The sequence below is a fragment of the Mixophyes fleayi genome, chromosome 12, assembly GCF_038048845.1.
Source record: "Mixophyes fleayi isolate aMixFle1 chromosome 12, aMixFle1.hap1, whole genome shotgun sequence".
NCBI lineage: Eukaryota > Metazoa > Chordata > Amphibia > Anura > Limnodynastidae > Mixophyes > Mixophyes fleayi.
The window spans coordinates 32,614,074-32,758,252 of record NC_134413.1 but is presented as its reverse complement, the minus strand read 5'-3'; the positions used below and the strand labels follow the sequence as shown (position 1 = coordinate 32,758,252).

The following is a 144,179-nucleotide window of genomic DNA, read 5'->3' as shown; positions in this document are numbered from 1 at the left end:
ACCAGCCGAAAGCCAAACTTGGCAGAGAACTTTTCATTCTGCCACATGCTACCAACTTAAAAGAGGTTACCAATTGTGGGAAACACCCTCCCCTTCTTTATGAAGTGCTTTTCCTGAATAGAGATTGTCAAAGTTCCATCCCTGGAACCCTCACCAATATGTATTGTGCTCCCAGCTCAACTCTGGAAACTCTTCATGTACAGCAAGCAAGAGGACATGTTGGATGCAAATTTTATTGCCCCTCCCCTGTGACAAAATAGAGACCACCCACAGAATCAATAACCTGCCAATGGAGAGGATAGCAGGACATTACCTGAGGTGGCACACTTTTATGGGCAGCAAAGCCTAGGTCCTCCCCTCCTGGCCTCTGCAGCCTCCTCAGTGCCAGTCACCCATTCCCCGTACAAGGACAGCTGGAAGTTTGGTACAGATTTAAACCTCACTTTTTATTGTGTTGCAAAACAAACTGGATCACCGCTTATTAGCCACATGTTTAAAGCCCAGATAGACGCAACACCAACATAAAATTATTTAACATTTATAGATAACTTATCATAAAACTAAATTCTGTGAAGGGCTTTTTACCTGCTAAACTGCTGATGAGTAAGGACCAAACCTTCAAGCCGTATGGGGAACTTCACATCACAGCTTCCCACCATATTCTGTATTTTAAAGTCGAGGAATTTTGCAGGAAAACCTAGCTTCTGTACGATACGGGCGTACTTCCTGGCTGCCAGACGCGACTGGTCCTCACTGTCAAACAATCACCACAAGAACAACACTTCAGAAGATTGCAGCAACTGGCAAATTCTATAATAGACTTGTTGATTTTCTAATAGTCTTACTTACTCTGTATTACAAAGAAATGTTACTTATACCTATCCATTAAGTATATATGTAGAGGTATTTGAAGTCCCAGGGATGAGCCAAACAACGAGTGTTGGAAATTTAATTGTAACCTTTTAATTGACAATACACTGGTATAAAACATTTATGCAGTTCACATAAGACATGTTATGGCCACCACCGTTTGCCATGGTACAAATTGGTTTGAAACAAAGACAACCTGGGGGTAAATTTATCAAGCTGCGGGTTTGAAAAAGTTGAGGTGTTGCCTATAGCAACCAGATTCTAGCTGTCAATTTGTAGAATGTTCTAAATAAATGATAACTAGAATCTGATTGGTTGCCATAGGCAACATCTACACTTTTTCAAAACCGTAGCTTGATAAATTTACACCCAGGACTCCATATATTTCTCCCAGCAGAAGATAGCTCCAGACATTTGGGATCTTTCAATCGTACCATGCTTCAGGATTTGCATCCATCATATAGGCCCACTCTTGTGTCTAGTACGAGTGGAGCAGGAGTATTACATATTTATGCAATACCCCAAAATAATGTGTTTCTGCAAAATAACTAATGGCATCATGGTGTCTATATAACAGACTTACCTCTTTGCCCCAGTACACACCATTTTCCCAGAGCTGAATATAAGTGCTGTGGTTCTGGGTTCTCGGATTCTCATGATAACTGCTGCAAATCTCTACAGTCGAGATGAAGAATGGTTTAACATTTGTGCATAAAATTCCATATATAAATAGACTTTGTTGCGGGAGTATCTTACCTTCGGGTTGTATTCTGCATTTCTGGCATGCAGGGCAATTCTCTTTAAATCAAGTTTACAGGCTAAATTCACCGTAGACACAATGTTTCTAGTCAGACCAAAAGAAAAGTGGACAAAATATTGGCATATTCAATATAAAAAGTCAGGCTTAGAATATTTAGAAATAGATGTAGTCAGTACTTTTATGGTTAGTTTTAAGGGAGGGCAGGAAGGGGGGGGGGGGTTATATGGTTGCAACAAACATTTTGCTTCATTGAATAGGGCTGGAAGTATGGGAACTTATAGAACCAGACCCAAATTTCCCACACAGGACCACCTGCCTATAGATGGGGGCGAAGGTCACAGCTTGGTTTCAGGATTGAAGGCTGCAGTGAAGTCTATGTTAACCAAAAACTGAGGTGCAAAAAGTCTGATGTGTGATTAATGCAGAGAGCAGTACAATGCTATGGCCCAAATAGAACCTGGATCTGGCTTGGAGTAGATCGTCTATGGAAATTTGGCAATGCTTGCCACACACACACTTATCTCCAGGTCAGCAAATGAGTGTGTGTGGCTATCTGCCAACCACTCTAACACGTCCCAATGTGACTGGCCGCTGGGCTTGAGCTAATAAGTGACTAATTTGGCACCCTACGCAAAACTGATCCTGGTACTTTGCTAAACCAACAGGATTGGCCAGATTAATATAATGAAAAACAAGGATCTATATATGTATTTCACCATATGGGTGATCTCTGCCCACTACAAAGCAGAAGAGCCAGATTTAGATCTCACCTGGCATAGGAGTGTTTGCATTTTATACAACTCTTAATCGAAGAGAATTACTTGGGCTACACACACTCTATTCTTGGTTCTACCTGCACTGTAGCACACATACATTAGGACATCTTATGGAAAGGATCTGGGACTTCTACCATCGCCAGGCTGCAATTTGTCAACTGAGAATTGGTTTGATCTACTGTTAGTTGAAAGTGAGATACATAAGCAAGGCTTGGTTCTAGGGGCAGGAAATTGCCAGAAGCCTTTTTTCCCCCTCCTGACAGCTTACAAGTCCTGTCCCAAACAACCTTTTCTTTAATTATTAAGCCATCCCCACAAGTTCTACACTCGCTACTAGGCGATAGCGCCAGGGTGAGTGTTCAACAACTGATAAACTCCTAGCACTCCAATTTGTCATCAATTTATATAGGGCTGCTTGCATGAGTCCAAGGAGCTATAAAACTAATCAATAACAGCTATACAATATATATATACAATATTCAATCCTTGGCTAACCAGCTCTTGCGGAGCTGTAATTTCCTGCCAGCCTATGCGGGGGGGGGGGGGGGCTTAGAAACAGGTTACGCATCTTCCATCCAAAGAGCGATGAAAGAACCTGGCCTCAGGCAGCACCAAACACTAAGCGCTTGTTATTACATGTTATTACATGATCCTTCTAGTCTAATTAATAAATTGAACTCAAACAGCTGATTGGTTGCTATGGACAACTCCCCTTCTTCCCTTTACACCAATTCTTATAAATGTCCTCCCACCCCATGTATATAGTTACTTACTGTAACTGAGGAACGATCCCAGACATCTCTGCAACAGGTGTCATGGGAGTCATTGGGGTCATGGGGGTAATGGGCATGGGGCAGAGGTTAGAATCCTCTCTGTTTTCAGATGGGGTGAACGGCTGTGATACAGCAGAAGTATCCATGCAGATGCCGCTGTCCTGCAGCTGGGAAGAGTATTGCTGTCCTTGTAGATCATTCTTGTCTTCATGATCTGGATTTAGGTCATCAGGCAGAAAGCTAAGGTCCACTGAACAGAAGTCGGTGGAAAGGTCTTTGGACTGATCCAGACCAGTTGTATATGAAGTGCCAGGCAGTGGTTGTATATTTAGGTCATCATATGGCGTCATAGGTGTGTACATTTGAGGAGTAGGGTCAAAGACATCCTCCTGAGTTAGAGAGATAGAGAGGTGTACAAATTCAAAAGACATAAAAGTACATTGTCTTTTCTTACTATGAATGGCAGGACAAGTCTACTTATTCTGAAGCCTATTACACGGCGATAAGCTTCATCAAGTTATTTTCAAGTCATTGGTCACCAAGTTTAATAATTGAATGACCTCATTAGCAGCAATGAATGATATAGCAGACTAAATATTCACAGAGCAAATAATTACTATTAGGACCAAATTTGCTTTCATCTTAATATATACACCTTGTACAGCCAATGGGTCAGTGATCGGGATGGAGAAAGTGGAAAAAAATGGACCAATGGAAGGAGGGATTATTTTACTTTTGGCCAATCCTAATAGATAGTTGTGTTGGGGGAGATTGTCTGTAGGGAGTACAATGGATGTTCATATGGAATATAATCACTTAAGTTGTGCCATTTGGTTAATACCCAATGAGTGTTTAAAAGTTTAAGTGGCTATTGAACCCAGTGAATGAAAATATCAGTTCTGAAATGACCCGGACCCTATCAAACACTTTATTTAAAGTAAAAAGGTGAACCGCTGTAGAAACAGTCAGATATTGGAAGGCGGATTCATACAGTATATTACCACCCCACTTTGAGAGGCATCATGGCAGCTCCCAGACAACAAAAGCAGGAGGAGACTATAGAATGGATATTAGTACAATATATCCATCATCCAGTTTTAAAAGGGTGGTAGTATATATTTATTGCTACACTGAACAGATAATAAAAAAACCAAAAAACTTAATGACACCACCCCTTTTTAAGAAAACAGAAAAGAAAGTTTACATGGTATTCCCTCTTATAACATGCACAGAAAAGAATAGTAAGCTAGGTGGCAGCATAGACATTTAAAAAAAAAAAAAGTTCCACAGAAAAGTAGACAGTTTGGTTTTGAAACGATCCCCCAACAGACAATGCACAAAATATTATACCAGTTGCCATCTCTAGAAAACATTACTGCATTACACCATTTTAATTTCAATTTAAAATGTGGGGACAGATTTATAGTTGAGGTAGGGCATGTCCGAGATATTGTAAATTTCAGTGTAAAAATAAAGCCATCAAGCATTTGTGTGCTAGATGAAAAAACAGCAAGTATTTAACTTATGTGCAAAATAATAAAACTAATATGCAACCGTTGCATTGTAACATGGTTTGTCCCAGAGAACATGTATTCCTTCTTTTCCCTTAATGACTTAGGCCCATTGTAACAAAGTATGCACCCCATTAGAATTAAGAAAATAAATAATTTTAAAAATGTAATTTTATCTACACTTTGCTGCTTCCAAAATCTTATTGCCTGAGACAACTACCTCATTATAGGCACAGCACCATACAAACATCCCTTTTTTTAAGGATTATTTTTAATATATGGTATAGGGCTTACCTCAGCTTCACATTGATCTAAGTATCTCTCCAGGGAAGATTCTCCATCCATTTTAAAAGTCTTCTGTTAAACCCTGCAAGATTCCTTCCACCTAGACTAACAATGGCCACCATTCATCATTTGAAAGCTGGGCTCCATAGGTAAACAGGTTAGCACCTTTCCAATAGTTACACACCAAGCAGACCACTTGCTTGTTTCACCTGAGTAAAGCTGCCCCTCAGGGTAAATCCACACAGAACTCTAATTTAAAATAAAACTCCAGTGATGTTTTTCAGTTTCAGAACAGGTGAGTCAATCAGCACCAAGTGTCAACCTCCCTGACCCACTTCAGCTGTGCGGAGACAGTTAATTCTACTGTTACTGGGACTACAGCTGGCTCTCCATCAAGGTTCTAGAACTATGAAGCCATCTATATATGTCATAATAAACCCAAACTAATTACAACATAATGCTAGGGATGCCAGCTTAGCCATTGAATAGAGGTGTATGCACTATTCAGCACCAATGAATTAATCTGCATTTTAGTGGCCTCTGAAACAGTTTTCTACCTCTGCATTTTTGGAAAATAAATAACAGATTTTAAAAATACACACGGTACACTGTCAACTCTGCTGATCAGGGCCACCAAACCTTTCTGTTTGTGTGTATGTTCCTGTATTGGTAACTTGCTATGTTCCCTTTGAATATATCTATAATATAAATGGCTAGTGGCGTGTGTTAGTCTGTCTGTGTGTGGAAAAAATAAAACCAAGCTGCAGCGCCACCTGCTGGGCGGAGTTATACACTGACCTACTAAATTCTTAGTGTGTGTGGAAAAAAAAATTCAGAAAGGGCTGAAATTTGGTATACTAAGATGTTTTTAATTTGTTAATTTAATTTGTTAATTGTTAAAAGTGTTTATAAAGATTTAAAAAAAATATATATATATATTTCTTGAAGGAGAAGTGACAGTTGGAAGTGGTTGGTGGTTGCCGGGGGTGACAGTGGGGAGTGGTTGGTGGTTGAAGCCTGGGCTATGGCCCAAATGCATGACAAGAACCTTTTTAACACCTTAAGTAGCTTGATTTGACTAGAATGCATGAGTATCATGCACGGGTTAACTTGTATATATATATATATAAATATTCCTCCAGCAGGTGGCAGAGTAGCAGCAACAGTTGCTTATTGAACCTTTGCAGCTCTAAACTCAAACCCAGGTATATTTCTGTGTGAATGATATAGTGAATAATACCACTTTCATACTGCCGCCCCGGCAATATGCGGGTTGTTAACCCGGGATATTGCTGGGGCACAGGGCAGTATAGATAAGAAGATTCCCGGGTCGGGCGGGTTCATACTGCACCTGCCCGACCCGGGTTTTACAAAAAAAAAAGTGTAAAAAAAAGATTTTAATTAATAAAAAATACATAACAAATGTTTACTTACCTTATTTTCAGCCAGCGGTGTCTCCGGTGCGTTGCCGGCTGTCAGGGGGACCTCTGGGTACTAAAATGACGTCATTTCTAGGTGCGTTGCCGGCTGTCAGGGGGACCTCTGGGTACTAAAATGACGTAATTTCTAGTCCCTTAGAAATGACATCATTTTAGTACCCAGAGGTCCCCCTGACAGCTGGCAACGCACCGGAGACACCGCTGGCTGAAAATAAGGTAAGTAAACATTTGTTATGTATTTTTTATTAATTAAAATAATTTTTTTTTACATTGACATTTTTTTTTTTACAGTATGAATGGTGAGACCCGGGAATTACCCCTCGCAAAATCCCGGGTCTAAGTCCCGGGATTTTAGACCAGGGATTTTGGGGTTGGACTATTCACCAAGACCAGGGTTTTTCAGCGTGCACCTGCAAAAACCCGGGTTTTTGGTGCAGTATGAATGGGGTATAAGCTGTTTTTCGGCAGTGACAGGGCTTTGCCCTATACATCGAGGAAAATCATTGAGGAAAAAAGCTTTATTGTTTGAATAATATTATAATAAAATTAATAAATTACATTTTATTTGTTTTAGTGGAACGTAAAGTTTCACTGCACATGCACAAACCGGATAGCCAGGTCATGAAAGTGTAACCCCTGGCGCCGGCCTAGTGAATGGGTAACACTTACCTCTGCGGGCCAGTGCAGGTGAGCGTTAGTCAATAAATTTCGGTAATATGTAATTTTTGTTTATGGCTTAAATTAATCAGGAGAGCTAGGTGACAACAGGACTGCCTCTGTTACATGTTGCACTTTGTGTGTTTAACTTTTCTTACTACATTGTTTAAATTGTTACTGGGAGGTGCAAAATAAGTCCAATCTAAAAGTATAGAGCAAGACCCAATCTTCACGTGCTCAGAGCTGGCCCTAAGATCAGAAGTTATGGAGTGGCGATAGCTGTGTGCCATTCTGCCCAGCACTAAATGCCCCCCCCCCCCCCCCAAAAAAAAAAATCTGCCCTCTCCTCCCCCTTTATTGCATTTCATTATTTTCACTCTGCAAAATGAAATATTGTTTTACTCTCCCTCATTCTGTCCAAAGGTACTAACATCTGCTCCTTAGTTTTGGGTGATAGTTCTTCTTTTAAACAAATGCTAAAGCAAATAAACTTCCTCAATCTTTTACAGTCTGTCTGTTGTTATTGCATCAAGCGAGGGTGAATCAGTAGTGTCGTCACTCTCTATGTAGTGTATAGCTGGATGATTCCCATCGAACTGTCACATAAGCAGCATCATTTCACAGACATAAACACACACATTAGTCTGGATATAGCAAGGACACCAGCAGCTATGAATTAGAAGGAGCTGTAGGCAAAGTGTTATACTTGTTGACTTACCACTGACCTGGAAATAACCTTCAGACTGTAACCAATAAAGCTTGTATTTAATATGTTGTCCTATAGTGCTATGATGTTGATAAATGATCTTTAATATACCTCTCTAGGGCGATTTGAAAACTGAATCTCTGAGATCAAATCTATTAGGATGGTTACTCACTTGCATTGCATTTGCTTCAATGGAAGCAAGTGGAACCATACCTCCAAACAGTCCCGATTTTAGGGCTCTGTCACGCCTGGGAACATGTTTGTCCCGTTGCCCCATTCATCACGTTGCCACACCCTCATTGAGATGTTGCCATGCCCCCTGTCCCACTGCCGGGTACAGACATGTTGGGAAGTATGGTGAAACCACATGAGAAATACTAAGCATCTGCACATGCCCTTGCTATGCTGTACATTTGTAGTATACCTGCAGATGACATGCTCAAATACATGAGAACACATCTAGAATACAAGCAGCACAGAGCTTTCATTCATTTCCTTAATTCATTCATTTGAATGAGGTTTCCAGGCTGTGCGACACAGACAGACTGGATTGGTTCCCTTTATTAGCAAGAAACACCTTGGGGTGGTTACTTGTCATATGCAGGGTTTAAACACCAGTGGGTAATAGTCCAAAGTGTACCCATTGCATACACATGGTGGAGACAGCATTTTAGGGCCTGAACTAATATTCAGCCTATCAACAAGTCTCATGCCTCAGTGATGTCACTAGTTATTAGTCAATTGATAGGCTGCATTCCCATAAATAGTCATTCAACCCACAAAATGGCTGCCTACACTGTGTGGGACCTTTTGCAAAGATGTGATATCATAATGGTCATATTCTATGGCGTTCCTTCATACAAAAATTTCCCTAATTGTTTTCATACATTTATGACAAAGGCTGAAGGATGGCTTTCTTAAAACCAAGATTGGTTTAGGGCTTCTGTGCTTCTCATGAATGCTGTACATGATACAGATGAAGAATATTGAATTTTGGTTATTTAATAGCAAAGTGTAAATGTGCAGTAACCCTTGGCAACCAATCATACCTCTATAGCAGTTATACGCATAAGGCGGCCCCTTCGAGCCTTCACCTGCGGCCCCCAGCTCCTTCCTGCCTTATTGTCAGATATGTTTGTTATAACTTGTTTAAAATACCTGATGATGTGTTATTATAGATAGGTGTCACTTTCATTAATTGTATTGAATTTTAACATATTACTGAGATTAAGGGTAATGTGCAGCCTTTTGAAGGTTAGAGGACTGCACCATGCGTCTCTCACAGTGTATCAGTTTGGTCATCACTGTCTTATAGACATTGTGTAAGTTGCACTAGCAGGGTCGGCATCGGGGAGAACAGGGAGAGAGCAGTATGGGGACCACCAGCCGCAGGCCCAAACAGATTTATTAGGGGAGGGGTTCCACAGGAAATAAGGGCCCTACCTGTTATATTTGTACTGGTGGACTAGATTGGACAAAGGTAATTGCTGATTGGTTTGTATGAGCCAATGCACCGTTGATAATAAATGACAATCATTGTCTGTCACAGTGCAAGGTTGCTATTCAATATTGAATATCAAGAGAAAAGAAAATATATATTTTTAATTTAATAAAGTGACGAACTCGGGTTTTGGAGTATTTATTCTGTTAAATTTATTTGGAAAACTGTTGTTTTTGTTACTCTTTTAGTATAATTGACACTGGTTTTAGGGACACCTGTTCATTATATTGAGGCCACTGGGGTCCCAGTCTTGCTGCCTCAGCTCTGTTCAGCATGGGCCTGGTAGCCTCCTAAAGGACGGGGATCACGCTACCTCAGTTATAGTGAAAACTCACCCATGCTGTGTGATATACATTTTGTGGGTGGGTTGGAGGGGCGCACTGGCTCTTTTTAATTTTGTTTTAGTTTAGGAAGTAGACTGTAGATGGGGGCTATTTTATTACAGATAGCGAGTATATATACATATATACATATGTGCTACTCCGTCGAATGTTTCCCAAGAAAAGAATAGTCCATGGTCTTAGAAGTGCATTTTGAGGTGCCCTACAAGCAATGTAATACAAAGTTTAACACACTAGAAAAGTGGCACATGTAATAAAAACAGTCCCAAAGTCACATTATTGTCATGATTCATATAAGCTGTTAATAAAATCAAACCAAGCCGTATTTGAGGAGAAAAACAGAAACGTTTATTCAATAAAAAAGTATTAAAGAGGTAGGAGGTTGGACTTTGAGGTGACGTTTATACTTTTTCATATAGAGGAGCTAAGAACCTCTATGTACACCGGTCAATGCAGCGGTACAAAACTGAGGTATAGCGGGGAGGTAGGGTATGGGCCCTTTATGTACCCAATATATGTTTGCTTTATCTCTATACAGCACTGCAGAATATGCTGGCATATCATCCTTTCATGCAGATTACACAACAATCTAAGTAGTAATACTGCACTTATCCTACCCACATCCATGGGGGGGGGGGGGGGGGTGGTATGCCAACTGAATTTGGGATAATGCAGGTTCTCTTTTTGCGTTTAGGAATACCACGTCAATCTTCTCAATCTATGGTCCAGATTCTCCAGATGTTTCACGTAGCTTTAATTCCTGCATTGCTCTTTGAGCCTCTCAGGTTACATAGATCTCCTGCAGGTATGTTCTGACTTAATTTTTCTGTCAAAATAAATAAACAGAAATCTGAAAGCTCTGACCTTAAATAGTGAAAGTAACATTGAGGAATGTGCAGACTGGGTGGAGTCATAAAGTAGGTTCACGTCTAAGGCCAGGTATACACTACATAAACTTTCTCCCAATGCCATATCAGTAACGATTTTACAAACGACTGACAAAAAAAAAAGTCCCGATCAGCATACAGATTCATGTGTGCACACTATACATGTTTGAAAAGATTTACCTTGAGATCTGTGCTCTTCACCTGTCATAACCATCGGCTGAAAAGATCGTGACTCTGTAAACTCTATGGAGATCCTGATCGTGAGTACAGGGTTGGGCACGTTTTGCCGAGTGTGAAAACACTGACAACGAAGATACCTACAAAAACAAGGCGATCACTACGACACCGACATGAATATAATAATTACTTAACTAAAAAGCAACACATCAAATTTACGAAGACAGCGCCATACTGACAGCATATTTGTGTCGGTGTGATAGTGATAGCCTTTTTTTGTAGGTATCCTCGTTGTCAGTGTTTTCATAGTCGTAAAAATGACTACCACCATTTTTAGGCCACTTTAAAAATTAAATTAAACAATGTGATGTGCTTTGAAAGGATAATTGCTCATTGTTGCAGCGTGCACACTAATGCAGTATCGGGCCGAGCAGACGTTTATCAAGTGATTGGCCCGATAATCAGTGTCAGACTGGGGCAGGAAGGGCTCACAGGGGGAATATAATGATAGAGGCCTACCAGAGGGGGTGTGGCCAGCCACTAGAGAGGTGTAACCAAACTACTAGAGGAGGTGTGGCAAGCCCATGAAGGACTGCTAGCACCATAGTGTACTATATAAAGAATGCAATGTGTATATAAAGATTGGGCAGAATAGTCACCAAAAATTGGAATTGTCCCACTAGAATCAGGACAGTTGGCAGACTGTCCTGCTCTCTCCTACCTGTTCTTGTCACTTTCAGCACCTGCTGCTGGTTTCTTTAGTTGCAGCTTGTCTGGATCCTAGAATGTTGGGGGCCCTATTTGGACACATTTAGAAAATGCCAACCAACTCCGGGGTTAAATCAATAGGACCCACGATTAATAATTAGGCCTTCCTCCAGCCCCAACATTAAAGTAATAGTATTCCCATTTAATAAATAAACCTATTTCCCTCCCTCCAAACAGCCCTAGCAATAAATTAATAGTATTTACATTTAAGAAATATACTTATTTCCTGCAACCGTCACTGCCATTAAATAATTCATATTCACATTTAATAAATAAACCATATTCTTCCCAAACTCACCCCCACATTCAATTAATAGCCCCCAAACCACCCCATCTTAAATTAATAGTCCCCACTATTCAATTAAATTGCCCCACCATCACCCCACAAACAAAAGAGTACCCATTAATTAGCCCCCACCTTACACACACATTACATTGCCACAAGCCCAATGTGCCATTACACACACTACATTGCCACAAGCTCCCTCTGCCATCACACACACATTACTGTGCCACTCCAGGGGTCCCATGATTACCATGCTGTGCCCCATTATGATCACACTGTGCCCTCCATGCTGCTTTTCCCCCCTTCACCTGGCCCCTCTTCATCACACTGTGCAATGCTGCTCTCCTCCCCTTCATCACTCTGTGCTATGCTGCTTCCCCCCTTCATCACTCTGTGCAATGCTTCCCCCACTCCATCACTCTGTGCCATGCTGCTTCCACCCTCTCCATCACTCTGTGCCATGCTGCTTCCCCCCTTCATAACACTGTGCCATGCTGCCCCCCTTCATCACTCTGTGCCATGCTGCTCCTCCCCTTCATAACATTGTGCCATGCTGCCCCCCTTCATCACTCTGTGCCATGCTGCTCCCCCCTTCATCACTCTGTGCCTTTCTGCTCCCCCCCTTCATCACTCTGTGCCATTCTGCTCACCCCTTCTTCATCACTCTGTGCCTTTCTGCCCCCCCTTCTTCATCACTCCGTGCCTTTCTGCTCCCCCCCCTCTTCATCACTCTGTGCCATCCTGCTTTCCTCCCTTTGCCTCTGTTCATTTACTTACCTTCCTATTGGCTTCATTCATCTCTTTTCTTCTTTTCTTGTCTTCTGTCTTCTGACTTCTCTCTTGCATGCTTGCTCCTCACTGAATGTCGGGCTTCATGACGTCACACCCGACATTCAGTGCGAACAAAGCAGGGAGGAGGGGCGCCGACACCGTAATGAGGAAAGTATTTTTTTTAAAAAGTACCCTGCTCCCCCACAAATGAAGGGGGTGGAGCTATCAGGCGTCGGGAATACCCCGGCTCCCCAGCGGGCCAGTTCGACCCTGCCGATTATCGTCTGAAAAGCCTGTAGTGTGTACCCAGCCTAACACAAACACTGGCCAATACGCACTATTTGCGTGACATGCTCCCATGTACACATTAAATTCAACCAAGGCAGCATGGCAGAGTGTGAAGGGGGAGCAAAGGCAGCATAGCAGAGCGTGAAGGGGGAGCAAAGGCAGCATAGCAGAGCGTGAAGGGGGAGCAAAGGCAGCATAGCAGAGCGTGAAGGGGGAGCAAAGGCAGCATGGCACAGTGTTTTGAGGCGCAAAGGCAGCATGGCAGAGTGTGAGGGGGGGAGCAAAGGCAGCATGGCAGAGTGTGAAGGGGGAGCAAAGGCAGCATGGCAGAGTGTTTTGAGGTGCAAAAGCAGCATGGCAGAGTGTTTTGAGGGGGCAAACACAGCATGGCAGAGTGTTTTGTGGGGCAGAAGCAGCATGGCAGAGTGTTTACAGGGGCAAAATCAGCATGGCAGAGTGTGAAGAGGGGCAAAAGCAGCATGGCAGAGTATTCTGAGGGGCACAAGCAGAATGGCTGAGTGTTTTGAGGGGCAAAATCAGCATGGCAGAGTGTGAAATGGGGCAAAAGCAGCATGACACAGTGTGAATGGGGGTAAAAGCAGCATGGCACAGTGTGAAGGGGTAAAAGCAGCATGGCACAGTGTGAAGGGGGTAAAAGCAGCATGGCACTGTGTGAAGGGAGTAAAAGCAGCATGGCACAGTGTGAAGGGGTAAATGCAGCATGGCACAGTGTGAATGGGGGTAAAAGCAGCATGGCACAGTGTGAAGGGGGTAAAAGCAGCATGGCACAGTGTAATTACAGATAGTTCTTATCCTTTTTGCATTTCATGGTAGGCTCTTTAAAGCACTGCTGTAAATAGTATGGACCTGATTCAATAAGACACATAAAATGAATGTGTTGTACGTTTTTTTAAAAACGTACATAATTTGGGCATATGCATGTCTGTATTCAACTAGAAGCAGATCTGAAGAAATGCCTCTTGTAGAGTATGGGTCTAGGTACGCTCTGCACATCGTCGGACTGGCCCAGCGGGCTACCAGTTAAATCACCGGTAGGCCCAGCTACCTTACGGCCACACCCCCTTTTACCCGTGGGCGTAGCTTACCCGTTGTGCTCACAAGGGTCCTCTCCGGTGTCCCCGCTGATGACTGGCTGTCACTGACGGGCGGGTCACATGATCGCAGCTGAGATCATGTGACCCGCCCCCTCCCCCTGTCAGAGCTGAGGAGGACAGTCCAGAGTCACCATACAGACCCTGACAGCCGGTTTTACTCCCACAGCAGGACGAGTGAGTGGAGAACAGACTGGTACTTTTATAGAGTTTTGGTCATGTGATGATAACTTTTATTGTTACTAGATACTTTCTGTAAACTTCACTGCAATCGCGTCAAAGTACGATTGGTCAACTGACACAGATTGTCCGAATTTAACAAGTTTATAAAAATGATAAAAGCATGTAGATTGATTTCCTCATCTCTACTCTGCTTGTCTATTAAAAAAATAAATAAATAAATATATATATATATATATATATATATATATATATATGAAACAAAATCACAAATGCTCTATTGTATTTAACAGGCAATCTATTAACAGATCACAAGCAATAAACACAAGCTGAAAAGTAATCTGCTCCCTATCCATATACATAGGCAGTCAAAAGAAAAATTAAATATATAACACATAAGGTGTGAGGGGCAGGAGAAGATTTGCTAAAGAGAAAATATCAGAATATGGGCACATTTATTGATCATGGACTTGGGATGTGGGTAGGACTTTTGGCAAGTTTCAATAATGATGTTATATAATAATGTGGGTAAACTATGCAGCGCTAGGATTAATGAACACATTACAGTAACAAACATAAGATGACACTGAAGTAAATGATAGTTAATATCACTAAAGTAACCCTTGTCACTTACAGCCAGTCATCTTTCAATTGCGATCGCAGCTGCAATCATGTGACCCGCTCCCTCCCCCTGTCAGCTGATGTTCTCGCCGCCTAACATTGGGGCACTATTGTGTGGCATAACATTTGGGGCACTATTGTGTGGCATAACATTGGGGGCACTACTGTATGGCATAACATTGGGGCACTACTGTGTGGTATAACATTGTTTTGGGGGCACTACTGTGTGGCATAACATTGTTTTGGGGGCACTACTATGTGGCATAGGGAGGCTGCCTATCTATACTAAACTATAGTGAGGAGGGGCTGCACAGAGAACACTATAGGGAGGGGGTGATGGGACCTTTAATGCTGAGGTGGTTTGGGTCTATAATTGAATGTGGGGCTGAGTGGGGAGGAGGGCTATCTATTTAATGTGAATATTAATTATTTAATGCTAGGAATGGTCGTGGGAAATGGATGCATTAAACGTAAATGCTATTAATTTATTGCTGGGGCTGTTTATTAAATGTGAGCACTATTACTTTAGTGTTGAGGCTGGAGAGAGGCCTAATTATTAAATGTGGGTGCTGTTGATTTAATGGCAGGGAAGGTTGCGTTTCTAAATGTACCCATTATTTTTTCCAAATAGGGCCCTCAACATTCCAGGATCCAGAAACGCTGCAACTAAAGAAACCAGCAGCCACAGGTGGTAAAAGTGACAACAACAGGTAAGACAGTCTGTCAAATGTTCTGAGTCTAGTGCAGGCTTGGCTAACCTGTGGTACTCCAGGTGTTGTGAAACTACAAGTCCCCAGCATACCCTTACAGCAATAAGCTGCTATATATTGGCAAAGCATGCTGGGGCTTGTAGTTTCACAACACCTGGAGTACCACAGGTTAGCCAAGCCTGGTCTAGTGGGACAATCCTGATTTTTGGTGACTGTTCTGCCCAATCTAAGGGGCAGGTCAAGACACTTTATGCTTTATATACTACACTAAGGTGCTAGCTGTCCTTCGTGGACTGACCACTCCCCCTCTAGTGTCAGGTCCCGCCTCTATGATGGCTGACCACACCCCCTCTGGTGGGCCCCTAGTGTTGCAGTCCCCCGGTGGGCCCTTTATGCCCCAGTCGGACACTAGCTCTGCATATATGGCACTTGCCGTATTGAGACAGACACAACACACTCAAGATACATACAATATCTATGGAATATAAAGTCCCAGCAGAATGCACAGAAAAAAAAGTATTCAATTATTGTCACCTGTTAAAAATATAGTCATTAATGAAAAAAACATTAAAGAAATTTTTTTTGTCTGTGAAATACATTTATCAGGATGCTATTCGTGTCTACTGTACATAAAATGCATAGGTAATGTACTCTTTACTTATGTACTTCATTAACAACTATTGTATTTCTTTGAGTACTCTATGTATCACCATTCCTCCCCTGCCCTCTTGCTTACTTTCTGTATCCACTATACCATTTTTAAAATCAATAAAAATGAATAAGTGCAAAAAAAAAAATTAATTAACCAACCTGGTTTGAAAACCTCAAACTTTTAGTTAAGAATCTCTAAATGTGTTTTTTGGTTCAAACAGCATGGTATGAATATTAACAACTAAGCTAGTAGCTTAAATTTAAAGTTTGCAGTTGGAAAATATTAAAATAAACTATAAAATGTATGGATTCGATAACATTCGACGGCTCAAACGTGCTCAAGTTTGTTTGAACTTAAAAACCTAAATTTTATAGTGGACCCTGTAAAATGCCAAAATTCACGGCATTGAATAGCAGGACGGGGCTTAATCGCATCATTAAACCCCCCCCATTATTCAATTCCTTGAATTTCTGTGTTTTATGGTAGGGACGGGGCTATAGTGACGTAATTACGTCATCACGCCCCCTCATACCCTCTGTCACGTGATCTCTAGTCCGAGCTCCAGAAGTACAGATTTAAACAGTAGGCAAGTATGGCCTAGTTATGCACCCACATACAAAATTGAGATTTTGTTTTGAGGGAAAATATTATTTAAATCAGATTCAAGGGGAGCAGAAGGCACTTTTGGGGGGCTGTTCCCTGTTTAACAGGTTGCTACAAAAAATGGAGAAAGTAGAAACAAAATAATACAGGGCCTGATTCATTAAGGAAAGTTAAGCAAAGAATTGAGTATGTTTTCTTACTCAAGTTTTCTGGACAAAACCATGTTACAATGCAAGGGGTGCAAATTAGTTTATTATTTTGCACATAAGGAAAATACTGACTGTTTTTTCATGTAGCACACAAATACCTGATAGCTTATTTGTACACTGAAACAGAGACAATAAGACTGGAAGGAAGCGCTTGAAAGAGTTAGGTGACGTGAGAGCAGTTGTTTAGGATGGAGCAGGATTGCAAATGGAGACAATAGGGGAGGAGGGAAATGAGTGGAGGGTGAGGAGGAAATTGTCTTAGGATGGGGTAGGGTAGGCAAGTGTGAAAAGGTGAATTTTAAGGTGCTCTTAAAACAGTGGAGGCCAGGTAGGGAAGGGAGGGGAGCAGCATGGGTAAAGTACTGAAGGCAGGAGTGTGAGGTGGTGATAAGAGAGGAGGAGTGTCAAGGTCATTGACACAATGGAGTGGGTGAGTAGGGGAGCATTACTTGACATGGTCAGAGATGTAAGAGGGGGAAGCTTTAAAGAGGCCTTTATAGGTGAAGGTAAGCAGATTGAATCATATACTGGAGGAAATGGGGAGCCAATGGAGGGCTTTGCAGAAGCACAGTGGAAGAGGAACTGCAGTATATTAATATTAATTGCAAGATGAATTTTAATCTACAGATTTTAGGGGGGTCAGATATGTGGCAGACAGGCTAGAGAGGAGAAGATTGCAATAATCAAGATGTGGATGATGGTCCCCATGATGGAAATGTAGTAAATGGGGCAGGCAACAGGATTGGGGAGGGACTGAATGTGGACAGTAAAACTCAATGATGACCCCAGGCAGTGCACATTGAAACATTCATTTTGGATCTCTTTATAATCTGGCAAATTATTCTGCATATTTCCCTTTCCATAACGAACTCTAGGTTGGCCCCTGGTTCGGCCATCATGTTGAGCAAATATTTGCTCATCTTACAATCATCTCCATCCTCAACTTTTAAAAATATTTACAACAGCTGAAGGGAAACAGTTTTGTACTGCGCCACGACATTTGTCACTTAATAAACAGCGCCCAAATCCAGTCATATAGTGATAATAGAGTGCAGTGAGATAAAAGTGAAACACTACTGAAATTACAACTGCAGCTGTGCCATTTATGTCCACTATTTACCAATAAACCAGTAATTCTAATAATACTGTACACAATGACAATTTGCACTGCATTACATTTTGTCCCGAACATCACAATTTTCTCTGGGTGTCTTCTCTTCTTGTGTTTTTAAAATGCTTTTTGCTCATTTTGTCCCGATGGAGACCGAAGAAATATAGCAATACATTTTTACTTATTATTCTGATTTGTTAGAATAGCAACAATGGTAACACAGGACATTAAACATAACAACAGTTTTGATTTATATATACACATCTCGCTCTAGGGGGACGGTTTCTGAAATGTGTCTTCCTGTTAATACTCTACCTTTGAGAATATTGTAGAGAATTTGCATTAATTTTAGGACCAAATCCCAATTGTTGATATAGCTAGTCATAACAATGTCCATTTAATAAAATCAAACATGTTTGCAGTGTCTAAAGATACAATCATTGTAGCCCCTTCATTATCGTGTCTAACTTGGATATTTGCATAGTCTATGAGTGTTTGACAGGGGCACACGCAGGATTGTCAGGGGGGGTCGTCCCCCCATACCAAAATAAATAAATAAAAAAAAACACGTGAGAGAGCTGCTGCGCATGTTCCCGCGCATGCGCAACAGCTCCATTTCGGCAGCGCTGTCCTATACAGCAGCTGCGGCGCTGCCAAAGAAGCGTCCGCGGCAGTGCCGATATGGTGGGCACTGAGTTAGCGGAGGGGAGGGGTTTCTGGAGACTCAGAAACCCCCCCTGCGTGCGCCACTGTTTGAGTAGCTCTAAGCCAGATTGATCTGTATGAATCACTACTGTGGTAATTATATGCACTGCTAATATTTTAGTATCCAAGTTAATAAGAGAAATCAGGCATTAGTATTCGCACCTTGCAGGTTCATTCCCTGGCTTCAGTATCACTGTTATAAGGGGTTCTCTAATTGAGGGGAGGGGGGATATACTGAATATAATATATATAACAAATATATAAGCAGCTTCGTAGAGGTTTAATAGATGTGGGGTCAAAGTGTCAATTCTGGATCAATACCACTTGATTGGTAATCTGTCAGTGTTTGGTGAAGGAAAAAGTCATTATGGCCTCTTCAGTTTCATCTATTGTAATGCCTGCCTCTAATAGCTCAGCACAGCCTACACTTAATGAGGTTATTTGGATTTAAGATTATAAATGTCTTAGGCTAGGTACACACTGAAGAATTTTCCGACCAACGTGCTATCTCAAAAGATTGAACCCATGAGTGAAGGGCCGATCAGTCTGACGATTCATCCATACACACTGACAAGATTTACCTTCAGATCTGTGCTCTTCATCTGGTCCTCTAGTCTTCAGAGAATAACAGCACAATATTCATTCTTTTATTCATTATTGTCACATTGCCACACTGATTAAAACCGTCTTGTTATAACTTTCCATATGTCCTAACGAATTTCGTTAGCTTCTGTGACTCTCAAACGAAACATTCTGTTTTAGAACGAACAAATAAATTATTCCTTCTACAGCACTCTCTACATTTATTCACCGGGACATTCATCGATAGCATCGGCTGAAAAGAACACGACTCTGTAAACTCTATGGAGATCGTCAGCATGAGTGCATACACACTATATGATCAGTCGGTGATTGGTTGGAAAATATTAAACAGTACAACCAACCAAATGAAACGATGATTAGCACTTTGGGACGACTTTAGATCATCGTGTCACTATACACACTCACACAATATCTGTCCAAACCGTTAGATGTTGGCTGATTGGAGGTTTTTTTTGCAATCATCAGGCCAGTGTGTAGATAGCCTTAGTCCCTTCACAGGAAACTCTGACTGTTTTGGTTTATACAGCTAATTATCCAATAGGCTGACCTTGCTGCAGCCTAGGGTGCAAGGGTTTTCTTTGGGGGGGCATTTTTGGGGTGCAAAATTGTAAAATGGGAAGGCACATAATGAAGTTGGTTTTAAAATATAAGAATAGTTGTTCTCCAAAGCAAAAAGAAAACATGAAAGAAAAATGTGTAAGGTTTTAATCTTGACATTTCCCCATGGTAAAGGATGAAGACAATGAGTCATCCTCGGGCTGACGCTTGAGGATAAGCGAGTAAGAGAGACAAGGACAGCATCAGGCTCAAGCATGATGGCTCCCCCATCCACCTTAACCCTCTGGAACGATTGTTCATGCTGTACAGTTCTGATTTTATTGAGAACCTAATGTGTGACCCGTTTAAAACGACAAGTGGAGCTGAGCATTGAAAATGCCCAAACGTAAACATTGGACTGGGAAAGTCAGATTTTAAATTAAGGAGAGGATCGTTTTTGCCTACCGCCTTTTAGCCTGGCGTGGAAGGCAAGGGGGCGCTGAGAGTATTAGCCTGGGGAAGCCTGAACCCTTAATCATGCTCTCTTTCAAGGCATCCCAAACCAGGTGACAGCTAAATTGTGTCCGTATTTAAATCAAAGTAACTTATTGGGGGGTATTCAATTACAAGCAAATTGATCTGGACAGGAGCACCAGAAAAAGCAAATAAATTTAGGTGATGATCGCATCTTAAAAGATGCTTAATTCACTCATTTCTATAGGAGTGTTGTGGTTAGTTATTGTTGGCGTTGTAACATCTATCTCATTGCTTATTTAATATGGTTATTAAAATCTCCAAAAATAATTATCGGTAGTGGTTGTAGTTCCTCTTTTTTAGTACTTCTGCAATAAACTGAATGTTACAAGCAGGTGGGCTCTAAATATTTACTACAATAAGATGTGTTTCATGTATTCTACAGTACATAGTAACATCTCTTCCCTCACTGTCTAGTTTCAGATTAAGCAGAGTAACATTTACATTTTACTAGTCAGCTCAGTCACCCCTTACATAACTATTGGAACAGTAAGTAGAACATGGAGGGGTGTATAGCCAATTCACAATCTCATCATTGTCAGCGATATGTGATATGCGTCTCTTGCAAAAGTATCACATCTGGTTTCTGATTATTAACATATCTGTGCACCAAGGCCCTCTTTTTTATTATTACTATAGGTATCATTTATACTAAGCACATTACAAGAAATAAAAGCTTTTGAATTAAACCCGACTATTTTCTGAACGGTTCATATTTAAAATGAATGTTTGGTGTAACTATTACAAGGTGTCTCCAGCGTGATCAGTTCACGTTTCCATAGCAACTACCTAAAACAAATACATCACACCCCACGTTATACATATTATTCCAGTTCCAATATATGTTATGAGGTATTTATACCTTAGTATACCAGCAATATTGTAGACCGCAAGGGGTGCCACATATATCTGCAGTGTTTTATATTTAGAACAGGCCTGTCCAACCTGCGGCCCTGCAGGTGTTGTGAAACTACAAGCCCCAGCATGCTTTGCCAGTAGACAACCTGTTGATAGCTGGAAGGGCATGCTGGGACTTGTAAATTCACAACATCTGGAGGGCCGCAGGTTGGACAGGCATGATTTAGAACTACAATTACGATAACATGGTGCCATTGGATTTTGGTCATGTCATTAATATCCATGAATCTTTGGGTGTTGAATTTTTTCTTCCTTACCAAAAAAAGAAAGAAGAATTTGTAACATCTTATCCAAAGGTATCCTTGAACTCCCTTAACCCACCTGTGAGAATCCACTGCAATAACAGCTACAGGCAACATGGGCAGTTCACTGTCAACACTGAAAAATGTAAGGATCTGCTGTAATACTAGGTACAATCGACAGGTGGCAGTGCACCATCAACATCTGCATATTCTTTTTCACTTACTGCAATCAGCATTAAAGGTCAAGTCAAATTTATACATTCTCCAATTCACTAACTTCAACTTTGTCCCTCATGCCTTTCCTGCCAGGACTAAGCAGCTTGGCTGGTTGAGGTTTGTCTCTGATAGCTACCCCAGTTAAGTGGTTCTCTCCTGGGAGCAACCAGCCCCGTGACACCACCCTGCATTTAAAAAATACCTTTATTCTCAAATTACTACTAGTAAAGATAAACTAGAGTGATGGATTAACAATTGCAAAACATAATTCAGGTACTAGCAATGATCAAAGTGCAATATCTCAAACATAGCTAAGAATTGTTTCACATTGTGCAAAGTCCATTTCAGAATAGTCTGCTTAAGCAAATCAGTTCTTCTGGCTGCTGAGATTTTGTATCTAACTGCTGTGAGAAGCACTGGGACAGTTGTTGAATGTAGATGACATTTGTGTCCCAGGTTTCTATTAAAACTCCAGAAAAATTGTATAGTATGTTGGAAAGATATCTTTCCAATAGGTTCGGCTCAAGGAAGAGCTAGTTTAAGGGTTCTCTGGAGTTAATGGCGGAAAGCGAACGGGCCCCCACTCCTGAGGCCCAGTATGGGTCTTCTGGCCTCCCTGCCATACAGCAGAATGATTAGCAGCTGCAGGCTCTAAATAAAAGGGTGTGGCTATTTTGAGCACCCCTCCACCTTGCCTACCCCGCTGTCTCACTACCTGGGAAGTCTGTCTCACTACCTGGGAAGTCTATGCAAAGAGAGACATCTGGTTTTCTTCTGAGGCAAATTTGTCCACAACAATTGTGTCTCTGGGTTGTAGACTAGGTCCCCCAGAAATAGAGAGGGACTATTGGTTAGTAAGAGTGTTATTTTGTAAGTTATTTACGTGGCCTAATAAAACTTTTACACATAGTGCCTAATAATTATGGATATATTAAATTACTGAATGATACTGTCCAATACAGTTCCTCTTTACCTGGATTAGACCAAAGCATTCAGCTGTTTATTACCAGTAGGAACAAGTTGTTGAACAAATGTGAAATTCCACATGACCAGAACTGTTAAGTTTTTATGACTGTTAATAAATCACCCCTATGGTATATATTGCAGTAAAAAGTAAAGTGATACTTTAGCTGTGTCCCAATTTATACTAAAACAAGAATAATCCAAATCAAACTTTCAATCTGATGTGAAGCAAGGACCATTTGATAATGTCAGTCTATTGCAGGCTAATCCTTAATGTACATTAGACATTTACTCTCAAATAGAGATGTGAAGGAGCAGGAATAAACGGTAAAAATCCTGATGACGTTTTTGTTTTTTCCTGACAAAATGAAAGTGTGGGAAAAATAAAAAAAAATATTTAGAATGGTGAGCAACAATTGAACATGATCTTAGTATAATGCTACCCTTTATTTCCCAAAATTGTTCTCTATAACACCTATGCATAAACACATTTATATAAGACCATATACAATACTAATACAGACAATGATTTCAATTTCCATACAATTCCGATTCGAGAGGTCTGTCCCAGAGTCGGCACGTTTGTCCTGACAGTTGGAATGTTGAGGTATGACCTGTTCAATACCACTGTGCAAAGGCCTGTTCATATACTGCTCTGCGCTGCCCACGGTCATCCGGCACATGGGCAGGGCACAGGCGGCACTGTTCACGTGCCAATCAAGCATGCACGCAGTCCAGGCTGTGTATCTCCGGCATCAATTTGTGGGAAGCTTTCCATGATTGCCAGGGCAAACTCTGTACTCCTGCGCACCACCTGCTTCTTAATAACTTCATGAAGATAGAGGACCCGCAAAGATCTATAGAAGAGCAAAAGAAAATATTAATCATATTAAAGATACGCATATTGTCACTGCAGTCTAAGAAATGGCAGGAAAAAAGAATGCAAAGTATAAAATAATGTAGTAAAACGATATGCGGTGCAGTGGTGATCTCATTTTAAAGTTACTAAAAAAAATAAGTGCTAAGAAAAATGAACAATTGGCGATTTTAAAGTACTGAGAAGTGTATGAGACACAGTACCCGATGTCTTCAGCAGAACTCCCTGAAGATCCTAAAGGCAATTTATTCAGCAATCACTGCATCTGAATCAGACTTTCCTTACCGTAAAGGCAAGATAAAATCAGCTGTTGTTGGGAATCTAACTGCAACTCTGCTTCCACATATAGAAGAAGGAAAAGTTAGACTTGTTAATAGATGTCCGGGGCTAGCTGGGCTGCTACTCTCCAGGTCTGTCCCATAGTGGGCTACCTTGGGCTGCGTCACTGGTCTACCTGCATTTTTATTCCTTTAAAATCTTACTAATAGTCTGCTAAGTCGAGTCTCGTCCCCCCGGGCTAAAATTTGACAGCCAGTCCCTGACAGATGCCAAGAATTTTGTTGCCAATCAATTCATGCTGCTGCAAATATCCTTGGTCCAAGATTGAAAGGAAGAAATACTACTGATAACAGCATGCTACTGATTTACAAAGCAAGCAAGACACTTAGGACATAATGATGAAAAAGTACTTTCAAATGCTGCAGAACACCTTCATGTGCTTGGTCTATAAATGCAAAGTACGGCTGATTGCCTCAGGCACAGTCCTGAAGGGACTCCACGGCAATGTATCCTCACTGATTTTTTTTTTGCACCCCATAGAGATGCTCAGGAAAATCAGGGATCAGAAATGATTGAATTTCCTCACTATGCTTAGAAATATCCACACTTAATCAAGATAGATGTTTAAATGTATACAAGCTTATCTCAATTCAGGCAAACCTTTAGTTTTCGGAAGTTCAGGATATGGTTAAAAAAGTGAAACTTGGTAAGTTTGTAATTATTGTTTGTATAAATTACACTTTTAAATGTAATAACTAGTAAAATGATTGTCTCATGAGCGCACCATGTTATACATAATATATTTCATATTCTTAAAGCAGCAATTTGAATTTAGACATAGAGTCATGGCCAAAATTCCCAACCATGGCCTTATCTGTGTGGAGTTTTTATGTTCTCCCTGTGTTTGTGTGGGTTTCCTACCAGGTGCTCCGGTTTCCTCACACACTCCAAAAACATACTGGTAGGTTAATTGGCTACTATTAAATTGACCTTAGTCTCTCTCGATGTGTGTTTATGTTATGGAATTTAGACTTTTATAGTTTCACTTACTTTAAACCAGTGGTTCCCAAACTTTTGCAGTTTGCGGCACCCTTAGAGTCTCCAAATTTTTTCAAGGCACCACTCCAAAATAATTATTGAGCAGTCCTGTTTTAGAAGTAGTTAGGTCAAAAAATTGTAATAAGTATTTAGGTCAGGAGAGAAATACTTATTTAGTTGTATGCAAAAATGCCCCCTCTGCATCCAGACACTCTGCCCTCAGGCACTCTGCCCCCTCTGCATCCAGACACACTGCCCTCTCTGCATCCAGACACACTTCCCTCTCTCACACTGCCCCCTCTGCCCTCTGTCACGCTGTCCCCCCTCCTCTGCTCTGTCACGCTGTCCCCCCTCCTCTGCCCTCTCTCACAATGTCCCCTCCTCTGTCCTCTCACACGCTGTGTCCCCCTCCACTGCCCCCTCACGCTGTGTCCCCCTCCACTACCCCTCTCACACTGTGTCCCACTCCACTGCCCTCTCTCACGCTGTGTCCCCCTCCACTGCACTCTCTCACGCTGTGTCCCCCTCCACTGCCCCTCTCACGCTGTGTCCCCCTCCACTGCCCCTCTCACGCTGTGTCCCCCTCCACTGCTCGCTGTCACCATCCTCTGCTCCGTTGTCACCATCCTCTGCTCCGCTGTCCCCCTCCTCTGCTCTCTGTCCCCACCCTCTGCTCTCTGTCCCCCTCCTCTGCTCTGTCACCCTTCTCTGCTCTCTGTCCCCATCCTCTGCTCTCTGTCACCCTCCTCTGCTCTCTGTCACCCTCCTCTGCTCTCTGTCCCCATCCTCTGCTCTCTGTCCCCATCCTCTGCCCCACTGTCACCATCCTCTGCTCTCTGTCCCCCTTCTCTGCCCCGCTGTCACCATCCTCTGCTCTCTGTCCCCACCCTCTGCTCTGTCCCCCTTCTCTGCTCTCTGTCCCCCTCCTCTGCTCTGTCCCCCTTCTCTGCTCTCTGTCCCCATCCTCTGCTCTCTGTCACCATCCTCTGCTCTCTGTCACCCTCCTCTGCTCTCTGTCCCCATCCTCTGCCCCACTGTCACCATCCTCTGCTCTCTGTCCCCCTTCTCTGCCCCGCTGTCCCCATCCTCTGCTCTCTGTCCCCCTTCTCTGCCCCGCTGTCACCATCCTCTGCTCTCTGTCCCCCTTCTCTGCCCCGCTGTCACCATCCTCTGCTCTCTGTCCCCCTTCTCTGCCTTGCTGTCACCATCCTCTGCTCTCTGTCCCCCTTCTCTGCCCCGCTGTCACCATCCTCTGCTCTCTGTCCCCATCCTCTGCCCCGCGCCAGGCGCCAGCCATAAAAAGAAAAAAAAAAAGAACACAGAGACTTACCAATCCGTTGGGCGCCGGGACCCAGCAGCCTCCTCTCTCTCGCAGCTTGTTACTGACGTCGATATTCAGTGACAGCTGCGGGAGAGAGGAGGCTGCTGGGTCCCGGCGCCCGACGGATTGGTAAGTCGCTGTGTTCTTTTTTTTTTTTATGGCTGGCCCGCGGCACCCCAGTGACAGCGCCGCGGCACCCCTGGGAGCTGCGACGCACAGTTTGGGAACCGCCGCTTTAAACACATGTTCTGTCATGCACACGCATCAGTCATCACTATAAGTAGGTACACCTGACCTGTAGCTAGTGCTAATGAAACGGCTAAAAACACATACCTAAGAAATGCCCAGAGCTTGAATCAAACAAATGTGTGTGCGCTGTACCTCTCCACGCCCTTACTGTATATTGCCTACTTGCGTCCGCTCCTGTTACACCCTTTAAGTCATAGGTAGTCGGAAGTGTCATTTGCAATTGGACAGGAATTTGATGCATTTGTGTTCACTGGAGTAAGGTCCGTCTCTGAGCAACCACAGAGCACTTTCACGCAAGATACGATACACAACTGGATTGAGTGCACACTCAATTTTAAAGCTACATTATCACTTAATTGCTTCATTTTACTCTCTTCCTCCTTTGCCTTTCCAGTGTGATTGCTCTGTTTCTGTAAGATAGAACCATTAAAACTTTTACGCTACTCAGTATTAAATGGCTATGGAGGGTTGTGTGAGTGGGACAACCAATCTCTGAGACTGTGGCTTCTGATTGGTCCTCTTACTCACCCCTACTAACCCAGTCACACAGCCTAAGATTTTGTCTGGAGCCATGTAGCCTTCTCCCTGGGACTCTGGGAAAAAGAAGGAGAAGTAAAACTAAAAGAGTTTGTTGTACACCGGCTTTCATTTTGCTAACTTACAATATTTCCCCACACCCTTTAGTTTTATAGCATCACCACTGTTAACATGTGCTCAGTAAATTTACCTCAGCTCCACGTTTTGGTGATTTAGGACATTTTAAAAGGCATTATACAGTCATGGCCAAAAGACAGGTGAGAATGTTGACGAGGACAAGGCTGGAGATCACTCCGTCATGCCGATGATGAGTTAGAATAATAGGCTGGAAGCTTTGAAAGGAGGGTGGTGCTTGAAATCATTGTTCTTCCTCTGTTAACCATGGTTAACTGCAAGGAAACACGTGCAGTCATCATTGCTTTGCACAAAAAGGGCTTTACAGGCAAGGATATCGGTGCTAGTAAGATTGCTCCTAAATTAACCATTTATTGGATTATCAAGAACTTTAAGGAGAGAGGTTCAATAGTTGTGAAGAAGGCTTCAGGGCGCCCAAGAACGTCCAGCAAGCGGCAGGACCGTCTCCTAAATTTTAGTCAGATGCGGGATCGGGGCACCACCAGTGCAGAGCTTGCTCAGGAATGGCAGCAAGCAGGTGTAAGTGCATCTGGACGCACAGTGAGGCAAAGACTTTTGGAGGAAGCCACTTCTCTCCAGGAAAAACATCAGGGACAGACTGATATTCTGCAAAAGGTACAGGGATTGGACTGCTGAGGACTGGGGTAAAGTCATTTTCTCTGATGAATCCCCTTTCAGATTGTTTAGGGCATCAGGAAAAACGCTTGTCTGGAGAAGGAAACGTGAGTGCTACCATCAGTCCTGTGTCATGCCAACAGTAAAGCATCCTGAGACCATTCATGTGTGGGGTAGCTTCTCAGCCAAGGGGAGTAGGCTCATTCACAATTTTTTCACAACATTTTTTCCCCCAGCACACTGCTATAGCCAGCAACAGATCTGCCATTTCTACTGTAGATAAAAATGCAAAAGTCTTTGTTGCACACATTTGCAAATGTATGTTTAAGCCATCCGCCACGCCAAGGCGATTTTGCTAATAGGATGGTCCTACTCTAAACAATGAGAGTCCCTATATTTGGGCCATACATATGTGTTTTTAAATTGAGAGCTAACTTACCAAAGAGGTAACCCAGAAGCCTCAAAATAGCAATCCAATGTCAGCACTCCCCCTCAGCTACTGACACCAACATGCCTCTCAGACAAATACAAAAGTGGAAGCTGCTCAAATCAATTTATAGGCCATAACAGGTGCTGAAAGGGTGGGGTTATCCTGCAAGGAACATACACACAACATTTTTTCCCCCAGCACACTGCTATATCTGTTGCTGGCTATAGCAGTGTGCTGGGGGAAAAATGTTGTGTGTATGTTCCTTGCAGGATAACCCCACCCTTTCAGCACCTGTTATGGCCTATAAATTGATTTGAGCAGCTTCCACTTTTGTATTTGTCTGAGAGGCATGTTGGTGTCAGTAGCTGAGGGGGAGTGCTGACATTGGATTGCTATTTGGAGGCTTCTGGGGTACCTCTTTGGTAAGTTAGCTCTCAATTTAAAAACACATATGTATGGCCCAAATATAGGGACTCTCATTGTTTAGAGTAGGACCATCCTATTAGCAAAAGCGCCTTGGCGTGGCGGATGGCTTAAACATACATTTGCAAATGTGTGCAACAAAGACTTTTGCATTTTTATCTACAGTAGAAATGGCAGATCTGTTGCTGGCTATAGCAGTGTGCTGGGGGAAAAAATGTTGTGTGTATGTTCCTTGCAGGATAACCCCACCCTTTCAGCACCTGTTATGGCCTATAAATTGATTTGAGCAGCTTCCACTTTTGTATTTGTCTGAGAGGCATGTTGGTGTCAGTAGCTGAGGGGGAGTGCTGACATTGGATTGCTATTTGGAGGCTTCTGGGGTACCTCTTTGGTAAGTTAGCTCTCAATTTAAAAACACATATGTATGGCCCAAATATAGGGACTCTCATTGTTTAGAGTAGGACCATCCTATTAGCAAAAGCGCCTTGGCGTGGCGGATGGCTTAAACATACATTTGCAAATGTGTGCAACAAAGACTTTTGCATTTTTATCTACAGTAGAAATGGCAGATCTGTTGCTGGCTATAGCAGTGTGCTGGGGGAAAAAATGTTGTGTGTATGTTCCTTGCAGGATAACCCCACCCTTTCAGCACCTGTTATGGCCTATAAATTGATTTGAGCAGCTTCCACTTTTGTATTTGTCTGAGAGGCATGTTGGTGTCAGTAGCTGAGGGGGAGTGCTGACATTGGATTGCTATTTGGAGGCTTCTGGGGTACCTCTTTGGTAAGTTAGCTCTCAATTTAAAAACACATATGTATGGCCCAAATATAGGGACTCTCATTGTTTAGAGTAGGACCATCCTATTAGCAAAAGCGCCTTGGCGTGGCGGATGGCTTAAACATACATTTGCAAATGTGTGCAACAAAGACTTTTGCATTTTTATCTACAGTAGAAATGGCAGATCTGTTGCTGGCTATAGTAGTGTGCTGGGGGAAAAAATGTTGTGTGTATGTTCCTTGCAGGATAACCCCACCCTTTCAGCACCTGTTATGGCCTATAAATTGATTTGAGCAGCTTCCACTTTTGTATCATTCACAATTTTGCCTAACAACACAGCCATGAATAAAGAATGGTACCTCCAAGTGCAACTTCTCCCAACCATCCAAGAACAATTTAGTGACTAACAATGTCTTTTTAAAGCAAAATGGAACACCTTGCCATAAGACAAAAGTGATAACTAAGTGGCTCAGGGATCAAAACATTGAAATTTTGGGTCTATGGCTAGGAAACTCCACAGCCCTTAATCCCATTGAGAACTTGTAGTCAATCTTCAAGAGACGGGTGAACAAGGGTGAACAAACAAAAACTCACATATTCTGACAAACTCCAAGCATTGATTAGGCAAGAATGGGCGGCCATAAGTCAGTATGTGGCCCAGAAGTTGATTGACAGCATGCCAGGGCGAATTGCACAGGTCTTCAAAAAGAAGGGTCAACACTGCAAATATTGACTCTTTGCAAAAACTCAATGTAATTGTTAATGAAAGCCTTTGACACTTATGAAATGCTTGTAATTTTACTTCAGTTTACCATAGCAAATCTGACAAAAAGGTCTAAAAACAAAGAAGCAGCAAACTTTGTGAAAACCAAAACTTGTGTCATCCTCAAAACTTTGGGCCATGACCTTAACTTGACTAGAAATGTATTATTCAGGGGCATTCCCATAATCAGCTGTAAGGGTTTTGTTTTTCATTTTGTTTTATCTTCAAAAGGATTAATAAACTGTTTTCCAAACGTTTTACAGAATAAATTGGTAGTGTCAAATTTGACCCTCTGACGTACAATTGTTAAACCTTTACTACTTATAATGATTTCTTCTAAAAGTACTGCTTTATCCAGCCTCATTGATGACGTTAACTAAGCATGACGATGAGGGGACTACGGGACTGTCATTATTACCAGTGTCACCTTTGTGAGTTTCAACATTTTTATTACATGGGGATTTGTGTGCATATAAATGCATGTACCTGCAACAAATATGTCTTGATGGTACAAAAGGCACCCCCACGGAAGTATAGGACAACCCCTGATTACCAAAACATTCTAAGCATGCATAAAAGTCCTTTGGAAGGCGAAAGAGGCTCTGAGGCAGCCTGCAAACCAGGGAACACCCACATAAATACACCCTCTGGACGCCTTGGTTCTCATTTAACTATTTTGTCCCACAAAACAAACTCTTGTATCTTCATTGAGGTGAATTTCACTCTGAACTTCCTGATCCATACAGCTCCTCCAATCAGAAGATGCTAAATTTTGCACCCTCTAATGATCATGCCTCCTTAATGTGGGGTGCGAGGTGGGAGTATGATGTCATAAAACAGCAAACACACTGGATGTGGGTGGGAGGGGCCATTTTTGCATGCTCATAAATAATCCTTAATGTCTCAAGGGGCAAGGGTCTTCAGGCCCACCTTCGCCACAAGGCTAGTGTGGGCCCCTTTATTCTGAGGTCGGCTAAGGATTCCCTCTGGGACTGGATTCTTAACTTCCTTCCATCCCTGAAGAGGTCCAACAATATTAGGGAGGATGGTGGCCAACAAAGGTCATACTCGCCAAAAGTTCCATCTCAACCAAGATCAAGAAAATTTCCTACAAAGTATTCTATCTGTGGTACTATACCCCGGCAAGGCTCAACAAAATGTTAATTACTGGAGCTACTGCGACCACAGGGGCACCATGGTTCCTATATGGTGGTCTTCCAATGTAATAACTCTATTTTGGGATAAAATGGAGCTGTATCCAAAGCCCATGCTCGACTACGTGTGATAGCTCCCACAAAGTAACTGACCAATCCACCACCCAGATCATTCCACAGAATAACGTGGGTAGGTAATCCATCCAACAGTCCCACATTCACCTCCCCCGAACCCTGGCCCCAATCCAAATGAACCCTGGCCACGGGGATAACTGTAATCTAGTCTCCCGCCATTGAAATTTTGATTTTCCGGTTCTTTAGCCATTGGTTAGGTGGGACTAAACTGGGCCGTATCAGAGTAATAGATGCCCCCAAGTCCCTGCAGTTCCTGACCATTTACTTTTACAGACTGCAGGTGTCCCTTCATATTTGCAGGGGTAGCCTCCCCGATTGCCGCTAATACCTCCACCTGATAGACTACTTCCTCTGCCTTTGGTGCATCAGGATCATAGTGTCGAAGTCAGCAAATTGGATAAAGTCATTTCAATTAAAGTCTAGCAAACTTGGTTGTCTTTGTCTGAAAAGATGCGTACGGTACGCTATGACGTACAAGGGCACGCTACGGCCTGAAAGGGCGTACGCATCCACTACACGTGGCAGCAACAGTAATCGGTCTTTTACCATACATTCGCACAAACACGCATACTTATAAAATAGTACACATTAATGGTAGTTGCAACACATAGTCAGTTATGTCGAAATATAGTAGTATTTATATTTCATATCAGAGTTACATGCATATTAGTGAAATACACGGAACGGGTTAAAGGAATAACATCATGAGTGGTATCATAATGAACCTTGTTACATATCCTACTGTTTGGTTCACTCTGCGAGGGAATCGCAGAGTGCATACGCAAGTTATGAATGATAGGGAATTATGAACTACTTAAGACTAAGGAATCCTGGCGGGAAGAGCAGAGCATACCCCCTGCAGAGATGACCCCCTCCTTTGGATTCCTTAGGATGAACCAGCCAATGATTGACGACCCCCTGGACATTCCTGAGACCCGGACCAATAGATGCACGCTATACCATCTTCATTATATTACTGTATTTGATTGTGTATATAAGCAGCAGCTTGTGATCCAGGGTGCAGACATCTTGTCCCCAGACTTCAGGATTGAACGACTGCACTGGATCCAGAGCGCCTGCGATAAGTAACGGCTGTATTTACTATTACTTCGCTTGAGCATATATATATTCTATTATTTGCGAATAAATCTCTGTGCTTTGGAAACACAACTCGAGGTTCGACAATCGTTATTGGTTAGCGATGATACGCACATAACAATAGTACCCCTCCCCACCATCAATTGATGTTCCTTGGCACAATGCAACTCGGGGCACAGCTGCTCTCAATCCAGAGAACGGTCTTCCTCCCTGTGGGAATTTTTTTGCATGTGTCCTTGTTGGCAAGTGTAGCACCTCCTAGGGTCGGATACTGCTGGACCACTGGGCGTGGGCGCACTAGAGTGCGTAGCAGGGGTACGTGGTGACATGGGACATTATGTAGCCGGTGGTGTATCTTGGTTGGATGGGGTCCTTCGAATAGTTGTCCATTCACCTCCGCTAGGTCCCATTGATTGGGGACGGTTTGCCAGGAATTCATCGGCTAATGCTGCGGTTTTCTCTGGGGTAGTGGGATTTCTGTCCACCACCCACTCTCTAATTTCTGGAGCCATTTTATTCATTAGCTGCTTCAATATAAAGATGTTTTTAATGTCCATTATGGTTGTGGCTTGCTTCCCTTCGAGCCACTGATTACTGTTTCTTTGCAATAAACTGCTAAATTCCGTATAAGAAGAGTCACTGCTTCTTGCCATGGTTCTGAACTTAGTGCGGTAGGATTCAGGGGTGACCACTTATCGAGCCAATAATACTTTCCGAATCTCCTGGTAGTCTCTTCCTTGCTCTGGCTGATTCCACAAAGCGTGGTACATAGTGATATCCCAATCGCAGCGTCTGTCTTCCTTCCAATACTGACACTGATGCCATTGCAGGTACCACGACCGGTCTACACAGCGCTGCTCCCAATACTGCTGCTGTCTCATGTGCGGCAGCTCCTGGTCCAAGTACATCCAACCAAATCTGCAGCTGTTCCATGTTGCCGACGGTTATTGCAGCTGCCTCGGTTGTCATCCCCTGGTTCCATTACTGGGTTCCCCTGATGGGTCCTGAACCACGTCCTCCTCTTCACCAGGGTTTTCTACATCCCACTGAGCCAATTTTTCGATTAGGGACCCCCTGGTATCCATTGAGTTGATCTCAATTTCTCTTGCCTGACAAAGTTCCTGCAGGATTACTTTCTTGGTGATTCTGTATGTTTGTGCTGCTGCCTCCATTCTGCTGTGCCTTTCCAATTCTGTGCTGGTCACTGAGTGATCCCACCGCTTGCCACCATATGTGAAAATATGTGATTCCCAGCTCAATTAGATACGGAAAAATAGAAGGATGATTTATTCTGCAGAACAAGATTAAATACAGCACGGCCCCTTAACAATAGCAGGTCCAACAAGTGAGTTAATCAGTCCAAATAAATCCAGTGAGATATGTTCCACAGCGCATCTCTGGCAGAGCATCACCTCTCGACTTAGTCCAGAAAAGCTTGGAAGGTTCATTCCAGGAAACTGAGGTTCCAGTCTTGGAATATGTGGTACAAATGAGGGATAGACTGCAGAGGTTGATGTCCATAAATTGGGGGTACAAGTTTGCAGGAAAATGGCAATAATGGCAGCGCCATTATTACAACCAGGGGGGCTCGAGAAAGAGAGTTAGAAGTTGGACAGAAAGTGATGGTGCTAGTACCTGCCAGAAAGCACAAGTTACAGGCGACCTGGACAGGGCCCTATACCAGTAGTGGACAGACAGGGCCGGGTCGATTACGTTAATGCACTAGTTCGAACCGGGAAGTGGGTGGGTACACATCACTTTAATAGGTTAAAGCAGTACGTCACCAGGGAAATAGGGGCCGTGGCAATATGCTGCTGACCTATGGACGACCCAGAGACTGACCCCATACCCAACAGTCTCGCAGCAACCAAAAAGGACCTAGGGGTGGAGGCGGTGCCCATAAGCCAGCAGTTAACAGGAGCCCAGACTCAACAGATGAACGAAGTATTGGAGATAGAGCGGCCTCAGTTCACCAGCAGGCCTGGGCGCACTCATCATGTTAACATCAGGGAGGCTCAGCCTATTCGGCAACCCATGTATCAATTGAGTCCGAGATGTTTGACATGACCAGTAGTCCCTGGGCGGCCTGTGTGGTGTTAGTGCCCAAGAAAGACCGGAGTACACTCTTCTGCGTGGATTATAGGAAACTGAACGAAGTGACGGTGACAAATACGTATCCCATACCCTGGGTAGATGATCTGTTAGACAGCTGGCTGCGGCTCACAATGTGTCCACGCTGGACCTTAGTAAAGGGTACTGGCAGATACCCGTTACCAGGGAGGCACAGGAATGGTCCGCATTCACCACTCCATTTGGACTATTTGAATTTACGGCCATGACCTTCGGAATGAAGAATGCCCCGGCCACTTTTCAGCGTACGGTAGACCGTTTGCTGACAGGGTGTGAGGAGTTTGCCCAGGAATACCTGGATGATATAGCTATATTTAGTGAGACCTGGGAGAACCACCTGCAACATGTGGCCCAAGTATTAGCCTGGATTAGCCAGACAGGGTTGACGATCAAACCAGACAAATGTCAGATTGGGATGGCAGAGGTGTTGTACCTCGAGCATAGGGTTGGTGGAGGAAATATTTGACCGGAGCCGGAAAAAATTGATGCCGTCCTGAATTGGCCTCATCCTACCAACCAAAAACAGGTACGCGCCTTCCTTTGGACGGCGGGGTACTATCACAGTTCCCTCCACAGCGAGCACTGTGATAAGACTATGGGATATATTTACTAATCTGCGGGTTTGAAAAAGTGGAGATGTTACCTATATCATCCAATCGGATTCTAGTTATCATTTGTTTAGTACATTCTACAAAATGCTAGCTAGAATCTGATTGGTTGCTTATAGGCCCCATCTCCACTTTTCAAACCCGCAGATTAGTAAATATACCCCATAGTCTTATCACAGTGCTCGCTGTGGAGGGAACTGTAGAAGTGGTGAGAAAAAGTCATAAATGGCCAACATACCCATCACACCACTACACATGCCATCAAACCTAACTAAATGCCACTTGCATGCCCATCAGATCCCTCCATATGCCCCTTACATCCACATCAACTGCTTTTGTTACCCTTTCTGTCTCCCATTTCACATTGTGCCCTCCATTATGCTGCTTTTGCTCCCCTTCATGTCTCCTGTTTCACACTGCTCCTTAACTTACCTTTCTAATGCCTTCTTTCTTCTGAATTCTTCTCCTCTGTCTCTACTCGTCGCCATCGTGGCTCCTCTCAGCGCTCTTCACAGAAAATGTTGGGCATGATGTCGCGCCCGACATTCATTACAAGTGCTGCAGGGAGGAGCCGAATTGCCGTCGCGAAGGAGATAAAAAAAAAATAATTAAAAAAACTTTTTTCTGGAACCCTTCCTATGGGAACCCCCGGGCAGTTGCCCAGCCTGCCCAAGCGGAAAGACGGCCCTGATATTACAATCCCTGCTAGCATAACTAGGGCTGTGCAATAGGTGCAGCCTCCCAGGGTGCAAATATTAAGGGGGCACAGTGAAATAATATTTGACATTAATTTGGTTACAATCGAATGTTTGGTGGGGGGGCGTCACATTTCCTTCTTGCCCCAGGAGCTAACATTTATTGCTACGGCTCTGTCTGCTACCTCTGTAACAATGATTTCTCTATTTACCCTGCAGTTAGTTGCATCCTATAATAAAGGTACTACCCTGCCCCACACATTAAAAAAGATAAAACGTGAGCATAAAGACAAAAAAACAACTTTTTGAACAGTGAAAAGTTGTGTCATGGGAAAATAAATAAGTCCCATAAAGGCTCCCAGCCTCAGTTACCTTAATAGAGCAAAGGCAAGCACATAAAAGGGAATACAGGATCTGGATTCTTGATAAGCTCCTTACTCAATAGAAGCATGAAATTGGGTATGTGTAAGATCACAAATAACCGGACACGAATAACAAAAACAGCATAAAGTAATTAATACACAGATGACCATTAACATTCAGCTATTATGGTGGATGTAATGTCTGTGCAGATAGCCGAGATTTGTAGCCTTCCAGTGAGTGACTCTGGCCGCCTGCTGGTGACTAGGAAGGGGCCGGCGGCTCTGACGTGCGGCTAAGCGGCCCCTCCCTCCGCCTCTCCCTGCCCTCCCCAATCCTCCTCCCGTGTAGGGATCTGAATGAGACCAGGGGGACCGGCCGCATATCTAACGCCCAGGAGGCCGAGGGGAGTGTGAGCAGCAGCGGCGGCGGCGGCTCGGAGCAGGTGAGCGGGGGGCCCTGCTAGGCCTCTGTTAGTGATGTCAGATAGCCGATAGGAGCGGCCTCGGCGGCACATTGCTGCCCTCCTGTGATTCACCCTCTACGGGGACTCTGTATCCAGGCAGTGGGGAGCCTGGGTGGGCGATTCCCGGGCTGAGATTTCATGGTTAGTTATGGCAGCTACTGGCCATGTGAGGACAGACAGGATGACTCCGGCCAGTCTGTGCACAGCTCTAATGACTGTATAGGCCGCCCCATAGGATTACAGCCAGAGCCGCCTGTAATAAGATGTGTGTGCCCAGGGCCTCTCTAGCCTGGCATTATGACTGGAATACACTTTAATGCAGTTACCCTGGTATCCTAATATGTTAACACCACCAGTGTCTGGGCACGGAGTGGTACACTGCACTAATACATGGCTCTGTACTTGTTGGTCCTTCCTGTGCCATGTCATGGCACTGTACTCATTAGGACCTCCTGGGTACTGCCCAGGTTGTGGTCTGTGCCCCCCTCAGACCACTTATGACTGAATAAGAAATGAGCTTTGTGCCCCAGGGGCTCACCTGGCATAGGGCTGCTCATGGAATGTGTTCCTGCAGCAGGATACTCTATAGTGACGCACAGTATGGAGACACAAGAATGCAACATTGCCAAACAATGCTGAAATAGACTACAAAGGACCCCTGTCCTTCTTGGTCATAAAATAGGCTTCATGTAAATAATTTGTGAAACATTTTTTTTTTTTTAGTTAAAGTGTGTTAGTATATTGTATGGTCACCTTTTGAGTTTTGTTTTAATCCAAGTGGCATTAAGATGTTGATGGTTTTTTTTTTGATAAATTTCCACAGATGTCTTAATTTTATAGACATGTCTCCTTAAACTGTAAAGCAAATTTAATTGCAGCTGGCATACAATTTAAATGTTTTTTTTAATTTTTATTTTTTAAACAAAACTAGGCGTCAAAAGCACAGCTTTACCCTCAGGGTGCAGGTCCTCAGCAGGCAATGGCTTTACAGCGTGCCCTGTTTCTGCACTGCAGCATATAGTGACATAGTTACCTGCTCAATCATGGAGACATAATAGGAGAGAGCTTTTGGTTCAGCAACTGCCGGCAATTTAACCGCTACCATGTTCTTGTTAAATCCTCTGAGAGTATGTTTGAGTAGAAAGCCGAAGTTCAAATGAAGCCTGAGTTACTGTGAAGTTTTTACTGTGCATATGTTATGTAAGGTTAGTGCTCTTTAGCTGGCGTGATGCCATCAGTAGCCAATATATCATTGTGGGTGATAAGCCATTATCATCATGATTTAATAAGGGAATAGGAAACCATAAGCTGGGTACAAACTACAGGTTCTTCACTTGATTATCCTGCCAATCACACGATAAATGACTGTTAGGTCCGATAATGCATTAGTGTCTACACTCTTACGATCATCTAATATATATAAGCCTAGCGGCGTGTGTTAGTCTGTGTGTGGGAAAAAAAAAACAAGCTGCAGTGCACCTGCTGGGCGGAGTTATACACTGACCTACTAAATTCTTAGCATCATCTAATATATAAAAGTAAAAGCCTAGCGGCGTGTGTGTGTGTGGAAAAAACTGGCCATTTATGACTTTTCATCCCCCCTTCCCCCCGTGGGAGGGGTAGTAAAGGCTAAATTTACGAGTTGAGGGCTCAAACTCATTTTCGTGAGGTAATTTTACCTCATGAACACACATTAAAAAGGGCGCTTGCGTCGGGAAGTAACGCTCTTCCACTGAGGAGGCCTGGGCTAGGCCCAAATGCATGACAAAAACCTTTTTAAGACCTTAAGTAGCTTGATTTGACTAGAATGCATGAGTATCATGCACAGGTTAACTTGTGTTTTATATTTACCAAAGCAAATCGTATTGTTTCATTTGATTTTATAACCGGACTATAAATCTCTATAAACAATGCAACCATGTTGGGGAAATATGGAAGTGTGTACGCACTCCCAACCAGCAGTGTAGGCAGATCTCCATAGAGTTTAGAGTCTCGATCTTTTCAGCAGATGGTTATGACAGATGAGCACAGAACTGAAGGTGAATTGTGTATTTGTGTACACATGAATGGCATGCTGATCAGGACTTTGGTAAACCCGTTAACGATATCGCATTGGGAGAACATTTCTGTAGTGTGTACCCAGCTTTGGGCAGCCAGCTGGAGCACTGAAGGTTACCAGACCCAGATAATGTTTGCACTGTAAATTGTGACTGTGATTTGTAAGGTTGGGAAGGAAGGGCACGGTCATAATTGCATCACAATCCTACTTCCTGTAAGGTTTTCAGTTGCTCCTGTCCTTAGTTATTTTTACGATCTCTTTCTTAAGATGATGGTACTTTTCAATGTTGAAAATAGACTTTTAAGTGCCTGTTAGATTCATTATGATGTGATTTATAGGTGAATGAGAAGCTTCCAGGTACAAATAAATATATAAAAGGAACATTTCTTTCAGCTTTCCAACCATGGGTTTGTGAGGGTCACGTAAGCGCTGACAGCCAAGTAATCTCTATACATAGCTTCTTTCTTTGTGGAAACTTTTTTATTATGTTTTATGACAATGATAATGAACATCTAATTGGCCCTCTCATTGTTTATGGATGATTTTAATATATGTCTGCAGGGGAAATAAATGTGGAATTTGGAAAGGTTATAAATATACATATTACATGGAATGCTATAGATATTATATGAAAGGCTTATTCTCTATCAGTAAACTATAGTTTAAAATCCTATTTATTTGTAAATAGCATATTGTTCCAGTTTACTCTTTTACATAACCAAATTGTCCACATATATGCATTTAGGGATTACTATGTATGTTTACGTGGCTTATCTATAATATAAATGTCTAGTGGCGTGTGTTAGTCTCTGTGTGTGTGAAAAAAATAAAACCAATCTGCAGTGCCACCTGCTGGGCGGAGTTATACACTGACCTACTAAATTCTTAGTGTGTGTGTGGAAAAAAAAATCAGAAAGGGCTGAAATTTGGTATACTAAGATGTTTTTAATTTGTTAATTTAATTTGTTAATTGTTAAAAGTGTTTATAAAGGTTTTAAAAAAATATATATTTATATTTCTTGAAGGAGAAGTGACAGTTGGGAGTGGTTGGTGGTTGCCAGGGGTGACAGTGGGGAGTGGTTGGTGGTTGCCGGGGGTGACAGAGCGAGAGGAGTGTGATACTCAGGACCGCTGAGAGAGATCCATGTGTCTGGATAGACATCTGGATAGATGTGGCGATAAAAATGAAGGATGAGGTGGTGACATGTGGACAAAACCACGTTAAAAAAGGGCGCTTACGTCGGGAAGTAACGCTCTTCCCCTGAGGAGGCCTGGGCTATGGCCCAAATGCATGACAAGAACCTTTTTAACACCTTAAGTAGCTTGATTTGACTAGAATGCATGAGTATCATGCACGGGTTAACTTGTTAAATTATAAGATCCCATCAGACATTTTTTGCCCACTCACTACTTTGTTATATGATCATGTCAGTAAATGTGCCAAACTCTATTTATGTTCAATTGCAGTACACCAAGGCTCACAGGCTTAGCAACAACACAGAAGCCAGATGAGTTACCCTTCAGTAAGATTAAATATAATTTAATGCCCCCCTCACTAATTATAAGAATATTAGATATCACAGAGGAAATCCATGGCCACATAAATGCACAAACTCAAGGGGAATGTCTCGTGCCCTAAGTAATCTATGGTAGAATTTAGGTCATTTAAATAATGCACAAGTTTTAAGAAAAAAGAAAAAAAATACACACAAATAATAAAATAGCCCACTGTCCGTCACAGCCTGCCGCCGGCAGACATAGAGGTGAATTTTCGAAACTCTTGCAAGATTTTGCGCTCTGTATTTGGTCACAATATTTTGCATGTTTGCCAGTGATATTTGATCATAAGTGTTCATAGGCCTACTGACATAGCACCACACAGCAGAATGAACTGACCCAGGTCTATACATAAACCTAAATTCTGTGAAATGCAAATTTACAAATACAGTTTGGAATGGCCAAGCAAAATTAGAGCTTGAATAATCTATTCACGGAACTTAGTACAACTATGAAGCAGCCTGTTCCGACCTGTGACATCATCCGTGTGACCTTAGGCTCATCTCTATACAAATGTTTTTACATAGAACATAAATTGTTTGTCTATAAACTTTTTTTCATTTCAATTTAATACAACATTGAAGAAGTTTGTTTGGTAATATTTTATTTTAAAGCCTCTGAATGAACTGAATTACTTATTACCACTCCTCTATTTTTCCCCCCACTGATAATGACATTATGGTAAAATGTCAGATTCCTTTTAAAGTTACAGCCACCTGTACAAGTTTCTAAGTTTTGAAAGTTAAATTATTATAGAAAGTAAGTCTTTTATTCCTTTGTGTGGTTCCTAGGGTGTCAATCAGATATTTGTTTTGATCACTGTTTTCACATTTAACACAAAATTCAGGAGAAGCATGATCTTGTGGGTATATTTTCTGGCAGATTGCGGAGTCTTCAAGGATTTTTCACTGTTATGGATAATTTCACAAGTTCCTTCAGAGCACATGGCATTTAGTCATGTGCTTACTGGAATCATCTCAATATCAGTTGTAGTTTTGCTTTCCCAGAATGTCAGTAGTAGGCTGGGTACACACTTCAGGTTTTTCAGCCGAATATCGGGCCATTCACACAATAAATGACTATTCAGCCCGATATCGCATTAGTGTGTACGCTCCACCGATGAACGATTATCGTTCCGAAGCACATTGATTCATTTTATTTGATTTTTAAAGCAAACTAAAAATCTCGCTCAAAGATGGAACGATGTTGTTCCAATTCTGCAGTGTGTGTGTATGTGTATACTCACGTCCGGCAGTGTCCATAGATCTCTATGGAGTGTCCAGAGTCACAGATCTTTTCAGCTGATAGCTATGATAGATGAAGAGCACAGATCTGAAGGTAAATCTTGTAAAACGTGTTTAGTGTGTGCACATGAATCAATATGCTGATCGGGACTTTTTTTTTCCAGTTGTTGGCAAAATCGGTAACAATATCGCATCGGGAGAAAAATTCTGTACGGTCATTACTGTAGTTTCAACGCCGGCTTTTTGCTTGCAGCTCCCTGAGCTTTGAGCAGAAAGCTGGGTTAAATTTACCGTAATAACGGTAAAAGGTTTAGCGCTGCGCTACTTCTGGGGGAATTGAATTCAATTGTTAGCGAGAACCGCTAAAATCCCGCGCTCGAAAAATATATAATATTGCGTGTAAATACCGTTAATACGGTAATTTACTCGCTGGATTTCAGCTGCGAGCTGAAATCCAGTGAGATATTACCGTATTAACGGTAATATTTTTTGAGCGCGGGATTTTAGCGGTTCTGGCTAACAATTTAATACCCCCCTAAGAGTATTATTTATGCCTCGGCTAGTGATACAAAGTTAAACTTATTTTCTACTTTCAGACATAACTATTACTGTCCAATGATATGTTGTTTGTTTGAGGGATTAGAAGAATAGGTTATGTGGAATGTAGCCAATACATTCTTTTTTTTTTTTTTAATATTTTATTTTTTGCAAGGGTCAATAGTACATGTCAATCAATGACGCAATGTGTTACAAACGGTGTATTAATATACAGGTAATAAAAACAAACGGCGTCCGTAGCCACTACAATTTATGTAGCCTATAATATGTCAAACATCAATTCAGTAGTTGGCAGACGTTTATGAGAGGCAATGTGATAAAGTCCTTTTTTATTTTCTTGCGTTCCAAGTACGTTATGGGGACATACCGTACATACACAGGGATGTTGAACTTTGTACTGCTGTGTTTCTGTGAGTGCGCTCTACGTTGTTTTTATTGCTTTCAGTAGATTTTTTTTATTTTTTTTTTGGAACAGATTGACCCTGTATGTGGATTTATTCAGCTAGTTTTATAACAGTACTTTTCTGAAAGTTTTAAATGGTGAGGATCATAAAGCACCCAGAACCCCATACAGCCCTCAAGTAGGTCTCTTGGCCTAATTGAGAAATTGTACTGCTTTCTGATCCTATCTTAGTACAAAATACTATGACGATCCATTCACCCAGCCTGTAGAACAGGGTTATCTTGAAGACCCTGTAAAATATTGTATTTACCACTTGTTAGAGCTATGGCCCTGAGTCATTAAGGAAAGTAAGGCAAAACAAAGGGAGTACATGCCTGGGACAAAGCATGTTACAATGCAAGGGGTGAAAGCTAGTTTATTATTTTGCACACACGTTAAATACTTGCTGTTTGTTCATGTAGCACACAAATACTTGATAGCTCTATTTTTACACTGAAATTTAAAGTTGATCTATGATATGCCTTTACCCCAACTTTAAATCTGTCCCCACATTTTAAATTTACCTCCCCCCTCCAATGCAATATGGTTTTGCCCAGGTGCAAAGTTATACTCTTTTTATGCTTTGCTCTCCTTAATGACTCAGGCCCTATATATTTAGTTTTGTGTCTAAGATTATCTAACCCTCTTGCATCTTTTTGCCACTCCCAGGTGTGGCACACCTAGAGGTTAGTCTCCTGCGTTCTGTCTGCTGGGTCTAAAGTACAGCAGATAATAGATTACCTGTTGTTCTTGTTTTATTTTCTGTTCTGCTTTCCTGCCATTCTCTGCAGTGTTAAGTTAAAACGCATGTATATCATTTTGTTTTTACTAGAAAGGCGAATATTGATTTAGTGCTTGTTGGTGTGAGCAAGCTTCTCCGTTGGGATTTTTAGAGTAATGTCTCAAAAGGACTGGGCATATTATAGTTACAGTGATGGCTAACCTGTGACACTCCAGATGTTGTGAAACTACAAGCCCCAGCATGCTTTGCCAGTAGATAACTAGCTGATAGCTGGCAGAGCATGCTGGGACTTGTAGTTTCACAACACCTGGAGTGTCACAGGTTAGCCATCACTGTTATAGTATAATGCAGTGGTTCCCAAACTGGTGTGCCTAGGCTCCCTGGGGTGCCTTGGAGATCTCACAAGGGTGCCTCGGCCAGGGCCAGTGGTAAGCAAGGCGGGGACTACTTGGTAATTATTTTGGCTTAGGGGTGCCTTGAAAAAGATTTGGAGACCCTAAGGGCGCCTTGAACTGAAAAGGTTTGGAATCCACTGGTATAATGAATATAGGGAAAGTATGCATGTTGCAAGGATCTAAAAATGTAAAGTTTTTAAAGGGAAATTATTGAGAAAAATGAGTGTTTCGTAACTTTCATTACTCCGTCAGACTTTAGTACTGTTCGAGAGAGCCTCTGTTCAGTTATTGATTGGTAGGCAGCAGTTCTACTTGTCCTTGATAATCTTATCACTGAGTGGCACTGTTTTATTGCCTTCTTCGGATGTTACTCTGTTATCTCTGTTATTATGAGAACTTTCACATACATTAGTAGATATGCAGTATACTCTGTGCAGAGCAACGCCTCTATTTTTTTTATTGGTCTCCTTAAAAAAAAATTCCAGGAAAAACCTGTTTGAGTACTGGGTATAACTAGAGGATGTTCCTCACAACAGTCTAGCAGCATGATATAAAGTGAGCCAGCTACAGCTTGATAGAATTCACAAAGTCAGTATCTATGTCTGCGAGGAGTGAAATAGACACGGACCGCATTGAGGCAGCGTGTACAGTGAACACATGTCAAACCTATAAATGTTATACCTCAGGCTGCTTCTACACATGCATCACTGAACATGCCTAGTTCTCTAGATACCTTTATTGTAAGTCCTGTAAATGTTGGCTCACATATGTACATAGAGCACAGCACGGTGGCTTAGTGGTTAGCACTTCTGCCTCACAGCACTGGGGTCACGAGTTCAATTCCCAACCATGGCCTTATCTGTGTGGAGTTTGTATGTTCACCCTGTGTTTGCGTGGGTTTCCTCCGGGTGCTCTGGTTTCTTCCCACACTCCAAAAACTTACTAGTAGGGTAATTGGCTGCTATCAAAATTGACCCTAGTCGCTGTGTGTGTGTGTGTGTGTGTGTGTTAGAAAATTTAGACTGTAAGCTCCAATGGGGCAGGGACTGATGTGAATGAGCTCTCTGTACAGCGCTGCAGAATCAGTGGCGCTATATAAATAAATGGTGATGATGATATACGTGACCGAGATTTTCTTCTTTGCAGTGGTTTTGAAGCCACTGTGTTGAGCCTGAGAAATGCCACTAGTTGTCTTGTAATCAGTGTTCTGAAACTAAAAAGGCAAATTAATGTTCACCTCTGTGTAGTTCCACTAGCATGCATAGCACTAGGTCCCACCTGGCTGTACTGCTTCTGCTCACTCCAGGTCAGCCGAAGATTTGGGATAACTGACATCGTTATCGGTCAATTAGTGGTAATCTAGTTGCGAAAAGTGACAAGTCAATGAGACTGACCATAGCCGGTAACCGGTAAAAAGCTCACATGGAAAAAACCCACAGGAAAATTGCTCACGGATAAAACCCCACTGACATAAATGCCCACAAGAAAATTGCTCACACAGAAAAATGCCCACATGGAAAAGAACCATTTTTATTTAGCAATGATTTAATATACTTGTATAGTAATATTAAATTACTATATGTGGTTATTTCTCTGTGTGAGCATTTTTCTTGTGGGCATTTATGTCAGTGGGGTTTTATCCGTGAGCAATTTTCTTGTGGGGGTTTGTTTCATGTGATCTTTTGTCAAAGAACCCTGGCCAAATTGCTTACCTCATTTATTCCAACAATAGTCACTGAAGCAATATTTTCTAAGCACACAATAGAGATTGGCTATATCTTTCTATAAAGCAAAATCTCACCCTTATCTATATATAGTGATTTTTTTTGGAACATGGATTTAGAATGTCTTATGCTATCATGCCAGATATTGCTATATTGCTTTTCAAGTGACTAGTGAAGGATTAAGTTAGTTTCTCACAATTTTGGTCAAGTCAGATGCATTCCATGCTTTATTGACCGCTAGAATCTCTCATGGGTGGTTGTGTGGGGGGGAGGGCGTGCGGTTTGGTTCTTGCATAAGTAAAAATGTTTAAATTGAAATTATTTTTCTAAAGTGTTTTAAAAACATGATGCCCCTACACTCTGCAGAAAATCTTTCTTGAGCTAACCATAATGTAACCACATTCCGGCGAATAATATATGGCTTCTTCTTTTTACTAAAAATATATAGAAAAATGAAAATCCTTCCACTGCAGAATATATTTTCCTTTTAATATCAACATTAGTCATCTATGTGGCATAAACAGCCGTTTAATAGAGTAGGGAAAATTATGGTCAACGTTTTCTTGGAGGGATAATAAGTGTTCCGCTCAGAGAAATACTGACCAATTCACCGCATGTTATTCTAGCCTGAAGGTTTTTGTATATGCAAATGTTGTTGCACATATTACTTTACTGTATTACGTCTCTCTAACGTATCTCTAGCTTTATTTGTTTATATAAACCCACTGGTGAAGCAGTTTCAAACTGTGCATGTTGATTCCATTGTCTTTCTGTTTAGTTCTGTATGTAACAAAACGTGTCGACCCTGAAACCACAAGTGTGAAGTTATTGTATAGTTATTTTTTCTCTGCCAGAGTGTAGACAGTTTGTTTGACTTTGGATACTGTGGTAAATTTGCACAGTCTGAGGCATGCAGTGAATGTTGTTTAACATTGAAATCAAATGTTTAAAAGGAGACATTCAGAAGGAACTTCAAAACATTGATGTGTTACACTAACTGGAAATGATTCTGTCTCCTTGCTAGATGGACCGGTATTGTTACTTCACCCCTTGTTTAAAATATTTTAAATTCGTGTTCTTAACTTAATGTTCCTGACAATCTGTTTCCAACCATTATTTTTGGTAATGTTACCAGAAAGAAGTAGCTTTTGTTCTTGCAGCAGAGTGGCTGTGATTGTGAACTAATCTCATTTATGTCCTAACTTCATACTGTTCAAAATAACCCTGCGCACACAGCAGTGGTTATTCTCTAACCTGCCCAATCAGATTTTGGCTGTATAGGATGGGGCGTAAGATTAATAGTCGGCCAAGTTGGATGAGAACCAGTAAAATGGGCAGATCAAATCTGCATGTGTGGGACCTTTATAAATTATATACATGAGTGTCATTTCTGTAGTGTTTTATTGTGACTTCACTGTTTGTGTTGCTTTGTGGTTTGTATTTGCTGAAGAGCAAATAGTTTTCCAGGCATTTGTGGGTTCTCTTGTAAACCAAGCAGCTACACAAACAATGATGCCTTTCCTCCAACTTGCAACATGATTTAAATTAAATTGATTTAAATTATTAGCCTCATTTAATATAGTAATATCCTCCACTAACCTCACATTACATTAATATCCACCTATTACAATAGAGACCCTATGATAAATAGCTCCCACCAGTCACTGCATTATTACATTAATAGCCACCACTAGCCACTGTTTGTTTATAGCTTCCACCAGCTGCTATGTCACGTTAATAGCCACCAGTACCACGCTTAACAGATCTGCAGAGCTTGAATTCTGTTGGAGGCAAACTCCTCTGTCTGCTTTCTGCACATGTGAGGAGGTGACGTCCCACGTGTGCTGAATGTTGGGAGGGAGCTATCACATATTCCTAATTTCATGTGTTTTAATTACCCATTTTACTGCTCCTTTTCCAGAGGTTAAGGCTAAAGCTGGGTACACACTACAGAAATTTCCACCAACTTTTTATGCCGAGCGATTTTACATGCGATCGATGGTCCGATCGCTCGGTCCATGGACTGCATACACACTAGCCTTGTTTAGAACGATAAAGGGAAGAGCGGACGTCCCTTTAGCGACTTTTTACAGCCATGTTGTCGTGAGCAATGATTGTAATTTTGTACTCACTGTTGTGGATCGGTCTGAAGTTTATACACACTACACAACGGAAACGAGATTGGAACGAAAATATTAAACGGTACGACCAACCAAATGAGGTGACAATCGTCCATTTGGGCAGACTTTCGACCATCGTGTCACTGCACACACTGACCCGACTTTTGAACGAGCGGTCGTATGTCGGCTGATTGAGCCGATTATTGGACGAAAACCGTGTAGTGTGTACCCAGCTTTAGTGGGAACAGTGTCTTGAGCGAGTGTTACACTTAATTTAAATGTAAACGATGGTAAGTAGCCACAATTACATTAGAAGCCATGGGATAGATTGCTTTCTATGGCAGACACTCCTGCTCGTTTAACTAAACTTAAACGCACTGAAAAGTCTCCAGTTTTTAAATACTTTTTTTTTTTGAATGGTGCCTGGAATGTTGTTGAGTCATCTGTAACCTTCACTGTAAAGACATTCTTCATTACAGCTAAACACACGTGGAATGCGAACGCACTGCAGAGGGTGTGGGGAGGGAAACTCTTGGAAATAAATGGAGAGGCGTAGCTTGCTTGGAAGGTATTTGCAGGGAAGGGCTAGACAGGCAGCAACCTGCTTCAGAGCAAAATGGTTAACCTACTTTATTATAATTGTTTCATCACATTATCACTGGTGGATAAAGCTGATACCTTGTTACATAACACAAAAATCAGAATATAATTGTTGCAGAAATGACTTTGTATTACTAGATGGCTGATCCATATTGATGCATGTTAAAGAGCTTGCGTAGAACACTCTGATCCGACTGCACCTTTACAGTCCGTCCTGATCGTCATCTGATAAATTCTGGCAAGAGTTTGACTGCAATCGGCAGTCTTTGGGTCAATGCACGCTGTAAATTGCTAATTCATTCTAAAATGGCATAATTGGGCATCATAATCAAACTGTGTATTGACAACTCTTCACTAAAAAGGAAAATGTTATTTCTATAAAATTTCCCATCAGCTTTTTCTGACTAGCAGAAGACCTGTTCATTTGTATCAAAGTGGATTGTACCTTCTGCCCTATATAATGAGAGAGAAGAATGAAAAGTTTTTTTCTGTGTCTCTTAAAAATTATGTAAAACAAAATTATCTGTCAATTCCCTTCCATTCACAATCATCATTTCAGATGATATGCTTGCCCCCAAATGGTTGAATGGTGAAAAGTTTAAGGGCACATTCAGATGGCATTTGTCCTCCCTTTGTGACGTACTGTAATATACACAGGATTTTGGGTACGTTTCCATAGAAGACAATTATTCTTGTTGCACAGGATAAGCTGCGGTCACCAAGACCAGTGTCTCTTATATCTGCTTGTTATCCAGTAACCTGTTGCACGATGATTGGATTGACCAGCATCCTACATGTTTGCATGTTCTAAATCCAGCTTAACACTGCTAATTATAGCAAACCATTCCTATATGCCAGAATGGATGCAGTGCTTGAGCTATAATGGTATACAGTGTTCTGTTACCATGCACGTGGTGAAGTTGTATTACATAAATTGTCAAATAATGCCACATCATTTGTGTGTGTGTGTGTATATATATAATATAATATATTCTACAGTCTTTCTCTCCCCTGTCCTCTAGATGCATGTTACAAATATCTATGTTTGAGATGGGGGAAGGACTGTACAGTCATGGCCAAAAGTTTTGAGAATGACATAAGTATTAGTGTTCACAAAGTTTGCTGCTTCAGTGTTTAGACCTTATTGTCAGATGTTGCTATGGTATACTGAAGTAAAATTACAAGCATTTCATAAGTGTCAGAGGCTTTTATTGACAATTGCATTAAGCTTATGCAAAGAGTCAATATTTGCAGTGTTGACCCTTCTTTTGAAGACCTCTACAATTCGCCCTGGCACGCTGTCGAATCAACTTCTGGGCCACATACTGACAGATGGCCGCCCATTCTTGTCTAATCAATGCTTGAAGTTTGTCAGAATTTGTGGGTTTTTGTTTGTCCACCCGCCTCTTGAGGATTGACCACAAGTTCTCAATAGTAGTAATTTCTGGGGAGTTTCCTGGCCATGGACCCAAAATTTTGATGTTTTGATCCCTGAGCCTCTTAGTTATCACTTTTGCCTTATGGCAAGGTGCTGCATCATGCTGGAAATAGCATTCGTTCGTCACCAAACTGTTCTTGGATGGTTGGGAGAAGTTGCTCTTGGAGGATGTTTTGGTACTATTCTTTATTCATGGCTGTGTTTTAGGCAAAATTATCTGATTTTTCTTAGCTATTCTCCTATAAATCATTTCCTTCTTTTCAAAAGTCGTGTGAGAAAATCACCTCTGGTTGACAAACAAAAATGTCTGACAGACATGGTCGGTTTGGCTGCACAACATGTCATGTGATGGCAAAGAGTGGTGGAGGAGGAGGATGTTGTAGTGTAGACAGAGTTCAGAGGGGTGTTCCAAAGCCTCTCTGCTTACTACATCTTGTGCGATGTGACTGTGGTTGCCATGGTAGTCCAGTATGAAAAATTATTAAGACTAGGCTGAAGAAGAAAACAAGGGGAAATGTTAAATACCTTTTATAGCCCGATTTATTAAAAAAAATGGTGTTTCTCTTTTAAAGATTAAATCTATGACTATATCGTTTAGGTATAATTGTTATGTTACATATTTGTAAAAATGCACCTATTATGTGCGCTCAGTGTACCACAATTCACCCTCTGGGAATCCTAAAAGAACGGATGAATTAATTAAATTTTACTTTTTGGAAATCTTCCCATGCTCCAGGTTACGACAGCAAACCGTTAAATGTGTTCTTAATTTGTCCTGTAGTTTATTTCTATATTTTTAGTTTTTTTTTTAAGTCCCCTGAAAATACTATAGAATCTGGTGTATTCAATTCTTCTTTATTGAAGACTCCTCAGGTAGCGGTAAAGTACTGTCCTGGCTGGGGCCTTCCATGTAATATAGTGCTCTTACTAGCGTCCAGTCTTGTAGAAGGTGTTTTCTGCATATTAGTAAACTCCTGGTCACACATTATACCATGTAACTTTCAGTCAGTAGAAACTGTTGAGGGAAGTGTTGATAAAACAAACAAAGAAAGGAATATGATGAGTACTTCAGCTCTTACTTTAAAACCTAGATTTACAACATGATGCCATATGTGTGATGTATGGGGAGCATGCTGGCACAGTGGTTTAGTATCGCTACCTCACATCACTGGGGCCATGAGTTTGACTCGTGACCAGGGCCCTATCTGTGTGGAGTTTGTCCTCCCTGGGTTTCTGCGTTGGTCAGGGACTAATGTGAATGACATGAATTGAAAGCCACTGTCCTCTCATCTGGGGTTTTGTTACAAGTTAAATGAAGATTTAGATAAACCCATACATGTGCATGTAATATATAGACTAATTTGCATCAGTTACACTCTCACCTTTGTTGATTGGGGACTGCTGTGATCAGACCATTTAGCTCTTATATGTAGGGGAGGTCTGCACCCCCGTCACTAGAGCAGATTTGATGTTTTTGTGTTGCGTATTTCAGCAGGGATAATATTTCTTAGTCTACCAAAAAATATATTTTTTTGTTTTTAAGATGTTCAAAAATTTGATTATTCCCCCCCCTCATTCTGTCCATGGAATTATACCCGGTAATGGCCCTAACTATGTCTGGCTTATGAAGCCTAACACAGTTATGTGGTTCAATACCAAATCTATACGTATGCAGCATTTTTTCTGTGCCACTATGCACTGAACATTAAGGGAAAACAGAAGAAACCCCATCACCTAGAAAGCTGCCTCTTAATGTAACCCAAGAGTGTTATTGCATACCTAGCTACATTCTGTTCCTCCGCTCTGGGGGATCGTGGAGGGGAGATGAAGTGCCACTGAGGATGAGTGAGCAGCAAATCACATCATCATTCTGGCCCCACCACCTATGGGGCAATGCCTTGGTTGTATAATTTTTCTCCGGGGGTGAGGCCAAAATGATGCGATTTGCAACAAATCACCTTATGGAGGCCCCTATCCTGCCCACTTCACTAGGAAGTGTGCAGGATAGGGGCCTCGTTTACTAGAGTTTGCTGCCATTGCAAAAGCTCTACTTTGCTTGACAATCCCCCCCCCCCCCCAAAAAAGCCCCATCCTTCAAAATATCCCCATGTAGAAGACCAGGAACCTCTCCCCACCCCCCCCCCCATAAGTAATTCTGGATTGTAGGAGAAACGTAATCTACATTGTCTAGTGACGTCACTGGAATTCCCTTTATAAACCCACAAGTTTGTGGGAGGGCATTTGTGTGAGGTATAGTGCAAGTGCACAACCCCCCCCCCCCTTATCCCCACATTGTTGCATGTATATATTCAGTTTAAAGACATTTCCATTATAGTGGAAATGTCTTCCTCTGGGTGTCTTTATACTAGGGTGCCCATGTCTTTTTTTTTTTTTAATCTAGGCACAAAATATGGCAGCAGGTAGTGAGCAACTTCTCAATGAAGATCTGAGCAAATGTCTGCCTTTTCTTCATCATCATCTGCTATTTATATAGCGCCTGATTCCGCAGCATTGTACAGAGTACTCACATCAGTGCCTGCCCCATTGGAGCTTACAGTCTAAATTAATTAACATACACATACACAGACTGAGCGAGAGACTAGGGTCAATTTGATAGCAGACAATTAATCTACTAGTATGTTTTCGGAGTGTGGGTGGAAACCCACGCAAACACGGGAAGAACATACAAAAGCCACGTAGATAAGGCCATGGTCGGGTATTGAACTCATGAGCCCAGTGAATCGCTATGATAATGTTGTGTGTTCTCTTTACTGTGATCAGCATGTGGTTTTATTTGGACCTTTACTCATCTTTCTAAAATGAAACAGTAAAGTTGTAGGGTCATTTCTCCTTATACCCAGCCATGTGTGGGATGTCAGGAAATAAACAGATCATTGCTAAGTTTATACTCTTGTCTTGTCCTTGAAGTCTGTGGCGATTGCATATTGTGCTAATTATGGGAAGACTGGTTGCAAGCATTGACCTTGGAAGCACTAAAGGAATTCCTTTTTAAAATCCAGGCATTTGCCAAAACATCCTTTGTTCCTTGTACACAACTTGGAAAATGCATATTGTGTTCAGGAGGGTGAATATGAAAGTAAAATTTAAAGTTAAAATGTGTGTATATGTATAAATAGTATATATTTTTTTCTATTTGTGTGGGAATGTTGTCATAAACACAACAAAGCAAAAGTGCTCTAAATTATGAAAAAACTATTTACCCTCAAAACCTTAACTCTGACACATAATAATAGGTCACACATAAGGTCATCATCACCATTTATATAGCACCACTGATTCCGCAGTGCTGTACAGAGAACTCATTCACATCAGTCCCTGCCCCATTGGAGCTTACAATCTAAATTACCTAACATACAGACAGAGACAGAAACAGAGACGCTAGGGTCAATTTTGATAGCAGCCAATTAACCTACTAGTATTTTTCTGGAGTGTGGGAGGAAACCGGAGAACCCGGAGGAAACCCACGCAAACACAGGGAGAACATACAAACTCCACACAGATAAGGCCATGGTCGGGAATTGAACTCATGACCCCAGTGCTGTGAGGCAGAAGTGTGTGTGTGTGTGTGTGTGTGTGTGTGTATATATATATATATATATATATATATATATATATATATATATATATATATATATATATATATATAATATATATATATATAATTATATACTTATACTTAGAATTAATGGCGCTATGTGGTCATTTTGATTGATAAATGCGAATATATAGAGAGATCATGTTGCTTGTTCAGAATAACCTGGATACTGTAGTCTAGTGAAATCAGTGGTGGAAGCTGGGGTGTATACGGTGGTATGTCGTACTGCCACGTCTCCTACTGCTTCATTGTAAAACGATTTCCCATTATATTTTTCATACCGCCACCGAGTGAAATTGTGTGGAAATCTATTGGCTGCATGAGGGAAGCCAATGATGAGCGGATATGTGCAGACCGTAATGTGTGAGGGACGGAGGAGGAAAGGGCTACTAATCTGTGTGTTTTATACTCGCTGGAAAACAAATATGCTTCTCACGGTCGGATATAAAGGCACTTTATAGCCTCTCTTTTTATATTGCTCTTCATGGTTTTGAACTGTAAAATAAAATACCACTTCATGTCTATTTTTGTGCTGTGAGAGCATTTTCCTCAGAAAGGAAATCCTATATGTGACAGAAGTGATGTTCTTAGAATGATATGACATCTTCTAAGCTCTCGTCCAGCATGGCTTCGCACGTCTCCACAGAGTTGTCAGGCTGCCTTGCAAGGAGGCTTAGTCTGAAATGTAGCGGTCATAATTATACTTCATTGCTCAGCAGTATTTTATTCAACCTCTTATTTTGGGAAGCTGAGGTAAAATACCAGCTCGCTGAGGAAATTACATGCAATAACATACTAGTGACTGTCCCTGTTGCACTGTAGCTATGTTAGTGTGAGAATTAGGGGGGAGGTCTAATAAAGGTTGATTTGCAGAAATGGTAATAAAAATTGCATATTTTTAGTGACTGGTTTATTCGCTGAAATCTACTAAGAGGAAATTGACCTATAAATCGCCAGTTTTCAAACCTCAAACCCCCCCCCCCCCCAAAAAAAAAATATCCAGTACGACTGCTGCAATCACGGATAACTCAGTATAAGAAGTATAGAACAAAGTATGTGACGTATCTATTAAATCACTGGGGAAGTGACTAGAGATGTTCTCACTGGTTTCAGGCTTTAAAACCAGTGAGGCGAAAAAATTAAATAAAACATTTTATACATAGTTAGAACTTTTCCTTTTCATATCGTTCGCACATTCATTTCAGTGGTGATTGCAGCATCTGTGCTACACTTAAACATCTCACTAAAATGAATGGAAAAAAACTATGGTACTAAAAGGTCTGACAAATCCTCCCATGCTAGAGAGCCTGAGCTGGTTTCCATTATAACAGGAAAAGACTCCGAGCGTGGGGTCCGTCTGATATTATGATAACCAGCCCCAGGCTAGCCAATGAGTGCTGGTGCCTCTATTGGGGTGTGGGGGACGATTAAACCTGCACTCCCTCCCAGATATTACCAACTCCTTCAATACTCATTTGTTTGCGGCACAAACAATATTATACTGGTTCAATTTACAAAGAATTTACTTTTGGGATAGAACTGGAATTTAGGTGTCGTCGTGTGAAAACATTGTGAGGCTTAGAAGTTGCATTAGGTTTATCACTACGTACTCAGCTATAGTATGTTGCATACATCATGGAGATCCACCAGAGGATGATGTACCTGTACAATAAATAAACAGGACAAACAAATGACATTTTTTTTTTTTTCATATGGGTAAATTTTTTTACTTGACAGTTCTTTGTCACAGCGTATATATTCAAGGATCACACAGGCAGAGGCTTATGTCACATCTCTGCTACATCGGGCATCGGACATCTGTCGCATCGGGCAGCACGGTGGCGTAGTGGTTAGCACATCTGCCTTACATTACTGGGGTCATGAGTTCAATTCCCGACCATGGCCTTATCTGTGAGGAGTTTGTATGTTCTCCCCGTGTTTGCGTGGGTTTTCTCCGGGTGCTCCGGTTTCCTCCCACACTCCAAAACATACTGGTAGGTTAATTGGCTGCTAACAAAATTTACCCTAGTCTGTGTCTATGCATGTGTGTCTCTCTGTCTGTATGTGTGTGTGTCCCTCTGTCTGTCTGTATATGTTAGGGAATTTAGACTGTAAGCCCCAATTGGGCAGGGACTGATGTGAATGAGCTCTCTGTACAGCGCTGCGGAATTAGTGGCGCTATATAAATAAATAAATGGTGATGATGATGCTACTTTACTGAAAGTATAATGCAGTTTTATGTACACACCACCTCTCTTACTCTGCTTCTTTCTCCTTCTCCCCTCTGCGCACCTTGCTGCCCCCCTCAAATACAGATTTTGTTTTTTAAAATGCAGCACCCCCGCACGCCACTTGGACCTCCCACTTACCCTGAAATGCACCACATGCTAAACGATCCCACAGATACTCCAAAACTCCTTTCAAACTTATCCACAAGTCACTCAAAACACATGTCCCCATTCACCCCTCACTGGTAGAGGCGGATACCCGTGCCACTATATTAATACCACCTTGCCCAAAAATTGCCTCTTCCTTGCCTTTCATTCAGAGCTTTACATGTGGTGGAAAGAGAGAGCACGTGACACTGTGTTGCGACCAGGTTTTCCCTAAGGCCACTATGCACATCCCGCCCATCTTCCCCAGTTACCTCCATCCCAACAATATGCAATAAACACAAAACTAACTAATCAACTGAAAAAAAATCCACTTGTACAAAAACTGATAAGAATATTAACCATCTAAACTCTGGTCACTTAGTAGATTCCTCCCTTGATTAATGGTATTAATAATGAAGGCGTTGCTCTGGTTTTGACCTTCTTGCAAATTGGAAAACTATTCATGTTTTAAGCAACCTTTCTATTATGGGATAGTATGTGATGTAGATAGATTGAGCATTGTCATGGTTATTCCTTGGCAGTCGTTTCTAGGTCTGCTTTGAAGAAAGACATACGGTAATAGCAGTATCAAAGCAGGAGGTTACTATGGAGGCCATGTAACATCACATAACACTACATTTTGGGTTTTGCCCAGCAGCCACTTCCTGTAATCTCAGACCTGTAGTCCTCTTGGGTTCCAGGTCTGGTCGATTGAAATCCAAGCATATGAGCTACTTTTATTTGGCATGGAAAGCACCATAACTGACCTTATGGTGTGCTTTCAGAATGCCACGGGATAAGTCACTTTCCTTTAAAACCTAATTTATTTACCTTTTATCTATTTTGTTCTGTTTTTGAGTTACTCTTAAATGACTGATTGTAAAATACATTGTGGCTACTGTGCTCTAGCTACTAATAACATACACACGTATATTTATGTGAGTATTAATATGAGTATTATATTATGAGCTAATTGGAACTGACAAAATTCTGATTGTGAGGGGGAATTATTTTCCTGTACACAGTAGATTTCCTGCCAGTGATCCATGTTCTGATCACTGCTGGCAGCCACTTTTAGTTGTGTAAACACACACAGACACAACCTGCATTGGTGCATGTTTAGTGATAAAAAGGCGATTTTGAAACAAATGTAAATTGCTAAATATTGTTTGTTCTGCTCTGCCTCTAACTGTTGATCAGTCTCTGACTATATCCAGAAAAGGCTTATCCACCGAATCAGTGTGAAGCAGTAACATGTGATGCATTCTGGGCTCTGTGAGGTATGGCATTGCATATCAGAAAGTCACAAAACAAGTAAGTTCGGTGACCTTGTCATGCGCACGTAATCACCAAGTGTTTCTTCCTATAGTTAGTAAATTTTTAGACATGGAGCTCCCAGTTGCAGGAAGCACCCGCTTTTTGTAAAAATCCAAATCCCAATCAATCTGGATAATGGACCACGTACCTGTACTTTCCAATGTGTTTTTTATTGGAGTGCTTTTTACATTTCTTAGTCAGTGGGAGCGTTGAGACTGGGATGACAAGTGCCTGTTCCCTTGCCCCATCTTAAGTGTACCTTACAAAAATCACCATTTTACACTTAAGCTCTAAATTTCTGTCAGGCCAACCTGTAACATGAATCCTTTTGGACATATTCCATGATAATGTCAGTGTTCTCCCCAGCACCTATTTCCCCGGTGCTTCACCCGTTGGTTGTACTTGCCACTTGGCTCTTGGAGCTCAACAGAGTCCTATTATAATAGAACAAACCACTGTTTCTCCTATTAGAACAGGCACTATGTGAACACTGCAGCCAGCAGTGTGTGTTACACCACTGACCACCAGTCTGACCAGTACTAACCTCCAACATTTTCAATATTATTGCAAAATATTATAACTGCCCCCACCCGGCTGCTTCTTAATGCCACCTGACTGGCAACATTTTCTGGGGAGAACACTGAATATGATAAGACGCCTCCTGGTAGGAGGGTCACATAATACATGCAGTTTGTTGGGGTGATGTTGAAAACTGGAAAAATTGTGCTGACTTATATCGAAGTGCTCTTATATGGATATATAAGAGCTCTGAGATATAGGCCAGCACACTGAATAACTAAGAAACATTACAAACGGTACACATTACATTTAATGAGACACATTTAGGGTATTTAATAATTTGGAACAATGTGCTTAATTTGCAGTAAACCATTACAACTATTTACATTCTAAGTGCTTTATTGTGTACAGTTTAGATGAAAGTAAACATCTGGTTGCTATGGGTTACTGCATCCTTGTGCACTTTGTTGTTTCTTGCAACATTTACTTATTAGTATTATGGGGAAACACTTATGAAAATTGATCCACAGGTAAATGTAAAAAAGTGGAGTAACCCATAGCAACCAAGCAGATATTTGCTTTAGGTTTCTACACCGTGCTAGAACAATGACTAAATCTGGTTACTATGGAATATACAACACCTGTTTTGCAAACACTGATGCACAGGTATTGGTACAAAGTAAATGGTCTGCAGTATATTTAGTAAGTCCAGGTGATTTATATAAATGATTCAGATGTACATGTTACCAGTATAATACATTCTTAACCTTTTTTAAAAAAACACAACATGCTATGTATTAGCCACTTGGTAATATATATACAATAGTTGTTTTTATGTAACTATGCCCACTATATTCTCAATCTCTTTGTGAGGGTGGTGGTTCTATAATTGAGCAGGCAGAGTGTGAGTGACAGTTTGGTAAACTTGCTTTGTGGAATGGTGCTGTGTGGATTGGTTGAATATACAGGGGCACAGCCAGTGATTGTGCAGTAACTCAAATGACTGCAGCGTCTGGTTTTTAACCTATATCAGATTCCGACAGAACACTGTCCTAATAAAAGGGAGGAGCGTCAGCTGTCTGTAATGTAGTAGAGAAGTTATTCTTTACTTGTTAACACTGGAATGTCAGCGTAACATTAAACAATGTATTCTACCTTCATGTCTCATATCTGAACATTTCGGTTATTTGGTTTAGTGGACCTTTAGGTTCACCAGACGTTCCCTTTAAAAAGCAGTAGCATATGTCTGCTAGTATGGCAGAAGAAGAATGAAAAGTATTTACCTAGAGGGCATTTCAAGTGCTGAGATTATGGTGTTCAGCAAATAGTCTGATTGGATCAGGTTAATCAAGTGAAGAGCGAAAGGATTTCATTACGGCTGAGTTGTCGCTCATTAGTTTGTACAAGCACACACTTTTATTTTGCTTCTAGAAGGCAGTAGGAGCTTGGCAGAGCCTGGCTAGAGCAGCTGGCAGCACAACAGTGACTGGATCCTCTCTATACCACTAGTCACAGGGACAGATCCTCCTAGCACCCAGTGACGTCTGTGTGCCTTATAAGCAATGCAGACGTATATGGCTTTATAAGTTGAACTTTTGACATCAATGATGTTCTCGGCATTGAAGTATAAATAGGATAGTTCTGTTTTATTACAAACAGTTAGTAATAAAAAGGGGAAAATATACAAGAACAATAGGAATCCGTTTGTATGCAAATCCCTCAGATGCTGGTGAGATTATATATATATATATATATATATATATATATATATATATATATATATATATATATATATATATATATATATATACATACATACATACATACATACATACGCATAGTGGCGTGTGTTAGTCTGTGTATGTAAAAAAAACAAAACAAAACCAAGCTGCAGTGCCACCTGCTGGGCGGAGTTATACACTGACCTACTAAATTCTTAGTGTGTGTGGGAAAAAACCTCAAAGGGCTGAAATTTGGTATACTAAGATGTTGTTAATTTGTTAATTTAATTTGTTAATTGTTAAAAGTGTTTATAAAGATTTTATAAAATATATATATATATATTTCTTTAAGGAGAAGTGACAGTTGGGAGTGGTTGGTGGTTGATGGGGTGACAGTTGGGAGTGGTTGGTGGTTGCCGGGGTTTACAGTTGGGAGTGGTTGGTGGTTGCCGGGGGTTACAGTTGGGAGTGGTTGGTGGTTGCCGGGGGTTACAGTTGGGAGTGGTTGGTGGTTGCCGGGGGTTACAGTTGGGAGTGGTTGGTGGTTGCCGGGGGTGACAGTTGGGAGTGGTTGGTGGTTGCCGGGGGTGACAGTTGGGAGTGGTTGGTGGTTGCCGGGGGTGACAGTTGGGAGTGGTTGCCGGGAGACGACAGTTGGGAGTGGTTGCCGGGGGACGACAGTTGGGAGTGGTTGCCGGGGGTGACAGTTGGGAGTGGTTGCCGGGGGTGACAGTTGGGAGTGGTTGCCGGGGGTGACAGTTGGGAGTGGTTGCCGGGGGTGACAGTTGGGAGTGGTTGCCGGGGGTGACAGTTGGGAGTGGTTGGTGGTTGCCGGGAGTGACAGAGCGAGAGGAGTGTGATACTCAGGACCACTGAGAGATCCCTGTGTCTGGATAGACATCTGGATAGATGTGGCGATGAAGATGAAGGATGAGGTGATGGAGAAAAATGATGATGTGGTGACATGTGGACAAAACCACGTTAAAAAAGGGCGCTTACGTCGGGAAGTAACGCTCTTCCCCTGAGGAGGCCTGGGCTAGGCCCAATGCATGACGAGAACCTTTTTAACACCTTAAGTAGCTTGATTTGACTAGAATGCATGAGTATCATGCACGGGTTAACTTGTATGTATGTGTGTGTGTATATATATATATATGTGTATATATGTATATAATCTTATTGCAGCTCTAAGTGATATGTTGCTTCTACACTTTAACTTATTTATGGCTGCCAGACCATTTTATTCTGTCAGTATCCAGCTCATAAGGAGGTGACAGAGATGCAAATCACTTTTGATTTTTTTTTTTTCCAATTTCTTCCAGTCCAATGTGTAGATTTCTCTTCTAAATATACAGTTAAACGTGCTCAAATAAACTTCTTACGCACATCAATTTATTTTGAATGAATGTTTGCCTTTTGCTTCTATCACATCGGTGTACAATTGAGGCACACATTACAATCCAATTGTTTTAAATTCATAAATAGTAATTTCACCTTAGTGGGTGGGGTTGTAACAGGTTGGAGCCAGGTAGAGCGGTAAAATGCTAACAGCAGCACATAGTATTTAAGTCAGTGCATCTCCATGTATAGGCAAGTTTGAAGTGAGACACACTAAGCCAACTTGTAGTCTGTTTGAGAAATGTAAGGTTAAAAATTGAGGCCCAACTTTGGGTGGGCAGGTCACCCTTGTAGCTGGGAGCAAACATCATAATAATTTATATAGCGTCATTAATTCCACAGCGCTGTACAGAGAACTCGCTTACATCAGTCCCTGCCCCATTGGGGCTTAGTCTAAATTCCCTAACACGCACGGACACGCGTCAATTTATTAGCAGCCAATTAACCTTCCAGTATGTTTTTGGAGTGTGGGGGGAAACCGGAGCACCCGGGGGAAACCCACGCTAACACAGGGAGAACATACAAACTCCACACAGATAAGGCCATGGTCGGGAATTGAGCTCGTGACCCCAATGCTGTGCTGCCCAGAAATCACACTAAAGTAGTCTGTCCTTGCCTCTCCCATAGAGCTCTATGGGAAAAGCATTGGGGACTTCCTCTTACTGTGTAATCGATGGCTCCAAGCAACTGGGGAGTATCTGCCGCAGTGGTGGCAGCAGGTCCTGAAATTCTTAAAATGATTTAAGCTCATGTTATTTATACATGTACTCTAGGACACTGCTTTACAAATCTGGTAGCCTTGGTTAGGGAGCTGTACTATACATGCAGCAATGCAACAGCTGATTTACACTTGGAAATGGTCAGTGAAATAATTCTGTTTATGATCAAGTGAGAATCCTAAATTCTATGTTTCTTATAAAGAACTATAAAATCTTATCTGTTGAATTGCCTTGTGGGCACAAGTGCTGGGTTGTAAATGGATTCCCCCTAGAAATCAGCCCACTTCTCACCAATTGCATTCTCTGCACAATTGCACATTCAGATGTATTAACCCCTTTACAGGACATCCCCTTTGTAATGTCATGTGGTATAATGTCACTTTTGTCCCGTGTCATAAGCAGGTGGTATAAATAGACCTACTTCAGCAGGTAATGGTGATAATGACCAAGGAAATTGTGTAGCTATCGCTGGCATCTTTTCATATCAAACCCCCCTCATGCGCCTCCTTTTGACTGCTGAGTTCATGTGCAGTGCAGCATAAACTCGTTATCCTTTTTTAAGTAGGCTTAGCTAAATCAGCTCGTGTGTTTTCACAGCTACGCTTATTCTCTCGCTCAGACCTAAACCGAAAAGTGCCCTTCAGACCCGGGACCGCCTCACAGCCGAAGGATTGGGCGTTTGCTCTAAATAAAATGCTGGTAAAGACAGTCAGTGACACTCAAACATGAATAGTTCGAAATTTAGACTTGGGACTTGCTGCATGAGCATCTAGCACTGAGTCTCTGGCAAGAGTTTTGGACGTGAATAGTATTGCTGTCACTGGTTACAATGATTAACATAAGCAGAGTTTGAGGTATATATTATTTTTCTAAGCGTAATGCAACATTCGTTCTGATATATGTGCAGCTCTTGTTCATTTATATGGAAAATACCAAGTATAGTTCCAAGGACCTTTCTCAATGAGTAGAATGAATTTTGTTACTTCACTTCAATCAAACAGAACTCTATACTGGCTACAAATGATCACATGATAGATGTAGTTATCAATATTAACGTCTGTATATTTCTGCCCACTTTTAAATATAAATAATTTTCTTTTCATTGTTTAACTCTCTTAGGAAGACAAATACTGCACAACAATAAGAAAGCACAATGGAGTTCTACGAGTCAATGTATTTTACCATCCTGTTCCCACTTGTGGTCGTACTGGTCCTCTTCCTCTTGTTCTGGCTCTCCATGAAGGAAACGTCCTATGATGAGATCCTGGAAAAGCAGAAGAAAGACCAGAAGCTCCCTGTCATTAAGATTGACAAAAAGAAAACGGACAAAAAGAAGAACAAGAAGAAAGAATCCCAGAACGGTAACCTTCAGGAGTCCGATTCCGAGACGGCCATGCGTGACTTTGATTTGGGAGACGCTCTGTCCAGTGAAGAAGAGCATGTCGTTCCAGCTCCTGTAATTCAAACAGAGACTGTGGCCAATGTCAGGGAGCGCAAGAAGAAGGACAAGAAGCAGCCAAAGCCAGCGGTCGAGGCGCCTGTTAACAAAGAAGTCAACGGGACAAAAATTCCTGTGAAGAAACCGGAATCTGTTCCTGTAACAAAGCAGCCAACGCCGCCACCCGAAACCACCGTGTCCAAGAAGAAGCACGGACAGAAAAAGCAGAAAAATGGACGAGGTATTTCTTTTTTACTTTTCTCCTTAAGCCACTGTTCTTTAAAATAAATCCTTCCATTTTCTTGAACTTTTTGACAACTATCTGACCCCATCAGGACAATGTCCTAAAAATGTGGGAGCGCTGCAGTAGAACGTCAGGTTCACAGTGAACAATATGACTGTAAAACATTGTTGCTGGCAAATGACCTGTTCTCTCAGTAGTCTGGAAGGTCTCCCCGTAATTCGATAGTTTCGCAATTGTTTTGGGAGAATAGGAAGCGATGACTTCACCTTCATGGTTCATATCTGAAAGTTTCATATTTGTGGTTCTTTAATCTATAATTGTCTGTCCTATAAAACGCTCATCTAGGGAACATCCAAATCTTGACGTAAGTGTCTTTATAAATGGTGCACTGCTCTGATGCGTTGCTGAGGTGGAATACAGCAAGCACTGTGCCTAATGTGTAATAGAGAAATGGATGATAATAACATACGCGGTGAATGCACAGTTTGACCTATGTAGAGAAGAACACACTTGGTTAAAATGTGAGAAAGGCAGGACAGCAAGATCACCTTCCTGATGCCAATAGAGAGCACAGCTATTAATTGCAGGACATGTAACGGTTTAGATTCAGACAAACAAAAACTCTTTGCAAATGCAGTTATATCGAAGAGGTCTAATAAAATGAATGGAAAATAAATTAAAGCAACAAAATGAGTTTACACTTGGCAGCATTGTTAGTCTGCATTACTTGCCATTGGGAAAATCCTTCTTTAGTTATAGAAAGAATACTATGGCAGACGGGCATAACAGATCATGGGCACATTAGGCACTGTTGTTTATCCTGCCATGTTCCCCTGTGACCGTGCCATAGTACTTCCTAGTTCAGGAGTAGTTTAAACACTTTATAGGCACAAATGGCTGTGTGCACAAGCTCTAGAGGTAGATAGACTTTTTTTTAATTGAAATAGAGCCAGCGGCCCTAATATCTATGCATGAAAGCAGCATGTAAATATTTCCACTATCTCCCACCTCCGTGCAATTCAGGTAACATCTGTTTACTGCATTATTTGTAATGTATGATTATTTAAAGATACAAATATAAATTGTAGAAAAAAGCAATAGTAAGTGATTGTTCATCTTATTTCTGTACAATTAGAGCTCTCCCAGGGAGACAGTTAGTTGCTTCAGCTATTTCTCCTTCAGTTCCTCCTATCTCCAAAGAGCATACTCATGAGTACATTGTGACTGTTTACTGGGAGGAACTGCAGATTAGGAAGAGAAGGGAAAATGAGGCAAAGTTCCCTCAACCTTTAGAACCTCTGCAGCATGGAGACTGCTATACTGGCAGCAACGTTAGTAGTGGAATCAGTGGACCAGCTAGTCTTTGTGTTTTTGAAGCTTTTATTTGTCAAAAAACTACTACACGGTAATACATGTGATGTTTTCTTTGGGGTTATTGGGGAATGTGTTTTCCCGTACATTAAGGGTGGGAATATCTCTTATTTGGAAATTTCTCTTGTGTCCAATGAAACATTATTAAAAATTATAAAAAGCAGCAGATATTGCAGTCACGGATGATTTCAGAGGTTTTTTTTTTTAAAGCAGCATTTCCTTGACAATTAAACATTTGATGTTGGTTGTGCTCAGAAATCTGGGCGGCTCTGGGTAGGATTATGGCACTGTTTGCGGCTGGGCGACTCTGGGTAGGATTATGGCACTGTTTGCGGCTGGGCGACTCTGGGTAGGATTATGGCACTGTTTGCGGCTGGGCGACTCTGGGTAGGATTATGGCACTGGTTGCGGCTGGGCGACACTGGGTAAGATTATAGACTGTAGCCACTTTTATGCCTCTCTAGCCTCAGCACTGTCAATCTCACACTGGACAGCGGTGGGAAACTTTTGGTGGTGCTTCATCAACAATTAATTCGGGGTATCACTATTTTGTAATCTATTTAATTCTCTTGTTACTTTAGAAACAATAGTCATGTTGAGGGTCTTCTCTCTGAGAGGCACACCACCCAGCTCTACAAGGGTGTTAGGTGGCCCTCCCATCATTCTGCCATTCAATGGGCAAATAATCAAATTGGTAAAAAAAAATGCAAATAATGTTGCCTGCATTATTTTAATTGTTTGTGGAAGAACTAGGATTATTGGTGTATGTGACGAAGGACCATCTCCCGCTTTACCAGCTTAATTAGTCTTTGTTTGATGTGTCTGCTGTCACTTTTGTTAATGACAAGATACTCCTGTCTGTTTAAGTAAGTCTATTACTTAGCACTAAGATGATGAAAGGAAACTGTCTCATACAGTATTATGCAGGATAAGATGGAGCATCATGGATAATTATGAGGTTACTAGCAGACAGTACACGTGAATGACCCTCTATACAGCATTTCCATACTAATCTCCTTATAGGATCTCTAGGTGTCCTGACTACAGCAATGAACCTCACTAATACACTATTGTAACTGTGTAATGTAAATGTAGCATTTCATACTTGATGCCTGCAATTTGCTTGTTACAAACACACACCACCTAACATCAAGGTGTGTGTGTATATATAGTGTGTGTGTGTGTATATATAGTATGTATGTGTGTGTGTGTATATATATATATATATATATATATATATATATATATATATATATAATCTATCTATATCTGTACACTGTGATTACTAATCAAATCCACAATTACATTTATTATGTTTAATATAGTGTCCTAATGGAAAGCCTCTGACTTCAGACATACGTAAAGTAAAACAACAAGAGGGCTGCTATATAACTCAGAATGTCATTGTGCTAGCGCTATATGGAGAGAGGAAAGGAAGTACAGAAATCTTTGAGAATTCTTCTATTTGAATGAGCAACCATGAAAATGCACTGCCTGTTATATCTCCTCTTCCTCAGTTATGCTACTTGTATTACTCGTAGAGGAATATTTGCAGTAATGCTAGACTCTAAAGCCTGTGGTTTATAAGCCTTATCTGCTAGGACATTGCACTATACTTCGCCCTGGCTGACATACATCCCAGAACATGTGACCTGAGTAGTTAGTGTCTTTTTAGCTGTTGTGGAACTACAAGTCCTATCATGTCCTGACAGGCTAGCTGTTGTAATTGTCATTAATAATGGTACCAGGGTCGCTATGCCGTGGTTCATAATACTTGTTTTTTTCAGTCTGTGTTTTAGTTTGTCTATTGGCACCTGAATATCACGTTTGTCATGCGGTTGGCAAGCAGGGTTTTTATTTGCATTCTCCATTGACCTCAGTGTGTTTGTATTAAAATCATTGAATGAAGCAAAAATCATTTGAAAAGTGCAGCAACTGAATGCAAGTATAGAGTGGGTATGCATACATTGGAAGAATAGGCTCCATTGTTACCTTTTGTCATGCCTTGTATTATTGATAAAAATGCTAGTAAATATATTTTTAAATTCTAGTTCAATATCTGAGTGCCTTACCATAAACATTGGATAGGCAACATAACATGGAGTTCAGAAGTCAGTCAGTCCTACGCCGGTCATCTTGTCATTTTACAGGGCCCTGTAAGAAATTATTCTTATTTGCAAACATTTTAAAAGGTTAAAATTGTTTTCCATTGAACAGATGACTCCCCTATTAATCCTGAGCCGAAAAATGAGCAGGTGGTACCCTCCAAGAAGTCGGAATCTGTCACTCCACTTGCAGAGGTGAAGCCGCAGGAATCTACACAGGGAAAGAAGACGGCTGCAAAAAAGAAGCAGAAAAACGAGAACTGTAAGTAACGTTTGGAGGGAATTAAAAATAAATCAGCATCTTAAGAGTTGTCATGTCTTCCATGGTTTAGCACAGGCTTGGCTAACCCGTGACACTCCAGGCGTTGTGAAACTACAAGTCCCAGCATACCCTTCCAGCAATAAGCTGCTATATATTGGCAAAGCATGCTGGGGCTTGTAGTTTCATAACACCTGGAGTGACACAGTTTAGCCAAGCCATGTCTAGCATGTTCTTATATATAGTCTAAAATGCCAGACTCTCAGAATATTCATTTACCTTGTATTGTGTGTCTCAAGTCCTCCAAAATATTTTCTGACCTATCCAAGTATTTTCCAAAAAGGGACATTTGCTTTTGTAGGAAACGGAAATGATTTTGGCAGCTGTAATGGACTTAATTGTTACACCTCTCCTAATTGCCTTTAGTTTTTAGTCACTGATAAGCTGCTGGGTGTCTAGTTTTTTTGCATCTCTGCTTAATTGTTTTACTGAAGATGGTAAGACAAGAGTTCCCCTTTAATTTTCAATCAAAGAATAGTTTACTTATTCTATATTGTCCACGGTGCTTTCTTTGTCTGAAGTCAGTTTGGTCGGCTGGTATGTTCGGATAGCACAGTTCTCTAGTACATGTTTATAGCAAAACGTTCTGTTCAGTTTCAGCGCTGGTGGATGAGCCGCTAATTCACCCTACTGTGTACATCCCTCTGATGGATAACTCTGACCCGGGTGCAGCGGAAAAGAAGGAAATTGTCAACTTTGAGAAAGTGGAGGCAGAACCCGTTCAGAAGACAGGGGGCAAGAAAGGGAAGATCGTTACGGATAAAGGTGAGCGCAAAGGTAAATCCATGTTTCATATCTACTTACTTTATACATGTGTCCTATGCGTTTTCTCTGGTCATAGCTGTAGTGATCCTGCTGATTCTGGTCATCTCGCTTGTGGAGTGTATATAGATGATACATCTGATTTACAGGAATATTTTGTAAGATAATAAAAAAAGACCACAAATTTTGCTAAAGACTGTTCAGGTAACAGGGCGGGCTGACTGCCACATTGGGGGAGGTGGGTTTACACATTTGTCTTGTGGTTCCTCTTACTGGCAGTAACCTACCTTTTACTCACCACTCCGATTGGTGCTACTTGGCCACCAGAGACACACCGACTGTAAGTGCCAACTGTACACCACCATGGTGTTCCCAGTTGTTGGAGAATAGTCTCTGCCCCTTCCTGGCTCCTTTACCTGCAACTCGTCTCTCTACATCTCGGTTTACTAATACAGATTGTAAAGCCTACACTACTAATGCCATAAGACATTTTGAAGGTATTCGAAAAACAAAACAAAAATGAAAACAAAACTTTTCTAATTTTTAACTAGGGGAGACCTTCAGTAGTCATAATAGACTCAGATAGGTCTGGACTGTTTTTAGAATTGATACATCCAAGTAAGCCGGATCTATTATTCACTGCAAAATAAGTTACTTTTAGGTCCATTAATCATGGAATGTCATACATATAGGATAAGTCATGCTGCTATTTTATGCCAGAGTTTTCGTATTGTACAACCAGTGTTGACACACGTGCCCCCGGCGGGCTAGGGAGCTGACATGTGTTCCTGGCTCTGTTGGTGCACCTGTCGGATGTCATTGACAAATGAAGATGGGTGGTTGGGGTCTCACAGTGCTGCAATCCCGCTCACCCTCGTATATCTCCCAGACTCTTTTATAAAGGTTGTTCTGCAGAAAATGATTTTTTCTGAATGTAAAATTGTGTGTGACGTGGTTACAGTAAGGGCCCGAGCTACAATGTGCTGGGTCCCATAGCGACCAATCAGAGACTCGTACAAGTTACTGTAAAGGTCTGAATGTTATCCATGTGTCGCTGCTTATTGTGGTACTTGCACAATGCTATAAAATAAGCCCATTTTCCTGATTTCTAGATTTAGATAGATCACAAAATACTGTTTGAACCATATTTTAATTGCCGTAAATTAATTTTAGAAAATGCTGAAGTGAAAGTTAAGGATTTCCTAATGTCCATGAAGAACATGATATTCTCTGAGGATGAGGCCATGTCTGTGGTGGAGATGCTGAAGGACAAGTCCAGCTCTGTGCAGCAGATGGTACATAAGGTACGAGGTTACATGCTGATAGGTGTGTAAGATTTATTGGTATTAACTATAAGATCACAGCACATAGAAATATAATTATCCACAAAAATGGAATAAAATGAGGTTATATTAATATGTATCCTGCCCGTCACTAAGGAGCCATAATTATGTCACTTGTGCCTAGTAAATCGGTAGGCTGCATTCTGAGGATTATTTGTTTAATCACAGAATAGCTGCCTTATTGTGTACACACACTCTCACACACACACTCTCACACACACACTCTCACACACACACTCTCACACACACACTCTCACACACACACTCTCACACACACACTCTCACACACACACTCTCACACACACACTCTCACACACACACTCTCTCACACACACACTCTCTCACACACACACACTCTCTCACACACACACACTCTCTCACACACACACTCTCTCACACACACACTCTCTCACACACACACACTCTCACACACACACACTCTCACACACACACACTCTCACACACACACACTCTCACACACACACACTCTCACACACACACACTCTCACACACACACACTCTCACACACACACACTCTCACACACACACACTCTCACACACACACACTCTCACACACACACACTCTCACACACACACACTCTCACACACACACACTCTCACACACACACACTCTCACACACACACACTCTCACACACACACACTCTCACACACACACACTCTCACACACACACACTCTCACACACACACACTCTCACACACACACACTCTCACACACACACACTCTCACACACACACACTCTCACACACACACACTCTCACACACACACACTCTCACACACACACACTCTCACACACACACACTCTCACACACACACACTCTCACACACACACACTCTCACACACACACACTCTCACACACACACACTCTCACACACACACACTCTCACACACACACACTCTCACACACACACACTCTCACACACACACACTCTCACACACACACACTCTCACACACACACACTCTCACACACACACACTCTCACACACACACACTCTCACACACACACACTCTCACACACACACACTCTCACACACACACTCTCACACACACACTCTCACACACACACTCTCACACACACACTCTCACACACACTCTCACACACACTCTCACACACACTCTCACACACACTCTCACACACACTCTCACACACACTCTCACACACACTCTCACACACACTCTCACACACACTCTCACACACACTCTCACACTCTCACACTCTCTCACTCTCTCACTCTCTCACTCTCTCACTCTCTCACTCTCTCACTCTCTCACTCTCTCACTCTCACTCTCACACACAGCCTTGTTTAGATAGAAGCTCCGGATATCCCACCGATATCTCAAGCCGAGTAATTCTCTAATACAATGGTTGTTGGTATTGGTGGGAGCTGCTTGTTTCATATAAGGAGTGATATTTCTGCCTGTAATCTGCTGTACTAGCTCCCTGAATATATATTTTGCATGAAGTGTTATTGGAGAATGAGCCTATGTTTGTGACACGGCCCTTCTACTGCCATTCTACATTCATACCCTAGAGCAAGTGATACCACAGTGTAACTTTTACCTTGTTAACAAGCTAACTTTACACTTTATGCAGTACAAGGTCATTTGTTTATTTTGCTGCCACTTCCCATATCACGTCATATATTTTTATTGCTCATGGGCGTGACACTAGGAGTGTGTCAGCTCGTTTGATATATAAATTATGCTGTTATAACCTAGTATTACATGGTAACGCCACATTTTCTGGTGGTGATTTGTCTAAAGTTTACAGTGTAACTGATCACCCGTCACTCATAATCTATTTGACTGTTTGTAGAGACAGAGGGCTTCACAGTGCCAATGGTTTATACTGCTGTCCAAGCAAGAATTACAGCTTGTTACTACCATGTTATAATTTATATTATATTTTTAATGGAGTCTTAAAAATTTGCACTTATTACTACTTTTGATTTATTTTATCCCTTCCGACACATTGGTGATAGGAGTGCTATCATCTGTGGTTTACTCTGCTATCGCTATGCACCTGTGAGCACCCTACTTCATTTTGGTAGACGCCTTGATTTTGCTCATTTACAATAACATTCTGTCCAGCTGGCTGTTTAGTAGATTAAAAAGAACAGAAGTGACATTGTAGCACTGCTGTATTTCATTCTTTAAAAGGTCATAATTCCCTAAGACCATCTAAAAGTACCTGTACCTTCATATTTAAAAAATCATGTTAATAAGTAGAAATGTTCAAGTTTGGAATTACAGTTCAATGCTGAACGCAAGCAAAGTTATTTAACAATGTCGTGTGGAATTGCTGAGGACTGGGAACATTGCTGAAATCTGGTGCATAGCTCAGAAAGGTGCTGTAACCCCTAGCAACCACGTTTATTGAACGGTTTGTTTGATAGCAGCTCCTTATTAATGCAAGATAAAGCTGTGGCAGATGGGCTTGCTTTGTCACGCTATCAGGGAGCTGGTTTGACAGATGTATTTCTGTGATCTTTTTTCCGTCCGTAACATTATATGCGATAATGTTTCCACCTTGCAATTAAAAAATGGGGGGGAAAAAAGCACATGATCTACTCCAGTGTGTTGAATATGCATAGTTTACAAACACAATTATTATCTGCATTATATTAAAGAATAAACAAAATCTTGATAAGGGAAAAGGAATGTAAATTGCCCAACAAATACTTGAATCATTAATCCATTAGGGATAATGAGCATCCAATAAGTTATACTAGCAAACGTGTATACTTGTAATTGGTTGTTTTGTTTGTTAATAATGGTGTGCACCAGTTTCTATAAATACACCCATCGTATACCAGAAAAAAGGAATCGCACAGGGCAATCTGGCCATAGTATCGCACATACATAGAAACATACTGCAGTTAAATCTTGATCGATAATGTTTGTAAATCGCCCTTTTGTAACGAGGATAAGACTAAGATCCGACAAGGTTTAGGTCGTTCATTCTGATCACTCGCCCTACTTATTAAACACTTAATTCCCTTCAATATTTATTGTCTATGTATTTATGGAAGCATCCGGTTTATATTGCAGTGTCGGTCAAGGTAAAGCAGAAGCATAGTTCTACTTCCAGCTGGTCCTCGTCAGAGACCTCTTCAAGTGTTATTTAATCAGGAAACCCCATGAAGTGCTCAATGTGGGTGGGTTTCCCTTTTTGTTGGGCGAACTCCAGCTTGTGCCAAGTCTCACAATAGACTGCAGATTGTATTGTTGGCTATTGCTGCAGCATTGTTGGCAATTGTAGTGGAAAGGAAAGAAAAATCTAAATGACTCATCATGATTGGAGCGTAACAGCCTGTACTAATATCCATTTTCATAGTATACAATGTTAGGAGAGATTCACAGTTCCCACATCGATGGACTGTTGAGGTTTACAACAGACAAGTCTGTTTTCATCTGCTGAGGCCTCTTTTGTCCTGTGTTGCCAATTAGTGACTGTGTGATTAATGGTGACCAATAACATTATACTTCCGAATTATTCACTGCGTTATTTTCTAATCTTGCTTAAGCTGGGTACACACAACACGGTTTTCGTCCAATAATCGGCTCAAATAGCCGACATACGACTGCTCGTTCAAAAGTCGGGTCAGTGTGTACAGTGACACGATGGTCGAAAGTCTGCCCAAATGGACGATTATCGCCTCATTTGGTTGGTCGTACCGTTTAATATTTTCGTTCCAATCTCGTTTCCACTGTGTAGTGTGTATAAAGAGCCACAACAGTGAGTACGAAATTAGTCATTGCTCACGACAACATGGCTGTAAAAAGTCGCTAAAGGGACGTCCGCTCTTCCCTTTAACGTCCTAAACAAGGCTAGTGTGTATGCAGTCCATGGACCGAGCGATCGGACCATCGATCGCATGTAAAATCGCTCATCATAAAAAGTTGGTTGAAATTTCTGTAGTGTGTACCCAGCTTAATTATGCTTTGTATCTGTGTAAGTTAGCATAAAGTGCCTTTTTAGGCCAAGCTAGTACAGAAAGACGGCCTGACGTCTCATTTGCTCTGTTAATTGAGCTGAACAGTATTTAATGAGTGGCAGTGTGCCTTAAGTGGTAGTGGGGTGGACACCCATAATTAACTCTTTCCACTGTGCCTGTTTCCAGCCAGACCTACAGAAGGTCTTTCAGAGCGTTATGAGGGGAGATCCAAAAACCGTAATTAATGCAAGCTGTGCCCATGGTTATGTGCGAGACCGATAATGAGGTGCATTTGCAAAAATATAAATGCATTACACGATTGTATATTTTACAGTTATCATTATTTATATAGCGCCACTAATGCCGCAGCGCTGTACAGAGAACTCACTCACATCAGTCCCTGCCCCATTGGGGCTTACAGTCTAAATTCACTCACACACACACACACACACGGATCAATTTGTTAGCAGCCAATTAACCTACCAGTATGTTCTTGGAGTGTGGGAGGAAACCAGAGCACCCGGAGGAAACCCACACAAACACAGGGAGAACATACAAATTCCTCACAGATAAGGCCATGGTCAGGAATTGAACTCATGACCCCAGCGATGTCAGGCAGAAGTGCTAACCACTTAGCCACTGTGCTGCTACAGTTCATAGGTGACCTTTAATGTCCTCAGTTATGTCTTGATTTAGAGCTCAGAATTAAAAAAAAAAAAAAAAAGTCAGCAAACATGTCCTGAAATGGGATTGGTATCATGAGTGAATGGTTAATGTTTTTTTATGCCTTTTATTATCAATGTTTTCATCAAGCACCGGCACACAGGTACAGCGGAGTGCTTACATCTTTACTCTGTTTTATATCCTCCTATTAGGCCTACAAGGGAGATTCTGCTGCCTTAATTCAGTTAGAAGAAAAGGAAAAGTTGCTTTCTGCTGCCAGAGATGAATCGTCAATGGTGAAGGAGCAGTGCAGACAGCTCTCCCAGGTAACTCGCTGCCCTACTGTGGCCATGGTACCATGTCCCTGCTAGTGGCTGGCATTGTGTGGAATAGTAACTGTGTGGCACTGAAACCACATGGGGACTCTCTGGTGCTAGTGCACGCCTCATTGGTTACGGTGGAAAATAGTATGTGTATAGTAGTGTCATATTTTTTTTTTTAAAACATGGGACAAACATACCATTTATGCCAAAATTGTGATTTACGTTATCAAGTCATTTTGCAAAACCGCATTTCGTTTAGCAGATTTACTGACAGTGATTATAACATTTTATTGTAACTGTAATTCTGGATCTGATCTGTTGTAAGGGATTTGTGGCCCAGAACCAAACCCAACAACACCCTTCTAAGTTGTGCGTCTTTGCACTACTTTTTGAGAATTCCGGGCATGCGTCGTGCTGTGGTTATCCATGGGCTATGTACATTGGTTGAGCACGACTAAACTCCCATTTATGGAGTTAAAAGGGAAATTAGCGGTTAAGTAATAACTTAGTACCTAAATGTTCATAGTTATAAACGTCTATATATTTTGGCAGGAAATATCCTAATGGGGATAATTGGTGAAGTCAAAAAGCCTTGTGTATTCTCGGATCGTCACATTTTCGTATTGGGTTTGGAATAATGTCCGTTTCTGAATAATAGTTACATAGATTATATATTGTGTTGTTACCACCATAAAAATGGATGACACTGTTTGCAGTTGCTATGCTTGGCTTCATTGTAAGTACTTACCACTTCTCTTGTGACAATTGTGGATACGGTCACACTAAGTACATGCTCTCTACCTCCATGTCAATCTAAACTGTTGCCTGCACTTTGTTTTTATTTAAGGAACTGTTGGCAGAAAAGCAAAAATCAAACTTGGTGGAAGCAAAAGCAAGGGAGCGGATCAGCTTGTTGGAGAAAGAACATGGGGTTTTCCAGAGCAAGATACACAGCAGTTTCCAGGACACCCAACAAATGCAGCTTAAAGTAAGGAACTGAGAACTTAGCGCAGCCTTTCTGTGCTGTCAGAATGCAATTTGCAACTCTCCACTTGCGGTTCAGGTGACCTGTGTGTTAGAGCGTGCTGGGGTGTATAATACACATCTGGAATCTGCTATTCCTAGAGATCTTCATGCCCAGAGGTAACGGCATCATGTTTGCAGTTGTGGGGAGAATAATGTAGTATTGAAAATAGCTACATTTTTTTTGTTTTCTCATGATTAAGGCCACTATTTGGAGTGAATGCTATGGGGACGTAGCGGTGGATAAAGGTGATGTTGCTTATACACAGCTGATGGGATTCAAAATAAATGAAAAAATCTGGGTTCAATTTACTTTTCTTTGACCCCGTACATCCGCTTTAGAGAATGTCCCCCAAATGTGTTCACAATATCCTAAATCTATGACCCTGAATAAAGCTGGAAGAGCTGTGGTCTATAATATCTGTGTAATGTGTGTAACCACTGTTATTCATAGCTGCTATGTAAAATCCTAGACTATAAATAGTCTGTGTACAGTGCTGTAGATTTATATCTTCTGAGTATTCCTGGGAGCTATTTCTACTGATGATTAATCTACTTATATTACAGTTTATGCTTGAAATCCTTTATTTCCCCTCTCCTGGCTTGCTGGGTTGTTCCTTAATGGGATATATTCCAGACGTTTTATTAGAACATTTCTCATACTTAAAGCAATATAGAGACGTTTATGAAACTTCATTGATAACTGTAGGAAAAGGTGGTGGTGCCCTTAGCAACCAATCAGACACTTTCTTTCGTTTGTCTAGAAGTATAATAGGATCTGATTGGTTGCTTGACGACCACACCCCTCGCACCACACTCTTTCCTACTGGTAACCTTGTTGTCAGAGTTTGTAGACCAGTGCCGAGCAACAGACGGCCCCCCGAGCCCCCACCTGCCTCCCTAGCTCCTTCCTGCTTTGTCAGACTTGTTTGTTATAGCTTGTAACACTTGATGAAACTGCCTGCTGATTACAGACAGCTGTCTCTTTCTTTGAGGAGGTATATGGGTTTTAACTGATTGCCGTTTTAAATTTCCTCTGCAAAGTCACCAATATCCGGCGACTTTTAGAAACCGATGCGTAATACATTTACACCCAGGAGTTTTGCATCATTGATCAGATTTAGGTAGACTGACGGCCTGCAATATGTGTACTGTCCGTGTAACAAGGAACGCTACATGGGACATGTGGTCTACAAGTGCCAACATACACATTTTCTTGCTTCCATGGCCGTTGCAGGGTTTTCTGTTAATCCTTGTGAATGTTATCTCGGCCCTTACAATGCTTGTGTGTTCCCGCTATGAACAACTGCCCTTGATTAAGGTCTGCTTTCCAACAAAACGACAATTCAAAATTAACCTTCATTATAAGAATTGTACAATAGATTCCAGGAGATTGCAGATTTGACTGGGAGTCCCTCACTAGTGGCCTTATTTGCCCCGTTCCACCATGTCAGACGTTTAATGTTGTACTCGTCTTGTCTTGTTCTTCATTTCCTTTTAGTGCCTCATCATCTATTCTTATTGGAGCCAGATCTAAACATGCTCCTGCTTTAAATAACTCCAAGCACAGATGTTTCATTTATAGCTCTGTGCTGAGCTTCCTTTTAATACCAAAGCAGAAAGTAAGCTGAGAGCAGATGGTGCCCCGGAGACATCCTTCAGTGTACCTGTGCATGTAGATATGCACCTATAAATAACTCGTGTCCTCCCGTCAAAAAACAGACTGCTCCATGTGCCATGTCAGAGACTGCATTGTGAGAGCAGTCAGATGAGATGGGCTATGTAACAATGGTACACAGAGACTAGGTGACACAATGACATACAGGGTTCCAGAATAGAATGTTTGGGGGTCTTCGGGTTCTATAGGCATATTCTCATTGTTACAAGTTATTTATCTGTCTTTTGGTGGGTTTTCATACTAGTGTCAATCTTTAAAAGTACAGAAACACCCAAGAAATAGGTTTACGTTGTTGCATAAAGCAATTTCTAAGGATGAGGAATAGTGTTGTTTTACTCAGCAGTAAGCTTTCAACTTCACAGAAGTCTTTAAAGAGCCACTTCTAATATTAATGTAATACAGCCTGTGCATTATGAAGTTAACATAGTTTAATGTGTTTTTATTTAAAGTGGTCCAGCATGCTGTCTGTTTTTCCTTTACCGATAGCTGACATTTCATGTACAGACAGCTATATAAAGTATACACCCATTTTGGCTTTTTTCACATTATATTTTCTTCAGGAAATTCATGGAATCCAAATTGATTTATTTTGGAGTATATATGGATCTACACATATTTAATCATTTCAATTAAAAAAAAGAACGCTAAAGATTTTTCTTGATTATATACAAATAACAGACGATGATTGATTACATAACTATTCACCCTCCACATGTTAATACTTCAGAGAAGCATGTTTAAATGAAATTACAGCCCTGCGTTATTTTGGGTCAGTTCCTTCAGGTTGGATGTCGATTATTGGTGCACAGCAAATTTCATTCCAGAGGTTCCCTATGTCTCTCAAAGTCTAGGCTTTGAATGGGCCACTCCAGGGCGTATATTTGCTAAACTGCGGGTTTGAAAAAGTGGAAATGTTGCCTATAGCAGCCAATCGGATTCTAGTTATCATTTATTTAGTACATTCTACAAAATAACTAGAATCTGGTTGCTATAGGCATCATCTTTACTTTTTCAGACCCACAGTTTAGTAAGTATACCCCCATGACTTTGTTGCTGTTTTGTTGTATGCATTTTACCTGCATGTTTCATATATAAAGATATAAACTTTAGTGTTTTGTTATCCTTTAAGATTTGCACTTTGGCATATTATTTATTATATGATTTATTATAATACTTTGTTGTTGGGTGTTGGTTGGTTTCTCATTGAGTGAGAAGTTTTTTTTTTTTTGTTTTTTTTTTATTTCTGAAAACACAAAGGCATAACCTTATTCTACTGCTCTTAGGGATTAATTTGTGGTATTTGTTTAGTTTCAGCAGGTCCGTGAGCAATTAGAAAGCCAGCTTACTCACCTGAAACAGGAGAATGGTATCCTGAGAGATGCTGTGAGCTCAGCCACCAACCAAATGGAAAGCAAGTAAGTATTTTCTTGTGTGTTCTGCCCTAAACTACTACAGGCATTTATAGTTGTGAAATGCATTATGCACAGGTATTATAGGTTAAAATAATGGGCAGACTAGATAGGCCAGGTGGTTCTTATCTGCCGTTAAATTTTGTGTTTCTATGTGGACACACGAGATAATTCCACATCCCTTGAAAGCCCATCCTCTGTCTTGTGGTGAATAATACTATACAGACTGGAAAAGAGCCTTATGTTGACCTCATCATTGCTTTCATAATTGTCATGTGTCGGTGGGCACATTGGGCCTGGAACGTGATTGGCCTGATGTGGCAATATGACAAGAGCAAGCGCCTAAAAATGCTCTGCTTGCAGTCTGCTCTCAAATTAGGCCCTCTGTTATGGACTGATATAGAGCAGAGGATCAGCTCCCAGGGGATGGATCCCTATAAATCAAGGAGTGGAGGAGGTTCTTTTTTCCAATCTGAAATTTTTAGTTTTCTGTGTGGAATAAACTGGTCCTAAAAAGATGACTTACCTGGGGTCCAGTGTTCACGCAATCCATCTCCTCCCAGATGTCTTCTGCACACTTGCCCCTGCTCAGCTTGTCCCTGTGGGTTCTGCTGTGTGAGGGCAGCCTATTGTCCACCAGTAGCACTCTGCCAGCAGGGGCGCACATGAGCGAACCGAGCAGTGTCAGTTAAACAATATGTCAGGGACGTGTAGGATCACGTGAGAACTGGACCCCAAGCAAATATTCTTTTGCACTGGGGTTTAACTAAATTTTTAGTTTGGGGTTAATTTATCCTTTAGGCTCCAATGAACATGACGCACAGAAAAAATTACATAACAGCAAACAAATGTATACATCTTTAAAATAATCCATATTAGTTGAAGACTAAATTAGACTGTGAACTTTGATATACTGTAGCTTTATTGTCTCCATTCTGTTTGGGAATCGCATCATACTGTGCTATGGGGCACATGTTTATAAACTGTTCCACAGCTAAGTGAAGAGAAGCTGGTGTTGACCATGACAACCAATCAGGTGTTTGCTTTCATTGTCTGAACTTTTCCTGAATAATAACAGCTAGATTCTGACTGCAATGAGCAGCACAGCTATTTTTGCAAAGTTTCCTGTGGAACAGTATTCAGAAATGTCCCCAAATGTATTTCATTACCATTATCCTTTCTCTTTTTTGTGACAGACAATCCAATGAGCTTATCAAGCTTCGTCAGGATTACGCCAGGCTGGTGAAAGAATTGAATGATAAAAACAGCAGCTTGGCAGAAGAGGAGCTGCAGAAGAAGAACCACGAGCAGAAGACGGCCGGGCTAAAGGTGCAGAACTTTCTAATGTAGCTGTCAATTTGTCATCACTTGTAATGTGGTGCCAGTTTCTTGTCACAACAGGCTGCCACGACTGTATGTAGTGATTTCCATACCAGCATTCCAGTTTCTTGTGGCACCTCTGTGGCAAGACACTTCTATATAAGTGTGTATATATGTCCTGTATCAATTTGAATGTCATGTAAAACCGCTATTTGCATTAGTTATTTGCATCTGTGAAGTGAAGGAGCTCAACATTCATACTACTTGTAACATTACATTTAGTGGCCTGAACTAACATGCATGCAAATATAGCCCTTACTATTCACTAGGAAACAGTACCTCCTGAATACCAGTCAGCCAGGCTAATATAGATAGATATATAGTGAGAGAGCGTGTCTGGTTTTTATAGGAGAAGTTCCCTTACAGTTATAGCATGATTAGTTGTGAACTGATAGAACAGAATCTCTAGTGTTCATTAAATATAGATTAACAATAATTTGGTCATGTATTGATCTCCTATTGGTTGAAATGTGTCCTTATAGTTGTATTCCTGGTTTGTGTTCTAGGCTCAGATGCAAGAGGCAGAAAGGAGATGGGAGGAAGTTGAAAAATACCTAAGAAAAAGGATGTCCGAATTAGAAATGACCCAACAAGGTTCCGACTCTTTCTGTTTTTTCCATGTCACTTGTTGAAACATTGTTACTTTCTATAATTGTGCTGTAGAAATCTAGTACAACATTCCCCTGTGTATCTGCTGTGTGCTGTAATGTGCTCTTCATGACCTGCATGGTCTGCTCCTCTTACAGATCTACAGACAAAGCTGATCTCCAAGGATGCTGAAGTCCAGAGTCTGCACAGCAAACTTACTGACACCATAGTGACCAATCAGCAGCTGGAACAGCGAATCATGCAGCTTATGGGTGCCGGGCAAGATGACAACCTTCAAATGCAGGTGCAGGTACTGTGTTCTTTACCATCTTCACGAAATGTCCTGGTGTGTCTCCTTTACTGTTTGTAAGATTTAATGGGTCTGCCAGAGGCAGCTGCCCTTCCATGTGAGGAGTATGTTTTCCTGCTTAAAGGATTGCTTAATTAGTGTATATATATTACTATAATGAATATCTGTATGACAAATGAGGTGTATTGCATCTGTTGGGTCATCCTGATGGAGTGGTGGTCTCATTATAAGAACCCAGGCAATGGAGTGGTGGTCTCATTATAAGAACCCAGGCAATGGAGTGGTGGTCTCATTATAAGAACCCAGGCAATGGAGTGGTGGTCTCATTATAAGAACCCAGGCAATGGAGTGGTGGTCTCATTATAAGAACCCAGGCAATGGAGTGGTGGTCTCATTATAAGAACCCAGGCAATGGAGTGGTGGTCTCATTATAAGAACCCAGGCAATGGAGTGGTGGTCTCATTATAAGAACCCAGGCAATGGAGTGGTGGTCTCATTATAAGAACCCAGGCAATGGAGTGGTGGTCTCGTTGCAAGCACCCAGGCAATGGAGTGGTGGTCTCGTTGCAAGCACCCAGGCAATGGAGTGGTGGTCTCGTTGCAAGCACCCAGGGAATATATTGGGTACATTAGTGGCCATTCACTCTATTATAGTTTTGGCTACTTTGACCTAGATGGCTCCACCCAAATAGTCTCCATATCATCACCATTTGTAGCTAACTGTTGGTTTTGTGTAAAAAGACACCCATCTAAATTGTAACTCCCTTAGACGTCCATTTCCATCCTCTGTCCCCTCTTGTTATGAAGGAAAACTCATTTGTTGACACTTTGGGGGTGTATGGTTAAATATGCAGAGTAAACTGAGAGGTGTATGTATGTGTACAGATATGTATATGTGTGTGTGTGTATATGTATGTATGTATATGTGTATATATATGTATATATGTATGTATATGTATGTATATATATGTATATATATGTATATATATATGTATATATATATATATATATATATATATATATATATATATATATATATATATATATATATATATATATATATATATATGATCCTACCAAACAGGTGATGATGATCATCATATGCAGATTGAAACGGTCATTAACTGAAACAGGAACAGTTTTATGTAGGATGCTTAAAACTGGGTGAGGAACAGCCAAACCCCGCTGCAAAGGTGAGGTTGTGGAAGACCCTTTCATGTCACAGGTCATACATACACCAAGGCCAGACTGAGCACAGCAACAAGACACAAGGTAGTTATACGTCATCAGCAAAGTTTCTCCAAGGCAAAGATTTTAAAGCGTACTTGGGTTACAAGATGTGCTGTGCAAGTTCTGTTGAAGAAACTCAAAGAAACCGGCAACATTGAGGACCGTAGACGCAGTGGTCGGCCTAGGAATCTTAGTGCATTGGGTGAACGACACCTCATGCTTACTACCCTTTTGAAATCAGAAGATGTTCAGCAGTGCCATCCGTTCAGAACTGGAAAAAGAAACTGGACTAATGAGTCAAAATTTGAAATATTTGGCTGTAACAGAAGGCAGTTTGTTCGATAATGAATGTCTGCAGGCAACAGCGAAGCATGGTGGAGGTTCCTTGTAAGTTTGGGGCTGCATTTCTGCAAATGGAAATGGGGATTTTGTCAGGATTAATGGTGTCCTGAATGCTAAGAAATACAGTCAGGTACTTATCCATCATGCAATACCATCAGGGAGATGTGTGATTTGGTTCCAACTTTATTCTGCAGCGGGACAAGGACCCCAAACATACAGCCAATGTCATTAAGAACTATCTTCAGCGTAAGAAAGAACAAGGGTTCCTGGAAGTGATGATATGGCCCCCCACAGAGCCCTGATCTCAACATCATCGAGTCTGTCTGGGATTACATAAAGAGACAGAAGGATTTGAGCATGCCTACATCCACAGAAGATCTGGGGTTAGTTCTCCAAGATGTTTGGAACGATCTCCCTGCTGAGTTCCTTCAAAAACTGTGTGCAAGTGTACCTAGAAGAATTGATGCTGTTTTGAAGGCAAAGGGTGGTCACACCAAATATTGATTTTAGATTTCTCCTCTGTTCATTCACTTTGCATTTTGTTAATTGATAAAAATACACTATTAATACTTCTAGTTTTGATAGCATTCTTACTTTGCAGCATTTTTTTCACACCTGCCTAAAACTTTGCACACTATTTTCTGTGTGTGTGTGTGCAGAAAAAAATCGGAATCCCAGAACTACTAGTGAGCCTTTTCCGACCTGCAAAAGTGTGTAAATTCCGACGTGTTGTATTGGAGGACAGCTTGATAGAAATCCTTTTTATATATTTTACTTTGATGGATTGGAATTGATGCAGAAGCTGCGATTCTCTTTTCCGTTTACATTGTCAATGACAGAGAATTGCCCATTTTTGATAGATAAGGTGGATGAAGTGTGGGAGTTCTTTTGAATGAATACGGTCTTGGGATTACATTCCGAGAACTGTTTTGTTTGAACGCACACAGCTTGTAGTTTAATTTGAGCTATGTTACAGCTCTGTGTATTCTTTCTTTATGCCATTGTCACGCAGTCTTCAGTGTGCCTTACTCCAGCCGATGATGGATTAGATCCCCCGCAGTCATCATTACCTGAGCTAGAATGAGTCATTGTGAAGCCTGTAAATGTAAACTAATTTGCTTAAATTAATGCTCGCTGTGAAAGTTGACATAAATTAGTTTACATTGTGTTTATTATTATTTCCATCTAGCATGTAATTGTTTGAAAGTTTTTTTTTTTTATTTTACTAACTTTTGTTTTTTCTTGAGGCTATTTATGAGTTTATTTTGACATGTGCCAGCCGGGTGGAAGTGTTTAGGAAAGTTTTTAGAAATGAAGGCAGGCCTCTATAGTTGTGGTGCAGCAGTATAGTGCACTAAATTGGAAAAATGGATTTGGTTCCGTTTTTAAGAGCAGTGACAGTTGAAATGGCATAAATAGTTACTGTATTAACTATAAAGTGTAAAGGAATTTTTTTTTTTTTTTTTTTATCTAAAAGTAATTTAATTGTAAGTCTTGAAATATCTCTGTATATTGGAATACCCAGCATTTGTTCATTATGACTTTTTACATTTATCTCCAATAGACTGAACCCCGGTCAGGGAAATGTAATAGTGTGAGCTCAACCGGTCAGGAAAACGCTGTAATAGTGTGAGCTCAACCGGTCAGGGATACGTTGTAATAGTGTGAGCTCAACCGGTCAGGGATACGTTGTAATAGTGTGAGCTCAACCGGTCAGGGATACGTTGTAGTAGTGTGAGCTCAACCCGTCGGGGAAACGTTGTAATAGTGTGAGCTCAACTCGTCGGGGAAACGTTGTAGTAGTGTGAGCTCAGCCCGTCGGGGAAACGTTGTAGTAGTGTGAGCTCAGCCCGTCGGGGAAACGTTGTAGTAGTGTGAGCTCAACCCGTCGGGGAAACGTTGTAGTAGTGTGAGCTCAGCCCGTCGGGGAAACGTTGTAGTAGTGTGAGCTCAGCCCGTCGGGGAAACGTTGTAGTAGTGTGAGCTCAACCCGTCGGGGAAACGTTGTAGTAGTGTGAGCTCAACCCGTCGGGGAAACGTTGTAGTAGTGTGAGCTCAACCCGTCGGGGAAACGTTGTAGTAGTGTGAGCTCAACCCGTCGGGGAAACGTTGTAGTAGTGTGAGCTCAACCCGTCGGGGAAACGTTGTAGTAGTGTGAGCTCAACCCGTCGGGGAAACGTTGTAGTAGTGTGAGCTCAACCCGTCGGGGAAACGTTGTAGTAGTGTGAGCTCAACCCGTCGGGGAAACGTTGTAGTAGTGTGAGCTCAACCCGTCGGGGGAGACGTTGTAGTAGTGTGAGCTCAACCCGTCGGGGAAACGTTGTAGTAGTGTGAGCTCAACCCGTCGGGGAAACGTTGTAGTAGTGTGAGCTCAACCCGTCGGGGAAACGTTGTAGTAGTGTGAGCTCAACCCGTCGGGGAAACGTTGTAGTAGTGTGAGCTCAACCCGTCGGGGAAACGTTGTAGTAGTGTGAGCTCAACCCGTCGGGGAAACGTTGTAGTAGTGTGAGCTCAACCCGTCGGGGAAACGTTGTAGTAGTGTGAGCTCAACCCGTCGGGGAAACTGTATATGTATATATGAAGCTATATCTGCATACAGTATGATTCATACTTGTCTTTTTTAATTTTTTTTATTAAGGATCTGTTGAAGCAAAATGAAGCACTGAATGTTCAAATTCAAAAATACCATTCCCAGATGCAAGTCCAGGTAAAGAGCCACCAAATAACATGTTAGCGTGAAATATCTGAAATATGGTCAGAATTTCTAATGACCTGTAAATATTCTAACAACTGTACACATCTGTTACCTTTACAGATATTAGTGGCCAGGATTAGAGGTTTATTTAATCTTTGTGGAGTCAGAAAGAGGAACTTAAATCTAACCAAAGTAACAAAGTGTTTGGTCTTATTTCCGTATTTTATGTATGGTGACTGCTAGTGGACTCTTCTGGGAAGTACCCGTCCAGCACACACCTAAATCTAGGTTAGGCATTTACTCAGTGTTGTTGGGATTTGTACTTTCATTTTTAGAAATATTTATTATGGTGACTAGATGTTTTCAACTGTCCCTTCAAGTCTCTTTCTGAAAGGTGAATGTAATTATAAATGTGTGCCTTTTATTTTCTAGTCTTCCGCTTCAGTCAGAGTGGATGAACTACATAAAGCGTAAGTTTTAGTACCATTATTATTACTATGGCGGAACAGAGCATGTGTCCCATTTAGTCGAGGGATAATATTGCCCATTTACAAACCATAAGTAATTGGTTCCTCAACCTGTAAACTGCTAGTGTTGATCACTCATGGCCCTAGAGACAGGATCGGTGTATGATTTGGCAACACAGGTAAATGTTTGGTGCATGGGCCAAACTCACGGATCTCCTCTGCTGTAATGGAGCCAATTAGTGTTGTTGTAAGATGAGGATGCAGGATGATAATTGGCCTCTTTCTGGGATATTTATAAACCTTATGGATGACCCATATAGAGTAGCATGTGTGAGTTTTTCTCTGCAAATCTTTTAAAACTGAGGATACAAGCCATTAATGTACCAGGAACTATTGATTTGTCAGATTCTCATGAAAATTGGTTCAACCTAAATTGCTGCCTTTTTATTTTTTTTTATTGCCTTTTAATCCTTAAAAAGATTGTTACTACTGACTTGCGGCATTTCATCATTCAGGCTATTGGTCGGATCCTCGTCCACTAGCTTGCGACCATCGCTGCTCCTGATGTCTCTCTTCATAGATGCAGCGTGTTGTCCAAAAAAAACAAAAAAAACAAAAACGTTGCCCTTCTCAAAAGCAGCGGGGTTGTAGTGCGAAGCAATCCGTGATGTCATGTAGACTATCCTCGCTGCTGCCGTCCCCGGGCTGTTGTCAGACCTGCAGCATGTTATAACTAATATGCTGCCAGTGATGGAGTGGATGAGCGAGTGGGGCAGTGGTAGGAGTGTGAAAGACATTACAGGACCCACCTGATAGCCTGAATGCAGGACCAAAACTAAGTAATCTGTTAGGACTGTCTCTTACTAAGGATATTATTCTTCAAATCATCACTGGAGATGAACAGGTGGGTTTAACACAAGGGACTATTTTTGTTTTTATTTCCCATATGTATTTGTCTGATATTAGTATTATAGGATGATATACAAATATTGTTATTATAGGACGTTGCCCAGTTGATATGACTGTGCTAGTAAGTCTCATTACTGAGCTCACCATTTAGGACCATTACATTATTTGCTTTTGTTTCCCCATAACTTTCTCCAGAGCTCTCCTGGCAGAGAATCATCTCACAATGCAGTAGTCCTGGGAGCATAGTCTAGTGGCAGAGGGGTGATCTCATTGGGAGCTGGGAAGGTGTTTGTATAGCATGCATCTGGTGCAATAGTTCATTATTGATCATGGACACCATATATTATTTTAAATCCAAATATTAAATATACTTAGTGGTCTTATAATTTGACACCTGAGAAGACCTCTTGGGTTGGATAGTCGGCTCTTTCTCTACATGACTTATTGCATTAAGCGGTGTTTGGTTTGATTTTCCTATATCTTGAGAATAGCTCTGCGAATACTCTGATAGTTTGTTTCCCTATAATGACTTACGGCAAGTCCTTCTAGCTCAGTGTTGTGAAACCACAAGTCCCAGCATACCCTTCCAGCAATAAGCTGCTATTATTGGCAAAGCATGCTGGGACTTGTAGTTTCACAACACCTGGAGTGCCACAGGTTCGCTAACACTGTTCTAGCTCATGCAGCATTCTGTAAGGTAGAACTCTTTCTGCCGAAGTGTTTAGCTCTGCTTTAGTGGTTTTGTCGCTTGATTGTTTGTCATAGGCCTCTCTCAGCAACAGATTGCCTTAAGCCCCAGGACGCTTTACCACTGGAGACACACTTTATTGCAAATGTAACCTTCCTTAATGTGTTTTTAGGATTGCAGAGAAGGATAAGGAGATGAAACAGATGGAGGAATCTCTGGCACTTGAACACGCTCATTTTGCAAACAGCGGAGAGGAGCTGAAGGTAGAGTAACCTTTAATGATGTGCCCCATGCTCTACAGAATGCATAGCTCCGTCAAGGGCAGGGCTGGCCAAAATGAAGTAGAAGTAAGTAGAGATATGTGAGGCAGCTCGATCTTATAGGAGTCGGTGAAGCTGTGCATCAGTTCGCATCGATAGAAATTATTTTTTTCCTTTTATTGGCTATCTGGCTCCTGGTAGTTGTCCAGCCCTGGTCTAGAACAAGTGAGACTTGTTATGCACAGGATGTTTCCCACCTGTCATGGGTCTTTCATCATCAGCTATTTATATAGCGCTACTAATTCCGCAGCTTACATCAGTCCCTGCCCCATAGGAGATTACAATTTAAATTCACACACACACATGGTCAATTTGATAGCAGCCAATTAACCTACCAGTATGTTACAATTTAAATTCCCTAACACACACACAGACCAGGGTCAATTTGATAGCAGCCAATTAACCTACCAGTATGTTTTTGGAATGTGGGAGGAAACCAGAGCACCCAGAGGAAACCCACGCAAACACGGGAAGAACATACAAACTCCACACAGATAAGGCCATGATCGGGAATCGAACTCATGACCCCAGTGTTGTGAGGCAGAAGAAGCCACCGTGCTGTCCCTTCCATGTAGAGAAGGAAATGACTATACTTCGTTGATCAGTACTGTCCAAGTATTTACATAACTAGGACCGTGCTCTAACTGTGTGGTTAGATACTGATACTAATGTCCTACATTTTGCTTCATGAATGGTTCTGCTTGACAATGGCGAGTACCACAAAACTGCCCTAATTAAGATTGAACTACTTCATAGTGTACAGAGTGATGGCATCAACCTCATACATGCCAAGCTATAAACTAAACTGCCCTGGGGAAGAAATTGGCTGCAGAGGTGTTTATTTCCTCAAGACATTCTAAGCACGTTTTTTTATTTCCGTTGTATTTGTCTATTGTAAATATCAGTTGATGAATGTATAATTAACATTACAGATGCTAGGAACATTCCTGCAACTTGAAAGTTTTATATAATCTGCTTATATGGGTCAGTTTGCCAACACATTTATATCTATACCATTATGCCCATGTTTGTGTTCATCTTAATTTACAATGGTTTGATTCAAATTCAAGCTGGTTGAAAAAGTGGAGATGTTGCCTATAGCAACCAATCAGATTCTAGTTATTTATTTAGTACATTCTACAAAATAACAGCTGGTGTCTGATTGGTTGCCATAGGCAACATCTCCACATTTTCAAACATGCAGTTTAGTAAATATACTCCCAGATGTCCAAGAATATGACCACAGCAGTGGAGGAACAGACCTCTACATTTCCTCTTTGTTCAGTAGGTGGAAATAGCATAGGCCTTCCCTTATTGGAACAAAGCAAAGCAAAATGTGGTTAATTTTAGGAAAGTTGAGTAGTGTACTTCTTATAACCAGCCTCTACGTAATATAAGTAAATAATACAGTGAAGCATTACACATATATAACTAATTTTAATCACACAGTTGAGATGCTGTGTAGCGTTTGTGGAGAAGTGCCCAACAAGTTGGATGCATTAACTTTGTTTAATACAGAGGTAGGTTTGACACCATAATCTTTCCGTAACGGTTTGACAGGAGCCTGACCTCACTACTCTTTGCTATTAAGGTTTCAGTTTAGACACATGTTGGGTTAGCACCCACATAAATCTCTCCGACACATAAATGACCTGGACTGGGCTGGTTTTGTGTTGTTCTAGCCCCGCCCACTTTATCCGCATGACTGCGTGTAACCAATTTTGAAGAACAAGTTCAATAAGCGCCCTGACCTACTCAAACATTCTACAGACAAAGAAAACTGCTCTTTATACCGCAAAACATTTACAATGCAGCATATGGGCTTTTACTCTACATCTTATACATTGTATGCATGCAGGATTCTTTTTAATCAAACAACATATTTTGTTTGCATTGCAGGATTTAAGGAAACAGAATGAATCAATGAACATTCAAATTCAGAAATACATTTCACAAATGCAAACCCAGGTAAGAAAAGCTTAAAGGTTGTAGACGCCCTTATAGATGGTTTTTTTTTGTTTGTTTTTTTTCATGAGAATCTAGCTTAAGGGAAGCTAGTTTAAGGGAAATATACATATATATTTTTTGACAGACTATAGAAGAACTCTACTCAGTAATGCAGCCTTCCTCATCAGCGGAATAGTAGGACTAATGCTATTCCAGAGATGCTGTTTACAGGCACTTCAGTATTGGCCCATTCTCTTGCTGCTGCTAACAGGAGATAATAATAATATTATAAAATTTTATAATATAATAATATTATAATATTTTATTTTATTATTATTAATAATAATAATAATAATAATAATAATAATAATGTTTTTAGGTGTGTTACTGTGAATGCCCTCTCCATATTTAAAATCTGGCAGAATACAGATTCCTTTTACAAAAATGTCTGCTGATTCTTAATTTGAATGTTAAAATTAAAATGTATCCATGGCTTACTCATAGGCTATTGAGCCATTGTGTTGTCTGATCATGATTCATGCCTCTGTGGTTCCGTCCCTTACAGGCTGCATATTGGTACCACCCACACAATGGCTGCCTTTTAAGAATCTGGAAGCAATAGGCAGCTAACTAATAGCTTTTGTATTTAGAATTTGCCCAAAACCTGAACAGAATCTTGGATTTGGTGCATCACAACTTAAAATTTTAATTTAATTTAAACTTTTAATTTAAAATCAAACTTTTTTTTTTTTTGTTTTTTTTTGTTTGTTTTGTTTAACTTCTGCTTGTTTTCTTCATGGCACCGATAAGTGTCAGTTGTTTGGCAATGTTTACACTGTTACCTCTCTCTATTTTTTAGGCCTCTGCATCTGTCCTTGTTGAAAAACTGCAAAAAACGTATGTTTATTTTACCAGGAAATTATGGCTGTTTTAAAATAAATAAAAAAAAAAGCCTATGTATTAAATCATGTTCTGCAATTGCTGTCACATGGATAAGTTAAAAACAGTTTGAGCTGTTAACAAGCATCTTCTAGTTGAACTGTTAGGGTATAAATAATTGTTGTGTAGATTCCTTATTTATGACATAATATCCTGTGTTAGAGGAACTAACCTCAGACATTCAAACAATGACTGGTCCCAGTGAGCACCCGTTATCATTTTTCCACAATGAAACTTTTTAATGGTTCTTAAAGAGAACCTGACCACTAGTCTGACACAGGTTTTTTTATTTATGTATTTTATTTTATTTATTTTTAGACTGGCTTAACTTAATTCTGGGAGCCATGTTGCCTAAAAGGTTACTGATGTCAATTTTTTTTTTCTGGTTTAGTCTATTAATACAGTTAGTAGAACATCCAAATAGATCAGCTCCTGATGAATTATTTTACAGTAAGGCTATGTATAAAGTGGTATCATTGTTATTACAGTGTACCTGTAACATACATTGGGGAACAAAAACATTTTGCTACCTATATCCATGAGATTGCGGTCTACCTATTCGCTAGCAACTAGATGTTCGTTGCCAGCTACAGTCATTGAGTTCGTTTCTAGCGAGCAGATGAGCTGCAGTCCCATAAATAATAATGTCAGCCACCAACATGACCGCCCCCTTGTGTGAAGGGGACAGGTGCACCTTATGCATGCCTCCTAACATTTAGAATCGCGCACTAGGGACAAAATATGCCATCCGCCTGTTCTGCCCAGACTCCACCTACAAAGGTGGATATATTAAACTCCTCCTACTTTTAGACCCCATCCCTTTTGCTGCCCACGAATCAGGATGTCCTCCCAAAATCGGGACAGTGGCTAGGTATGATGCATGTATTCGGATGGAGAGATGCATTGTTTGGTAGCGCAGTGCGTTGTCTCGTTACGTTTTATTCACTGGTATATAAATAAATATGTACTGTTTATGCAGAAATGTCTCCTGGTTCCACATAAACGCTATATAATGTTTATTTGTATAGCGTCACCATATTCTCCAGAGCTGTACGGAGGAGATATGAGTGCTGTGAGGCCACAGTGTTATCCACTCTGCAGCAATTCTTATATGTACACTTTTGCTCAAAGTAAGACTTGTTATATGTAGAGAAACAATACAAGCTGCATCCTTTGTTACTGTGTCTCTTGTGCTGCTCAGCAATATTCTCTGCTTCATGGAAGAATTATTGATAGAGCGTTGATTACATGTAAATACTGTAAGATTATGCAGTGACATAGTGGATAGCGCTGTCGCCTATGGCAATCAGACTTGATGAAAGTATATCTGGCCGCTGTGAGTTACTGCTGGTGTTTGTACAAGGATTAAAGTTAGGGATGCCATGTCAGCCAATTGCAAATGTCCACGTGAAATGCACAATCTGCATTGCTTATAGTTATAATGACGGTTCTTGGTATACAGCATTTCTCCCATAGAACAATGTGCATTTCATGTGTTCAGTATTGTGCTGCTGACATGACATAAGCCCATGTAAAGGGTGTCTTGTGGCATCTTTCTGGCCTTTCACTTCTGTGGATTCCTGACGCTTGTGTTGCTGTAAATGTTACCAGAGTTCCTTGTCCTTATGGTGCAGCATGATTGGCTTTGCATATAATTTGGGTACTTTTATTGTCCTTGCAGCATTGAAGAAAAAGACAAGGAGCTAAAACAGATGGAAGGTGCAGTTACTCTTGAACAAGCTAATTTTGCAAACACTGGAGAGGAACTAAAGGTAAGTCCTAGCCTCAAATTACTGTCTGGGTTTCTTCTAACTTCATCATCTTAAAAATTCTGTTTGCGCCTCCAAAGTTTAGTTTTGCCTGGGCAAGCAGTCTCCCTCGGGGAAACAACCCAGCTCTCTGCTACTTCAGGCCATGACACGAAAGATTTTCTGCTGTACTGGTCACCAGTCTGTCCACCAGTCTACCTCTAATTAAAGCCCCCTTTTAACAGAGAAGACACAATATCACGTTTAGGCTGGGTGCACACTACAGAATATCCCGACCAATGTGTTATCTACAACGATTATACCAACGACTAAATTTTTTTTTTTAAAAAAAAAAGTCCCGATCAGAATGCCGATTCATTGTACACACTATACATGTTTTAAAAGATTTACCCTCAGATCTGTCATAACCATCGGCTGAAAAGATCATGACTCTGTAAACTCTATGGAGATCTGATTGTGAGTGCACACACACTGCAGGATTGGAAGGATGTCGTTCCATAAGTGAACGAGATTTATAGTTCTGCTGAACAATTAAATGAAACAACGACCAGTTCTTTGGAACAACTATCGTTCATCATAATACGATATTGGGCCGAACGGTCGTTTGTAGCTCGATTAACCTAATAGTCTACTGAACACCTGTAGTGTGTACCCAGCCTTACTATTGAGTTAAACGTATAATAGTTTTTGTTGACAAGCTATTCTTATTTTGACCAAAATATATAGTGTACAGTGTGACACACTTCAAATACGTAAAAATGGGAAAAAGTCTCAAGTTGTAATATCTCCAGAACATTGTGCTAAAAATGTTAAAGATTTGACAAAAAAATAGTTTTTTGCAATTTGATATCTTAAAGAACTAATGCTACATAGATTGTTTTTTCCTTTTAATAGCAGGTTAAGTACCCTTTTAAGCATACATCTGATTTCTTTTTTTTTCTAAGCTGTCCTCTTTCAAGTCATTATCTCCTTTTTAAAATTTCTCCGAAGGGCAGACACACAGACTCACGCGTGAGATGTGAAGGCAGAGGGGGGTGGGGAATTTGACAGTGCTGAGAGGGGTGTTTTAATGCCTCTCCTCTCCCTATCTTGTGCGATGTGACTGTGGTTGCCAAGGTAATCACATGGTACTGAAAATTGTCCATAATTATAAATATTAATAGCAGCCATTAACAGCATACTGAAGAAACAAATCAAGGAAAAATGGTAATTGCCAAAATTCTTCTCCTAGTCTGACCCAGTGATTTATGTTAAACAAAAAACACACCTAATATTTTCAGGGGAGTGCTGTTTTAAGGAATCTTCTTTATACTTATTGCAAAATAGTTTTGTTCCAAATGAATGTAAAGTTACACTTATTGTAATGGCTAATCTATGCTAGAGTGGTCTGTGAAAAACATGGGTATGAAGTTCAATGGGAAGCGCCATCTCCACAACGGTTAGATTGTGGGTTTGTAACTGACCAGCAATGGGAGTCAGATTTAACGAATTAGGTGGACTTAACTGCTGCCGATTCCAATACATCTTATGAATCTTGGGGATGTGGATTTATGGTTTGTCTCTTGTTTATATTTTCTAAATCTGTCTCTTCACATTTTTGGAGGATAATGTTTTGCACATTTTGGTTAAGAATTCTAGCAGAACTGCCATCTGCATTGTTGTATTAGGACCAACGTTCCTTGCCAACATGGACTAACACTTTGTGTACGTGCTACGTGCTTGCCCATTGCCATTTTATTCATGCCAGTCTAAGATTCTTCCACACCAACAATTTTTGGCTTGTTATACTGGCTGCTTTTAAGATGATATTACTACATGTATTTCTTGGGTTGGAAGCTTACTTGGTTCCTGTTTGTAGGTGATGTAGTAGTGGCAGCCATGACACTGCCAGGGACTGCATTATCACAAGTGACAGTTTATTATATGATTGGTAATGGGATAAGAGTAAATCTTTATCCGCTTTCCATTGTGAATGGCTATTACCTAGCAATACCAATGTTTCATCATCTTTATTGTACTAGTGAATGGTGCCGTATTGTAATTTCAGATGTTTTCACCATTGCTAGGACCTGACATATTACTATCTAGAGGCAGGAACTACATTTATATAAATAAAGAAATTCAGCTAAAAAAACGCCCTGGGTCATGTTTCGATAAAGGGAACGATATACACAAATCATTATCATCTGAACTGCCAACATGGCCAAGTCCATAAATTAACGTGCCTGACTTCTATCTGCAAAACTTTAAAGGGATGTTTTTTGGTGGTTACTTTTCTTTTCTTCAAGCAAGTCATCGTTATCTATAGAGTAACTGACAGTCGGCACAAGTAAACTGCATATTGCTGCTGCACGGTGAGAAGGGGATGGACAGACTGGTGATTAAGACAGCAGAACATGTGTCTGACAGTCAGAGCTCTGCACCCATTGATATCAGTGTTTTTGGTGGTATATTGTTCACCAAATAGATAATGGTATTAGCGACTAGTATAGAAAATGAATCGTGTTATGGCTTTGGGTGTGTGTTTTTTTTTTAAAAAATAGACCATTTGGTGTCATTTTTTGGGTTACTATTTTGAGGCTTGCGATGGTAATGAATCCAAAATAAAAAGTGGGTTTCAAAAGATATCCCAGGGTTCAGAGACACCGATTACTGTGGCAATATGTGTACTGTAGAGCAACAATGTGCTGCTACCAATGTAAATATGTATATTGGGCTGAACAGAAATTTGCTGCCAATAGTGGGAAGTGTCAGAATTTAACATGAAAGTGTTATCAAAGATAAGATTGTGGTAATAAGGGCAAAAGCAGTAAAGATTACATACAAATGGATTGTGCTCTAGTAGGTTGTGGCAATGGGGCTATGTGGTGTAAGGTGCATAGGGTGTGAAATGTGTGTATAAATAAACAAAACTAAAAAAATTAAGTGCATTGTACAAAATTAGTAAATTATGCCTCTGAATTTGGGCAAATTGCTGTGGTTTCATTCATCTCGAACAAGTTTTACACCGCTGGTAAAATAACAGCTGGCACTGAACATGTGGAGGTAAATGTGTATTGCGCTTTAATATAGATCATAACCTGCCCTACACAATCCAACGGTCTCTTAAGCTAGGTACACACTACAGAAATTTCGACCAACTTTTTATGCTGAGCGATTTTACATGCGATCGATGAACCGATCGCTCGGTCCATGGACTGCATACACACTAGCCTTGTTTAGGACGATAAAGGGAAGAGCGGACGTCCCTTTAGTGACTTTTTACAGCCATGTTGTCGTGAGCAATGACTGTAATTTCGTACTCACTGTTGTGGATCGGTCGGAAGTTTATACACACTACACAGCGGAAACGAGATTGGAACGAAAATATTAAACGGTACGACCAACCAAATGAGGCGACAATCGTCCATTTGGGCAGACTTTCGACCATCGTGTCACTGCACACACTGACCCGACTTTTGAACGAGCAGTCGTATGTCGGCTGTTTTAGCCCATTATTGGACGAAAACAGTGTAGTGTGTACCCAGCTTTAGGCTTATCCCTTGTCCCCTGCAATTAGATTGTTCTAGGACTTCTCTGTGTGGTTGTTGGCAGGAATGTTCTCCACCTTTTCACATGTTAGTAGGATTCTCACATCTTAGAGCGTTGCATGCAGTGGTCTCCGCAATTTTGGGGTCTTAACACACATTGAGATGTAAATGTGCCAGTGAGATGACCAAATGAACTGATCTTAGTCGCCAAGTTCCCTGATCTATTTTTTGTGTTGGCTATCTGACATTAAGAGAAGAAATGTGTTAGAATACTGTGTCTGCTGTAGGATGTTATATCTTCACTTTTGTGACTTGTATATATGATGTCACCACAACAGTTAGTATGGTAATGTCATTCTTTTCCAGACACTACAGAGAGAGAACATGTCATTGAAAGCTGAACTACAAGGATTTCAGATGGCAAAGAATGAACGGGTGAGGGATAACAACACATCCTTGGTAATATATGCAAAATGCTGTAGTCAAAAGTGGAAGTTAATATACGAGAAAGGAAGTAGGCAGTTCCTAGTTGTGTATGAACTAATCATTCTGCATGAGAGTGATCTGTAAAGCAGGGGAGGGTTTGCTCTAGATCGCTGTGCCTGTATGTGAGGATAGACTTCAGATTTGTAGAGTTGATTGTGATGGCATACAGTGTTCTCAAACCTTTATTACACAATACTGTGTTTTTCTGTTCTGCTTGAAAACAATAAAACTATATTGATCACACTGTGTCTGTTCTGTTACAGGCTGCTGCTGCTCTGGAGCAGTTGGAGACAAGGTAATAAAGCATTTATGAACCAGGTATAACGCTGTCTGATTTCATTCACACACAGCACTGAGAAGGGGACACTGCTCGGCTACTCTGTGTTTTGGTTTTACCACTAAAGCTAAAATGCCAGTTGCTTTACATTTGAGCTAGTAATGATCACACATATACATGTAAAACATTCAGGAGCTTGTCAGAACATAATGTACACCCATACATCAGTCTTATGCCTAATTGATGAACACTGCATGGAACATTCATAAATGGAAGCCAATAGTGGAACATAACCTGCAGTGAGGTATATAACAAGGCTGTATAAAATATCTTGTAATAGTATACTAATTAGTGTGTGTGTGTGTATATATATGTCGAGATGGAGATATATATTTTCTAGGATCTATTAATGTCAAAAAGGTGCATACATATTTTACTCTTTGTTTTAACTGCCCTCTTACTGGTGACCATGCATAAAATACAAGTTGATCCAATAAAATGTTAAGTTTGACCGTATATCTTCATCTTATTTGCAGCAAAGTGCAAGCTATTGTCCTCCTTTATCATTCTTTTCTTATTGGAACACCGGCCATGCAGTGCCAGTCAAAATACTTACAAAAAAACCCCCCAAAAAACAAGATGATCCGACAATTACTCAAATATTGATTCCTGACAAGCTTGTGAATTTAATGGGGGTCCTAGTTAGATCCCAAATTGTTAATGACCCTGATTTTATGAGCATAGTATTTGTCAGATCTCTGCAACATGGTTATACCCACAAACCTGCATCTCCGGATGTGTTTTCCTATCAAAATTCAGAGTTTAAATAATATGTGCTAAAGTACAGCAATACTCTGGGAGATATTTACTAACATGAGTGTAAATATGCAGCAGCCACTCAATAATTGGTCAGAATCCGTTGGCTGCTTGTCAGAATGAGTGTGATTCTGCACATCACACATTTGCACTTCTAAATATTTTGACAAGAGTGCCACCTTCAGGCAGCTCTGGGAAATGCAGTTTTTCCCCCCTCAAAAAAGCTGCTTTTCAGCGTTTCAGATCGAAATGTTTGTTTTTAAACAGTTAGAATAGGAAATATTTTAAGCCTGCTCAGATTATTGCGAAATATAATTTATCACTTGAAACACAATGCTGTCCCCTTCACTGATCTTTCTTTTAGGACCGTGTAAAAGACCTTTAGTTGAAATATTGTTTTGTCTAGTGTACATCTACTGCCTACACAAAATGGAGGCTGAAAATGCAGCCCAATCTCTAGGTAGCAATGAAGAGTAAGCTGCATTCTTAAGAATATTCAGCTCACAAAATGGCTGCCTCCGTTGAGGAGACGTCCGTTTGTTGACTGGAGATTCTGCATTGGACAGTGGACAGAAATTATCTATAGACTTCGCATAAATAAAGTGAGTTAGCATCACAACTAAAGGCTACATTTTATAAAATAATATGGGGTTTAATAAAATAGGCTGCTGAACTTCACTAATGTTTAATGTTGCATAACAAATCCAGTGGTTCCATAAATGATAAGAGATCATAAGTCTGAAGGAATTTTACATTGACCATGGTAATGTTATGTTAATGAGAGCAGGGCTCAGACTATAGCTCCAGTAATTGATAGAGGAATAAGCTGTGCTAATAATTAACACTTTTTTAGTATTGTGGAAAAAGATGAGAAAATCCGAGCTCTGGAGCGGAGACTTGAGGCCGAGCTTGTGAAGGTGACCAGTAGCATCGAGGAACACAAGGTAAATGGAAATCTAGCGAATGCTGTATTCATGTGAGTTCTATTTCAGTCCACAGTATGGCCATAGGCGACAGGTACGCTCTGATGTCCATGAGAACAAGGTTTTTGTGGGGGACATAGGTTTTAATCAATTTAAATATGTAATATAGTGTTCCCTCTTCATAATGCAAGCTTGAAACACAGGGCAAAACTGTCAGTTTAGTAATTGTGGTGACATTATTAAGAAGATGGCATGATGGAAGTCATATACTTGAAGAATGCACGTGTTGGAGAGTCTGGGTGATGATGATACAATTGTCTTGTGTCAGTTTGAAATATTTGGCTGAAAATACCAGAGAAAATGTTTTAGAAATAGTTACATCAGTGTGATAGTTTTCAGTGTATGCTTCATAGAGTAGAACAATAGCTATGCAGGTTTGTAAAATAATACTTAGAATCGTTTGTGGACTTTTCTTACCTTGATCCCTCCTCTCTGTGCAGCGAATACTGAAAGAAATGTGATCATTACGTTATTCTGCTCTGTGCTTACTCACTTTCTGTTGTACTATGCATATACATGTTATAAAGCTCCTTAGACCAATGATTGGAGCTTAGGCAGTCTTCAGCGCTTTTCTGTTAAGGTTATTGCTTGCTTTACTAGCGGCAGCTTTTAAGACTTGAGCAGTATGGTTATTGCTTTCTTTGCTGGTTGCCGGTTGTAATACTTGTGCAGTAAGGTTATCACTTTCTCTCCTGGTTTCGCCTCAGTAGGCCTGTGCAGTAAGGTTATTGCTTGCTTTACTGAGTGCTGGTTGTAAGACTTGTGCAGTAAGGTTATTGCTTGCTTTACTGAGTGCGCTGGTTGTAAGACTTGTGCAGTAAGGTTATTGTTTGCTTTACTGAGTGCGCTGGTTGTAAGACTTGTGCAGTAAGGTTATTGCTTGCTTTACTGAGTGCGCTGGTTGTAAGACTTGTGCAGTAAGGTTATTGCTTGCTATTCTAGTTGCCACTTTTAAAACTTGTGAAGTTAGGTTACTTCTCCTGTATTTTAAGTAACATTTTAATAGTGTTATTGATAGACATGGGCACAATAAGTTTGCATGAGGGCAGTCAGGCTTTTGTGTTTTTGACTTGTGTTTTTTCCTGAATCTTAGATCTAAAATAATCTAATATGATCATCTATTTTGTTTTAGACTCTGCAAAATGTCAACAGTGAGTTACAACTGCAGGTTCAGAAGTTGCAGGAACAGTCTCTCGATCAGGTAACATTATTTTCCAGTTTTGACATATCTGCTCGCGTTCTGTGAATATGTGCGACATCTGCTAATTACTTTTATTTATTTTTTCCCTTTAGGGAAATAAAGACCTGCTCGGACAGATGGAGAAGAGGTAACTGCCTAAGGCGTTCATGGCTGTGTTATCCTATGTGCTAGTACAGGCTGATTTGTGATTATCGGTGGTGCAGAATTATTATTCTTAAGGCATTATGTTGGACAAGCTGGTGGTGTTATTTGTGTATATATAGATGTACTGAATTGCCATATTTAATGGCGTATACACTATGGCTGCTTGCTGTCCTAATGGAAGTGTTAGGTTGAAATTGATACAGGGGAGGAAAAATAAATGCTTGGTTTATATAGTGTGTATTTTCCTTTTTTGCAGCATGCAAGAGAGAGATGAAAAAATCAAAACGGTTGAGGAGTTGTTGGAGACCGGACTCATAGAAGTTGCAAACAAGGAAGAAGCATTGAGGGTAAAATTGGGGTGTCGTGTACGGGGAGTGTAAAATTAGGGTTTCGTGTACGGTGAGGGTAATGCTGGCCACACAAGTGATCAGGCTGCTTGGCATGATCACTGAGTAACCAGACCATTCACCAATTTGGCCACATGTGTTAAGGGCCAAATTGCACAGATCTATTCTGTCCACCTTGTTCTGAATGACTGGTCAGAATGGGCCATTGATCACAAGGGAACACTGAAGTCACACATGGTAATGCAGCCATTGGCTGACCAGGTATTCCATTTTGTCAGTTCAGATTCAGTTACATTTTGGCGGTAAAGGATAAGGCTATACATGATATAATATAGGACCAATATGGTTGAAAATGACTGGCTGATAATGAACGGTCTGATTAAGTTCTATAAACAATTATAAAAGCAAATTTAATAGGAGTCTGTGGGAAGTTTTACATGGATATGTTAATAAACTACATTATATTTTAGGGGTAGACTGCTTTCTATCTATATTTAACATTACAAATTAGCTGAAGATAAATATATTTTGGAGATTTATTTCCCGGGATCCTTTTGCAGTATAGAACTGTGGAGATTTATTTGGAAGTTTTTTATTTGAGCTGAACTAAGTTATTTCTGTCATAGGCACTAAGAGATGAAAACGCATCTCTGCGGAGGGATGTGCAGAATCTTAAGGCCCAACACAACGACCAGGTAATAATGTGTGCACTTATAATGGTAAAAGTAAAACATTTAAATGGACTGTTATTCCAAAGTTGTATGTGCTTAATTGTGCCTAGTATAGGTGAATGTAGTTTCTGTGCTAGACATAGTTTTATGTTATCCCCCTCTTCAGGCTGGGCGCAAGTGCCGGGATGTGTTTGATACTTGTTTTCTTCCTAGTTTTTGCTTTTTCCATGGTTTCATTCTTTCCAGACCAAGCTATGTCCCCATTTACATAAGACCACACCCCAACGCACATAAGCCTTCCATCTGGGCCATGCCCCAAGTTGTTGTGTTGTGGGAGGATCATCACACCTTAATAAACTCGACAGCAGAGGTCTGGGAGTAGGAAATAAAGGGATTAGGTGGGGGTGGGGGGTTTAGGAGGAGAAGTAAAACAATGGCAACTCTACCTAATGGTGAGTCTGCAACTAGTTTAAGTCCTATAAAAAGAATATTTTCATACATTTATCACCTAAAATGTACATAAGGCAAAGTAAAATAAAAGATACTCAGTGAGGTTAGTCATTTTAAGAATGTGTGCGCAGATTTAGGTTACAGAATAACTCCTGACCCCTTTTGTGACTCTTCCAGCAGTTTACATTTTGTGTTTAGTTCACCTGATATTCAAGGTGAGAATTCCATATAAGTGTTACTGTGTAATACCGCAGATGTGGAGAAACAGTCTAGGTTCTGTCCTCCATTACTGCTGGGTGACATTCTAGTCGGGGGGGGGGGGCGCTATTATCATGTTCTTATGTTACAAGGGTTCTCTCTCTGAACAAGAGTGAAATTACTAAAATATTGTATTTAAAAATGGCTAAAAACAGAACAAATAGCACAGTGACATCTACACCGCAAAGGTAAATAGCACATTAAGCAGATCAATTTCTGCTAAGATCTGTTCCATACATATTTTTTTTTGTTAATGAGGCTACTTAAATTCTAGGTTTACCGATCCTTTCGATGCATTGTCTATTACTTTTTTCATGTATTAAGTTAAAACAAATATTTTCCAATTTTCTACAAAAAATGTCCCCGTTTTGGTTTTTTTTGTTTTGTTTTCTTTAACTGAACACGTTTAACAAAAACTGTAAAATATATGGTTTGTTTATTTCCAATGTAACATTAGAGATTTTGTTTATTGGTTATCTTTATTTTTAAAACATTAGTCATTTATTGTATATATTCATTTTTAGGTAGCCCTTACGTCTGTTGTGGAAGATCTAAAAAATGTGTAAGTTGCTGTTGAAAGGTCATTAATTCTTTAATACATTTTATAAGATGTTGGTTGCAGCAAAGCACATAGGTTTGCTGCTATTTGGTCTGTAACGTGTTTGGAACATGCCAAATTCTCTCCAGGTTTCTGAAAGGTGTAAGGGGGGGGTGGGGAGTACATGGTGTCTTTTGGGCTGGATTGGGCATAATTGTGCCATTTTATCAGTTTTGGTGTAAAATGACCCAAGGTTTGTAGGTATGTCCATGCATCAATATCGTACCCAAGGATTCATTCTCTGCCATTGATGCAGTTAGTAAAAACCTATGTGCATCTGCAGGTGATACGCTGCTTCCTACCTCTCTATGGAGATCTGACTACACTGCTGGCCTTGAGTGCGTACACACTTCTACATTTGCCCAACATTGTTCCATCGTTGATTGTGATTTTTAGGAAGTTTAGGAATGTTCTTTGATATGATAAAACATGATTGTGGGAGCGTACACAGATCTTACTAAACGGTTGCTTATTGTATGATATTGTATGATTCGCACGATAATTGGTTGAATCATCACCATCATCACTATTTATTTATATAGCGCCACTGATTCCGCAGCGCTGTACAAAGAAAGCACTCGCATCAGTCCCTACCCCATTGGAGCTTACAGTCTAAATTCCTTAACATACACAGACAGACAGAGAGAGACTAGGGTCAATTTTGATAGCAGCCAATTAACCTATTAGTGTTTTTGGGAGTGTGGGAGGAAACCAGAGAACCCGCAGCGCAAACACAGGGAGAACATACAAACTCCACACAGATAAGGTTGAGAATTGAACTCATGACCCCAGTGTTGTGAGGCAGAAGTGCTAACCACTAAGCCACCGTGTTGCTCCAATAACCTGTAGTCTGTACCAAGCTTTACATGCTAGAGTGAGGGTCCCTAATTGAAGGGGCGACAAGCCATTTAGGATTTCCAACCCCATAAAATATTTACTGCTGATTCATTGAAAATGTACCAATTTAAGGACATATTATTAATGGGATTCTAATATGTATAAATAAGTAAAAGCAGTAGTGTCTCAGACTTATTCACAGCCTAGACATATTTTCCAAATTTTTTATTTCTTTAAAGACCTCTTTCTCATATTGATGTCAGTGGGTGGTTGGTCCCCTCACATGATCCCTTCATTGTAAATCTGTAGTGTACAACCAGCTCATAAAGGCCTCAATTCCTGTTCATTATGTTTTTAAAATAACAGTAATTTGTAGACAACAGAAAAGTAAACAAAGTGACATACATTAATAATGAAATGCTGAACCAGGGATTCCAACTAATCTGTTAGGAACACTTTAGAACCCATGACCTAGATAGTGTCACAAGCTGCTCCAATATAAATCTTTCAACATATTCCTGGACCACAGAGCTTTATAAATGACGATAGTAGGACATCGGCTCCAGGGGTTTAAATAGGGCCTAGGGTAACAATGTTTCTAAGGAATCCGTTTGCTTAATACCGAATATATTACAGTTAAAGATACCTGTAGAAGGCAGATCTAGAATTGGCTAAATCCCTATGGCCCTTGGGCCCTCAGGCCGCAGGAAGTGATGTCATGGTCAAATGTGGTCATCGTCCCACCATGGTTTTGTTTTCAGCCAACCCGATTAACATTGGTCAGGGTTAGCAGTCTGTTGTGGGAATGCATGCTAGGATTTGTAGCCAATTAGGTCTAAAACGTCTGATTAGCTGGCAGAAATTTGGTGTGGGAACCTTTAACACGTTGGATGGGACAAAAAGTGACACTAAAAAGTTAGTTTAAAAAAAGCAAATCTCTGGTTATATGAAATATTTATTTACAAGTGATATTAAGAAATATTCTGTTTTAGAATCCATGAGAGAGATGGCAAAATAAGGTCGGTGGAAGATATGCTTCAGGCTGAGCAACTTCGGGCTGACAAAGAGGAGCGGACGGTACAGGTATAATGATTTCCATACTTGGCAGATTGTCTCATTTACTATATTGTAGTTTTTTTTTTACAATTATGTTTTTGTGGTAAAATATAAATTTCATATATAAGAATGAAGCCAAAATTCACATCGTTGGCAAAAATTATATCCTATATCACCGTTTATCTGCAATGGTTGAAATATATATACATTGTAAAATAAAGGGTTTTTGAACTTTATGCCGTTAGCTTACGTGTTGGCACAAATTGCATAGGAACATTTGTAGTATTTTTACAATTTGTCTCTGCAGAATTTGCACAATCCCAATTTGCCTTGTGGTAAATTTTAAGTGAAATGGTTTCTCCACTCAAGAATTGTACATTTGCCCATGGGCCAGTAATTAATGTTAATCGGTGGAATATCCTCATAAGCAAGTCGTGCCATTTATTACCAAAAACAACCATTTCATTGTCCGCATACTTTGTGGTCCAGATTATTGTTTTATTTTGGTTCAAAATTAAATACTGTTGTGCAGGGCAATGCGACCCCCATTCCGGTTGCCAAATTGGGTTCACAGTACATCCAGTTTATGTATGTATGCCATTGTGTTGTGGTCTTGTCTCCCATTTGTCTTGTTTTTGTTGTTAAGGCATTGGCTAAGGAGATTGAAGCACTAAAGGAAGCTTTAGGAAATAGCCAGCTTGTAAAGGCTGACCAGGTAACACACTTACTAAATCACTGAGATCTTTACTCCTGTCCAGAAGTAGTAAGACAAAGTTTAATGTGTGAAATTCAAATTGTCAGTAGTTTATTCGGCCTATTAAGCGTTTGTATTATTTCAGAAGGGAGCAATATCTCTTTATAACCATTATCAAGGTCCACTTAAAGCAGAAAGTCGCACATGTTAGCAGTATTATATGGGTTTCCTTGCAAGGTATTTAAATTGTGATACTGCTACACTTAAACTCTACCTATCAGTCATCCCTACTTTTGTTTCTGTCCATTCAATATTTGCGTAGGGGACACCCCTAGAAATTGCATGCAGCTAATGATAGGACCATGTACAATCAGTGACTTACAGCCGCACCTATAAAATCATTTTCAGTCATTTTAAAACTGTATGTGCACTTGTTACATAGGTGAGTGCCAAGTATTCTATGATCAGCCAGTTTATTCTCTTAGGGGCAGATTTATTATAGTTTATACGTTAAAAGGTAATGCTTACCTATGCTCGCACCTCTTTGGGGCACGAACAAAAGTAAGTGTTACACTCACTAAAAAATATCACTGTGTAATAATGCCTTGTGGCTGATCAGGGACACTGTGCGGCAATTTTTTTTATTATGTTTGAATGTTGTTTGCTTTCTTATAGAGCAACTTGCAATATAGTTTTTTTTTTTTTTTTGTTTTTTTAAGTGGACTCATTTAGAGGACTGTTACCTCTGATTATAATATATAATCTAATTTAAAGCTTTGTTGTGAGTTTTAGATTTATTTAGAAGTGTAACTTATATTTACTGTTCATACTTCCAGGTGTCCTATTTGTCAGATGTTTATTATATAACATACACTAGAGGATGTGCGATCTGCTATAAACTTTTTGTTTCTTTTTTTTTAGGTCTCAAGTATGGCACAAGTCCAGGATCTTCAGAATCAGTACGTGTTAATCAGTTGTTGTTTTATGTAAGATGTTGTACAGTAACCCTTATAGCTAAAGGACGGGGGCACATTCTTGGTGGAAGAATTAAGTGACACAGGTCTCCGTTTATATTTCATGTTTCGGGCAATTTTCTAAATTTAGCTTCCTTAACTTTATGTATGTTGTAAGATTGATAACGCAAGTGTGTTATTACCCTAAATACCTCTATGAACAGGGATTGCTCTTGTTAAAAAGGAAATAAGCTGCAATAATAACTCCCACTAGAAAGGTTACTTCCTGTAAGAAGGGAATGTTTGTGGATGGAGTACCCATCGCTCACACACAGGGTGAACTTTCACGGCTTGTTCACACCCATCAGCTTTCCGTGAATTAATGAAAGAATGAAAATACATTAAAACCATAAGACAACCATTTAGCCCAGCACTTGTGTGAACGAATCCTCAGTGTAACTATTGTAACAGACCTTTACTTCAGTCCCAGAATCTGCTTTCTAGGAGTGTTTTGCTGAAAGCGAGAGAGATCTACTACGCTTGTGTGATTGAACTGGCCGTCTAATAAACCAATTTTACCTAACTCTGCAATATCCCTCATTGTGAACATGAATGCAGTGGTCAGGACAGACCAGACACAACTATATAGGAAGATCACCTTGCAGAGATGAACTCTTTAAAATTGTGCTTTACACTTGCCTGTACAATGCCCTGTAAATATTGTAAAAGCTTGACATGCGTGCAACTGATTGTTAGTAATAAAGCTGAAACAAAAAAAAGTTAAAAATGTATTGTAATATTATTGTGCGAGTTAGTATTATCCTATGCAGTAGCTTCCTACACCTATAGGTCTTGCCTACATGAGGGATCTTTGTCAGCCATTGGTTGCATGGTCTATTTTTCTTTGTTTTAGCCTACATATTTTTATAATTTTTAGAAGTTTAAATATTAACAATACTAAGGTGGTCATCTCAGAAAGGAGATACAAATGGGATTGTAGGATACTAATTTTGTTATTCTGACAACCCGTTGCCTCCAAACTAAAGTCAACCCTAGCTGTGCAAGGAAAAACAAGCGATTTATAGTTGCACAACAGTGTAACCAATAGATCCCCATGGTATCTGGTAGATATACGTTTTTTAGACACTTTTTAGCTTGTGACATTGTAATCCATTGGCTATAGGTCTCGTGGTTTGTCTCCTGTGTTCAGTAGCTGTCTGCTGCACAGCTAAGAATTGCAAGTGTAACCCGGCCTTCATCTAGCGTTGGTGGAAGACAGAACCATTACTTTGTCCTGTAAATAAGCAAAGATGTGCAAACTATTTTACTCGTTCTTTAGATTGAAGGGCAGAGAAGAGACTTTAAAGGTGACGGAAGAACGGTTTAATGAACGTGAGAAAGTGATCTTAGAAAAGGAAAGACACATTGAGGTAACGTTCTGGTTTTAAGTTATACTTCATTTATCCTTTTTGTACCCAATCTGTATGTCCTGTAATAATCGTATATTGCATTCAAAGGATCTGCAGAATGAAAGTAAACAGCTGAAAATCCAGATTGAAGAAGTGCAGCAGAAAGTAGTACAGGTACACCATATTGTTTATTAAATACAGACACCTTTTTATGGGAGTTATTGCCAAGTCTCAAGGTGGTTTCATCATTCAAAGTTATGGCACTCCACTTTTAAGATGCTCTGGGTTTTAATATGTTCTGTTTCTAAAAAAAAATAGTTCTATTTCATAAATAATAATAACTCTATCACTTGTATCTTTCTTCCATAGCAAGTCGACATGTCAGCAGGAGTACAAGACCTTCAAAGGATGTAAGTGTTTCCCTGCGCATGACTTGCAGTGATAACTCTGCATTGGCACCGATTGCAAATATGGTCCTTTATCTCCCTGGTTCCCCAGGGGCTGCTCCATGCAGCCGTGTTTCCTGGGGCCTAATGGTTCATGTATGAAAACCTTGGCTCACGGATGTTGCGGAATGGAGTGTTAGCGGGAGTTCCAAACACAGAGATCGTAGCTTGTGATTGGTCCTCCTGCTTACATGTTTCCTCCACTTAAATATTCTGCAGCTTAGGTGGTAGTGCTGCTTTAATATGCAGTTCATATTGTTATGGATGTTTTTTTTTAATTTTAAGTCAACTTTTGGGCAAATTTATATCTGCAGAAAATAATGATTTGTGCCCTCTTTAAAGTACAATTGATACAATATCTTAATGATAATGTCCCTTTAGCATAATACTGTTAAAGTCAAAAGTCTGGTACTTTTTACTAATTTGAATGGATAAGTAAATGTCTTTATTTGAACCCTTGCCGTGTAGAGTAGAGCAGCAGGAAGAGAAGATAAGGAACATGGAGGCTGCGCTACTGAAGAGAGACACAATCATGGCTGACACTACTCAGGAACTAACGGTAAACTGAGAACCGCAGCAATGGAAATCAGTGCCACCATCATAGCAGGGTCACTGCTAACTTCTTGTTTTGTCAATTAATAGGGTATGAAAAAAGAAAATGAAATTTTGAAAATTCAGGCCTGTGAACTACAAAGAAAACATGATCAACAACTACAACAGGTATGAGCTAGATTATCGGCTTTACAAAGAATGTTTTCCATAGATATATGGGCAGTATAATGTAGGAATTGGGGATAGTCAAATAAGATAATAGAAACAATGCACAAATGGCTAAATATTGCTGTGCGGTACTGTGACGGGATGGACCGCCTATGCCACCCTGCCTGTTGTTGCTGGGAACCAGCTCGGCTTACTTTGCAACCGTTTCCTTTCATTATCCCAAATGCGCCCTCTAACCGCAGTAGGAGGAACTTACAAATGCTGTCACCACTGGACTCCTTACCGGCATCCAGTATCGGGTTTCTTCTGGTTATCTGACGCTGCTAGTCTATCCTGTTACTGGTGTACCTGGGCTGATACTGCTGACATCTTCCTATTCATCAGGGTTGCTGTGGATGGATCCCCCCTGGCCTATCACACTGGCCAGAGTTGCTGGGTAGCAGGCAGAGCGGTGGTACTGGAAAGCTGGGTCCAAACCTCAGAACAGCCGTGAACGGATTAGAGTTGGGTCTAATCTGTTGGTCATAGGATAGAGAAGTTTCCAAGCAGGTCTTTAAAGCAAGTGATGTTTATTTGCTCACCCTGGTTGAAGGTACAAGTGAGCAGGTCAGATGAAACAAGAACAATTTTCAATACAGTGCTTTTTTATACAGTTTTTGATACAGCCTCACAGGGTAAGCCAGCCCCTTGAGGTCTGAGCTATTTTTAGTATCCGGATGCAATATGTTTACCCAAACATGGATTTACATGCAATGCAAAGCTAACAATATTTACACTTATCAGTGATATCCTAAAACTTGCTGTGATTTCCTGTATCTTGTTTTAGACACAGGAAATCTAACAGCAAGTTTAATTAAACATTCCTGTGCCTCCAGGTGTATTTGAATATCACACATCAAAATGTTTAATTAACATGAGATTAACATGGGTCCTTTCTTCAGTTGCAGAATACACATTTCCTCCACTAGAGAATTCCCAAAGAAAAGTTACAAAACCCCAAACAATTCCTTTCCCTACACCAAAATACACAAGACTTCCTCAACAAATGCTTATTGTATCAGATATATATCATCATCATCATTTATTTATATAGCGCCAGCAAATTCCGTAGCGCTTTACAATTGGGAACAAACATTAATAAGACAATACTGGGTAATACATACAGACAGAGAGGTAAGAGAACCCTGCTCGAAAGCTTACAATCTATAGGACAATGGGAGTTAGAAACACAAGGGCATGTGCTACATCATATTGCACAATGGACCAGCCAGACTGCAAAGGTAAAAGTACTGAGTGGACTATGTGTGTTGCAATGTTGGTCAGACGGTTGTTGTCCTGCGTTAGCAGTGTAGAGGATGGTAATAGGGTAATCTAGGGAAATTAAGATGATGGTTGAGGAATATCGTAACTTTGTCTGAAGAGGTGGGTTTTCAGTGAACGCTTGAAGGTTTGAAGACTAGAGGAAAGTCTTACTGTGCGTGGGAGGGAATTCCACAAAGTGGGTGCAGCCCGGAAAAAATCCTGTAACTGAGAATGGGAGGATGTGATGAGAGTGGAGGAGAGACGTAGATCTTGTGCAGAACGGAGGTGTCGAGTAGGGAGATATTTCGAGACAAGTGAGGAAATGTATGTCGTGCAATTTTGTTGATGCCTCAGAAATAATGCTTTTTCTCTAGAAAAGTTAAAACAAAAAACAAATTTTCTCGCCTGGTCTCAGAAATAAAGATATTTCCTTTAACAAAATACACACACTATCAAAAATAAGTACATTTGCAATTATATAAATAAGCGCCCTGCGCTATTTCCTTTAAATAAATGTATACCTTAAGTTATTTATAAGTGATCCAGTCACAGGTGCGTTTCTAAATTCACAGCTGTTCCTAGTTGACCCCATTGTACATAACTGAGACTTGCCCACAGCTTGTCTTCATTCTAGATTTTGGAACTGCACCTGTAACACCACTTTGCAGGTTCGGTGGGAAATGATAGAAAGCATTAAATACATCACCTATTACCACTTTAGGACATCCTGATACCTTAATTTTCCATTTTTATCCATTTGTCTTAAATTATCCAAGAGGTCGAGGGGAGACTTTTATAATCAATATGACAGTCAATAAATATAATTCTATTCATTCAGTAGTAGTAGTATAGTGATCCGATCTCTCTATTGAACAATGAAATTCATATTATTTGTTCCAAAAAGGTGTACATGTCAATGAGCTAGTGACAGGTATAAATATTTATAACTTATAATGATGTAGTAACAGTGTTCTCAGACTGAACACCTCTATTTTTAGAGTTCTGCCCTTTAGATGATACAAAGTTTTGCACAAGACTAAATCTGTAACAACAAGGGGTGTATTGGCACTAAAGTAACCTTTACTATCTTCAAAGCGGCAATGATATCTGCATACCATAAGAGTCATATAAAGCACAAGTTAACCCGTGCATGAGAGGTAAGAAGCGCTTCTCAGCGGGAAGCAGTCGGCAAGAGACTCTCCCCGCTGATGCAGGACGGGCGCTGCCATTAGGCAGAGAGCGCCTTTACTGCTGAGGATCCCCGGAAGCCAGCTGGAGTATACCAAGTTCCTCCTCCCATGGGGATGGCAGTGAATTCTTGAGGATGGCGCGCTTTGAGTAGCGCTAGCGGGGAACACATTCTAACAGGTTTTCCCCTAATATAAGAGAAAGGGCAAAACGCTGTTAAGGTAAACAACACAGAAGGAGAGCCAGTGGAAGGGGAATGTGTTTGAGGAACACCGCTTCCCCCCCCTGCTGAGTGAGCACGTGGAAGATCCCTTTTTTGGCGCCAAGCTTCAAAAGGAGGACAGTTGTAGCAGTCATTTGAAGAGAAGTGCACTGTTGACACATATCTTCCACGCTAAGTATCACTTTGTTTCTTCTGTATATGCATGTGTATTATAAGACTATGAGGTGTTGAGAGAACTGTGTTTAAGGAAAACTATAAAGTTCTCCAAACCTGTCTTATTTAATCAGAAATACTATGATATGTTAAATAACCTAGTCTGTATTTTCTGATAAAGGTTGTGGAAGTGTTTGGGCGTGCCAAACATATTGTCTGTTCCAAATGTAATGTTAAATGGGCCCAGGTGTTCTGTGCTAATTGCAGTCATTACTGAAAAACCTGCTGCAGCCTTTCAGCTTGACTAAAAAAATTATACCTTATACTCTCTATATAGAGGAAAAGGAACAGAAATACTATCTTTTGACTGGTTCATAGATAAATATGTACCTGTATCTTGCTGTGTGGTAGCAAAATGTGAGAAAGATAAAGCAACAGGATTTCACCTAAGTAGATTGGGGAAATCACAGAAGGAGATTCCAGTGGTAGGGGAATGTGTTGAGAAACACCTCTTCCCCTCCCCCGCTGAGTGAGCACGTGGAAGATCCCTTTTTGGCGCCAAGCTTCAAAAGGAGGACACTTGCAGCAGTCATTTGAAGAGAAGTGCACTGTTGACACATATCTTCCCCGCTGAGTATCACTTTTATTTTCTTCTGTGTGTATTTGTGTGCATGTGTAGACATGTATATTATAAGACAATGATGTGTTGAGAGAACTGTTGTTTATGAGAAAACTATAAAGTTCTCCAGGCCTGTCTTATTTAAATCAGAAATACTATGATATGTTAATATAACCTAATCTGTATTTTCTGATAAATTAGAGAAGTGTTTGTGAATTTTGAAACGTGATTTAGTTTTTCTTATCTTGTGATGGCAGATAAAAGCAAAACAACACGTACCAAACATAATGTCTGTTCAAAATGTAATGTTAAACTAACAAGTGAACGGCTGGATCAGGGGGGGCTCTGTGCAGCCTGCACTGTGACTCCTGTGAAACAGCCTATAAACACCTCCACCATAACGGTAGATCCTCCTGAGTGGGCGGCTGCCTTAACACAGGGAGTTAATACCCTTGTAAATCTGTAATCTAAACCAGTTGAGATCCCAGCTACATCTGTGGTTTCTCAGGGTATAACAGTAGGAATGACAGATGAGTCATTTTCCCCAGGGGTCGGTGTATTTCCCTCCCCAGCCCTCCCGGGGGTTTCCCAGATGGGAGAGGTGGGTTGGTCAGCGGTGGCTAAAAGCCTGGACCGGCTTACCCATCTACTGGAGCACCCCATACACAAGCGTAGTGTCAAAAGGCATAGACAAACAGCTAAAGCGCTGTGGTCCGTGTCAGACTCTGAGAGTTCCTCAGAGGAGGAGGGGGAATTGTTGGACGATTCAGATATGTCCATTATATAGTCAGAAGGAAACTCTAGGCACCAGGGTATGGACGATCTGGTAAGAGCAGTTCGTCAGACCCTGGGGTTTGCTGAAGTAGAGGAGACGAAGTCTTTGGACCGCTCCCTCTTTAAGAAGGCTTCTAAGCAGGTGGTCAGGTTCCCTCCCTCAGTTGAGTTGAGGGATATTGTAGAGGCCTCTTGGAAAAATCCAGATAAAAGGTTCTCTATGCCAAGGAAGTTTGGCGTATTGTATCCCCTTCAGGAGGAGGATATGACCCGTTGGGAACAGGTGGCAAAGGTAGATACACCTGTGGCGAGATTGGTTCGTCAGACTACACTACCTGTACCCGGGTCAGCGACCTTACAGGACGCGACTGACAAGCAATTAGAATCCCTGCTGAAGTCGATCTTCTCAGCCGCCGGTATTAGCCTCAAGACAGCATTGTCCTCTACCTGGGTAGCTAGGGCCATGGAAGTCTGGGCAGGGCAGTTAGAGTCTGCCTTGCAGGATTCAGATTTACTGCCTCTGGCCATGCAGCTAAGGGAGGCAGCAGGCTATGTATATGAAGCGGCCCATAATTCGGCCTCCATAGCTTCGTCTATTTCAGCTACAGCTGTAGTAGCTAGAAGGGCGTTATGGTTAAGGGCTTGGAATGCGGATTCGGAGTCTAAACGATCATTCGAATCCATCCCGTATACGGGTGGGATGTTGTTTGGTCCACAATTAGACTCTTGGATTTTACAGGCTTCAGGGGGCAAGAAGACGTCCTTGCCTGTAGATACTCCAAGACCTAGGGCTAGGCCTAGGCTTAGTTCTTTCAGACAGCCTCCTTACGGGGGCGGGTCTGGCAGAGGCCAGACAACCGATCCAGGGGCCGTGGAATCCAGGAGACAGTCCCGTAGGGGAAGGTCATCCTTTGCCCCTGTGGCGCGGAGAGCTTCTTCCGCCACGCTGCCGGATAGACCAGCGGCATGACTACCACCCACCTCTGGTTCCAGAGGGTGGGGTGGGAGGACGGCTGCTTGGGTTTGCCCGGCAGCAGACAGGGTCCTCGGTAGACAAGTAGGTCCAGAATATCGTGATAGAATTCATGGGACCAGCTCACCTCAGGTTTTGGAAAAAATTACCTCGCTGGCTTCTGTCAAATCAGAAAGAGCTCAGGGCTGTCGATTTGCTTCGTTCAGACGAAGCTATACAGGCTTAGAATTTCCAGTAAGGGAAAAGGTTTTAGTCACACCCATTTAGGGTGCTAAGGCTAGACGAGTTGTTCAGTCTATGACCGAACTTCTAGAGTCTGAAAGGGTCACAGAAAATCCCTTGTCTAAGAATGAGTTTCTTGAGACTAGTGAGGGACTTGGTACGCAGCAGAAGGTTGTCTCCACAGGACAAGTTGAGGTCCTAGATGGAGTGGACAGGCAGGATCCTGTCAGACAAGAGGCTGTCAGTAGCCAGGTCTTTGAAGCTGCTGGGAAAGATGGTAACATCTTTCGTGACCTTACCCTGGGCAGGGTCCCATCCCAGAGGAGCATTCCTGTGCTCGAGGTACCAGTAGAGGAGGTAGGTCCTCAGCTGGTGGTTGCTGGACAAGAACTAAACAGAAGAACAAAGACAAATAAATATTTGGACGTAGTGAGGGCATTACGTATATATGTTAAGAGATCTGCAAAGATACGTAAGACAGAGTCTCTATTTGTGTTGTTTGACTTTTCCAAATGGGGATGGCCAGCATCTAAACAAACTATTGCCAGATGGCTTACCCTGACGATCAGGGAGGCTTATGTCCAAAGTATTAATCTCCCTGTGCCGAAACGTATTGTTGCCCATTCTACCCGGTCGGTTGGGGCGTCTTGGGCGGCTCGTAATGGAGCCACGGCGGACCAGCTGGGCAGAGCAGCCACCTGGTCCTCGGTCCATACCTTTACGAAATTCTACCAATTTAATATATTTGCGTCTGGGGACGCCTCCTTTGGCCGTAGTGTTCTGCGTGCAAGGAGATCAGAGCGGTCCCACCCTTCAGAGGGATTGCTTTTGTAAGTCCCCATGGTTAAGGAGTGTCCCCCAGATGGATGAAAGAGAAAACGGGATTTATACTTACGATAAATCTTTTTCTCTGAGTCCATCTGGGGGACACTTCGATCCCCCCGTCTTTTCGTTGTTTTGTCTCCACTCCCCCCTCTGTTGAGTGGTGTGTCTTGGTTGATTGGCCTATCTTCCTAATGGCTTTTGTAATCAAACTGAGGTATGTTGGAATTGGTAGGGGTGATATGCTGTCAGCTGAAAAAAGTTAACTCTTTGGGTGCCAGACTCCTCCCCCCGACTCAACCCCATGGTTAAGGAGTGTCCCCCAGATGGACTCAGAGAAAAAGATTTATCGTAAGTATAAATCCCGTTGTTTTTTTTTAAATCTTTATAAACACTTTTAACAATTAACAAATTAAATTAACAAATTAAAAACATCTTAGTATACCAAATTTCAGCCCTTTCTGAGTTTTTTTCTCTACACTAAGAATTTAGGTCAGTATATAAATTCGCCCAGCAGGTGGCGCTGCAGCTTGTTGTTTTTTCCACACACAGACACACGCCACTAGGCTTTTATATAGTAGATACTCTGCAGACATTCTGAAGAATAGATCTAATGAAAGTGAGAACTTGTCTCCATTATAATTGAGGAACACAGGAACAGTTGGGTTTACGGACCATCGGGCACAACAATCACTGTTTTGTTTTCTGCACCGTAATTACTTTGCAATTTTCTTTGAACTCTGCTTTGTTTGCTTCTTACTGTTGTGCTAAAATGACGCTAACAGATCACCTAATTCTGGTTTGTAATATGTTTGCCATGTTGATGATCTATAATATTGCATAGTTGCATATGGCCCTATATTTGCAGATTCCTGTTGATTCTTACATTTTCTTACATTTTCCATCCTTCTATGGGCGCCTGCTCAGAAATGTAATCTAGGACCTGTTGGCTTTCATCCGTTATACATGAACTTATGGTCCAGTGTTTGTCTCTCTTTATCAAGGCCTACACCACTCTTCTCCGCTCAGTAACATGAAATCACACACAAGGGGGTGCTTCCATTAAGTATTGAGCATTGTTATCTGGTCGAGCATTGGTATCTGGTCGAGCATTAATTAGATTTCTGGTGCTAAAACAATAATGGAGAAGAAAAAAAAAAATATTTTGGTAAATGAGTTTTCAGCATGTGTGGGAATGGAATACTTAGAGGTGACATAGAGATGATTTTCTTCTCCAATTGCAGGTTTCCTCCGTTGCTCAAAGTGAAGAACTATTAATAGCGTAAGTAGAAAAAGTTTTTTATTATACAGTTATTTACACTTTTAACAATAACCTATTTTTCCTATGCTGTTTAGGACCTGGTGAACATAGTATTGACCTTTTAACTCTGCCGAATAGAATTTTTATTACGGTTTGGTAGAATTATATGAGATAAATGAAAAAAAAAAAAATAATAATTCTCATTTCATTGCATTTCCCTGGTCTGGTGGGTCAGGCAGTGCCTGTTGCTGTTCGAGCAAGAAACCATAGATACTGATCACACATGGATTCTTGTATAATGCATTGCAGCAGTCCTAAATTGATGTGTGTCTCACCAGAATGAGGAAGTTCTGGTGAGAGACACATTGAGTTTTGCGGCAGGAAAAAATGATGTTCTGGCGTTACAATTGCTGAATTTCACTTTTGCTTTGTTTTGCACATTGCCGTTCTGCGCTGTATTTGTTCATTTAAGCTTTGTGGAATTTATAGTCTGTGAAGAGAGGGAGCAGTCTATGCCCAAATTCTGCCAGCGAAACATGCAAAGTGCAGGACAAGGGGCGTGATATTTTGCAGAACCGTCTTGAAAATGTCTCATCTGTAATTGTAGCCATCACAAATAAAGCAGGTTGTCCTACTGACTCATCAGATAACAGTTTAAACCTTAGATGGGATACCCCATTTAAATATCCATTGCCGTTTGAATATGAGTTCTAGAATTGCATCTTATACAAATGTCTGTTTAGACTTGCAGAAAAAGACAGACATATAAGTGATCTGCTAGGGGAGCTGGAATCTCAAAAATCTGCAGTAGAGCAACAAAGGAAGAAGAACAATGTAAGTGGACATATCTTCCAGAATGTTACCATGTTCTATAGTAATGTGCTGTCTATTGGTTATTGTTGCTTGTACTTCAAGCTTTATGCAGTTAGTAGTGAGTGTCTGTAGTAAGTGAATGATCCATACTATGGTATAGCTGTGTATAGTTCCTCCTACCACATACATTAATATGATGTCATAAAGTACCAGCCTCTAGAGGTGCTTTAAAAGGATTTAAAACGGCTCTCCCAAGTGCTTATCCCAGTTCTCTCACTGTCTGCTTCTCCTGCTGTCTGAGCCTCTAATTGTGCAACACAAGAGGACCCTAAAGGAAGCACAGCACCTCCTCCCAATAACTCTGTAACCTCCTCCTGTTCAGTGACATCAGGAGATTATAATATACACCGCTATACGTTATAGGGAGTATAGATCGAAGCACAAGTAACATATTAAGATATGTATATATTTCCATAATTAGACAGAAGTTGATATTAGTAGCTGTGTTTTGAGGATAACAGAGACCCGTTTATATTGGAATAGTTTTTGGAATAAAGATCAACTTTCCTCTTATACAGTTTTTTGTCTACTGTATTGTGGAACACATATTGAATCAGTTTGTATTTTATCTGAAATCCAAAATGGAAGGACAACCATGCTGAAAAACCGTGTTGCTCTGCAGCCCGAGTTGCTCCCCTAACACCCTGGATTACAGGCATAAACTAAGGGTATTTTATTCCTCGGACTGGTGACACGACCCCCTCCTTATCAATCTATTGGCTGCTCTTTGCCTCTGCTGGCTGCTATCACAGGAATGGTGTTTCCCCCTAATAAGTGAAAGGTTTCTTTAAGAACAGTGTAAATAGCAACAATTGAGACTTGACATTTGCTCAGTTTGGGAAAAGTTACTCTTGGAGCAAATATCCAGTTACTATCTGTTACAGCACATTTGTGCCAAAGCTATTTGCACTAGATTATTACTAATGTCTTGAAGGTGTTTTCCACGCCTCCGTCTCTCCAGCTTCCTGATAGCCAGCCGTTCCCCAGATCTGCAGGGAAGACAGCAGTCAACTATAGTTAAAGGGCGGTATCGATTTAGACATTTTCCTATCGTACTGCTGAACACTACCCTCTCATTGACTGTTCAGCAACATCAAATTAAGAACACTAAGTCACCCTGCTGATCAAACTACAGCCTTTTTTGTACTTTTATTGATTGTTATAGGAAATGCTAAATTGATTGTGTCTCTTGTCAATGTATGTCATGTGGCTTCAGCCACGGCACCCCCAAATCCCGCCTGTGACTGGCTGCAGTGGTGGTTTTACTGTTTCTTATATCGGACAGCTGTAAATAAAACCTATTGTGTTGTATGTTATGAAATCTATCCCTGTTTTTCTTCCTCTGGTGGATTGGTTTCTGCTTTTTCTTTCTAAGAATTTTTCTTTTTTACTTTTGGGCCATTCGACCATTGATATCATAACGCTCCCAAAAAAAGTTAATGATTTGGAATACAAAGTTAGTACTCCATTATTTTAGTATAATGCAAAAAAGAAATTAAACATTGGCTACGGTTGTCCCTACATAATAACCTCCCCAGTCTGGTGTGTAAGAAACTGGTTTATTCTGACCGTTTTTTTGGGCGAACCGTAAATAAAATATAAACTCCCTTTTCCAGTAAATTGCCTTCAAAATGCAAATTACTGAATGAACTATGAAGACGTTTTAGTATCTGGGTCGACTGAAATAACTCTTTCTAAAAACAATTAGGACCTGCGGGAGAAAAACTGGAAAGCAATGGAGGCATTGGCATCAACTGAAAAAATGCTACAAGAGAGAGTCAACAAGACAGCCAAGGTTGTAATTCTACCGGTGGGGACCTAGTGAAGATTGTGCCCGTGCACTGCTGCTCCATCTGCTCTGCCTCTCAGCTCGGTGTCTAGGAAGTGGCATAGATTCTACAAACCTAGATGCTGATGCTGCCAAGCACATAAAATATTGAATGTTATGTTACCGCCAAGCTAAGCACCATTTTAAAATCCTTTTTTTTTTAAATTAAATTGTTTTAAATAGCACAATATAATTGATCACAGTAAGATTCCAGATTGCAATTAAGGGCCATATTTTGCTCTTTGTTAGCGAATTGAAAGTCTGTTGGTGACCTCTGTCTGCTAAGGGCACTAAACTGATTATATTAATTGAGTCCTGAAAAAACATGACACAAAAGTTCTTTCTGCCCAAATATGTATTTTCAATGACTTGATGCTGTGCAAAAAAATTTGAATTACCTATTGTTTGTTTTGAATTTTGAATTGGTCTCATTTAGTAACTGGGTAAAAGTTGTTAACTAGATTCCGTTAGCGCCTGCGGGCTTGAGGGTAAGTTTATTGAACCTTCTAAAAAGGAAAGTGGAGGTGTTGCCCATAGCAACCAATCAGATTCTATGCATCTAGTACATTCTAGACATTGGTGGCTAACATCTGATTGGTTGATATGGGCAACACCTCCACTTTTTTATTTACATATCATTTCTCTGTCTCAGTTCCCAGTAATATGACGTGACACTTCCCTGTATGAGATGTATACTTTGGCACTGTCCCGGTTAATAGGTGTCATGGAGCCTCTACAGAGCACTTATGTTTTAAAATTGCACCTGATGTCTAAACGCTTTGGAGCTGTTTTGTGTGCTCAGCCAATAGCCATGCGAATGTCTTATTATGTGCCTGGTGATTGGACAGTCTGCTTTGGCTCATCGCATATAATGTGTAAGCAGTGCGCACTTTATTGTTCAGCTCACGCCCTTGGCTGGCAGAGATCGGCAACAGCTTTGACGTTAAGTGTTGTATTGATGGCAGGATCAGCATGTAGTTCTTGCCACATGGATACCTAGTTAAAGCTACAGAGGGAGCAGTTGTGCACTCTATTAGTCACTCCTGTGGTGAAGCAGTGGACACACATCTCTGCAATGCGTTCACACTACTGCATCACAAGTGAGATTAACACACAATGAAGCCTTGATTGGCTGTAGTGCGAGAAACTACAAATCATAACTATATGTTCTCCTTTGCACTTGATTTCTGTCTCTTCTTTCTTGACACTTTGTTCATTTTGTTCTTTTCTTTTTCCCCATGGGCATGCCAGTCTGTTCATATATTACTGTATGCAAAGTCAAAATAGGGTGATCTCTTCAATTAACACCTGTTAACATTGAGCATCTGTTTGTGGACATTGTATTTTCATGTGTTGTATTATCTGACATTGTATGGAACCGTCTTCTGGCAGCAGGAGGAAGGTGCAATGAGGGAATTGGTGGTTCCTTAAAAGACGGGATGCATGCAGTTCTTAACCTAAGGTTGCATGTGAATGATAACTGGTCCAAATTGCTCTTATGGTGTAGATTTGATTATCCTGCTGGCCACCATGGAGGTTGGCTTATAGTAGGTGGTTGCGGCATCTTCCTTGGTTGCATGATGCTGTAAACCTTATGCTTGGTTCCAGGGCCAAAGCTTAGACATCTCTGTCTGTGTACTAGAAGCAAGGTATTTCCCCAGGTACAGAAAGTGTATCCCAACTCATGCAAAAATCAAAAACAAGTTTTTCTTTTTTCTCTTTCATCCAGTCTGGGGGACACTGCTTACCATGGGGTTGTGGAGGGAGCTTGGGGAGTTGGCACCTAACTAGTTAACTTTTAGTTCTGCCGACAGACCCCTCCCCTCTACAATCCCCCTGCCTCTTCCTGTCAGTTTTTTTTCAGGTGCCCATGGAGTTGGGCAGTGCTTTTAGTGCTTAGTGTAATTTTATTACTTTTATTTTATTCTTTTAATTTTTACTTCATTTTTTCCCAGTAGCAGGCTGGAGTGTGTTCTAATATAGAGGACACACTCACAGCACAGCAGCGCAGACGCTCCCCTGTCAGATGAGAGCCAGCGGTTCTCACTGACGGGGACAGTAAAAGAGATGGAGGAAAGGGTGTCTAAAATTGAGAGTGACAAGCGGTCTCACGGACCGCTGTCACTCCTGAGCCTCCCCGATAACCGGCGCTGCCATTGCAGGCATAGAGTGCCGGTTATCGGATATGTCAGTTGACGGCGGCCATTTTGGATTTCGGGAAGGAGATCCTAGGAAGAAGGGTGCTATACCTGGATCCCCCCTCATGCATAGGAGGGGGCATCAGGTATTATCCGCTGCGGAGACCTCCTCTGGAGGTCTCCATTACTCTGCTACAGAAAATTTATTTTTATTTTTTAATCGCTGCAGAAGCAGCACTACTGAAGGGGGGGAGTTAACACACAGAGCTCCCCCTCCTTCCTGAGAGAGAGATGGTCTGTCCCAGTCTTCTGGCGCCAATGAGAAGCCCGGGAACAGAGAACAGATCTAAGGGAGCAGGCACCAGGATACTGCTGTTGGACTTCTCCCCTGTTTGGCCTATGGCTAAGTATCTGATTTATTTAAACACATATGCTGTATTGCTGTGTACAAGAGGGCTAGTAGGAGTTATATTATAGTTCTCCTACCTGCTTAAATATTATTTTGTGTTTAAAATATTACAAGTACAACTTTTTATCTAGATTAGTTGATTCTTGTAGTTAGACTTTCCTCTATACATATTATATCTCTCTCTCTCTCTCTCTCTCTCTCTCTCTCTCTCTCTCTCTCTCTCTCTCTCTCCACTCAGCTAAAAATTTTCAATTTAAGTCTGTGTGTTGGTGTGCCTTCCTTGTTAAATGCCAGATAAGGGAAAGGGCCCTAAATCAATATTTTTTTACGTGTTCTAAATGTCATGTAAAATCAACTTGTGGGCAGAAGGACCCGTTGGCGCTCTGTTTGTGAAGCAGGGGTCCCCCCTGCGCAAACCCAACAGGTCTCAGCCCCTCCATCGGAGGAACCGGCCTGGGTGGCCTCCCTGACAGTCGGTTTCCTCCTTAGCACAGATTGTTTCTCAATCCAATCAATTGTGGTCTAGTGGGGCAACTTCGGTGTCTAATAATCCAAATACACCATTGGGCCTCCCTGCTTCCTCTGTTTCCAGTGGAACGTCTATACCAGGACCTTCCTCATTACAGACGGACCAAGCCCCTGTTCCCACAGAGCCGCCATGGTCCGCAGCTTTTATAAAGGGTTTGGATAAACTGAACCAGTTACTCGAATCCCCAAATATTCCGCCTGCTAGAAGGAAGCGGCCTAGATCTGATAATACCCTTATGGTCCTTTCAGACTCTGAGGAGTTTTCAGAGGAAGAGGGGGAAATTAATTCTGATCCTGACCAGGTTCTACCGTTGGGACAGGAAGAAAGCTGTAAAAGCCAATTTATTAACGATTTGGTTTTAACAGTAAGACAAGCGTTGGATCTCCCAGAACTGGAAGATCCGACTCCCAGAGACAGAAATCTTTTTAAGAAAGCCAAAAGAAGGGCTAGCCGTTTTCCCCCTTCTGTAGAACTTAGAGATATCGCAAAAGGAGCCTGGAAACAGCCGGAGAAAAGGTTCTCTGTTCCCAAAGGTTCTCTTCCCTGTATCCATTGCAGGAAGAGGATGTGGTTCGCTGGGAGAGCATTCCAAAAGTGGATATTCCTATAGCCCGATTGGCCAAGCACGCTCTACTCCCAGCCCCAGGTTCTGCATCCCTACAGGATGTCAATCACCGCAGAGTGGAATCCCAGCTAAAATCTATATTTGCGGCTGCGGGTTCTTCCTCTAGGCCCACATTTGCGTCAGCTTGGGTTGCTAGAGCCATGGAAGCATGGGCAGACCAGCTGGCAGAGGCATTACAGGACTCTGATTTACTTCCCCTGGCTTTGCATTTGAAGGAGGCATCGGGGTACCTGTATAAGGTGGCCCAGTATACAGCGGCTGTATCCTCTTCTTCTTGCTGAGATAGATGCAGCCTGAATAGAAGTTATGGCTGAAATAATGGGAAGGAGATGCGGAAATCAAAAACGTCCGTGGAAACCATTCCTTTTTCAGCGGCAGGTTTGTTTGGCACGGAATTGGATACCCTAATCTCTCAAGCAACCGGGGGCAAAAGCACTTCCTTGCCAGTATTCCCTAGCAGGAGCCGGAACCCTCGGGTCAGCTCTTTTTCGTCAGCCTTTTCGGGGGACCTCCTTTCCTAAAGGACAGTTCTTTAGAGGCAGACAGCCCAATTCTCGAGGCTCCTCTGCCAGGGGGAGATCCTCGTTTGCAGCTAGGTGCCAGGCCTCCATGTCCCAGGGGAAGCCTGCGTCATGACGACCACTCTGTTCTGCAAGGGGCGGCAGTGGGGGGACGTCTGTCTTTGTTTCAGGAACAGTGGGTGTCCCCCCAAGATTCTTGGATTCGGGGTATTATATCAGAGGGGTACAGGATAGACCTGTTGGGCCCCGCTCCACATTGTTTCTTCCAAACTCCGCTACCCCGAGATCCATCAAGAAGGCAGGCTATACAGGATTGGGTCGCCTCTCTTCTTTTTCAAAAAGTTATCTGCAGGGTTCCAGATTACCAGAAAGGGCAGGGGTTTTATTCAAACCTGTTTCTGGTCAAGAAGCCGGACGGCTCCTTTCGCCCCATCCTAGATTTAAAGGGCCTCAATGTGCACTTAAAGGTGGACAAATTTCGTATGGAATCCCTGAGGTTGGTGATAAACGGCTTAGAGAAGGTTCAGTTTATGGCGTCCATAGACATAAAGGACGCATACCTCCATATTCCCATATGGATTCACCATCAGTCTCTTCTAAGATTCTCGGTGGGATTCTTCCACTATCAGTTTCGGGCCCTCCCCTTCGGCCTCTCAACAGCGCCGAGGGTTTTTCACGAAGGTCATGTCAGTTATGGCAGCATGTCTTCACCTTCAGGGAGTTCAGGTCGTGCCTTATTTGGACGATCTGCTCATCAAATCCTCCTCAGTAGATTGCTTACGTCATCACTTGTCCCTCACCTTGGTGGTCCTCGAGGGCCACGGATGGCTGATCAATTTAAAGAAATCCCAGATGGTTCCGTGTCAACGCATGGTTTTCCTAGGCCTCATCAGGGACACCAGCCAGCAAAAGGTTTTCCTGCCTGTCGAGAAGGTTGCTTCAATTCAGAGCATAACAACTCAGGTCTTGTCTTCCCCCAGCCCCTCAATGCACTTGTGCATGCGGCTGCTGGGAAAGATGGTGGCCTCCTTCGAGACCATCCCGTTTGGTCGAGCCCATTCTCGTTGTTTCCAGTGGGATCTGTTGACAAAATGGTCAGGATCCCACCTTTGCTTAGATTTCCAGAGGATATCTCTATCCCAGAGAACGAGACAATCACTTCAGTGGTGGCTAATTCGGGATCACATGATGGTGGGCAGGTCCTTCGCTCCATGGTCATGGATCATAGCTACGACAGACGCCAGCCTGAAAGGTTGGGGGCAGTGATCCTACATCTCCGGCTCCAGGGCTTTTGGTTGGTTCAGGAGTCGACCCTTCAATAAACGTGCTGGAATTGAAGGCTATTCTTTTAGCCCTTCGGGGGGCCTAGTCCCTCCTCCAGGACCACCCCGTCAGTCCGACAATGCCATGGCTGTGGCATATGTCAACAGACAGGGAGGAACCAGGAGTGTAGCTGCAATGAAGATTGCAACTCAAATCCTGATTTGGGCAGCACTATCTGTTCCAGCAATATCGGCAGTATTAATTCCAGGAATAAGAAATTGGGAGGCCGACTACTTAAGTCGAAATCAGATGATGCCAGGAGAGTGGTCACTCCATCCAGAAGTGTTCCAGTCTCTGGCTCAGAGGTGGGGTCTTCCGGATATAGATCTCATGGCCTCCAGACACAACAGAAAGGTTCACACATTTCGCACAAGGGCAAGGGACCCCTTAGCGGTGGCAGTGGACGTAATGACGATGTCATGGGACTTCAGGTTGGGATACCTGTTCCCTCCGATTCCCATGCTTCCTTGTGTGCTCAGACGAGCACACAAGGAGGTCTGCCAGTAATTCTGATAGCTCCCTCATGGCCGCGCCGAGTCTGGTACGCGGACATACTCTCTATGGCAGAAGGACCGGGGTTTCGTCTTCCATCTCGAGTCGACCTCCTTCTGCAGGGTCCCTTCCGTTACCAGAATTACCTCAGATCAGTTAACGGCATGGCTGTTGAAGCCAGCCTCTGGAGGGCTAGAGGTTGTTTCCTCCAGTGTGGTGAACACTATGATGCGAGCCAGAAAGCCAGTCTCCGCTCGCATCTATCACCGGATTTGGAAAACCTATATCAGATGGTGTGAAAATAGGACATGTCACATGTCCTCTTTTCGTCTCCCTCGTTTATTGACTTTTCTTCAGATGGCCTGGAAGCAGGGCTTCGTTTAGGTTCCCTAAAAGTTCAGGTATCGGCACTTAGTCTTTTTTCACCTGAAATTAGCGGATTTGCCAGATATTAGGACTTTCCTCCAGGGAGTCTTGCATATTCAGCCTCCCTATGTTCCGCCTACAGCACTGTGGGATCTCAATCTGGTGCTGGATATGCTTAAAGGGCCTCCCTTTGAGCCTTTACTTGTGGCAGATTTGAAATGGTTGACCTGGAAGGTCCTCTTTCTTTTGGCTATTGCATCTGCACGTAGGCTTTTAGAATTAGGAGCTCTGTCTTGTCGGGAACCAGATCTGGTTTTCCACGAGGACAGAGCGGTGTTAAGAACCCTCCCTTCTTCGTTCCTAAAGTAGTTTCGGTTTGCCATCTGAACCAAGAAATTGTAGTTCCGGTCTTCTCATCTACTTCCCATTCGGATCAACAGTCTATGGAAAAGTTAGATGTGGTTAGGGCTCTCCGCATTTATGTCAAAAGAACTTCTCAGATTACACGTACTGATTCTCTGTTTGTTCTTTATGATGCTAATAAGAGAGGCTGGCCAGCCTCAAAACAGTCCATTGCAAGATGGATTACGGCTACTATTAGGCAAGCTTACATAAGGCTAACCGTCCAGGGGCAGAGAGACCTAGTCCTCTGTCTACACCTTTACAAAATTTTACCAGTTTAATGTATTTGCATCCGCGGATGCAAATTTCGCTCGTAATGCTTTGCGAGCGGGATTTTCAGAGTGGTCCCACCCTTAGGGGGCTGCTTTAGAACGTCCCCATGGTAAGCAGTGTCCCGCAGACTGGATGAAAGAGAAAAGAGGATTTATGTACTTACGTTAAATCCGTTTCTCTGATTCCGTCTGGGGGACACTGCGATCCCTCCCTTCTGCTTTTCTTCTGTGTGCTCTTGTTTGACTGCCCTTTTTTCTCCTTGGGCTTTTTAATTAACTGACAGGAAGAGGAAGAGGCAGGGGGATTGTAGAGGGGAGGGGTCTGTCGGCAGCACTAAAAGTTAACTAGTTAGATGCCAACTCCCCAAGCTCCCTCCACAACCCATGGTAAGCAGTGTCCCCCAGACGGAATCAGAGAAACGGATTTAACGTAAGTACATAAATCCTCTTTTCTTTTCAATATTTGTCACCCATAGCGGCTGCCATTAAAATTAAACCATATAGATAAGAAGACTAATGACTGACTTTAAGGTCATGGCACACAGAAGTGTCGACTTCGGTAAATAAGCACACAATTACAACTACAATCGATATTTTGTTTTAGGAACGACAAGGTAAATACAATCCATGTTTGTCATGGAGCAGTGTCAGTGTATGTGGGAAAGGCTTCCATATCTTGTAAAGGAAAATGTGTCCACTGTCCATTGATCAGATGTGTAGTCTAAGCAGTCGTCTCTACACAGCGTAACTGATCAACATTCACCACCAAACTACTAAGACATTGAAAATACACATATTTCATTTTACATCTGAGCCCATGTGTGTGGAATATAGTGTTGCCGGCACTGCCCTTATCTGTTAGACGATTTTATAGAAGTAAGCCCAATTAAAAAATATATTTCAGGGTGTTGATCTCCTCCCCATCCTGTACACTGATATTATATAGTTTGCTACAAGGAATAGCTTTGCCGTCTGTCTGTCTGCTTTCCTTAGCCATAAAGACTGATCTAAAAATGTAAAAGCATTTTTATTATCTGTTTCACTTTTTATAAAAGCAGTGGGATTTAGCCTATTAACGACAGTTTTTGCTTTATACTCTTGATGTTATGGGTTTTTTTCTGCTAGGATTACCTGCAGGGAATGTTACATGCATCTAAAAACAGTTGTCTTACTATTGTAAGAAAAGTATAGCTTGTACAGGAGTATAAATTAGGAGGAGTTGATGAAACTTTGTTGAACTCCTGTGTCATATCCTGTGTAATATGCATTTACTACAGTGCTAATACTGTCTGCGCTCTGTTCATCAGGCGTGCTGCTGTAGCATTGCCCACTCTGCCACTTTCTCTAGAACGTCTGTTACTCGGAGATCCAAGTGTCACGGTTTCAGTCCCCGTGCTGCCTGTGCTCCCTGCGGAGCCCAAGGACAGGAAAGACACCCGCCTCATCTCATGTTTGTGCTGACAGTGACCATTTGTGGTCTTAGTTGTGTGATAGAACAGTCTCTTCCCCCTTCTTCTGGACCCCTGTGGTACCTGCGCACCTTTTATGGGCAAAGTCAACGATCATGAGTGCAGCCATAGAGTTCAATAGGGACTGTAGATATCGGAGGGATGAGATACTTTGTGCCCATAATAATGCAGCCCCAGTAATGTAGCTGGTGCCTAATGTATTCACAGGCTGTCTTCTCTTCATGGTTGGCATTGCGCACAAAGTGGCACAATGTATATGTTACCCCTTGAGCAATTCATTTCACAGTAAAAAGGAGCGCGAGTTCAAAAGGTTTTTTTGTTTAACAGCTGACATGTTGCCAAGTGCCTGTACCATTATGATGGACATTTGGCAGAGGCTGCTAATGTGTGAAGTTGTATTTATGTAGCATATCCTATTAAGAATGCAGATGATCTCTTGCATCTTCTATCTGGCGTGCTGGAGTGAGTGGACTGACCTCTTATGGAAATGTGCTCTGTATTGATTAATGGTCCATACGCATGTTGAAATGTAATTAGTTATTCCCAGCTAATACATATGTTTGATTCTCCCATCCCACCATAATATGTCTGTATAGTTTTTCCCCTCCATTTATGTCCAAGATCATTTACCTGTCTCCCTTGTTGTGTGCTAATGCATGACTGGAATCATATTTTTCTTCCCCTAGGAGAAAGCGCAGAACACAGGGGAGGGCGAAACACGGGAAATTCTGCAGAAGATTTTCCCAAATGTGTCTGTTCCTGCTAGCTTGGTAAGACATCCGTCAGCAGAAAATTAGGGCTTCATTCATACCTCTATTTATGTATTGCATTGTGGGTAAATGCAGGAAAACAAAACTGCCTTAAAAATGAAGCGTATCTTTTTCTTGCTCTTCACGTCGGATGTGGGCTTATAGTGTCTTTTTAATGCTGATCCCCAATGCTTATTACTTTGCTTTGTGTGTGGAGTTGTGGCGATTTTTTAATTTGCTTTGTATTGTTAAGACATTATTTGTGAGTTGCCAAACCATGCCGGTTGCCTGGAAAAATATTAATCTAAACATGTACCTGTCCTCAATTCACAGCAGGCGCGGTGTGGTTTTTGTGTTTTGTGGGCTGAATTGGTATTCCTTTAAATTCAGTCCATCTTTTTATCGTCACTTCATGACTTATGTTCATGAGGCTCTGGTTCCCAGTGATTTGATTGGTTGCTTCCTCAAGAATATTGGCACTTGCCTTAAAATGGCTGCCGTCACTTTTTCTAGTCAGATGCACAGTACGGTCCAAACAGGTGTAACTACACCAGCTGCATTTTACTTCAGACTTTCTTTTTTTAATATAAAAAATATTAAGAAAAGGTGAATATATATTTATAACTGTTGTTTTAACACATAGTAACTGAAATATTAGTCTACGCAGCAAATTCTGTAGCTGCATGTTTTCCATGTGTCTGGGAACCGCTATGTCACTCCTTGGTCTTAATGTGTAAAATAATAGAACTTTTAGGCTGTCCTGTTAGCAAGGTGTGAATAGTGGCATTGTGCCACTATTTTGTACATAACAATCACAAACGCCTTTGTATATTAATAAAAGTTTTTGTCTTATGTTTAGTTTTGGATTAGGATATTGCACTTTTCACTGCTCTGTTCATCACACTATAACTTAAGGATAAAACTCCTTACTTGACCTGTCACAATTGCCAGATATTGCTTAGAAGAGTATTTGTTCGATATGGGAGTGCCCTCTTTTTACTCAGAGAATCATGTATTTCTTGTATGGTAATGGTGACAGCATAACTTTAATCTGAATAAATACATTTCCTGTCGTCTTCTAGCGCCATGGTGAATGGATCCAGGAATTTGAGACGTTGGCGAAAGTTTGTATAAATGAAAGTGGAGGAGCTGAGAAAGTGAAGGTTAGTATAGGTCGTAGTCTCTGAATTTACTGAAATACCTCGTGGTCCTAAATTATCCTAACACTGTGGAAGAAGTCTCTGACTTTCATATAATTAAGTTTCTACTGCAGATCCTTACATGACCAGTGTACTTAATCTAGCCTTTGAAGTCCCATGCATTCACCTGGACTTGTCAGTGACACTACCCCCATTGTGTCCATGTTAAAGAACCAGAAAACCCTTATTTTCTAGGCACTGGAGCAGAAGATGAAGGAAGGGGAGGAAATCCATACGATGTTGCAGCTGGAGTGTGAAAAGTATAAATCTGTACTTGCGGAAACGGTAGGAAGCTGTGTTATTGCTTTGTGGTCTGCCGGTGTGAGTTCCCGGTTCTCTGCTTTATTATTAAAATGTTGTGTACTTACAGGAAGGGATCCTACAGAGGCTGCAGCGCAGTGTGGAAGAGGAGGAAGGACGGTGGAGGCTGAAACTGGAGGAGGCTCAAAATGAACTGAGAGAGGTTTGTAGCATGAGGACACCACTCTTCCTCTTCCAGCACAATGCACCCCCCCCTCCCCCTCATTTATCAGCACCACTACATCTTACTGGAAACATTTTAACTATACATGTCCGATTTCCTGTCCGCAAAATCAATATCGTAGTGAACTTTTCAGTGCCTGGATCAATTTGCTAATTACAACTACAGATAACATTTGTCATATGAAAGGCAAACAATCCAATTTTATATTTGGTTAGTGGATTTTCTTTCACCACCTAATGTGTGGTATGGAATTTCAGATCTGATCTACCCTTACAGTAAAGAACCCTTTCATGCTGGTGGGATTTCTAGAATTCTCAAATAACAGCACTCTGAACTCTGCAGTGAGATTATTTATGTCATTTGACGGAGACTGGAAGAGTGGTTGAGCAGCAGATTGCAGAATCCAGTAGAAATTCAGTGGAGGCACAGCCAACTTTACACTACCTAAATTAACATCAGGGGAACATAGTTTTTGTATGTCTGCCTAGATCGATCCACAATAATTAACAAAACTCATTCTGTTGATCTTTAGCAGATTAGTGTAAAATTAATTTCCTACTCACTGTTGTGTAACTGGATTATTTGTTTTTGTTTGATTTTTGGTTTAAAATTATGTATATAACTTTTTTTTTTTTAAATCAGTTGTTTTTATTGAGTTTAATATAACAATACACTGGTTCCATTCATATGAGAGAACCAGAATTACCGAGGGGTCTCACATCTGTACATGACTCTATGTAGATAAGCCAGCATAGGATAATATGGACATGTTGATGCCAGGTGCATAATGAATATAATGTGATTGCCTGTACTTACCGTATTATAGTTAGGTTATTGCTATGTGTTTTGAAGCACCCATTCATGTGTGCTTCAAAGTGATGCCCTACGGTATGAGAGAAGTTCCTGGTGGTTTATAAGAACAGATCATGTCCAACAGCTCCATTAACCAGAGCCACCCATTTCTGAAAGCTGGCTCTCTGAACCCATCCACGACCTTGTGGTACTAAGCTTGGCCTGTGCGAGTCAGCTGGTTACATATTGCCAGCCTGGCCTATCCATAAACCTCTTTACAGATAGCCCATATATGCATACCCAGGGGCCTAGCAGCAGGAGATCCTGTGGTATGATGCATCTGGCACAGATGTGACCATAATCATTTTGATATAGATAGTGAATAGTTTCTATAGAATAGAATTATTTGATCGAAGTGATATTGTGGCCACAAAATTGAGTTTGTATTTTTTATTTTTTTTTATTTTTTTTTTAAATGGCATTTTATGATGGCTTGACTACCTATGGATTCTGTGGCTACAAAGATGATTTTGTAAAAAAAAAAAAAAAAAAAAAAAGGTTTTTTTTGTCCGTTAAAATATTTAACCGTTAAATATTCAAGATATATTTAGGCAGAATATATTAACTAAAGCAACATATTAGTCCTGCACTTCAACAGTAGACAGATCACTGAGTAGCCTCATACACAGGAAAGATTTCTTTAATAATTGGATGTATACTCCAGTTATAGAGCTCGATTCCTGCATTGTGCAATCACCAATGGGAATTCCTGTATCACCGCCAGCTCTTGACAAGAACCATGTGAGCTTCCAGTTATTGGTCTCACAAACATCTACTTTTAAATTTTTTATTTTTTTTATTTGTTCATCTGATGTAATGTCTGAGGCATGCTATCTGTTCTATATTATGTGTCCATTTTGAAGCTTTGTAATAAAAAAATCATATTTCTTTTTAAAATACACAGGTGCACTTTAAAAGACTGTTCTGTTTCACATAATACTTTTTCTAAGAAGGTGATATTAACATATAGATGAATGTGTGAGCTGCTTTTTTAAAACTATGCTTTATATCTCAATGAGAACCTGCTTTGTATTAAAATGTCACTGAACCTAAAATACAAGTTGATCCAATGTAAGATTGCATCTATCAACTTTCATAACTATATTTCTCTTTCATCCAGTCTGGGGGACACTGCTTACCATGGGGTTGTGGAGGGAGCTGGTGGAGTTGGCACCTAACTAGTTAACTTTTAGTACTGCCGACAGACCCCTCCCCTCTACAATCCCCCTGCCCTCTCTTGTTCAGTTTTTTTTAGGTGCCCTGGAGTTGGGCAGTGTTTTTTAGTACTTAGAGTCATTTTAATAAATTTTATTTCTTTTATTTGACTTTTATTTTTTATACAGGTGGCAGCGCTGGAGTGTGTTCTACTATAGAGAACACACTCACAGCTTGGCATTCCCCTGTCAGATGAGAGCCAGCGGCTCTCACTGACAGGGACTGGAGGAGAAGAAGAAGGGTGCCTGATTGAGGAGTGACAAGCGGTCTCAGGGACCGCTGCACTTCTCCAGCCTCCCCGATAACCGGCGCTGCCATTACAGGCATAGAGTGCCGGTTATCGGACACTGAAGACGCTGGCGGCCATTTTGTTTTTTGCCACTCGGCGCTGAGGAGAGAGGAGGAAGGGGGCTATACCACGATTCCCCCCTCATACATAGGAGGGGGGCGTCGGGTATCTTCCGCTGCGGAGACCTCTGTCCTAGAGGTCTCCACTACTCTGCCACGCATCAAGAACATTTTTGGAACCTGAATAGCTGCAGAGACAGCAATTACTGAAGGGGGGGAGCTAAAGCATAGAGCTCCCCCCTCCTTCCAGAGAGAGATGATCTGTCCCAGTCTTCTGGCGCCAAGAGAAGCCTGGGAAGAGAGAGCAGAGCTGAGGGAGCAGGCACAGGACAACTGCTGTGGACTTCTCCCCTTTGTGGCCCCTGGGCTAAGTATCAGTTTCTTTAAACACATATATCGTTTTTTTCTGTGTAAAAAAAGTGGGCTAGTAAGGTTTACATTATAGTCTCCTACTTGCCTACAAAAATATTGTGTTTAACCATTACAAGTTCAACTTTTATTATATAGATTAGTTGATTACTTGTTATTTAACTCTGTTTTCTCTGCATTTCTCTCGATCTCTCGATCTCTCGATCTCTCTCTCTCTCTCTCGATCTCTCTCGAAAGGGCCCTATCACTTGTTCAAGATGAAGTAAAATTACCTTGTGGGGACCCTTTGGCGCTCTCTCTCTCTCAGGTTGGGATACCTGTTCCCTCCGATTCCCATGCTTCCTCGTGTGCTCAGACGAGTAAAACAAGGAGGTCTGCCAGTAATTCTGATAGCTCCCTCATGGCCGCGCCGAGTCTGGTACTCAGACATAATCTCCATGGCGGAAGGACCCGGGGTCCGTCTCCCATCTCGAGACGACCTTCTTCTGCAGGGTCCCTTCCGTCACCTGAATTTACCTCGGCTCAGTTTAACGGCATGGCTGTTGAAGCCAGCCTCTGGAGGGCTAGAGGTTTTTCCCCCAGCGTAGTGAATACCATGATGCGAGCTAGGAAGCCAGTTTCAGCTCGCATCTATCACCGGATTTGGAGAGCTTTCATTAGATGGTGCGAAGGTAGGACTTGCCACTCCTCCTCCTTTCGCCTCACTTGCTTGTTGGCTTTCCTTCAGGATGGCCTGGAGGCAGGTCTCAGGTTAGGTTCCCTAAAGGTCCAGGTATCGGCACTTTCACTATTTTTTCATATGAAATTAGCCAATTTGCCAGTTATCAGGACTTTTCTCCAGCGAGTATTGCATATTCAGCCTCCCTATGCGTCCTTTTTCTTTTGGCTATCGCATCTGCTCGAAGAGTTTCGGAATTAGGAGCCTTGTCTTGTCGGGAACCATATTTGGTTTTCCACAAGGACAGAGCGGTGTTAAGAACCCTTCCTTCTTTCGTTCCTAAGGTAGTTTCGGCTTTCCACCTTAACCAGGAAATTGTAGTTCCGGTTTTTTCATCTACCTCCCAGTCGGATCACCAGTCTATGGAAAAGTTAGATGTGGTTAGGGCTCTCCGCATCTATGTCAAAAGAACTTCTTAAATTAGACGTACGGATTCCTTGTTTGTTCTTTATGACGCTAATAAGAGAGGCTGGCCAGCCTCAAAACAGTCCATCGCAAGATGGATTACGGCAACCATTAGGCAAGCTTATATAAAGACTAACCATCCTGTGCCGGAGAGACTTACAGCCCATTCCACCAGATCGGTAGGGGCGTCGTGGGCAGCGAGAGATGGGGCTTCTGCGGACCAGCTTTGCAGAGCAGCCACCTGGTCCTCTGTCCACACCTTTACAAAGTTCTACCAATTTAATGTATTTGCATCTGCGGATGCAAATTTCGCTCGTAATGCTTTGCGAGCGGGATTTTCAGAGTAGTCCCACCCTTAGGGGGCTGCTTTAGAACGTCCCCATGGTAAGCGGTGTCCCCCAGACCGGATGAAAGAGAAAAGAGGATTTATGTACTTACGTTAAATCCGTTTCTCTGATTCCGTCTGGGGGACACTGCGATCCCTCCCTTCTGCTGTTCTTCTGTGTGCTCTTGTTTGACTGGCCTTTCTCCTAGGGCTTTTTAATAAACTGAACAAGAGAGGGCAGGGGGATTGTAGAGGGGGGGGGGGTTCTGTCGGCAGTACTAAAAGTTAACTAGTTAGGTGCCAACTCCACCAGCTCCCTCCACAACCCCATGATAAGCAGTGTCCCCCAGACGGAATCAGAGAAATGGATTTAACGTAAGTACATAAATCCTCTTTTCCTCATATATCCTTCAACCCCATGGTTACTGTGGATACTTCATACCATCGTGCCCAGACCACATTACAGTTTTGCTGTGTGCTGGTTGTACCGATAATACATTTCTAACTGCTTTGTGTACTCTATTCAAAGTTGCTTTCTTATGGATAGTTCTGCAGTTCCATATGCTACAATAGGAAAGCACAAACTCCTATTGTGTAGGTGCATTAAACAGAGGGAAAGTAAATCATTCCTATGGCCCTACTTATGGTTCTACCCAGTTAGCACAACCTAGTAAACCTCCCAAAATGCTCTTGTTCTCCCAAGTGAGATACCAAATGTGCACAATATGTAAGGTTTGGTGGATTTGTAGGGCCTGGTTCATTAGCGAATGCAAGTCCTGCTGTGTGCTGTATTTTGCGTGAAATTGCACTGAGCATGCCCAGAAAATAACTTTATGGCAGTGAACGCTAGTACATGCAATTTGACACTTCCCACTGTCTGATTTGAAGGCTGTAATGAGGGGCGAGGCATAGGAACGTAGGCAGTGTAGAGTAAGGGCGATTTAAGCTCTAGACATCTGTGGTACATGACTTTTAGGTGTGTCGCTTGCACCAGCTACAGAGCAGGTAGGTGTAAGTGCAGAGTGCTAGTGATGACAGTCTCCTATGCATGCTCTAACATGTGTTTACAATTAAGAGCAAATGTAAAAATGCATTGTGTACAGTAGACATTAATAATATTCTGATAAATGTATTTTCAAAACATGAAGAAAAAAGTTTTATATTTTTTATTAATCATTATAGTATCATCAGGTGTTAATGTATATATTTTTTTTTGTGTGTGTTCTGATGGGACTTTATAATGTGCACATCCTGCAGTGTGTTCTGACTGTCTACATATGGCAGGTGCCGTATAGGCAGAGCGTACTTATACCCGTATTCAGGTGGAAACGCTGCTTCAGATCTGCTTGTACTCAAATAGTTTATAAATAAAAAAAAATAAACGTAAATTGCATTCCTTGATGAATTGGGATCATTAGGGGGGTATTCAATTGTTAGCGTTAACGCTGAAAAACGAGCGCTCAAAAAAGAATACCGTTTATACCGTAATATTGCGCGCGAAAAGCATTAATACGGTAGTTTACTCGCGAAATTTCAGCTCGCAGCTCAGGGAGCAGCGAGCTGAAATTCCGCGAGTAATTACCGTATTAACGCTAAGATTTTTTTGAGCGCTCGTTTGATAGCGTTAACGCTAACAATTGAATACGCCCCTTAGTGTCTAGAAATCAATTTTATTTTTTAACTTTTTTATTATTATTCAATTGTATTTTTAATGAAGAAGTCTCTCCGGTCTCACCATTGTCAACATTGGTAGATTCAATATAATGTCATGCAGGTTCCTGGGAACACTTCCTCTGATTAGTTGGATTCCTGTCTTCCCATTTGAGCCGTGTACAGTGAGTGACCAGGGGCTTAATTATTGGTTCCTGGCCACTTCACTGGAACACGAGGCTGTCATTGACAGTAGAAGCCATATTGCGTGGACTTTTATGTAAGGAAAGGGGTTAATTTGAAAGAACATGTTTAATATTGCATGTATGCTCCACATGTAGCTGAGTACAATGCATTGCTTTCACCCATCTGCTAAATCTTCAGAAGCTGTGACTTCTTCTTTTTATGGCAATCATAAGGATAATTTTTATTAGTATTATTATTATTTTTTTATTTTTTTTTAAATGTGTGTTTTGTTTTTTTGTTTACAATATCCAAATATCATTTAAGGATGTGACATTAAAAATGTTTTTCTGGTAGTTGGTAGATTGTGCTTCTTTCACTTTGTTAATATTTATGCTTCTATATTTTAAATTTAGGTGAATTCTAAAGTTCAGTTATTGGAAAAGGAGGTGGATAAGCTGAAAATTGGAAAATGGCAGTCAGAAAATGTAAGTTTACAGCCAAATGTTCTTGTTGGTATATAATGTAATACAGGACACATGTCACAAGTTGGCTGAGTTTTTGTTTTAGCTGTAGCTTAGGTCCGTTAACCATCTGCCACCTCTGAGCTTAATTTTTTTCGTTACCTGATAAATTAAAGTTGAGTGCCCCTTCTAGGTAAAAATGTTGATATTGATAAGGTCTCTGACTAGGGTTAGAGTGCCCTTTTGTTAGGAGCCTCTCCTACATGTCTGTTTGTGTCCTCGTTTTGAAATCGGTGGGGTTACAACACTCTGCAGCCAACAGAATTTATTTAGCGGCGTAATATTATTGGAAGGGGTTGCTTTTAGAAAGGCGTGCAGTCACTTGCATTCTGCCAAAAGACTAGAATTTTGCACCAGCTCAGAGAGAGAGTCTAGTTCTATACTTTTAATAGGACATTTTGCACATTCCATTTGCACTTTAGAGAAGCACGTTTTTAGGTGCTCAATGTAAAACAAAAGTTTCAAGCACAGAAGTGCTATATGTAGTAAAGACAGTCACAATGCCCCCTCACTCTGATTCAGTGAAGCTATCAATGAGGCAACATCGTGTAGTAGTTTAGGAAGACTTTTAACAAGAGGATCAGAGGTGGGAGGTTGTACTTCGATGTGACATTTACACTTTTGCACAGTGTGCCTATTACCTAGGCACACGCTATTCTCTGTATATACAAGGTCAGTTCAGGGGGTGGGGGGGGGGCATTTGCCCTCCCCTGGTACACGATGTTCCATTTTTTTCTGTTTTCTGCCACCCATTGGATAATATCTAATTTAGTATGAAACCGGTAAATCCCTTTATGAAGTTATGTTTAGTATTCTATATTTTGCCTGAGGTGTTGTACAGAATTGATACCTGGGTACAGTGTATTGTAGTCTATTATAACCTAGAATGGGTATATGTATAAAGTGTATGATAGTTTAAGCTTGTACATCTTATTGTCATCTTATTATTTTCTCAGCTGCTAAAAGAGAAGGAACATTTAGAATTAGACCTGGAAAAGGCAGAACTGGAAAGAGCCACTTATGTGTCTGAAGTACGAGAGGTAAGTACTTGTGAACTCTTTGCATTAATATTGGGAACTCCACTGCAGAAGCGCTTATTGCATTTCTTATTAGGACTACACTGTAAGGTATTGTTTAATTGATTGTCCCAACCCCTTGTGTTGTGTTTTTAAATGAGTTTATATGTACAGGGAGCATTGCAGTCAGTTCCTTCAGGATAAAGTCTTACATTACAGCATTGATACCCAACGCGCTTTGCAGGTATTTCATGTTTCATACCAATATCATGGCTGCCACTTCTTATTCAAGGTAGTTGCTTGCCATGATGTTAACTTATTCTTTCCAGGTAATAATGTTATCATGTTACAATAACCCTACTGGGTGATATTATGAGCCCAAGTTGGCCACCTGTTTTGTGTGACAATTGGGAGAGGTTCCCAGTGTAACAGTGACGTCTCTTGAAAGAAAAACCACAACTCGCCCAAACCTTCTGTACCTGTGGTAGGACAGCTGCTATAAAAACTCTGAACTTCGTTACAGCTGAAAGATCTGTTGACTGAATTGCAAAGAAAGCTTGACGATTCATATTCAGAGGCAATAAGGCAGAATGAGGAGCTGACCTTGGTAAGAAGCCGTCTCTCTTCTGTGTTTCTGGAGCGCCCAACTCCAAACTGTCTGCTAATCTGTCCTGTCAGGTGTATGGAGCTATCCCTCTGCCGAGCTTTCCGTTTCTGCTTGTTTATCTTTATACATCATTACACAATGCCAGACTTTTCTTCTTTACTTCACCCAAATCCGAGCTGGTTAACACGTTGCATGCTTCATGCCTGTTTTATGCTGGAAATGGACTGATACACTACACCCGTGATGGGCAAACTTTTTCAGGAGCGGGCCAAATAAAAAAGAAAAACTTTAGGCGGACCAATATAATTTATTAAAAAACTCAAATATCGAAATATATAATACAAATTTTTTGAATGGGACGGGAGGGTGTTATATAGAAGTGTTACCTCTAGAAGTGCAGCGATCGTACACAGACAGCACTTATTTCAGCAGGTTGTTGCAGATCCGTCCTTCTGGTGAGCCACTAACTGACAACATAGCAGCCAATCGAAATCCGCCTTAGTATATGGCCCAGCCCATCTCTTCTCACATGACTTTCAGCCATTAGGGGGCGGGCAGGTGTTTGAGTGATTGACAAACGAAGTGTCCTTTTAGGAAGGAGGATGGAAGTGTAATGGAGAAAATAGCTGGGAAGGCATAAAAATGAAGGTTCTGACACACAGGGTCGGCCCTAATAATTTTATGCATATTTGAATTAAATTTTTTAAAATATTGGCGGGCCGGATAGAACCTCTAAGTGGGCCGGATCTGGCCCGCGGGCCGTAGTTTGCCCCCATCACTGCACTACACTAACATGCTGTTATTATGTCTTGTGGAAAAAAAACTGCAGGCTTTTCAGGGATTTGTCACGTTTATATTTTTTACTTTTGGGATCATGAACTATTTCCCATGTAATAGAAAAAATAAGTATTCCTCTTTTCCTCTTTGGAATGCCAGTAAACTGGCATATCGACGCAACGTGGATCTGAACAGGGAATTCCTATTTTGCTGTAGAAGAGGATGACTGGTATAACAGCGTTCTTGAATAGCGGCACAGCTTTGTTTCGTAAGAATTTTTCAGAAGTTGCTCACTGCACGCATCCATTTTCTGAAAAATATTTCTGGCTTGGACGAATGAACAGCTGTGTTAGCAGCAATAAATGTTGCCACAGACTCGGCTTTACTGGTTTTCATGTGACCTTTTGTTTTATACAACGCAATCTGAGCAAACTTAATGGATCATAGACTTTTCTTTGTTCTGTATGTTCAGCAAAGCGCCATCCATTTTTATAGAGCTAATCTTAGCAGCCTGTACCAGCTAAGGCTGGGACTGTGCAGCTGATGGTGGTTAATCGCTTTCACATGCATGAATAAATGTCTTTAAAAGCGTGTGCCCCAGTTCTCCAGCAGGGGGAGCTGTGCAAGTTATTTTTCTCATAAGTGTTGTTTGACATGAAAGTGTTGAACATTGATGTTAAGAGCAGAACACTGAAATTTGAATTCACCGTAAGCCCTTCACATTAGATAGATATTCACCCCTTAGAGTGTGGGCTTTAACGATGATTAGATATTACATGCACTTAGCTGACATCACATATACATTACAGTGTATATTGGTGCTACATCTTGGAGACACCGTAAACCATGACGGCAGCAATTTGATTTGTTTTCGGTTCCTCTATGCAGAGTGGTTGGTTAATAGTCCCAGCTAGGAATCAGCCAATCACACTGAGAGCTGAACACAGATCAAACTGCCCTGCCGTTGCAGCCAGGGGCAACGTAATCCAACTTTCACAGCTTGTGTTCACCAGCTGCAATTAATAGTTACAGACAGGTGATATTTGTAGCTTAATAGGATTGTCCCATTGGGTAGATAAGAGCTTTCTACTCCTTTATTCATGTAATAAGCATTCCAAGCCTTTAAAAAATACCCCAACAACCTATACTTTCATGAATGTGAGGACTATACAAAATACTCCTCATACCCAACTACTCTGTTAACATGTATGTTAAGGAATTGTTTTTTCATGCAATCTGACCCTTGCTCCTATTCCCATATGTGAAATACATAGTTTGTATAGAATTGAAATTGACGTTTTATTCTTTTCTAATGCCGTTAGCTGAAGACTAAGCTGAATGAAACGCTGCAGAGATTGGAAGGAGAGCAAAGTGAGAGGCAGAAAGTGGCCAGTGATTTGCATGAGGTATGAATTAGTTGGTAACGGACTGTAAACAGTCACATGATGTCACATCAATAAGCTGGACTAAGTTTAGTTGGAAAATGGGGTATATTTTTTTCATAAATAATGTGCACCATCCTGTCCACTTGTTTACTGATTATCTTTTTCAAAAAATAAAAATGGTCCACATGTAAAATTTCATTTGAATGGAGAAACCCTAGAGCAAAGGTGAATTCCCTGTTATATGGTATGTAATCCCGATACCTCTGGCTAGGTTTAAATCAATGCTCATATTATAGTAATGATTGTTTATAATACAGGTATTTTTACTATTGGGTGTTTTTCAGTCTGGATAATATGTCTCTTTGTAATTTGCATCTCTGTAGGCTCAGAAATCTCTGGACCACATTCAGCTAGAAATACTGAGAGATGTGGGTGATTCCAATGTCATCGAAAACAGCGGCATCTCTCCAGACGGGGTGAGTCCGGCTTAAAATCAAATACCTCCCTAAACCATTGTTTGGACATTTACATTTCAAAGTCTTAATATAACTGAACTTACTGGAATGTTTGTACCTAGTAAAATATCTTCATCCTTTGTATGTGCAAAAAAGCTGTTTAGAAGGGCAGCGCTTTGTATTACACTGAAATGGGGAAAGGTGCAGTGCAGAAGCATTGTTTGTGTGCAGTCTACTAGGTAACAGAAATGCTCTATACAGATTGGTGGGTTTAGTTAGGCACACAGACTTGGCCAGCCAGTCACTACAATATTACTGCACTTTTCAAATCCGAAAAATCAGATTTTACACTAGTGTCGGTAACTTTGTTGTTAACTGGGAGATGTTCTATATCTTTTGCAGTTCTTTATGGAGAAGGCAGAAAGTACTCCATTACATTGTATGTTTTCATATGTCTTCTGCAAAAAAGTCACATTAGAGGGCAATTAAAAAAAAAAAAAAAACATGGTTTGCTGGAATAGTCAAAACTAAAATTTATTTTTCAGGGCTAGCAAGTTATAATAGTTGGTCTGATCACTAGGGTGTAAAATACCTCCAATCATTAAAAGCTAAATTTCTCCTGGATGCAGTTCTCCTAAGGGCCATTATTTGTGTATTATTATTTGTATATATGTAACTGTATGTAATCTGTTAATCTTACACTTCTGTTTTTACCCCAGGAGGAGCAGGAAAGGAAAGAGAAGTCGTTACCAAGTTTAAGTCAGAGTGTGACGCAATTACAGCAGTGTCTTCAGGCAGTGAACCAGCAGCTCACAAAGGACCGAGAACACTTTCAGATAATAGGTATGAGAAGCTGTCTAAAGACATGGTGGAGAACACACCCAAAAACAAAACAATAAGTATATGTAATTGTTTGCTGAAGGGATTGTCCAGCAGATGTCAATGGGAAGCGTTGAAATTTGTAGGCGTTTACTACAACTGGTCACAAGTCATCTGTCAGGGAAGAAATTATTTCACTTGAAATGGAACATTGTAATGTTTGCCTTTTACAGGGTGGGGGAAGAACGGCCTTTCATGCCTGGGCGACAGCGGCCCTAGCTGCGATCAGAATGTGATTTTACACATTGTATTTAGCATGGGCTGAACGTGCAATGGATAATGCTGCAGGAGAGCACATCACCCCTTTCTTAAATGTTTTCTGCACTCCAGATTACATGGCTAATTCTAGACTTTATAAAGCTCGGTGTACAAATGCTTCACTCAGTGGTGGTACTGAGAGGCTTTGCTGTTATAAAGCACTGTTAGTCTTGTGGAGAGGTTTGCTGGAAACGTACAGCTGCCAGTATAGACTTTTCACTGAGCCCATTTTCCTAGCAGATGTACTGCTCTTTAAATCATATTCCCTGTGGGGTGATCTAACTTAACAGTATAAAAACATTACTAGTGCACAAGTCATCATTTAAATAAATTACAATTGAATGTGAAATCTTCTTGTAAATAATGCTGCAGATAATATGTCTCATCTTCAATGCTGAGCTTTGTATCAAAGTGTTATCTTTCAAGACTTGGCTTTTTCAGCCCCATCACCCAGATAGAAGAGGTCGCTAATATATGGATCCCTCCCATCCGTTCCGTGTTTAGTATCAACAAAGCACATTTATCAGTTCTGTGCAAGGAACAGTCTTTATAAGGAAGTAGCTCCACTAAAACACTTCAGTCCATGTTTATTGAGCAAAAGCAATTTCTTGACTCTCTGTATTAATAATGGTAAGCAGACAGGTCTATAACCCCCCCACACCTCATTTAATTTCCTTTTACATTTAAGGTGTGTTTTTATATAGAATGTATTTTTATGAAAACTCTTCCCTAGTTAATTGATTAAAAAGACAAATGTTGCCCATAGCAACCAATAAGATTCTATCACTAATGGGTTTTTTTCCTACAGCAATTCAGAAAATTTAAGCAAATTTCTTATTGTTTGCTACAATTTTTTTCTGGAGCAGTCTTAATGTCTCTCGCCGATTTGTGTACAAAACAGACGTTTCATTCAAAAATATTTATGTATTCAATGTGTTTGCACATACTTGAAGTTCATGGAATGTCTGTCTGTAATGAGAGAATGGGGAGAAGGTATTTAGACTAAAAAATTGTATCAAATGTAAAACTTAACATTTAATCCTATTTAGCAGCATCCACGACCAACCAGTAAAGCAGGTTGCGGCCCGCGTTGTAAACCACAGCATCCAATGAGCTCTTCGCTTTCACTCGTGTGACTTATATTTTATGAAAGCTCACTTCTGATTGGTAGCTCTGGGTGTTGGTATGTTTGTGTTATTACAATTAATATTGCTTCATTAAATAAACCTTTTTATCTCCCTTGTCTCTACAGGATGAAGTCACAGAGGGCTTACTCCATTGAGGAAGTAGTGGAAGGCATTGTAATTATATTTTGCCAAAATTAAAGCCTTATTTATGTCTTCACCCTTTCTACTTTGTCAGAAACACTGAACAGAGCTACATCTTTTTCTAATGCTTGTTAAACTACTGATTTAAAACAGAACAATTTAAAAAAAAAACAAAAAAAAAAAACTCAGCAGACAGTTTAGTTTTATAGTAAAAACAATGGAATAAAAAAAAACCTGTTTGGATATTTAGATCTCTACATTCCTGAAGAGGCAGTTAAGAGTTGTACCTTTTATCCTATTTTGTTCAATACAGATTTATTCAGAAGAATCAACTATGATAAAGATGATGTAACAAATATATCCTTTTATTACAGACGTTGTACACTGTTTTACTTATATCCACTTTGGGAGTAGATGCCTCTTGACTTCAACCTCAAATAAAACACTTCTCTTTGTTTTTTTGTTAACGCATTTCGCTTTTCTCTAATGTCAACGAACCATATCAAGTAAGGTCAGGAGGAAGGATTTAATACAGGAGGGAAATGTATGTTCAGTGTTCTTACATAGTGCTCTGGAAGCCAGCTTATAATAAATACCAGTCTTCTGCCATCTATTGGGGATGTGGGGGTTCACAGCCCCACTACTATGTATTTTCGTTGTTTACTCAGCACGCCATGCAATGAAGTTTGAAAGTGTATTGATAAAATGTATCTTTAAAATAGGTTTTCGATAGAGAGATGGGTAATGATCTGAACATCCTTTCTATGGGTGACTAGTGTTCTATTACCTATGGTGGATGTACAGATTTCTAACCTATTTGTAAAAAATGTCACTAAACAGAGGCTTATTTCATAGTGGTTGAAAGTGGTGTTCCAGAATATCCCATAAATACTTGATTGGGTAAAGATTTAGTGACTGAGAACGCCATGACCTATCGATGACATCCGTGTCAAGCTTATCAATTCATTGATGTTCTGTGGATGGAGACATTGTCATCCTTGAAGGCACTTCTCCCGTCAGTAATGAAATGCTGCAACATGGGGTGAAGATTCTTACTCCGTAACATTAAGTAGCCATGCAAGGAAAAATGTGCCCATAACATTATGAAACCACCAGAACCATTAACTGTTGTAAACGAACACTCAGGGCTGTAAACTCCTTTAAGTTGGCGCCACACGTCAAATCTACCAGTTGTCGAGATCATGGTTAAGGATGATTCCTTTGACCATACCACCTTCCTCCACCGCTTGTCATCTATTGCCTGTGACTAGTGCACCACTGACCTCCCAAAAGTGTATTTCAGGGTATGATCGTTTACGCACTGCAACATAGCATGATGATATATCCTGCTCTTTAGTGCTAATGTACAGTTGCTCACGGTCTTGTTTGGCACTTCAGATTAATGCCCTTTTACTCACTGTTGCCCTTAATTGATTGTCCCTCAGTCATATGCTGGCATCACCTTAGACACCATTTCTCATGAAACATTAAAAAATTGAACCGTCTTGGTCACTGGAGCTCCCGCCGAACACACCCCAACAATCACTCTTATTTCAAAGTCATTGAAGACTGCTCTTGCAGCCATTATAATAGGCAAACAGGGGAGTTTAGTGTTTTACACATGACCATGCTGGGATGTTACTTTAACATGTTTAATTCATGCAATACCTCCATGTCCCTATTATTCAGTGTACTTGATATCTCCTACCTAGGTGTATATGCGTGGATGTAAAGATTTATATATAGATATTTATAGATCCAGGTACACCATGATGTGATCACATAAGCATAACTCCATATAAACCCCAAATACAAGTGCAAGGTTAATGTAAAACAAATAAAATGGGGATAATGTATCCCCTGTGATAAATCGGACGTTTAAATACTTTTATATAGATTTCTCCAAGGTGACCTCCTATATTTTTTCAATTTGTAAGAAAATATTCTTGAGGTTTTGCTCCTGCCCAGGTGGTTTTTATCTTTGACGCTTCCAAAATTAAGCATTTCTCATAACTGCTTTCCAAATAATATGTATATTACAGGGGTAACATCACTACTCTCCGAGATAAGTGATGACTTTCCTAGACCGATATAAGGATATCTTTTACTGGTACTTTTACATATACTCATAACACTTATGTATTATACGTTTATCACATACTCCCTCTATATCACACAGTAATGACTTCACCTCTGGGTTGACAGGCAATATAAATGTAGGATTTGCGAATTTAGAAACTACCCAAGGATCTAGAGTATCGGACAATAAACGTGGAAACACTGA

General features: G+C 41.1%; 2 protein-coding genes across 16 annotated transcripts in view; one reads left to right on the top strand and one right to left on the bottom strand.

The window, feature by feature from the left end:
* TBPL2 (TATA-box binding protein like 2) overlaps positions 1-5,226 on the bottom strand; it is an 11,955-nt gene extending 6,729 nt beyond the window's left edge. The window contains exons 1-5 of the mRNA XM_075193543.1: positions 4,985-5,226; positions 3,180-3,568; positions 1,627-1,714; positions 1,454-1,545; positions 586-753 (exon numbers count right to left, since the gene is read on the bottom strand). Coding sequence (XP_075049644.1) covers positions 586-753; positions 1,454-1,545; positions 1,627-1,714; positions 3,180-3,568; positions 4,985-5,035 — 788 coding nt within the window. The 5' untranslated portion in view covers positions 5,036-5,226. The remainder of the gene's footprint in view (positions 1-585; positions 754-1,453; positions 1,546-1,626; positions 1,715-3,179; positions 3,569-4,984) is intronic.
* A 31,448-nt stretch (positions 5,227-36,674) lies between these two features.
* Positions 36,675-142,362, top strand: KTN1 (kinectin 1). 15 transcript variants are annotated; one of them, XM_075192713.1, is made up of 47 exons: positions 36,675-36,781; positions 62,466-63,025; positions 66,617-66,766; positions 67,418-67,588; positions 68,759-68,889; positions 73,765-73,878; positions 74,723-74,863; positions 77,885-77,991; positions 79,182-79,314; positions 79,872-79,959; positions 80,112-80,257; positions 84,474-84,542; positions 84,963-85,000; positions 86,767-86,857; positions 88,814-88,882; positions 89,721-89,758; positions 91,482-91,572; positions 95,466-95,534; positions 95,849-95,880; positions 97,532-97,622; positions 98,794-98,862; positions 98,955-98,989; positions 99,263-99,353; positions 99,980-100,048; positions 101,257-101,294; positions 103,160-103,250; positions 103,870-103,938; positions 104,839-104,876; positions 106,210-106,300; positions 106,388-106,453; positions 106,649-106,689; positions 107,194-107,284; positions 107,368-107,445; positions 114,966-115,003; positions 115,726-115,816; positions 117,564-117,650; positions 126,916-126,999; positions 128,061-128,141; positions 128,373-128,462; positions 128,548-128,640; positions 135,143-135,214; positions 136,207-136,290; positions 136,790-136,873; positions 138,973-139,056; positions 139,419-139,511; positions 140,210-140,333; positions 141,880-142,362. In XM_075192713.1, exons 2-47 carry the CDS (start codon positions 62,500-62,502, stop codon positions 141,882-141,884), a joined length of 4,272 nt encoding a protein of 1,423 aa, XP_075048814.1. In that variant the 5' UTR covers positions 36,675-36,781; positions 62,466-62,499; the 3' UTR covers positions 141,885-142,362. The 15 variants fall into 15 exon arrangements, with proteins under 15 accessions (XP_075048814.1, XP_075048809.1, XP_075048807.1 ...); XM_075192708.1 differs by having other exon boundaries at positions 117,564-117,665; XM_075192706.1 differs by having other exon boundaries at positions 80,112-80,263; positions 117,564-117,665.
* The last annotated feature ends 1,817 nt before the right edge of the window (positions 142,363-144,179 follow it).

Excerpts from the sequence above, each read along its gene's own strand:
- KTN1 (XM_075192704.1), top strand. The coding sequence starts at position 62,500 with ATGGAGTTCTACGAGTCAATGTATTTTACCATCCTGTTCCCACTTGTG. Across the intron at positions 84,543-84,962 it reads ATTCCCAGATGCAAGTCCAG|TCTTCCGCTTCAGTCAGAGT; the intron begins GTAAAGAGCCAC and ends TTTATTTTCTAG. Across the intron at positions 136,291-136,789 it reads ATGTGTCTGAAGTACGAGAG|CTGAAAGATCTGTTGACTGA; the intron begins GTAAGTACTTGT and ends ACTTCGTTACAG.